This window comes from Chiloscyllium plagiosum, unplaced genomic scaffold (assembly GCF_037043375.1).
Source record: "Chiloscyllium plagiosum isolate Xiang-an unplaced genomic scaffold, Cpla_swu_hap1 HiC_scaffold_46, whole genome shotgun sequence".
Classification (NCBI taxonomy): Eukaryota; Metazoa; Chordata; class Chondrichthyes; order Orectolobiformes; family Hemiscylliidae; genus Chiloscyllium; species Chiloscyllium plagiosum.
This window is the reverse complement of record NW_028270184.1, coordinates 16,858,157-17,002,335: the sequence shown is the minus strand read 5'-3', so window position 1 is coordinate 17,002,335 and position 144,179 is coordinate 16,858,157. Positions and strand designations below refer to the sequence as shown.

At 45.0% G+C, this 144,179-nt stretch overlaps 1 protein-coding gene, 1 long non-coding RNA gene and 1 other non-coding gene across 7 annotated transcripts; 2 read left to right on the top strand and 1 right to left on the bottom strand.

Annotated features, from left to right (window-relative positions):
• Window positions 1-40,712: 40,712 nt before the first annotated feature.
• Window positions 40,713-40,784, bottom strand: trnad-guc (transfer RNA aspartic acid (anticodon GUC)). The gene has a single exon. It is a non-coding gene; the product is annotated as a tRNA-Asp (tRNA).
• Window positions 40,785-65,628: 24,844 nt separating this feature from the next.
• LOC122543963 (uncharacterized) lies at window positions 65,629-109,366 on the top strand. 5 transcript variants are annotated; one of them, XR_015754620.1, is made up of 7 exons: window positions 65,629-65,736; window positions 68,419-68,582; window positions 80,800-80,905; window positions 89,261-89,378; window positions 90,248-90,474; window positions 91,481-91,623; window positions 108,259-109,366. It is a non-coding gene; the product is annotated as an uncharacterized LOC122543963 (long non-coding RNA). The 5 variants fall into 5 exon arrangements; XR_015754619.1 differs by lacking the exon at window positions 89,261-89,378 and having other exon boundaries at window positions 65,633-65,736; XR_015754622.1 differs by lacking the exons at window positions 65,629-65,736; window positions 89,261-89,378 and adding an exon at window positions 65,758-66,201.
• Window positions 109,367-113,237: 3,871 nt separating this feature from the next.
• On the top strand, window positions 113,238-126,821 carry LOC122543959 (uncharacterized). Its single transcript, XM_043682953.2, has 3 exons — window positions 113,238-113,590; window positions 114,614-114,686; window positions 116,942-126,821. Exon 3 carries the CDS (start codon window positions 117,056-117,058, stop codon window positions 117,923-117,925), a length of 870 nt encoding a protein of 289 aa, XP_043538888.1. The 5' UTR covers window positions 113,238-113,590; window positions 114,614-114,686; window positions 116,942-117,055; the 3' UTR covers window positions 117,926-126,821.
• Window positions 126,822-144,179: the final 17,358 nt, after the last annotated feature.

Genomic DNA, 144,179 nt, shown 5'->3' with positions numbered 1-144,179 from the left:
CACACCAATCCTGCGAAGAGCAAACCATCCAGACGCATTCCCCGAGACCAACACTATGGACAATTCAGCAGGGCCATTTCACCTTACCTGCACATCTTTGGACGGTGGGGGGAAACCGGAGCACCCGGAGAAAACCCACGCAAACACGAGGAAATTATGCAAACTCCAGGCGAGAATTGAACCTGGTTCCCTGGCGCTGTGAGGCCGAAGTGCTCACCACAGAGCCACCATGCCATGCCGAACTCAATCATCTCTGGTGAGAGAAATTGACAATGAGCGATTTCATTCCAATTCACCTCAACTGCACTTGACTCTGGGAGTGCATGTCAACTCCATTCAGACGCTGGGTCCCTCTTTTGCCGAGTGGAAATGCTGCCGCCAACGGCGCCACCACAAAAAGTGGCAACCGCTCTGTGGCGGGGGAATTGAACCCCGGTCTCCTGCACAACAGTTGGGAATACAAACCATCACACTACCTAGCCACTTACAGCACAAGCATTGCTATTTGACCTATTGTGTCTGTAAGGGTCAAAAGGCGATTGCATTATTTTGTTATTTATATTTTTAATCATTTGACACATTGACTTGTGGACCTTCGCATCACATCAGAATACTTCTTCACGTTAAGAGGGTTTCTGCCTCTCCCACCCTGACAGACAGTGAGTTCCAGATTCAATCGCCCGCTGGCTGATAAATTTCTTTCTGCACATCCGGACAAGGATTACACAACACCAGATTATACCAATAGGTTTATTTGCAAGCACTAGCTTTCCGAGCGCTGCTCCTTCATCAGCTGGTTGTGGAGCCATGTAAGACACGGAATTTATAGCTAAAGATTACTGTGTCATGAGACTCAGATGATATATTGAACAAAACTGGATTGTTAAGTCTTTCATCTTTTAGAATGGTTTGCAAGCTTCCGTTCACTATACGGACAGTAAATCGAAGAACTTCATTTAGGAAATATAATCCCCTCTGCTCAGCTTCCATATCCAAATCAATGATATTGGTTCTGAATAGTTGGAGTCCACTCACCGATCCTTGCAATACTCCATTGGTCACAATCTACCTACATGAGAATGAGCCATTTACTCCCCTTCAGGTAGCTGTGGACGAGGATCAGAAGACACATAATTTATAGCAAAAGATCTCAGTGTCATGCACCTGAAATGATATATTGAAAAACCCTGTATTGATAAGTCTTTCATCTTTTAGAATGGGTTGCAAGTTTTGGCTCGTTTTATATAAGTCACCTGACCTCCCACCTTCGCCTCCCATGTTGACCACCTCAACCTGTGGACCCCTTCTCACCCACTCTAACCTCTTACCTTCGCAACTGACAGTCCTCCAACCCCTTCACTCCACCCCAACCTCACTATCAAACCAGCGGACCATGCAGTGATAGTTTGGTTCACTGACCTCTACACCGCTGAAGCCAGACGCCAACTCGAAGACACCTCCTCCTTTTGCCCCCTTGAACATTACCTCACCGCCTATCATAAAACCATATTATCCCAGGCCATACACAACCTAAACACTTCAGAGAATCTCCCACCCACATTCTCCAAACTCATAGTTCCAGAAGCACACACCACCCGGTTCAATCTCCTACCCAAAATTCACAAACCCCATTGCCCCAGCCTACACATTGCCTCAGTCTGCTCCAGCCTCACTGAACTCATTTCCACAGACCTTGATACTATCCTACCCACACAATTCAGGAACTCCCCACGTACATTTGGGACACCACATGAGCCCTCCATCTCCTCCAAGACCTTTGTTTCCCCAGCCCCCAATGCCTCATCTTCACCATGGGCATCCAGTTCACATACACCCCTTTCTACCATGACAAAGGCCTCCAAGCCCGCTGTTTCTTCAATCCCGGCATCCCCACCAGTACCCCTCCACTGACACTTTCATTCGCATGGCTGAACTGGTTCTCACCCTCAATACTTTCACCGTTGAATCCTCCCACTTCCTCCAGATGAAAGGGGTAGCCATGGGCATCCGCTTGAGCCTCAGCCATGTCCGTCTCTTTGTTGTTTACGTGGAACACTTACACGGGTAACACTCCCCACCTTTTTCACCATTACATTAATGACTGTATTGGCTCTGTGTCGTGAACACTCAAGGAGGTTGAAAAGTTCATCAACTTCGCCAATACATTCCACCTCAACCTTATGATTGGTTGGAACATCCCACACACTTCCCTCCCCTTCCTGGACCTCTCCATCTCCATCAATAGTGACCAACTCAACATTGACATCTTCCACAAACTCACCTACTCCCACAGCTACCTGGACCATACCTCCCCCTACCATGCCCCTTGTAAAAATGCTGCAACTCCTCTGCCTCTGCTGCATATGCTCCCAGGATGAGAGTTTCACCACAAAACACACCAGATGGCCTCCTTCTTCAAAGATCGCAATTTCCCCACCCAGCATGGTCGACAATGTCCTCCAGTGTGCCTCATCCACTTCCCATCCCTCCACCCCCGAACCCCACCCGCCTAAATGTAGCAAGGACAGAACCCTTTGGTCTTGACCATCCATACCCCAATCAACCTCCATATACATCATTTCAACCTCTGATATCTGTGTCACAGACAAATGAACCCCATCACCAGGGATATGTTCCACGACCTACCCATATCCACTTTCCCTGAAGACCATTCCCTCCGCGAATCCCTTGTCAGGTCCAAACCACCACCACCCTCCTCCCCCCCCCCCCCCCCCCCCCCCCTCACACACACACTTCACTCCTGGCATCGTCTCCTTCCACGACAGGAATTGCAAAACCTGCGCCTACACCTCTCCCCCTCACCTCTGCACAAACCACTAAAGGAGCCTTCGACATCCAAAGGAATTTTACTTGCACTTGCGCACATGTAATTTATTGTATCCGTTGTTGCTTTTGCAGTGTCCTCTTCATTGGGACGACAGGATGCCTACTTGCAGAACACTTCGGAAAACAACTCCAGGACACCCACACCAACCAACCCCACCACCTTGTGACCAAGCACTTGAACTCCCCCTCCCACTCCATCAAGGACATGCAGGTCCTGGGCCTCCTCCATTGCCACACCCTAACCATCCAACACCAGGAATAAGAAAGCCTCATCTTCCAATTTGGGAAGCTCCAACTACGTGGCATCGATATGGATTTTACTAGTTTTCTAATTTACTCTCCTCCCTAGATCCCAGATCCAACCTTCGGAAGTGGCACGGCCCTCTTGGACCTGTCCTACCTGTCCGTCTTCCTTCCCATCTATCCACTCCACCCTCCTCTCTGCCCTATCATCACTACCCCCACCACCATCTACCTATCGCACTCTCTGCTACCTTCCCCACAGTGCCATTCCCCACCCCCTTGGCTCACAAGCCTCATTCCCGATGAAGAGCCCTTGCCCAAAATGTCGTTTCTCCTGCTCCTCCGATGCTGCCTGACCTCCTGTGCTTTTCCAACACCACACTCTCGACTCTCACCTTTAATGCATTGTCTTAGCTGAGATGTCACCTTTTGTTATAAAATCTTAAATTATCTGGAGAAGGTGACATAAAAGAGGTTCTGGGATTTGCACATTAATGAACCAAAATTTGCCACCCATTCTAAAAGATGAAATATTTAATAGCTATCCAGATTTGTTCAATATATCATTTCAGCCTCGTGAATCTGTAATCTTCTGAAATAAATTCTGTGTCTTACGGTCTTAGACTCCACAATCACGTGTTGCAGGAGCAGCGCTCCAAAGGTGGTGCTTCCAAGTAAACCTACTGGACTATAAGCTGATGTTGTGTGATTTTTAATCTGTCCACCCCAGTCCGGCATCGGCTCCTCCACATCATATTAAATGCATGTTTGCCCCTGTGTCTTTTCAAGCAGGATTCTTCTTTCATATAGAACATACAACATAGAATATAGAACAATACAGCACAGAACAGGCCCTTTGACCCACGATGTTGTGCCGAACACTTGTCCTAGCTTAAGCACCTATACATGTACCTATTCAATTGCTGCTTAAAGGTCACCAATGATTCTGACTCTGCCACTCCCAAGGCAGAGCATTCCATGCCCCCACCACTCTCTGGGTAAAGAGCCTACCCCTGACATCCCGCCTATACCTCCCACCCTTCACCTTAAATTTATGTCCCATTGTAACACTCTGTTGTACCCGGGGAAAAAGTCTCTGACTGTCTACTCTATCTATTCCCCTGATCATCTTATAACCCTCTATCAAGTCACCCCTCATCCTTCGCTGTTCTAATGAGAATAGGCCTAGCACTCTCAACCTATCCTCGTACGACCTATTCTCCATTCCAGGCAACATCCTGGTAAATCTCTTCTGCACCCTCTCCAAAACTTCCACATCTTTTCTAAAGTGAGGCGACAAGAACTGCACACAGCACTCCAAATGTGGCCTTACCAAGGTCATGTACAGCTGCAACATCACCTCACGACTCTTGAATTCAATCCCTCTGCTAATGAACGCTAAAATCCATAACCTTTCATTAGAACTGGGTGACGTTTGTGTTTTTGAAGCCATTGAGGGAGGAAGTAAAAAAAAAATTCAAACGTTTTGGTGTGTGGAAGGCAGTAGGGCAAGGAAAGACTGGTTAAGAGAGAGCTACGACTGACAGCATTCAGACATGGGCGGCACGGTGGCACAGTGGTTAGCACTGCTGCCTCACAGCGCCTGAGACCCGGGTTCAATTCCCGCCTCAGGCGACTGACTGTGTGGAGTTTGCATGTTCTCCCCGTGTCTGCGTGGGTTTCCTCCGGGTGCTCCGGTTTCCTCCCACAGTCCAAAAAGGATGTGCAGGGTCAGGTGAATTGGCCATGCTAAATTGCCCGTAGTGTTAGGTAAGGGGTAAATGTAGGGGTATGGGTGGGTTTCGCTTCGGCGGGTCGGTGTGGACTTGTTGGGCCGAAGGGCCTGTTTCCACACTGTAATGTAATCTAATCTAAAAAAAAATCTAATCAGACGAATTTGAATGTCATTTCACACGATTCACGAAATGTTGCCATCCAGACAAACGACCTTGAAGGAGGTAGTGAGAACAGAAATTGTTGGAGAACTCTGCGGAGAAAGGAACTGAGTTAATGTTTCAGGACACTTCATCACAGCTGTTAAGAATGAGGAATGTAAATTATGGATCAGCTTTTAGTAAAACTTGAGGCAAATAATGAATCTGTCCATGGGAGCTGCAGATAAAGGGGTTGGTGGGAGCAGGGTGATGAAGTGGGGTTAGGTAAAGACAGGCAGAGGGTACGGCCCGGCTGGTCAACCGGAGGAATGAGTCTGATTGGTGACTGGGAGGAGGGCCCTTTCTTTATCTGGGATTGTGTGTCTTGCTGGTGCATTGCCGGTCGTCGGTGTGTGTGTGTGTGTGTGTCATATCCTGTGTCATGTAACACACTGGAATTGTGTAGCGTTTCAACATCAGTGTTTGCTCCCAGGAAACACTTCAATCTGGGAGAAGCCATATTTATTCCGAGATGGGCACCCGCGGTAGTCTTTCGTCTGTTCAGAGTATGCATTTGCAGGACTGTAATTACAGATACCTTCCATTTTCGTTAAGTGGCACACAATTTGAAGGCAGTCAATACTTGTAATATTTTATAAATTCCTACTTTGGAAATAGAAGACTCAAGATTGGGATACAGACAGACTCTCACCATGCACCTTGACTTCACTGAGCTGAGATGTCGCCTTTTTTCATAAAATCTTAAGTTATCTCGAGAATGTGACTTGACAGAAGTTTCTGGAATTTACACATAAATGAACCGAAACCTGCAACCCATTCTAAAAGATGCAAGACTTAACAGCAAGCGAGGATTATTCAATAGATTGTATCAGAGGCATGCATGACACTGTGATCTTTGCTACAAATTCTATGTCTCATGATCCTGGTCCAATAGTTACCAAATGAAGGAGAAACGCTGGAAAGTTAGTACCTCCAAATTAACCTGGTGGACTACAACCTGGCATTGTGTGATTTTTAACTTTGTTCAGGGTATGGAAAGTGATTCACTCTGCTATTACCCCATTGAGTTAACACCGAGACGCTCACTGCAAAAGGATTTCTATGTTCATCCAAACCTCTTGTAACCCAGATAGTGCACACTGTAGCGAGAATATTCACCTGACCCGAGTGTGGGAAGGGATTCACTCAGTCCGGCACCTGCATTTCCATGAACTCTCTCACACTGGTGACAAGCCGTTCCCCTGCTCTGTGTGTAAGAATGGATACATTCGGTCATCCACATGCAGCGAGTTTATAAATTAATGCAGGATTTCTATTCTGCTGTTACTGCTGCTGTGAATCACACCCAGGATTGAGAGGCTGACAATGTGCAGTGTGGTTTGTTAACATCTCCTCTAACTGGCTTGCGATTACCGGAACTCGATTACACCACTGTTCGGAACTTTGGCTTCAGTCGATTTTTGGTGCAAAATCTGCAGTTCAATATCTGACGTGGTCCACGCATTGCCAATGGGAAAGTGCTGATTAATCTTTGTTGACGAATCTTATTGACGTGCACAGTGACCCTTTCATTATGGACTGAAATTGTAAAGGGAAATGAAGCAGAATAGTGAAAGATTTTCCAGGCACATCAATCAATGCTGCAGCAATTCACATTGATCTTGATAAAGTTTGGAAGTTGCTGGGTTCAATAATTTCTGAGACATTTATCAAGGTGGAATTCACAATAAAGAAGAGTTTCAAGCCTGCTCAGCAGAGGTGGCATTTGTCATTGAAGCAAAAACTGAAGGCCCCTGACGTACAACACAAACCCAACAGCTGGAACACAGTTTCACTTAGAAGAACCAAGACAGTCATGTATACTGCAGGCAGATACCGAGCAAATAAGTACTGTGTCAATCTGAGCAAAGAAATCCAAACTGCTGTCCCTAATTGAAATCTACATACTGTGTGCCATGCCATTGAGATATAACGTGGTAGAACCATCACCAACATTATCCCCGCCCAAAACCGGCAGATGGTAAACTACGCAGGCAGAGAAATGAATAGGTTGAACTGGGTTGAACGTTACCCCGAGACTTACACTGGGGGGAGAACTGCCCCAGTGTCAATTTTATGCTGTCCTGCATTTTTCTGACATTGTTGTGTTGGAAATGGTACCCTCCTGACCTGCCCTGGAAATGACCACTGAATGTGGAATAAGCAGAAAGGTTCCTGGCAAGTTTGGAAACACAACTGAACTGCTCACCGACAGAAATGCCATCAGAAATGTCGCGCCTTCATGTCCACAGTAGGAAGTAAAAGGGCAAATGTGAGGGCTGTGCAAAAGGAATCAGCTTCCCATCCCATCCCATCTCATCGGCACAGTCACACTGGAGAGAGGCTGTTCACGTTCTCTGTGTGCGCGGGAAGGGATTCACTGAATTCGCTTCCAGAAACACCAGCCCATTCACGAAGAGGAAAATCTGTGTGAGAATAGATTTGCTCAATCATCGAATCTCCAAACACAGTCTGTAAGAATTCTGCTCATTCTTTGCCTTTGATTTGGTGAAAGAAGGGAATTCCCAAAGAGAAGCTGCATTCTCTTTCTGTGTTAAATTCTGCTCTTTACAAAAGCTCATGATCACTTATCAATGACAAAGGCCTGCCCACAACTATGTTACAGGCTCCTGGGTAGCTGAACATCTTGGGATGTTCATGTTTTGAAAGAAAATACTGGATCTCTGGAGAATGAGTGCTTTTGCTCAGCAAGAAGAAATACAGCTTGAAGAGAGTCGTTTATTTCCCACTTCCAGTTGCTGTCGGCTATGCCTTTTAATGTAATAAGCCAAAGAACGTTCTAAGTGTTAACCAGTCACTCTGTGCCTCCTGTGAATAAGTAACAGAGGAAGGTAGATCGAGAAGCTGTATTCTGATCTGCAAAAGAATCACCTCAGCCAACTCTGTGAACAGGGACTATTGGACTACCTTCCTAGTTTCTCGCCCAACACATGATTTTGTTTTTGTATTGGTGCATAGATGGGGAACTTATATTGGAGGTTTAAGTTTCAATGAGTAGTTATATCCTCATGTTTCATAATTATTTATCTGGAATTAAAGTCTATTAATTTCTACTAAATAGACATTCTTGTTAAGTACAGAAATTTGCTCCATGATTTCTGTTAGTCTGAATGTAAAATAGAAAAGAATTGGAAAACTTTGCATATTTCTCAAAATCTTTGACATTTATGGTGACTCTGGAACAGTTGGGCTCATTTTGTAGTCAAGTCCCAAATGAGGAGTAACCCAATGCTGTGGAAGAAGACTTCATGAATGTGTTTGAGATAGTTTTCTGAAGACAAATGTTGAAGAGTCACCTCAGGTACTGGCTACTTTAGATCTGCGAGAATACAATGAGAAATGAATAAACTTGCTGTGAAAGAACCTTTAGGAAATCGTGAACAATGAGAGAGCTCAAAGGGTTCACCCACTGCTCCTGAAACAGACATTCTGGTAACACTACAGCAACACTTGTCTGGAAGAGAAACAATACAGAACAAATCTGTCTTAAAGGCATAGGAACTTCACAAAAGGAGGACAACAAAATGGATGATTTGAGAAAATAATGTGAGGGTTAAACAAACCTAAGCTTGTAAAAACTTAGGTAAGTACACAAAAATGAAGAGAATTTATAATCAGGAATACAGAAATGGTAAAGTATCCAAGCAATCTTGACTCTCTTCACTAGTTCTCTAACTGATTTGGAGGAGCAGGTGTTCGACTGGGGTGGACAGTTAAAAATCACACAACACCAGGTTAGAGTACAACAGGTTTATATGAAATTACAGGCTTTCCCTTTCAAGTAAAGTGGCTGGACTGTAAGCTGGTGTTGTGTGGTTTTTAACACTGTACTTGATGGCCCTTTTAAGGTTGCATTGCAGTGTTGCGCCATGATGATACAGTGGTTGGTTTGCTGTGTGGTGCCCTCAGCAGAATCCAATCCATCACTCCATCAAGGATTCTTTAAACCCTTCGATCTATTTAGATCCCACGGTTGTGAGATCAAACCTCATGTCGCAGCTTTTACTGGCATGTACCAGAGATTATTGGACAATCAGGACACAGGACAATATTGAGCAAAAGAGATTTTATTTGAAAAGACCAGTTTCTGTAGCTTTCTGCGTCATTTGTTTCACTTGTTTATTCGGCTCTATTTAGATTATTGTGTGCAGTTCTGCAATTCACTTTATAGCGGGGATGTGTTAGCACTGGGAGCGGTGCAGAATAGATTTACCAGGATATTGTCTGGACTGAAGAGGTTCAGTTATGAAGAGTTTAGACAGACTGGGGTTGTTTTTCTTAGAGCAGAGGTGATTGAGAGAAGACATTATTGAGAGAAGACATGATTGAAATAATGAGAGATATGGATAGGGTAGACTGAAAGAAACGTTACCCCTTGATCGAGGGACCAACCTGGGGCGGGGGTGGGATAGGAATAGATTTATGGTAAGAGGCAGAACGTATTGAGTAGATATGCCAAAAAACGTTTTCAGCTAGCGGATGGTTGGAATTTTGTCCACCCCTGTCGAACACTCACTCCTCCACGTCATGGCTTCAATTGTGCAGACATTGGTGGAGCGTTTGTGTGCAGTCCTGGTAAGATGTATTTGCAGTGCAGTGAAGCTTCATCAGACTGATTCCTTGTTTGGTGGGACTGTCATATTATTGGCATTGGGTCTTTAATCTTTAGAGTTTAAAAAAAGTAAGGTGATCTCATAGGAATTTGCATATTACTGGAAGAGTCAAGTGGGTATAGATACAGAAAGGATGTTCCCTGACCGTGGAGTCCACAAGCAGGGACAGAGTCTCCGAATAGAAGTCAAGCCATTTCGGATTGGGTTGGGGCGGGCACTCAGAGAATAATGAACGTTTGAAATTCTCTTCCCCAGAGGCCTGTGGAAGCTCAGTCATTCAATAAGTCCAAAAGAGAGATTGTTAGATTTCCAGTTACTAATGACTTCAAGGTACATCAAGGAATGTGGTACTGAGAGAGATGAACAACCATGAACTAGAATAGAAGGGCAGGTTTGAGGGGCTGAGTGGCCTCCTGCTACTGGATTTTGGATTAGAGTGGTGCTGGAAAAGCACACCAGTTCAGGCAATATCCGAGGACCAGGAAAATCAACGTTTCGGGCAAAAGCCCTTCATCAGGACTACAGGCAGAGTGCCTGAAGAGTGAAGAGATAAATGAGAGGAGGGTGGGGGTCAGGAGAAAGTAGCATAGAGTACAATATGTGAGTGGGGGTGGGGATGAAGGTGATAGGTCAGGGAAGAGGAGGGAGGAAGGTAGCAAAGAGTACAATGGGTGAATGGGGTGGAATTAAGGTGATAGGTCAGAGAGGAGGATGGAGTGGATAGGTGGAAAGAAAGATAGGCAGGTAGGACAAGTCATGGCGACAGTGCTGAGCTGGAAGTTTGGAACTGGGGTGAGGTGAGGGAAGGGGAAATGAGGAAACTGGTGAAGTCCACATTTTGTATGGAGTCCCCCAACGCCTCATCTTCATCATCGATATCCAATCCCTCTACACCTCCATCCGCCATGATCAGGGCCTCCAAGCCCTCCATTTTTTCCTCTCCTAATTGAAAATGTGAGTGCCTCCACGAGTAGGTGGAGAAAGAAATAGGAACAAGTTAAAGAGCTGGAGGACAGAATACAATAGATAGAGCAGGAAACAATGTACAATACTGCAGCCATTGCAAGATAATAGGACACATAGTAGCAGTATGTAGGGAATGCATGGGGCACCCCCAAACATTACCTATTGCATTGTGGAATTGCGGATAACCCAAAGTCAGCAGAGCTGACAACCAGCTGCTCCCATTCATGATGGTAAGGGAGAGGGGAGAATTTACGTGCTGGCAATAACAGGATGCAGGAAATGTGTAATGCTAATAGACACAGGAGCAGCTGTTTCCAACACAAACTTACCCTTACTGCACACAAATAAAATTATTCACTTAACTGTGGTATGGAGGGGATAAAACACCAGCTTACCTAAGCGAAACTACCCTCATAGAAATAAACAATATATATATCCCCATGAAATTCTATGTATGCCTAAATAATGAGGGCATCATAATGGGCAATGATCTCATGAGAGAATATCATGTTCTAATTTATTGTGCAGAAGGGAAATTGATTTGGCCTAGACAGAACGGTTGTAAGACAGGGATTGGGAAACTTACAAGACATCTACAAACTATTAAAATGGCTCCCGTCACCAATAGGGACTGGAACCTCGACTGGAAGAGCACAGCAGTTCAGGCACCATCCTGAAAGATCTTGGAAACAACTTCAGATAGATTTTAAAGGGCCATTACCTTCCTCCAGTGGGAAAACGTACTATCTGGTCACCATACAGCAATTTACCTGGTGGATCAAAGCATCCCCGCCCAAAAGCTGCACCACGAAAACTTTAGGTAGAATATTGGTGAAGGTGGTAATCCCTAGGTGGGGTACCCTTCCAGATCGCCTCTGACTAAGGGTCACATTTTACTACTGAAATTAAGAGCAACCACGAATCAGGCAACCGAGCTGACACCAGATGCATTAATGACCAGGCGAGCAATGCAATTGCGACAGACAGTAATCACAGGGACAACCGATATGGGACCACTGAAAGACAAAATTCGGGAATACGTGATAGAATTAACTGCCCAATTGAAACGGATGTGGAAATCTGTAATTGACAAACATTACAGTTTATTATCCTCCACAGCCCAGTATAAAACAACGAGCATTGTTCTGGGAGAAAGTGAGGACTGCAGATGCTGGAGTTCAGAGTTGAAAGTGTTGCACTGGAAAAGGACAGCAGATCAGGCAGCATCCAAGGAACAGGAGAATCAACGTATCAGGCATAAACCCTTCATCAGGAGTTCCTGCTAAGGTGAGGATGAGGCAACCATGGCTAACAGAGGAAGTCAGGAACAGCATAAAAGTGAAAGAAAAAGTATGCAATGTGGTGAGGTTTAGTGAGAAGCCAGAAGATTGAGAGGCTCTATAAAAACCAACAGATTAGATTAGATTAGATTACTTACTTACAGTGTGGAAACAGGCCCTTCGGCCCAACAAGTCCACACCGACCCGCCGAAGCGCAACCCACCCATACCCCTACATTTACTCCTTTAACCTAACACTATGGGCAATTTAGCATGGCCAATTCACCTGACCCGCACATCTTTTGGACTGTGGGAGGAAACCGGAGCACCCGGAGGAAACCCACGCAGACACGGGGAGAGTGTGCAAACTCCACACAGTCACTCGCCTGAGTCGGGAATTGAACCCGGGTCTCTGGCGCTGTGAGGCAGCAGTGCTAACCACTGTGCCACCGTGCCGCCCAAAACAGAAATGACTAAAAAATCAGTAAGAGGTAGGGAGGAGAAGATGAGATATGAGAGTCAGCTAGCTGTAAGTATGACTATGTTTGGTTATTGTCTGACCTATAAGTTAGCTCTCCCAATATTGACACTGGTCCGCAGGTGTTACTATCCTGCTGAGGCAGCAAGAAATTTACATGTGACTGTCCGAGTCAGATTCACCTATTAACCACATCTGGGATGAAAACATTTTGATCATTCAGGTTTTCTTTATTGGTAATAGAACAAAGAGAACAGGAACACAGGAATAGGCCCCAACACCAGAATTCCCTGGAATTCCTGATGAAGGTCTTTTGCCTGAAGCGTCAATTCTCCTGCTCCGAGGATTCTGCCCTTTTCCAGCACCACAATCTCGACAATAAACTTTGTTCCCCAGAGTCCAATATAAGCAGTGATCATTTTTACATTATTCTCCAGTCACAAATATAAAACATTGAATATCATTTTCCAGATTCGCGTTTAAAACAATTTATCTATCTAGGTTTGTTCAATTCATTTGCATAAGTTGTATGTCTCTTTGATGTATTACTTACAAATTCTGTGTCCGACGTACTCTCTCTCACCTGAGGCAGGAGCGGGGCTCCGAATGCTTGCACTTTCAAATAAACCTGTTGGACTACAACCCAGTGTGTGATTTTTGACTTTGTCCACTCCAGTCCAACGTTGGCACCACCATTGCTGGATGTCAGTGGGAACTGGGAAAAGATTGAAATATGTCTTTTTAGTGAAAAGGCCCTTCAGACTGAAATTTGCGTTTTTCATCACCTTAACCCATTTTATTCTGTGTTGGTTGTTGACGTGTTATTTTCCTGCCTTCATTGATTATTTTCTTTCATTTGTATTGAGAAAATTGCTCTTCTGCTATTCGCTCCGCCTCCGCTGTTCTTGAGGAGCAAGGGAATCAAAGGTTAGGCGGAGAAAGCGGGAAAATGGGATTGGAAAACCTATCAGCCGTATTGACGGAGCAGAATCGATGGGCTGAGTGGTCTAATTTCTCCACCTTTCCTCAGAACTGGTTTGATTTCTGATTTTATTCCAGGATACAAAATCGATTTGAAGGGAAAATTATAAAGTTGAGAAATGATGTGAACTTTACATTTCAAAGCTTTTGATTTTTTTCAAACTGTGCTGTAAGTAGTTTAATTTGTTCCCAAAACACATGGAGGAACTGAAAGACAGAAAAATTATATAAAAGTACCGCACAATGTCAACAGGTGAGCTGGGACACTGCCCTCTTCAAAGCAGCAGAAAGGTAACGCTTTCTGCTGACAGCTCTGGTCTTGGCTGAAAAATGTGTTGCTGGAAAAGCGCAGCAGGTCAGGCAGCATCCAAGGAGCAGAAGAATCGACGTTTCGGGCATAAGCCCTTCTTCAGGTTTTCAGTTCTGATCTCCAGCATCTGCAGTCCTCACTTTGTCCTAACTCTGGTCTTGGTTCATTATAGAGTTATACAGCACGGCCCTTCGGCCCAACCAGTCAACGCCGACCATGTTCCCAAACTGAACGAGTCCCACTTAGCTATAACCCGTTCCTCTTCATGAATTGATCAAAATGTCTTTTGCACATTGTAACTGTATCTGCATTCACCGCTTCCTTTGGCAGCTCATACCACACATGAACCACTCTCTGTATTTACAAATGAGAGGGACCGTATTGTTGAAGAGGAGAGTATGAAACGGACTGGTAAGCTAGAGGAGATACTTGTTAGGAAGGAAGACGTGTTGGGCATTTTGAAAAACTTGAGGATAGACAAGTCCCCCGGGCCTGACGGGATATATCCTAGGATTATGTGGGAAGCAAGAGAGGAAATTGCAGAGCCGTTGGCAATGATCTTTTCGTCTTCACTGTCAACGGGGGTGGTACCAGGGGACTGGAGAGTGGCGAATGTTGTGCCCCTGTTCAAAAAGGGTATAAGGATAACCCCGGGAATTACAGGCCAGTTAGTCTTACTTCGGTGGTAGGCAAAGTAATGGAAAGGGTACTGAGGGATAGGATTTATGAGTATCTGGAAAGACACTGCTTGATTAGGGACAGCCAGCACGGAATTGTGAGAGGTAGGTCTTGCCTTACAAGTCTTATTGAATTCTTTGAGGAGGTGACCAAGCATGTGGATGAGGGTAGATCAGTGGATGTAGTGTACATGGATTTTAGTAAGGCATTTGATTAGGTTCCCCATGGTAGACTTATGCGGAAAGTTAGGAGGCATGGGATAGTGGGAAATTTGGCCAATTGGATAGAGAACTGGCTAACCGGTCGAAGTCAAAGAGTGGTGGTAGATGGTAAATATTAAGCTTGGAGCCCAGTTACAAGTGGAGTTCCGCAGGGATCAGTTCTGGATCCTCTGCTGTTTGTAATTTTTATTAATGACTTGGAAGAGGGAGTCGAAGGGTGGGTCAGTACATTTGCAGACGATACGAAGATTGGTGGAGTTGTGGATAGTGAGGAGGGCTGTTGTCGGCTGCAAAGGGACTTAGATATGATGCAAAGCTGGGCTGAGGAGTGGCAGATGGAGTTCAACCCTGTCAAGTGTGAGGTTGTCCATTTTCGAAGGACAAATAAGAATGCGGAATACAGGGTTAACGGTAGGGTTCTTAGTAAGGTGGAGGAGCAGAGGGATCTTGGGGTCTATGTTCATCGTTCTTTGAAAGTTGCCACTCAGGTGGATAGAGCTTGTAAGAAGGCCTATGGTGTATTAGCGCTCATTAGCAGAGGGATTGAATTCAAGAGTCGTGAGGTGATGTTGCAGCTGTACAGGACCTTGGTAAGGCCACATTTGGAGTACTGTGTGCAGTTCTGGTGGCCTCACTTTAGGAAAGATGTGGAAGCTTTGGAGAGGATGCAGAGGAGATTTACCAGGATGTTGCCTTGAATGGAGAATAGGTCATACGAGGATAGGTTGAGAGTGATAGGCTTTTTCTCATTGGAACGGCGAAGGATGAGGGGTGACTTGATAGAGGTTTATAAGATGATCAGGGGAATAGATAGAGTAGACAGTCAGAGACTTTTTCCCCGGGTACAACAGAGTGTTACAAGGGGACATAAATTTAAGGTGAAGGGTGGAAGGTATAGGGGGGATGTCAGGGTAGGTTCTTTACCCAGAGAGTGGTGGGGGCATGGAATGCGCTGCCTGTGGGAGTGGCAGAGTCAGAATCATTGGTGACATTTAAGCTGCAATTGGATAGGTACATGGATAGGTGCTTAAGCTCGGACAAATGTTCAGCACAACATTGTGGGCCGAAGGGCCTGTTCTGTGCTGTATTGTTCTCTCTGTGTTAAAACATTGCCCTTCCTGTCCTTTTCAAATCTTTCCCCTCTTACCTTAAAAGTATGCATCTTGCGTTGAAATCTCCCACCATTGCGAAAATAATCTTCTCATTCACACAATCGATGCCTCTCACGATTTTATAAACCTCAATGAGGTCACCCCCTAAACTTCATGACACTGTTTTGAAAAAGTCACTGACTTCCCAGCCTATTTTTATATCACAAACCCTCCTGGCAATATCCTTTCTGAACCCTTTCCGGTTTAATAATTTCCTTCCCATAACAGCGGTCCAGAACTGCACATTGTATTGGAGAGGAGGCCTCATCAACATCCTGCACATTCTCCACATGACATCCTTGCGCCTATGGTAATCCAAGCAAGTGTGCCAAACGCGTTCGTAATCACCCTCTCTACCAGTAAAGCAAATTTCAAATAATTACCTTCCTGAACCTCTGGGTCTCTCAGTACCCTACCATTAATTGTACACATCCTGTCCTTATTTGTATTAGGAAAATGTAATACCTCACAGTTATCCAAATTAAACTTCATCTGCCACTCGTCAGTCCATTGACGTGACTGATCACGATTTCTTTGCAATTTTAGATAACCTTCTTCATTGTCCACCAAATCACCAATTTTTGTGCCATCCATAAACATTCTAACTGTGCCTCGCATACTCTCACCTAAATCATTTACATAAATGAGAAACAAAAGTAGACCCTGTACTGATTCATGTGGAACACTGCTGTACACAGGCCTCCAGTCTGAAAACAATCTTCAATCACCACCCTCTGTCTCCTGTGATAAAGCCAATTTTGTATCCAATTGGCAAGCTTGCCCCGAATCTCATGGAGTCTAACATTACTCACTACTCTTCCATGTGGAACTCTGCTGATGTACATTCCACATTGAACAAAGAACTATACAGCACAGGAACAGGCCCTTTGGCCCTCACAGCCTGCGTCGACATATTTTGCCCTTACAATGTCGTCACTTACAGGATCCATAACCCACTATTTCCTTCCTATTCATATATTCAGCCTGATGTTTTTTGAATGCTGCTCTTGTGCCTGCTTCCACCACTTCCTCTCAGTATGTTCCAGGCATTCACCACTCTGTCTGAAAACTTGCCTCGCACATCTCTTTTAAACATTCACCGCTATCCCTGCACCTTGAACCTGTGTCCCCTAGTAGTTGATCCCTGTACCCTGGGAAAAAAGGCTCACATTTTTCAATATATCCATGCCGTTCACAAACTTATAAATTTCTATCAGGTCGACCCTCAATCTCTTGCATGCCAGTGAGAACTAACCCAGTCTATCCAAAATTCCTTCAAAGCTAAAATCCCCCTAATCAGGCAATATCCTGGTAAACCTTCCTGTACCCTCTCCACAGTAAGCACAAACTTCAGGTACTGTGGTGACCGGAACTGTATGCATTGCTCCAGGAATTCCATGCAGCAGGGCATTTCAAGAACGTCTTCTTCTCATTCTTTCTCCCCGATCCAGGGACGGTACTGTTTGTCCCTTCCCTGGGTTCGGCCTCTTTCCATTGGCACATTATTCAGCCATTTTCTTCCACTTGATACACAAAGAGTATTGAAAGATCACAAAGCTGAATACTGGGCTTCCATGTTTCTACCACCAACTGACTTATTTTTTCTCAATCCCCCATTTCATCATGACCTAGAAGGAGGGAGTTTAGTTTTGTGGCGAGATTCCAGAGACTAGGACTTTTCTATTTGGAACAAAGACGATGAAATGGAGATTTCATGGCACTAGTGTTTGGGTGGAGCAAATAGTGAGAAACTGTTTCCACAGACCAGGATCAGTAAGCAGGGGACTGGGATTTGAGAACATTTTAAAAAGACAGAGTTGCATTTATGTAACGCCTTTCACCACTAGTGATGAAGCATGATGAGTACAGGCAGAGGTTCTTTAACACTTCTTTCATTCTTCTCCGTGTGTGATATATTCACTGCAAAGATCATGAGGGATCCCAGTGTGACCTTGGTATCATTGAAATCGCACTTACTCCACCCAGTCCCGAACCATACTCCAAAACCAAAGCAGCATGGAATCCATTCACCCTTCTTCAGAACTGAGATCTCTCTACAGATGCTGGCAGACCTGCCGAGTTCCTCCAACACTTTCTGTTCTATAGTCATAGAGATGTACAGATGGAAACAGACTCTTCAGTACAATTCATCCATGCTGACTAGATATCTTAACCTAACCTAGTCCCATTGCCAACACTCTGCCCATATCCCGCTAAACCCTTCCTATTAATACACCCATCCAGATGCCTTTTTAAATCTGTAATTGTAGCAACCTCCACCACTTCCTCTGGCAGCTCATTCCATACACGCACCAGACTCTGTGCTTCCTTTTAAACTTTCCCCTCACTCCCTGAGCTTATGCCGTCTTGTTCTGGACTTAACCAACCCAGGGGAAAGACCTTGTCTATTTACACTATCCATGCCCTTTATGATTTTACAAACCTCTATAAAGTCACTCCTCAGCTTCTGATCTTCCAGGGAAAACAGCCCCAATCTATTCAGCCTCTCCTGAGAGCTCAAACATTTCAAGCCTGGCAACATCCTCGTAAATCTTTTCTGAACCCTTTCAAGTTTCACACCATCCTTCCTATGGGAGGGAGACCAGAATTGCACACAATATTCCAAAACCAATGTCCTGGACAGCTGCAACATGACCTCCCAACTCCCATACTCAGTGCTCTGACCTAAAAAGGAAAGCATGCCAAACACTTTCTTCACTACTCTTTCTACCTGCGACTCCACTTTCAAGGAACTATGAACCTGCACTCCAAGGTTCTTTTCGTTCAGCAGCACTCCCCAGACCCTTACCATTAAGTGTATAAGTCCTGCTAAGATTTGCATTTCCAAAATACAGCACATCACATTTACCTAAATTAAACTCCATCCACCACTCCTCAGCCCATTGACCCATTTGATCAAGATCCCGTTGTAACCTTCTTTGTTGTCCATTACACCTCCAATTTTATTGTCATCTGCAAACTTACTAACTTGTAATGTTCACATCTGTAAAGGAAAATTATCCATTTACTGTGAAATTAATTGTCCATTTACTGTGAAATTTAAAGAGAATGGTTTTCTTAAAGGCAATGCTGTACTGAACTTTGTAAACGATGCTTTGATGAAAGTTTGCAGTTAGCTTATCTATTTGAATTCTGAAAACATTCAACTCGACCTTGTGATAGTCGAACTCAGCGAAAACTGAAGAACTCTTTTGTCTCGGACCAGGGGATGAGAGGATAACAACTTGAGTTTCCCCAGTCTTTGCACTTGAGAGTGTAATAAGGAACGCTGTAAGGCAGGCATCTGTACAATGTTTCAGTACTCTTTGCATTGAGGCATCTGGTTGAGTGTAATGAGTCAATCTTGCAGGATTTAAAAATAAAGATCCTTTCTTTGCTCTTGCTAATAATTGAGTCAAGTCGTTTTAATTTCCACGACAATGTCCAAATCATTTGAGTAAATGACGAAAAGTAGTAGTACCTATACTTGAGGTGCACCACTGGTCACAGGCGTCCTGTCTGAAAAGCAATCCTCCACCACCACCTTCTGTCTTCTACCTTTGAGCCAGTTCTGTATTCAAATGGCTAGTTCTCCCTGTATTCCATACATCTTACCTAGATGGGCTGAATTACCTGTTTCGATGCATATTCATAAAGAGTGAAGATGGGAGTGGAAATAAAGTTCCTTTTATTTTCGCACTTCCATTTAAATGTCAATGCAGCATTGGCGACAGGTTCTAATTCTTGATATTGAGCAGTGTCCAGTATTCAAGAACGTCTGGTGAGACAAATTGACGAGAAATATATTTCATCTCCAAGCCACCTAATCTACACATTCATGGTCTCTGGAAGGGCATGTGAACTCCACGAAGAACCTGGGTCCCTGTCGCTGAGAGAAAATGCTACCACTTACTGCGCCACCACAAAGTTGAGTTGATATCCTCGGCGGGGAATTGAACCCCGGTCTCCCGCGTAACAGGCAGCAACACTAACCACTATACTACCAACAAGTTGGTAAGAGTGCTGCTATTCAGCCTATTGTGACTGGACTGGACGGAAAATAGACTTGTGCGTATTCGCATCACAAATTCACATCGGAATGCTTCTTCACATTAAAAGGGTTTCTGCTTCTCCGACCCGTACAGACAGTGACTTCCAGATTCAACCACCCGCTGGCTGATAAAGTTTCTTTCCGCACATCCTTTACAAAGATAAAAACCACACAACGCCAGATTATAGTCCAATGGGTTTATTTGCAAGCACTGCTCCTTCATCAACTGGTTGTGGAGCCATGTAAGACACGGAATTTATAGCTAAAGGTTACAGTGTCATGAGACTGAGATGATATATCGAACAAACCTGAATTGTTAAGTCTTTCATCTTTTAGAATGGGTTGCAAGTTTTGGTTCGTTATATGAACTTCATTTGAGTCATCTGACCTCCCACCTTCGCCTCCCATGTTGACCATCTCAACCTGTCGACCACTCCTCACCCACTCCAACCTCTTACCTTCGCAACTCGTTGCCCTCCACTCCCTTCACTCCACTCCAACCTCACCATCAAACCAGCGGACCATGCAGTGATAGTTTGGCTCACTGACCTCTACACCGCTGAAGCCAGACGCCAACTCGAAGACACCTCCTCCTTTTGCCCTCTTGACCGTGACTTCACCGCCCATTACGAAACCATCATCTCCCAGGCCATACACAACTTCATTCACTTCAGGGAATCTCCCACCCACAGCCTCCAAACTCATAGTTCAGGAAGCACACACCACCCGGTTCAATCTCCTCTCCAAAATCTGCAAAACCTCATTGCTCCAGCCAACTCATTATCACAGTCTGCTCCAGCCTCACTGAACTTATCTCCATATACCTTAACACTGTCCTATCCCCACTGTTCAGGAACTCCCCACATATATTTGGGACACCACATACGCCCTCCATCTCCTCCAAGTCTTTTGTTTCCCCAGCCCCCAATGTCTTATCTTCACCTTGGACATCCAGTTCACATACACCTCTATCTTCCTTGACAAAGGCCTCCAAGCCCTCTGTTTCTTCTCTTCTGGCATCCCCACCAGTACCCCTCCATTAACACTTTCATTCGTTTGGCTGAACTGGTCTTCATCCTCAATAATTTCACCTTTGAGTCCTCCCACTCCCTCCAGATGACCGACTCAACATGGACATCTTCCACAAACTCACCGACTCTCACAGCTAACTGGACTACAAATCTTCCCACCCTGCCCCTTGTAAAACTGCTGTCCCTTATTCCCAATTCCTACTGCATCTGCTCCCAGGATGAGAGTTTCACCACAGAACACACCAGATGGCCTCCTTCTTCAAAGAACACAAATTCCCCACCCAGCATGGTCGACAATGTCCTCCAGTATGCCTCATCCACTTCCCACACCCTCACCCACACCCTCAAACGCCACCCGCCTAACTGCAGCAAGCACAGAACCCTTCGCTCTTTACCTTCCATTCCCCACCAACCTCCATATACATTGTATCAACCTCTTATATCTCTGTCACCGACAAACGGACCCATCACCAGTGATATATTTCCCTCCCTACTCATATTCATTTGCCATAAATACCCTTCCCTCTGCGACTCCCTTGTCAGGTCCACCACACTGCCCCCCCCACCCCCCCCCCCCCCGCCCTCCCCAGCAACAGACCCTCCTCTACAGACGTCTTTTCCTGACACCACAGGTATTGCAAAACCTGCGCCCACACCACTCCCCCTCACCTCTGTCCAAACCACCAAAGGAGCTTTCGACATCCAAAGGAATTTTACCTGCACTTCCACACATGTCATTTATTACCATTGTGGTGTCCTCTTCACTTGGGAGACAGGATGCCTAATTGCAGATCACTTCAGAGAACAACTCCAGGACACCCACACCAACCAACCCCACCACCTTGTGGCTAAACACTTGAACTCCCCCTCCAACTCCACCAAGGACATGCAGGTCCTGGGCCTCCTCCATTGCCACACCCTAACCCTCCAACACCAGAAGGAAGAACGCCTAATTTTCCACTTTGAGACGTTCCAACCACGTGACATCATTGTGGATTTTACTCCTTTCCTCATTTACACGCCTCCCCAGATCCCAGATCCAACTTTCGAAAGTGGCACGGCCCTGTTGACTTGTCCTACCCGTCCATCTTCCTTCCCATCTATTCATCCACCTTCCTCTCCGACCTATCGTCATTATCCCTAACACAATCTACCTATCGCACTCTCAGCTACCTTCCCCCCAGCGCCATTCCCCACCCCTTGGCTCACAAGACTCATTCCTGATGAAGGGCCCTTGCTCAAAATGTCGTTTCTCCTTCTCCTCCGATCCTGCCTGACCTGCTGTGCTTTTCCAACACCACACTCTCAACGCCAACCTTTAATGCATTGTCTGAGCTGAGATGTCACTTTTTGTTATAAAACATTGAAGTATCTGGAGAAGTTCTGGGATTTGCATATTAATGAACCGAAATTTGCCACCCATTTTGAAAGATGAAATATTTAATAACAATCCAGGTGTGTTCAATATATCATTTCAGCCCCGTGGTACTGTAATCTTTTGATATAAGTTCTGTGTCTTATGGTCTTAGATTCCACAACCACCTGTTGAAGGAGCAGCGTTCCGAAAGCTGGTGCATCCACGTTCCTCCAAACCTCTTGCACCCGAGTAAATCCAATTGAATATTCACCTGACCCGAGTGTGGGAAGGGATTCACACAGTCTGGTAGCCTGCATTTCCATGAAATCTCTCACACTGCCACAGATGATCAGGCCTTCAGGCCAACTTGGGAGGAGTGAGCAAAGTACTTCTGGGAAGGGTAAGTAGAACAGTTTATATTTGCGTGATTGCGTTACCCGAGACACTACTTGGGTAGTGTCTCCCACCCATCCTCCTCCTCAAACCTAAAAAAAAGTTGTGCGAGCCAGATTGACAAGGTAAGGTAACTAGTTTATTTCCTAATCTTTTTTTAAGTAGTCACTTCGGGAGTTAGAATAGTGGGAATGGAGTTTAGGGCAATGGAATGTTCCTCCTGCAGAATGTGGGAAGTAAGAGTCACCACTAGTGTCCTGCTGACTACATCTGTGGGAAGTGCACCCAACACCAGCTCCTCAAAAACCGCGTTAGGGCACTGGAGATGGAGTTGGATGAACTTTGGATCATTCGGCAGGCAGCGGGGGTTATTGATAGGACTTACAGAGAGGTAGTCACTCCCCAGATGAAAGAAAAAGACAGATGGGTGACAGTTAGGGGACAGAAAGGGAACCGGCAGGCAGTGCAGGGATCCCCTGTGGCCATTACCCTCAACAATAAGTATACCGTTTTGGATACGGTTGGTGGGGATGACTTACCAGGGGAAAGCAGTGGGGCACCTGCTGCTCAGAAGGGAAGGGGGAAGAGGAGCAGAGCAGTAGTCTTTGGAGACTGGATAGTTAGGGGGACAGATAGGAGGTTCTGTGGGGACGAGAGAGACTCACGGTTGGTGTATTGCCTCCTGGGTGCCAGGGTCCGTGATGTCTCTGATCGTGTTTTTGCGATCCTTCGGGGGGAGGGAGAGCAGCCCCAAGTCGATGTCCACATTGGGACCAACGACATAGGTCGGAAGAGAGATGGGGACTTGAGGCAGAAATTCAGGGAGCTAGGATGGAAGCTGAGAGCTAGGACAAACAGAGTTGTTTTCTCTGGTTTGCTGCCCGTGCCACGTGCTAGTGAGGTGAGGAATAGAGAGAGAAAGGAGTTGAATGCGTGGCTACAGGGATGGTGCAGGAGGGAGGGTTTCGGGTTTTTGGATAATTGGAGCTCTTTCTGGGGTAGATGGGAACTCTACAAGCAGCATGGTCTTCATCTAAACCAGAGGGGTAACAATATCCTAGGTGGGAAATTCGCTAAAGCTATTAAGGTGGATTTAAACTAATACAGCAGGGGATGGGAACCAAATTTGTAGGACAGGTACAGAAGAGGATGAGAGTAGGGAGTTCCAAAGTCAGGTATCTGACACTGGCAAGCGAGAACCTGGTTTGAAGTGTGTGTACTTCAACGCAAGGAGCATCCAAAATAAAGTGGGTGAACTGGCAGCGTGGGTTGGTACCTGGGACTTCGATGTTGTGGCCATTACGGAGACATGGATAGAGCAGGGACAGGAATGGCTGTTGCACGTTCCGGGATTCAGATGTTTCAGTAAGAACAGAGAAGATGGTAAAAGAGGGGGAGATGTGGCATGGTTGATCAGGGCCAATATTATAGTTGTAGAAAGGATGTTTGGGGACTCGTTAACTGATGTAGTATGAACTGAGGTTAGAAACAGGAAAGGAGAAGTCACCATGCTTAGAGTTTTCTATAGGCCTCCGAATAGTCCCAGAGATGTAGAGGAAAGGATAGCAAAGATGATTCTCGATAGGAGTGAGAGAGGCAGGGTAGTTGTCATGGGGGACTTCAACTATCCAAATATTGACTGGGATCACTACAGTACGAGTACTATAGATGGGTCAGTTTTTGTCCAGTGTGTGCAGGAGGGCTTCCTGACACAGTATGTAGACAGGCCTACAAGGGGCGAAGCCACTTCAGATTTAGCACTGGGTAACGAGCCTGGAAAGGTATTAGATTTGGAAGTAGGTGAGCACTTTGGAGACAGTGATCACAATTCTGTCAGGTTTACTTTAGTAATGGAAAGGGATAGGTGTACTCCACCGCACAAGAGTTACAGCTGGGGGAAGGGAAATTATGATGCAATTAGGAAAGATTTAGGAAGCGTAGAATGGGGAAGGAAACTGCAGGGGATGAGCACATTAAAAATGTGGAGCTTCTCCAAGGAAAGGCTCCTGTGTGTCCTAGATAAGTATGTACCTGTCGGGCAGGGGGAATGATATAGAACGTGTGAGCCGTGATTTACTAAGGAAGTGGAATCCCTGGTCAAGAAGAAGAAGAAGGCTTATGTGAGGACAAAATGTGAAAACTCAGTTAGGGCGCTTGAGGGTTACAAGGAAGTCAGGAAAGACCTAGAAAGAGAGCTCAGAAGAGCCAGGAGGAGACATGAGAAGTTGTTGGCGGATAGCATCAGGGTTAACCCTAAGGGATGTCAGGAATAAAAGAATAACGGGAGTTAAATTAGGGCCAATCAAGGATAATAGTGGGAAGTTGTGTGTGGAGTCAGAGGAGATAGGGGAAGCACTAAATAAATATTTTTCGACCGTGTTCACTATAGAAAAGGAAAATGTTGGCGAGGAAGATACAGAGATACTTGCATCTAGACTAGAAGAGATTGAGGTTCAGAAGCAAGAAGTATTAGAAATACTGCAGAGTGTGAAAATAGACAGGTGCCCTGGGCCGGATGGGATCTATCCTAGGATCCTCTGGGAAGCAAGGGAAGATTGCCGAGCCTTTGGCATTGATTTTCAAATCATCATTGTCTATAGGAATAGTGCCTGAGGACTGGAGGAAAGCAAATGTGGTTCCCTTGTTCAAAAACGGTAGTAGAGACAACACTGGTAATTACAAACCACTTCAATTGTTGGTAAAGTGTTAGAAAAGTTCATGTCCCCCTTTTGCCCTCCTGATTTCCCTCTTAAGTATACTCCTACTTCCTTTATACTCTTCTAAGGATTCACTCGATCTCTCCTGTCTATACCTGACATATGCTTCCTTCTTTTTCTTAACCAAACCCTCAGTTCTTTAGTCATCCAGCATTCCCTATACCTACCAGCCTTCCCTTTCACCCTGACAGGAATATACTTTCTCTGGATTCTTGTTATCTCATTTCTGAATGCTTCCAGTTTTCCAGCCGTCCCTTTACCTGCGAAAATCTGCCTCCAATCAGCTTTCAAAAGTTCTTGCCTAATACCGTCAAAATTGGCCTTTCTCCAATTTAGAACTTCAGCTTTTAGATCTGGTCTATCCTTTTCCATCACTATTTTAAAACGAGTAGAATTATGGTCGCTGGCCCCAAAGTGCTCCCCCACTGACACCTCAGTCACCTGCCCTGCCTTATTTCCCAAGAGTAGGTCAAGTTTTGCACCTTCTCTAGTCGGTACACCCACATACTGAATCAGAAAATTTTCTTGTACGCACTTAAGACATTCCTCTCCATCTTAAACTTTTAACACTCTGGCAGTCCCAGGAGATAGAACATTGAACATAGAAGAGTACAGCACAGACCAGGCCCTCCAGGCCACGATGTTGTGCTGACCACTGATCCTCATGTATGCACCCTTAAATTTCTGTGACCATATGAATGTCCAGGAGTCTCTTAAATGTCCCCAATGACCCTGCCTCCACAACTGCTGCTGGGAACGCATTCCATGCTCTCACAACTCTCTGTGTGAAGAACCCGACTCTGACATCCCCTCTATACTTTCCTCCAACCAGCTTAAAACTATGACCCCTCGTGTTAGTCATTTCTGCCCTGGGAAATAGTCTCTGGCTATCGACTCTATCTATGCCTCTCATTATCTTGTATACCTCAATTAGGTCCACTCTTCTCCTCCTTTTCTCCAATGAACAAAGTCCGAGCTCAGTCAACCTCTCCTCATAAGATAAGCCCTCCAGTCCAGGCAGCATCCTGGTAAACCTCCTCTGAACCTTCTCCAAAGCATCCACATCTTTCTTATAATAGGGCGACCAGATCTGGACACAGTATTCCAAGTGCGGTCTAACCAAAGTTTTATAGAGCTGCAACAAGATCTCATGACTCTTAAACTCAATACCCCTGTTAATGAAAGCCAAAACACCATATGCTTTCTTAACAACCCTGTCAACTTGGGTGGCCATTTTAAGGGATCTATGTACCTGCACCCCAAGATCCCTCTGTTCCTTCACACTACCAAGAATCGTATCCTTAATCCTGTATTCAGCTTTCAAATTCAACCTTCCAAAATGCATCACCTCGCATTTATCCAGGTTGATCTCCATCTGCCACCTCTCAGCCCATCTCTGCATCCTGTAAAAGTCCCACTGCAGCCTACAACAGCCCTCTATACTGTCAATGACACCTCCAACCTTTGTGTCATCTGCAAACTTGCTGACCCATCCTTCAATCCCCTCATTCAAGTCATTAATAAAAATTACAAACAATAGAGGCCCAAGGACAGAGCTCTGTGGAACACCACTCACCACAGACTTCCAGGCAGAATATTTTCCTTCTACTACCACTCGCTGTCTTCTGTTGGCCAGCCAATTCTGTATCCAGACAGCGATGTTCCCCTGAATCCCATTCCTCCTGACCTTCTGAATGAGCCTACCATGGGCAACCTTATCAAATGCCTTGCTAAAGTCCATATACACCACATCCACAGCTCGACCTCATCAACTTTTCTAGTCACATCCTCAATGAACTCGATAAGGTTTGTGAGGTATGACCTGCCCCTCACAAAGCCGTGTTGACTGCTCTTCCAGATGGTCATAAATCCTATTCCTCAGAATCCTTTCTAACACCTTGCAGACGACAGACGTGAGACTTACTGGTCTGTAATTGCCGGGGATTTCCCTATTTCCTTTCTTGAAGAGAGGAATTACATTTGCCTCTCTCCAGTCCTCAGGTATGACTCCAGTGGAGAGCGAGGATGAAAAGATCTTCGCAGTGGCAAAGCAATTACCTTTCTCGTTTCCCAAAGCAGCCGAGGACAAATCTGGTCCGGGCCTGGCGACTTGTCAATCTTAATGTTTGACAAAATTTTCAGCACATCAGCTTCCTCTATCTCTATCCATTTCAGCATGCACACCTGCTCTTCAAAGCTTTCATTCACTACAAAGTTCGTTTCTTTCGTAAAGACAGAAGCAAAAAAACTCATTTAGGGCTTTCCCTATTCTCAGACTCCACACACAAATTCCCTATGCTATCCCTGATCGGCCCTACTCTTTCTTTGACCATTCTCTTATTCCTCACATAAGTGTAAAATGCCTTTGTGTTCTCCCTAATCCGTTCTACCAAGCCTTTCCCATGCCCCCTCCTAGCTCTCCTCAGACCATTTTTAAGCTCCTTCCTCGCCTGCCTGTAATCCTGTAGAGCTGAGCTTGACCCTAGCTTCCTCCACCTTATGTAAGCTACCTTTTTCCTTTTGACAAGAAGCTCCACTGCTCTCGTCATCCAAGGTTCCTTTATCTTACCACTTCTTGCCTGTCTCAGAGGGACATATTTATTCATCACTTGCAACAACTGTTCCTTAAACAGTCTCCACATGTTTATAGTGCCTTTACCGTGGAACAATTGCTCCCAATCCATGCTTCCTAACTCATGTCTAATCACATCATAGTTTCCTCTTCCCCAATTAAATACCCTCCCATTTTGCCTAATCCTCTTCTTCTCCATAGCTATGTCGAATGTGAGGCAGTTGTGGTCACTATCACCAAAATGCTCTCCCACCACAAGATCTGATACCTGCTGGAAAGTTTGGAAAGTTAAAATCCCCTCTGATAACCAGCCTATTATTCTTACAGATAGCTGAGATCTCCTTACAAGTTTGTTTCTCAATTTCCCTCTGACTATTAGGAGGTCTTTAATATAATCCCAATAAGGTGATCATCCCTTTCTTATTTCTCACTTCCACCCAAATAACTTCCCTGGATGTATGTCCGGGAATATCCTCCCTTAGCACAGCTGTAATGCTATCCCTTATCAAAAATGCCACTCCCCCTCCTCTCTTGCCTCTCCTTCTATCCTTCCTATAGCATTTGTATCCTGGAACATTAAGCTGCCAGTCCTGCCCATCCCTGAGCCATGTTTCTGTATTGCTATGATATCCCTGTCCCATGTTCCTAACTATGCCCTGAGTTCATCTGCCTTCCCTGTTAGGCCCCTTGCATTGAAATGAATGCAGTTTAATTTATTAGTCCTACCTTGTTCTTGCCTAACCTGACTGTTTGATTCACTTCTGTTCTCAACTGTACCAGTCTCAGATCGATCTCTTTCCTCACTATCTCCCTGGGTCCCACCCCACCTACCTTACTAGTTTAAATCCTCCCAAGAAGTTCTAGCAGATATCCCTGCCAGTATATTAGTCCCCTTCCAATTTAGGTGCAATCCGTCCTTCTTGTACAGGTCACTTCTACCCCAAAAGGGATTCCAATGATCCAAAAATGTGAATCCTTCTCCCATACACCAACTCCTCAGGCATGCATTCATCTGTTCTATCCTCTTATTCCTACCCTCTTATTCCTACCCTCAATAGCTCGTAGCACTGGGAGTAATCCAGATATTACTACCCTTGAGGAACTCCTTTTTAAATTTCTGCCTAACTCTCTGTAATCTCCCTTCAGAATCTCAACCTTTTCCCTTCCGTTGGTTCCGATGTGGACAATGAACTCTTGCTGGCCCCTCTCCCCCATGACAACATTTTGCACCCTCTCTGAGACATCCTTGATCCTGGCATCAGGGAATCAACATACCATTCTGCTTTTTCTCTGCTGGCCACACCATGATGTTTCATTGTCAGGGGAGTCAGAAAGATCTTGGGACTATATTCAACGACCGTTGGAGCTTTTCCCTCCATTTGGCAAAATTGGCTGAACTGATTCATACTAAATTCACTTGAGTAGAGATGCGAAACACAAGGAAACCGTGGGCCGTCTCCAATATGGGAAGAGCAATGTGGGAGGCAGTTCTTTTACTCCCACGTCAGTCCGTGTAATAGTTAGGGATACAGGAGAAAACCCAACTGAGGGAATTCTACACACAGGGGAACTGCACAACTGTGGGGATATAGATGGCGATGAAAATGTGGGAAAGTAAAGGTTACCGCCCGAGACACAGCCGAGGAGTCCCACTTTGTGGACCGTCACGAACATGTGCAGACTACAAAGTGGAATGGGAGTGATGAGGATAGAAGAGAGTTCGTCACCGGAGGGGGAACCTTTATCAGACACCAATTAAGAATTCAGGCATGATTGCGTGCCAGTGAACAGCCAAAAGATGCTGCAGTAATAATAATAAAAAACGCCCATCAAAAGGAGCCAGCAAAAGAGATTCCAAGTTTGCTAAAATTCGAAGGAAACCAGACAGCAGACCGAGCAGCTGAGAAAGCGATAGAAAAAAGTAGCTATTGTTGAGGCTGCAATAGCCACTATTGAATTAGCACAAACTATGCATCTTTTTTTTAGAACATTACAGTGCAGTACAGGCCCTTTTGGGCCGTCGATGTTGCGCTGCCCTGTCATACTAATTTGAAGCCCATTCCACCTACACTATTCCATGTACGTCCATATGCCAGTCCAATGACGACTTAAATGCACTTAAACTTGGCAAATCTACTACCGTTACAGGCAAAGCATTCCATATCCTTACTACTCTCTGAGTGAAGAAACTACCTCTGGCATCTGTCTTATACCTATCTTCCCTCACTTTAAAGTGGTGTCCCCTCGTGTTTGCCGTTCCCATACTTGGAAAAAGGCTCGCCCTGTCCACCCTATCTAACCCTCTGATTATCTTGTATGTCTCTATTAAGTCACCTCTCAACCTTCTTCTCTCTAACGAGAACGGCCTCAAGGCCCTCAGCCTTTCCTCGTAAGACATTCCTTCCATACCAGGCAACATCCTAGTAAATCTTCTCTGCACCCTTTCCAAAGCTTCCACATCCTTCTTATAGTGCGGTGACCAGAACTGTACACAATACTCCAAGTGCGGCCGTACCAGAGCTTTGTACAGCTGCAGCATAATCTCCTGGTTCCGCAACTCAATCCCTCTATTAATAAAGGCCAGAACACCGTATGCCTTCTTAACAACCCTGTAAATCTGGGTGGCAACTTTCAGGGATCTGTGTACATGGACACCGAGATCTCTCTGCTCATCTGCACTCCCAAGAATCTTATCATTAGCCCAGTACTTTGCATTCCAATTACTCCGTCCAAAGTGTATCACCTCACTCTTGTCCACATTAAACTCCATTTGCCACCTCTCAGCCCAGCTCTGCATCCTATCTATGTCTCTCTGCAACCTACTATATCCTTTGTCACTATCCACAACTCCACCGACCTTAGTATCATCCGCAAATTTACTAACCCACCCTTCTAAGCCCTCATCCAGGTCATTTATAAAAATGACGAACAGCAGTGGATCCAACACCGACCCTTGTGGTACGCCGCTAGTAACTGGATACCAAGATGAACATGTTCCAACAACTACAACCCTCTGTTTTCTTTCAGCAAGCCAATTACTGATCCAAACTGCTATGTATCCCACAATCCCATTCCTCCACATTTTGTATAATAGCCTACTGTGGGGAACCTTATCGAATGCCTTGCTGAAATCCATATACACCACATCAACCAGTTTACTCTCATCTACCTGGTCACTTTGTCAAAAAGTCAATAAGATTTGTTAGGCACGATCTACCCTTCACAAAACTCTGCTGACTGTCCCTGATCAGATTATTCTTTTCGAGATGGTTATAAATTCTATCTCTTATGAACTTAGAAGGCCCAGCACCAATCCTTGTGGCACTCCACTGGTCACAGGCCACCATTGTGAAAAACAACCTTCCACCACCACCCTCTGTCTTCTACCTTTGAGCAAGTTCTGTATCCAAATGGCTAGTCCTCCCTTTATTCCATGAGATCTAACCTTGCTAATCAGTCTCCCATGGGGAACCTTGTCGAACGCCTTACTGAGGTGCATATAGATCACATCTACTGTTCTGTCCTCATCAATATTCTTTGTTATTTCTTCAAAAAACTCAACCAAATAGAATTAAGGAGAATCCAAAGGGATTTTACAAATATGTTAAGGACAAAAGGGTAACTAGGGAGAGAATATGGCCCCTCAAAGATCAACAAGGCTGTCTTTGTGTGGAGCCACAGAAAATGGGGGAGATACCAAATGAATATTTTGCATCAGTATTTAATGTGGAAAAGGATATGGAAGATATAGACTGTAGGGAAATAGATGGTGACATCTTGCAAAATGTCCAGATTACAGAGGAGGAAGTGCTGGATGTGTTGTAACGGTTAAAGGTTAAAGAAATGACAGCCAGACTACTAAGACCCCACGGAATCCTAGGAGGACACAAACCCACCAACACTCTCAAACAAAAACTAACAAACTTAAAAGATCCAGTACATCCCATAGACAAAACCAACGTCACCTACAAAATTACATGCAAGGACTGCCACAAACACTACATAGGACAAACAGGAAGAAAGTTAGCCACCAGGATACACGAACACCAGCTAGCCACAAAAAGGCATGAACCTCTCTCCCTTGTAGCCCTATACACGGATGAAAAAAGCCATCATTTCGACTGGGACAACACATCTATCCTGGGACAGGCTAAGCAAAGGGATGTCAGAGAATTCCTAGAGGCGTGGCACTCCAACCACAGCGCCATAAACAAACACATACATCTAAATGCCATCTATCAACCCCTCAGAAAATGAACAGGAAATGACATCACCATGAACGCCAGGAACCCCATCCAGGAGAAAGATATAAATAGAAAGCAGGAGACAACAGCTTCGCTTCACTTGGAGGCTGCCACTGACGATGTTAACTAGCCAGGTAATGAAACGTCTGGCTATCAAACCTACAGCTCAGCGAGCAAACCTACACCTTAAACGGTTAAAGGTGGATAAATCCCCAAGACCTGATCAGGTGTACCCGATAACTCTGTGGGAAGCTAGAGAAATGATTGCTGGGCCTCTTGCTGAGATATTTGTATCATCGATACTCACAGGTGATGTGCCGGAAGACTGGATGTTGGCCAACGTGGTGCCACTGTTTAAGAAGGGCGGTAAAGACAAGCCAGGGAACTATAGACCGGTGAGCCAGACCTCGGTGGTGGGCAAGTTGTTGGAGGGAATCCTGAGGGACCGGATGTACATGTATTTGGAAAGGCAAGGACTGATTCTGGATAGTCAACATGGCTTTGTGCATGGGAAATCATGTCTCACAAACTTGACTGAGTTTTTTGAAGAAGTAACAAATGGGAGAAGTAACAATTCCTCATGGGAGACTGATTAGCAAGGTTAGATCTCATGGAATACAGGGAGAACCATCCATTTGGATACAGAACTGGCTCAAAGGTAGAAGACAGAGGGTGGTAGTGGAGGTTGTTTTTCAGACTGGAGGCCTGTGACCAGTGGAGTGCCAGAAGGATCGGTGCTGGGCCCTCTACGTTTTGTCATGTACATAAATGATTTCGATGCGAGCATAAGAGGTACAGTTAGTAAGTTTGCAGATGACACCAAAATTGGAGATGTAGTGGACAGCGAAGAGAGTTACCTCAGATTACAACAGGATCTGGACCAGATGGGCCAATGTGCTGAGAAGTGGCAGATGGAGTTTAATACAGATAAATGCAAAGTGCTGCATTTTGGGCAAGCAAATTTTAGCAGGACTTATGAACTTAATGGTAAGGTCCTAGGGAGTGTTGCTGAACAAAGAGACCTTGGAGTGCAGGTTCAGAGCTCCTTGAAAGTGGAATCGCAGGTAGATAGGATAGTGAAGAAGGCGTTTGGTATGCTTTCCTTTATTGGTCAGAGTATTGAGTACAGGAGTTGGGAGGTCATTATTGCAGCTGTACAGGACATTGGTTAGGCCACTGTTGGAATAATGCATGCAATTCTGGTCTCCTTCCTATTGGAAAGATGTTGTGAAACATGAAAGGGTTCAGGAAAGATTTACAAGGATGTTGCCAGGGTTGGAGGATCTGAGCTACAGGGAGTGGCTGAACAGGCTGGGGCTGTTTTCCCTTGAGCGTCGGAGGTTGAGGGGTGACCTTATAGAGGTTTACAAAATTATGAGGAACATGGATAGGATAAATAGACAAAGTCGTTTCCTTAGGATCAGGGAGTCCAGAACTAGAGGGCATAGGTTTAGGGTGAGAGGGGAAAGATATAAAAGAGACCTAAGGGGCAACTTTTTCATGCAGAGGATGGTACGTGTATGGAATAAGCTGCCAGAGGAAGTGTTGGAGCATATCAAGATACCACTCTGCCTCTCAAACCTGCTCTTCCAATCTAATTCATGGATGATTATCTCTCTTAGTACCACATTCCATGCTGTCGTCATGTCCACATCTCCACGTCTCATATATCAGGATTCAAACCCACCCATTCTCGGAGATTTTTCTCCCTCCCACAATCACTAACCCTCCTTTACGTCCCTCCTCCCACTTCCCAGAGGCACTGCACAATCTAACACTCACTTTCACATTGACACTGTTCAGAGTCTGTGCTGCTGCAGTCACTGCTGCTGGGTGATGTGCCACAATCCCGCCCTCGAGACGTTCAAACCCTTCGATCTGTTTAGATCCCGCGGTTGTGAGACTAATCCTCATATAGCAGCTTTTACTGGCATGAACCAGAGATTATTGGAGCTTCAGGACACAAGGCAATATTAAGCAAAAGAGATTTTATTGGAAAAGACCAGTTTCTGTAGCTTTCTGCGTCATTTGCTTCACTTGGGCATTCGGCTCTATTTAGTGTATTGTGTGTAGTTCTGCAATTCACTTTATAGCGGGGATGTGATAGCACTGGCAGCGGTGCAGAATAGATTTACCAGAATATTTTCTGGACTGAAGAGGTTCAGTTATGAAGAGAGATTAGACAGGCTGGGGTTGTTCTTCTTAGAGCAGAGGAGATTGAAAGAGGTCATGACTGAGTTGTACAAAATAATGAGAGATATGGAAAGGGCAGACTGAAATAAACGTTTCCCCTTAATTGAGGGATCAACCTGGGGCGGGGGTGGGATAGGAATAGATTTATGGTAAGAGGCAGTAAAGTTTGAGTAGATGTGCTGAAAAACTTTTTCAGCAAGCCGGTTTTTGAAATTTGGTCCACCCCAGTCCAACACTTGCTCCTCCACGTCATGGCTTCAATTGTGCAGACGTTGGTGGAGGGTTGTGTACAGTCCTGGTCCCCTGATCTTGGGAAAGATGTATTTGCAGTGCAGTGAAGCTTCATCAGACCGATTCCTGTTTTGGTGGGATTATCTCATAAAATGGGATTGGGTCTTTAATCTCTGGAGTTTTAAAAAAATGTAAGGTGATCTCATAGAAATTTACATATTTCTGAAAGAGACAAGTAGGAATAGATATCGGAAAGCTGTTTCCTGAACGTGGAGTCCACAACCAGGGACAAAGTCTCCGAATAGAAGTCAAGCCATTTAGGAGTAAGATGGGGCAGACACTCAGAGGGTGATGAACAGTCATTCAGTAAGTCCAAAAGAGTGATTGCTAGATTTCCAGTTACTAATGACAACAAGATACATGACGACAGCATGGAATGTGGTACTAAGAGAGATGATCATCCATGAATTAGATTGGAAGAGCAGGTTTGAGAGGCAGAGTGGTATCTTGATATGCTCCAACACAGTCATAGTTGACTGAGACCTCACCTAAACCTGAGCCTGCATAAAATGTAACTCAGACAGACACAGCTTGTGTCATAATTCTGTGAAAGCTGATCACTCCCTGAGTGAGTCATTTCAATGTAACTTAGACAATGTTTCCTTAGGCCCTGCGCCATCTGAGACAATATCCAGGCCTAGATGTGATGAGCAGCAAAATCCAATCATTATGTTTATTGGTGAACTCACTGGTGTGTGGGCAGGTTACACAAAAGGACGAATTTCTGCCCTCACATGGTGCATATTAATGGCTTTGCCCCAGTGTGAGCATGGTGGTGCATCAAAAGATGGGATGACAGAGTAAATCCCTTCTCCCACTTTGGGCAGGTGAATCGTCTCTCTCACCAGGATGCACTCACTGGGTGTTTGAGCAGGGTAGATGACTATGTGAGCCCCTTCCCCAACTCACACCAGGTGAATGGTCTCTCCCCAGTGTGCAATCATTGGGTGTTTGAGGAGGGTGGATGACTGAGTCAGTCCCTTCCCCGATGAGAGGCAGGTAAATGGTCTCTCACCAGTGTTCAGTCAGTGGGTGTTTGAGGAGGGTGGATGACTGAGTGAACTCCTTCCCTCACTCCGGCAGAAGAATGGTCTCTCACCAGTGTTACTGTGTCAATGACTTTAAAGGGCAGGTGGGTAATGGACTCCATTCCCACAATATTCGCATTTCCATGCTTTCTCCCTACTCTGATTGCATTTGTGTCCTCACAGGGCAGATGAGCAACTGAAGCCTCATCCACACAAAAGAATACATAACATCAAGTCTTTGTCTCACATAATTGTACTCTGGATGTACGTTTGCTCGCTGAGCTGGAAGATTCATTATCAGACATTTCAACACCATACTAGATAACATCACAAATGAGCCTCCAAATGAAGCACTGGTGGCATGGCCTGCTTTCGATTTATGTGTTTAGGTTTCCTTGGTTTGGTGACCTCATTTCCTGTGGTGACATTATTTTCTATTCTTTTTAGCAGAGGGTGGCAAATGCGATCCAAGTCAATGTGTTGGTTAATAGAGTCCCACTCGGAATGCCATGCTTCTAGGAATTCTCGTGTGCATCTCTGTTGGCTTTTCCTTGGATGGATGTGTTGCCCCATTCGAAGTGGTGTCCTCCCTCATCTATATGTAAGGATACTAGTGAGGGAGGGTCATGTCTTTTTGTGGCTAATTGGTGTTCATGTATCCTGGTGACTAGTTTTCTGCCTGTTTGTCCAATGTAGTGTTTGTTACAGTTCTTGCAAGGACTTTTGGAAATTACATTAGTTTTTCTTGTTGTCTATGTATGGTATTTCAAGTTCATTAGCTGCTATTTTAGTGTGTTGGGGCGTTCATGGGCTACCAAAAACAACAGCGCTTTTCCAGCAACACATTTTCAGCTCTGATCTCCAGCATCTGCAGTCCTCACTTTCTCCTCTCCATCTAAATCCTTATTACTATGGCAGTCCCAGTCTATGTTTGGAAAGTTAAAGTCCCCTCTGATAATCAGCCTATTATTCTTACAGATCGCTGAGATCTCCTTACAAGTTTGTTTCTCAATTTCCCTCTGACTATTAGGGGGTCTATAATACAATCCCAATAAGGTTATCATCCCTTTCTTATTTCTCACTTCCACCCAAATAACTTCCCTGAATGTAGATTGGGAATATCCTCCATCAGCACAGCTGTAATGCTATCCCTTATCAAAAATGCCACTCCCCCTCCTCTCTTGCCTCCCTTTCTATCCTTCATGTAGCATTTGTATCCTGCAACATTAACCTGCCAGTCCTGCGCATCCTTGAGCCACGTTCCTGTAATTGCTATGATCTGTAATTGATAAACATCGCAATTTATTATCCTTTACAGCCCAATATAAAACAATGAGCATTGTTCTGGGAGAAAGTGAGGACTACAGATGCTGCAGATCAGAGTTGGAAGTGGAAAAGGACAGCAGATCAGGCAGCATCCAAGGAGCAGGAGAATCAACGTATCAGGCATAAGCCCTTCATCAGGAATTCCTGCTAAGGGGAGGAAGAGGCAACCATGGCTGACAGAGGAAGTCAGGAACAGCATAAAAGCGAAAGAAAAAACATGCAATGTGGTGAGGTTGAGTGGGAAGCCAGAGGATTGAGAGGCTCTATAGAAACCAGCAAAGATGTCTAAAAAAGCAATAAGAGGAAGGGGGGAGAAGATAATATATGAGAGTCAGCCAGCTGTAAGTATGACTATGTTTGGTTATTGTTTGCCTAGCCTATAAGTTAGCTCTCCTAATGTTGACACTACCCCCAGATGTTACTATCCTGCTGAGGCAGCAAGCAATTTACAAGTGACTGTCAGAGTCAGATTCACCTATTAACCACATCGAGGATGAAATCACTGTGAACATCCAGGTTTATTTTGTTGGTAATAGAACAAAGAGAACAGAGAACAGTACAACATAGGTACTGGACCCACCACAGGAATTCCCTGTAATTCCTGATGAAGGACTTTTGCCCGAAATGTTGATTCTCTTGCTCCTTGGATGCTGTCCTTTTCCAGCACCATACTCTCGACAATGAGCTTGTTCCCCAGAGTCCAATATAAAACAGTGATCATTATTACATTAGTCTCCAGACCCCAAGGATAAAATATTGAATATCATTTCCCAGAACCGACTTTAAAACAATTTAGCTATCTAGGTTTGTTCAATACATTCGCATAAGGTGTATGACTCTTTGATCTTTTACTTATAAATTCTATGTCCGATGTACTCTCTCTCACTAGCTGCCTGAGGAAGGAACGGGGTTCCGAACGTTTGCATTTTCAAATAAACTTGTTGGACTAAAACCGAGTGTCGTGTGATTTTTGACTTTGTCCATTCCAGTCGAACCTCGGCGCTCTCCACCATGGCTTGATGTCGGTGGGAACTGGAAAAGGGTCACCTCGGCAATGCTGTGGTTTTGATGATTAATTGAGTGGCAACAGTGAATCGACAACATGAGTATTCAGCAAGAGAATCCGTTTCACTACTTGACCTCGTTCACTTTGAAAGCTGATGAATTGCACTCGAAAACGAAGAGCACACCTCACATTCAGATCACGTCTTCGCTAAATCAAACCTCTGGGTTACAAAAAAAGCCATGAACTGCCGATGCTGGAAATCAGAAACAAAGTCAGAAATTGCTGGGCAATCGGTCTGGCAGCACTTGTTCTACAGAACTGAGTGCTCTCTACAGATATTGCCAGACATGCCAAGTTTCTTGAATGCTGCCATTGTGCCTGCTTCCACCACTTCCTCTCTCAGTATGTTCCAGGCAGTCACCACCCTTCGTGTGCAAACTTGTCTCGCACGTCTCTTTTAAACATTCCCTCCTACTCCTGCACCTTGAATCTGTGTCCCCTAGTAAGTGACCCCTCCACCCTGGGAAAAAGACTCACTTTTTACTCTATCCATGCCATTCACAAACTTATAAATTTCTATCAGGTCAACCTTCAACCTGTTGCATGCCAGTGAAAACAAACCCAGTCCTTCCTTCATAGCTAAAATCCCCCATACCAGGCAGTATTCTGGTAAACCTTTCTGAACCCTCTCCATTGCATGCACAACCTTCTGGTAGTATGGTGACCAGAACTGTATGCGTTGCTCCAGGAATTCCAAGCAGCAAGGAATTTCAAGAACGTCTTCTTCGCATTCTTTCTCCCTGATCCAGGGACGGTACTGTTTGTCCCTTCCCCTGCGATTGGGCTCTCTTCATGGGCACAGTATTCAACCATTTTCTTCCACTTGTTACACAAAGAGTATTGAAAGATCTCAAAGCTGAAGACTGGGCTTCCATGTTTTCGCTTATCAACTGACTTTTGTTTTCCTAAAACCTTGTCTCAATCCCCCAGTTACATCATGCCCAGGAAAGAGGGAGTTTAGTTTGGCAGAGAGATTCCAGAGGCTAGGATAGTTCTCTTTAGAACAAAGAAGATGAAATGGAGATTTCATGGCGCTAATGTTTGGGTGGAGCAGACAGTGAGAAACTGTTTCCACAGACCAGGATCAGTAATTAGGGGACTGGGATTTTAGAACATTGAAGAAAGGCAGAGTTGCATTTATATAACACTTTTCACCATCGATGATGAAGCTTGATGAGTCCAACCCATCCATGCTGACCAGATATCCGAGCCTAATCTAGTCTCACTTGCTAGCATTACGCCCATTTCCTCTAAACCCTTCCTATTCATACACCCATCCAGATGCCTTTTAAACGCTGTAATTGTAGCAGCCTCCGCACTTGCTCTCGCAGCTTAATCTATGCACTTCACCCTCTGTGTGAAAAAGTTGTTCATTAGGTTCCTTTTAAATTTTCCCCTCATACCCTAAGCTTATGCCCTTTCATTCTGGACTTCCCCAACCCAGGGGAAAGAACTTGTATATTTACCCGATCCATGCCTCTCATGATTTTATAAACCTGTATAAGGTCACCCCTCAGCGTTCGATAGTCCAGCGAAAACAGCCCCAGCTAATTCAGCCTCTCCTGAGAGCTCAAACGTTTCAAACCTGGCAACATCCTTGTAAATCTTTTTTTGAACCACTTCAAGTTTCATAACATCCTTCCTATAAGTGGGCGACCAGAATTGCACACAATATTCCAAAACCAATGTCCTGTACAGCTGCAACATGACGTCCTAACTCCTATACTCAATGCTTTGACCAAAAAAGGAAAGCATACCAAACCTTCTTCACTATTCTATCTACTTGTGACTCCACTTACAAGGGACTATGAACCTGCACTCCAAGGTCTTTTTGTTCAGCAACACTCCCCAGACCCTTACCATTAAGTGTATAAGTCCTGCTAAGATTTGCTTTTCCAAAGTGCAACACATCACATTTACCGAAATTAAACTCCATCCACCACTCCTCAGCCCATTGATTCGTTTGATCAACATCCCGTAGTAATGTGAGGTAACCTTCTTTGCTGTGCACTACACTTCCAATTTTGGGATCATCTTTGAAACAGCAAATAGTACTCTGCATACCACAGATCTCCTTTTTAATGGAAATGTGCACTTGCTGTGAATATTCAAGACAAGTGGTGAACCTTAGGCGATTGATGAAACAGTGCTCATGCAGGGTAATGGATTATGGTATGATTCTCACAGAACAGAAGAGGATGTGACACAATGAAAGGTCCCTTTGTTCTGTTGGAGAAACGCTCTGCTGCTCCCGTTGTCATTGACTCCTCAACATTTTAATATTGATCAGAATCTTGTGTCGAGTGTGAGTTTAAGATACCCATCAACAATCCCACGGGATATACCTGCGCTTCTGATAGATCTTTATTTGATTTTTGCTTTTGTTTTGTATTCGATGCAAATTCATAAAGAGTGAAGGTGGGAGCGATGAAGGGAGTGGAAATGGTGTTCCTTTAATTTTCCCACTTCCGTTGAAATGTCAATAAAACATTGGCGACGGGTTCTAATTCTTGATTTAGAATTGACGGCAGTGTCCATTATTCAAGAATGTCCGGTGAGATAAATTGACAAGAAAAGATTTCAACTCCAATACACTAAATGTGCACATTTATAGACTCCGGGAGGGCATGAAAACTGCACATAGACTCTCATCGAACCTGGGTCCCTATTGGTGAGGAAAAAATGCTGTCAACCACTACACTGACACAAAGCACAGCTACTCTCCCCGGCGGGGAATTGAACCCCGGTCTCCCGCGTGACAGGCGGGGATACTAACCACTATACTACCGAGGATCTTGCTGTGGGTCGTCTTTTTAAATCATGTTTTTATTATTTGGCCAATAGCCTTGTGTCTCGTCGTATCACAAATTAATATCGGAATGCTTCTTCACGTTGACGGTTTCTGCCTCTCCGGCTCTTACAGACAGTGAATTCCAGATTCAACCACCGACTGGCTGATCACGTTTTTTTCCTTACATTTACTCATATCTTTCTGCCTCGTACCTTCTGCAAACCCACGCGCCCCCATGGCGATCCGCCCCCCCCCATCAAGCGGAAACGTTTCTTTCAGTCCATCCTATCCATATCCCTCATTATTTGGTACATCGCAATCATGTCTCCTCTCAATCTCCTCTGCTCTAAGCAAAACAACCCTAGACTGTACATTCTCTCCTCATAACTGAAACTTTTCAGCCCAGACAATATTCTGGGAAATCACTTCTGCGCTGTTTGTATAGCGATCGCACCCCCTGCTGCAATGTGAAGTGCAGAAGTGCACACAATACTCAAGCAAGAGCCCACTGAACAAATGAAAGAAATGACGCTGAATACCACAGAAACTGATCTTTTCCAATAGTTTTTTTTCCCGTCAATACTGCTGTGTCCTTTTCCAAAGCCGAACGCTCCAATAACGCCTGGTTCATCTCAGTAAAAGCTGCTACGTGCGGATTGATTTCACAGCCACGGTATCCAAATGGATCAAGTGGTTTGACGGTCCGGTTGGTGAGATTGGAGCACGTTCACCCCGCAGCACAGAATGAACGGTGTTAATACAAAAGTGAGTGTTAGATTGATGCGGAGGAGCCGGTGTTGGACTGCGGGCGGACAAACTTAAAAACCACACAACACCAGGTTACAGTCCAATACTGTAGGTTTATTTGGAAGCACTCGCTTTCGGAGTGCTGCTCCTTCATCAGGTGGTTGTGGAGTATAAGACACGGAATTTATAGCTAAAGATTACAGTGTCATGAGACTGAGATCATATAGTGAACAAATCTAGATCGTTAAGTCTTTCATCTTTTTGAGTGAGTTTTGGTTCATTATATGTAAATCCCAGAACTTCATTTAAGTCATCTGACCTCCCACCTTAACCTGTCGACCCCTCCTCACCCACTCCAACCTCTCACCCTCTCACCAACCAATCCAACCACCTTGTGGCCAAACACTTCAACTCCCCCACCCACTCCACAAAGAGCATGCAGGTCCTCCATTGCCACACCCTAACCATCAAATGCCAGGGGGAAGCACACCTCATCTTCTGCCTTGGGACCCACCAACCATGTGGCATCCATGTGGACTTTACTATTTTCCTCATTTACCCTCCCCCCCCCAGATCCTACCTTCAAAAGTGGCACAGCCCTCTTGACCTGTCCTACCTGTCCATCTTCCTTCGCATCGATCCACTCCACCCTCCTTTCCAACCTATCGTCATTACCCCCACCACCTATCGCACTCTCAGCTGCCTTCCCCCCAGCGCCATTCCCACCCTGTTGGTTCACAAGCCTCATTCCTGATGAAGGGCCCTTGTCCAAAATGTCGTTTCTCCTGTGTGGTGAAAGGGTTAAAATTGTGTCCCAATACATGTGTGAATCTAACCGGAATGGAGGTGTTGCTTAGTCCCGTGTGAATCTTATTACACACCTCCCCGTGTGAATCTTCTTATCTGTATGTAACCAGAATGGAATGTGTTTTTTAGCCTTGCTCTGCTGTTCACATGAATGTTTATATCTGGAAAAGAGTATATCAGCTGGAAAAGTCTCCAGTTCGGTGAGTCTGCTCCGGGGTTACGTTTAACCGCCGAGCGTGGGTTGTTGGCAACCGCTCTACGAGAACTGACGGCTCCCAGTTCCGGTAACATGTAGAGTGAGTATAAGCCAGACCCGGGAGTCTGCTCCGGGGTTACGTTTAACCGCCGAGCGTGGGTTGTTGGCAACCGCTCTACGAGAACTGACGGCTCCCAGTTCCGGTAACATGTAGAGTGAGTATAAGCCAGACCCGTTGTAAGTATGAGACCTGGTTGTGGCGACGCTGCGGGGAATAAAATGCTCATATTCTAGCAGACTCGCCTCTTGGTCGTTTGTTCTGTGTCAGACTACTCTCCTATGAACCTGACCTTGAGAATTTTTAAAAACATTTTGGTGCTGCGAGCAGGGTCAATCGCAATTGAGGAGAGATTTTGATACAGAACAATGTTTTGGAAAAAGACTAAGAAACCAGAAGAACAAACTGTGGAGGTCCCGACCGTCCCGGGATGGCATGGATGTGGGCATGTACGTGGCAGTTTGTTTGAGAAATGGTGGGGGGCGACCGGAGGAACCCCAGGGTCGCTGCTGTCCACCCTTGAGAGGATCCCAGTCCTGCCGAAGAACCCCTTGCCTGGGGTACAGCGGAGGATGTGGGCATGTCCAAAAAGCTGAAGCGGAGTTAACAGAATTGAATGGGATTGAACTGAACTGAACTGAGTGGAACTGAAGTGAATCAAATTGAACGGAACAAAATGGAACTGAGCTAAATTGAATTGAAATGGACGGAACTGAATTGAACACAATTGAATTGAACTGAACAGACCTGAACTGAGCTGAATTGAACTGCACTGAATTGACTGAACTGAAATTAACTGAAACGAATTGAACTGAATTAAGCATAATGTAACACATGTATTGGGCCAAGCAGTGGAATGTGGTGTAAAATTATGTCCCAATACATGTGTGAATCATAATGTAACACATGTATTGGGCCAAGCAGTGGAATGTGGTGAAAGGGTTAAAATTGTGTCCCAATACATGTGTGAATCTAACCAGAATGGAGGTGTTGCTTAGTCCCGTGTGAATCTTATTACACACCTCCCCGTGTGAATCTTCTTATCTGTATGTAACCAGAATGGAATGTGTTTTTTAGCCTTGCTCTGCTGTTCACATGAATGTTTATATCTGGAAAAGAGTATATCAGCTGGAAAAGTCTCCAGTTCGGTGAGTCTGCTCCGGGGTTACGTTTAACCGCCGAGCGTGGGTTGTTGGCAACCGCTCTACGAGAACTGACGGCTCCCAGTTCCGGTAACATGTAGAGTGAGTATAAGCCAGACCCGGGAGTCTGCTCCGGGGTTACGTTTAACCGCCGAGCGTGGGTTGTTGGCAACCGCTCTACGAGAACTGATGGCTCCCAGTTCCGGTAACATGTAGAGTGAGTATAAGCCAGACCCGTTGTAAGTATGAGACCTGGTTGTGGCGACGCTGCGGGGAATAAAATGCTCATATTCTAGCAGACTCGCCTCTTGGTCGTTTGTTCTGTGTCAGACTACTCTCCTACGAACCTGACCTTGAGAATTTTTTAAAACATCCTGCTCCTCCAATGCTGCCTGACCTGCTGTGCTTTTCCAACACCACATTCTCGACTCCCACCTTTATTGCATTATCTGAGCTGAGATGTCACCTTTTGTTATAAAACCTTAAATTCTCTCCAGAAGGTGACTTAAAACAAGCTCTGGGATTTACATATTAATGAACAGATACTTGCGACTCATTCTGAAAGATGGAATACTTAATAACAATCCAGGTTTGTTCAATATATTATTTCAGCCTCGTGATACTGTAATCTTTTGATATAAATTCTGCGTCTTACGGTCTTGTGATCCACAACCGCGTGTTGAAGGATAGCGCTCCGAAAGCTGGCGCTTCCAAGTAAACCTGCTGAACTATAACCTGGTGTTGTGTGATTTTTAACTGTCTACCCCAGTCCAACATCGGCTCCGCCACATCATATTAAATGCATGTTTGCCCTTGTGTCTTTTAAAACAGGATTCTTCTTTCACGTCCACAACCTTTCATTAGAACTGGGAGAACTTTTGTGTTTTTGAAGCCATTGAGGAAGGAAGTAAAGAAAATTCACAAGTTTTGGTGTGTGGAAGGCAGTAGGGCGAGGACGGGCTGGTAAAGAGAGAGCTGCAACCGATAGCGTTCAGACGAATTTGAATATCACGAAATGTTGCCATCCAAACAAACGACCTTGAGGAAGGTAATGCGAACAGAAATTGCTGGAGAAACTCAATAGGTCTGACATCATCTGTCGAGTAAAAAACAGAGTTAACGTTTTGGGTGCCGTGACCCTTCAACTCTTCAGAATGAGGAATGTAACTGATGGATCAGCCTTTAATAAAACCTGAAGCAAATAATGAATCTGTCCATCTAAGGGAGTCCCTGGTTTACTCGGCCCTTTGTTTGGAGTAAAACAAACTGCAGATACTGGAATCCAAGATGGACAGGCAGGAGTCTAGGAGTACACAGCAAGCCAGATAGCATCGGGAGGTGGAGAAGTTAACATTTTGGGTGTAATCCTTCTTCAGGATTGGTGGTGGGTGTAAGGGGAGCTGCAGATAAACAGATTGGTGGGGGCAGGATGATGAAATGGGAATAGGTGAAGACAGGCAGAACATATGGCCCGGTTGGTCAATCAGAGGAATGAATCGGATTGATGGCTGGGAGGAGAGCCCTTTGTTTATCTGACATTGTGTGTCTTGCTGGAGGGTTGCTGCTCTTGTGTGTGTGTGTCACGTTCTGTGTGATGTGCCACATTGGAATTGTGTAGCGGGAAATCCTCCCAACATGTTCAAAAGCAAAGAGAAAATGAATATTTGTCTTGCTTCCAATATCACTAATAGCATGCAACGATTTCTTGGGCAGGTAGCAGAGTGGCGCAGCGGAACCGTGCTAGGCCCATAACCCCGAGGTCGATGAATAGAAACCATCGTTTGCAATTTGGAGGATGTTAGTTTTGCTTACATCATTTCGACATCAATGTTTGCTCCCAGTAAGCACTTCAATCTGGAAGAAACCCGTATTTATTCCACACGGTGTAGTCTTTCAACTGTTCAGAGTATGCATTTGCAGGACTGTAATTGCAGATACATTCTATTTTGTTCAAAAAGCGCATGATCCGCAGGCAGTCAATCAATGGAATATTTTATAAATTCCTACTTTGGAAATAGAACCAGTCTGACACAAGATTGGGATACAGACAGACTCTAACCTCGCACCTTGACTGCACCGAGCGGAGGTGTCACCTTTTTTCATAAAACCTTACGTTATCTCAAAAATGTGATTTGAAAAAAGTTCTGGGATTTACAGATTAATGAACTGAAACCTGCAACCCATTCTAAAAGATGCAAGACTTAACAGCAAGCGAGGATTATTCAATATATCGTATCAGTTGCATGCATTACAGTGTGATCTTTGCTTCAAATTCTATGTCGCATGATCCTGCCCCATTGGTTACCAGATGAAGGAGAAGTGCTCGAAAGTTAGTACTTCCAAATTAACCTGGTGGACTATAACATGGGGTTGTATGATTTTTAACTTTGTTCAGGGTATGACAAGTGATTCATTCTGCTGTTACACTATTGAGTTCACACCGAGGCACTCACTGTAGGAAGATTTCCATGTTCCTGCAAACCTCTTGTACCCGAGTAAGTCCACACTGCGAAGAGAATATTCACCTGACCCGACTGTGGGAAGGGATTGACTCAGTCTGGCAGCGTGCATTAACAGGAACGCTCTCACACTGGCAAGAAGGTGTTCCCCTGCTCTGTGTGTAGGAAGGGATACACTCGGTCATCCCACCTGCAGCAAGTTTACATGTTAATGCGGGATTTGAATTCTGCTGTTACTGCTGCTGTGAATCACTGCCAGGATTGATAGGCTGACAATGTGTAGTGTGGTTTGCTAACATCTCCTGTAACTGGTTGGAGTTTACTGATCTGGGTGTGTCACTGTTCTTCAGTATTTCAATGTGTGCTATGAAAAACACCAATCTTTCCCCAATTATGGTCATTGCCCTGAACTCGATTACACCACTGTTCTGAACTTTGGCTTCAGTTGATTTTTGGTGCAAAATATACAATTCAATCTCTGACATGGTCCACACATTGCCAATGGGAAAGTGCTTGTTGAGATTTTTTTTTGAGAAATCTTACTGACTTGCACAGTGACCCCTTCATTATGGACTGAAATTGGAAATGAAAATGAAGCAGAATAGTGAAAGACTTTCCAAGCACACCAATAAATGTTTCAGCAATCCACACTGATCTTGATGAAGTTTGGAAGTTGCTGGGTTATAATTTCTGAGACATTTATCAAAACTCGGTAAAGGTCGACCTCACAATAAAGGCGATTTTTAATCATGCTCAGTAGAGGTGGCATCTGTCATTAAAGCACATACTAAAGGCACCTAACGTACAACATAAACTGGAACACTGTTTCACTTAGAAGAACCAAGACAGTCATGTATACTGCAGGGAGATATCGTGCACTGAGTCAATCTGAGCAAAGAAATCCAAACTGCTGTCCCTGGTTGAAATCTGTATACTGTGTGCCATGCCATTGAGAGATAACTTGGTGCAACCATCGCCAACATTACCCCTGCCCAAAATTGGCAGATGCTAGACTACACAGGGAGAGAAATGAATAGATTGAACTGGGTTGAACATTACTCCGTGACTTACACTTGTGTCAATTTCATGTTGTCCTGTATCTTTCTGTCATTGTTGTGTTGGAAATGGTACCCTCCTGACCTGCCCTGGAAATGGCCGTCGAATGTGGAATAAGCAGAAAGGTTCCTGGCAAGTTTGGAAACACAACTGAACTGTTCACCTACAAAAGTGCCATCAACTGCCACGCCTTCATGACCTCCCCCTTCTCTGTTAGGGGGTAGGTTATGTGTGATCAGGAATATAATAACATTGATTCGCTCGGCTAAAAGAGTAGATGTTGTTCTATATATCTTATCTAAGGCATCAAGTAATCATCCAAACTAGATAAATGCAAGGATATCCACGGTAGGAAGAAAAAGGGCAAATGTGAGGGTTGCGCAAAAGGAATTAGTTTCCCATCCCAGCAAGGACCTTCTCAGCGCAGTCACACTGGAAAGAGGTTCTGTGTGTGTGGGAAGGGATTCATTGAACTATTCCGCTTTCAGAAACACCAGCTCATTCACGATGAGGAAAATCTGTGTGAGAATAGAATTGCTCTGTCATCGAATCTCCAGATACAGTCTGTCAAAATGCTGCTCGTTCTTTGCCTGTGCTTTCAGTGTCTGAAGAGAATTCCCAAAGAAAATCTGCATTTTCATTCTGTGTTAAATTCTGCTCCTTACAAAAGCTCATGGCCACTTCTCAATGACAAAGGCTTCTGTTTGCCCACATCTATGTGACTGGCTCCTGGGTAGGTGTACATCTTGGGATGTTAATGTTTTGGAAGAAACCATTGGATCTCTGGAGAAGGAGCTGCTTTTGCTCAGCAAGGAGAAAGAAATACAGCTTGAAGAGAGTAGTTTATTTCCCACTTCCAGGTGCTATCAGCTGTGCCTTTTAATTTAATAAGCCAAAGAAGGTTCTAAGTGTTAACCAGTCACTCTGTGCCTCCTGCGAACAAGTACCAGAGGAAGTACGATCGAGAAGCTGTATTCTGATCAGCAAAAGAATCACCTCAGCCAACCCTGTGAACAGGGACTATTGGACTACCTTCCTAGTTTCTCCCCCCATACATGATTTTGTTTTTGTATTGGTGCATAGATGGGGAACTTGCATTGGGGCTTTAAGTTTCAATGAGTAGTTATATCTTAATGTTTCATAATTATTTATCTGGAACTAAACTGAAAATGTGTTGCTGGAAAAGCGCAACAGGTCAGGCAGCATCCAAGGAACAGGAGAATCGACGTTTCGGGCATAAGCCCTTCCTCAGGAACAGGAGAATCGATGTTTCGGGCATAAGCCCTTCCTCAGGACAATGTTTCCTGAGGAAGGGCTTATGCCTGAAACGTCGATTCTCCTGCTCCTTGGATGCTGCCTGACCTGTTGCGCTTTTCCAGCAGCACATTTTCAGCTCTGATCTCCAGCATCTGCAGCCCTCACTTTATCTGGAATAAAGTCTAGTAATTTTTAATAAATAGCCATTCTTGTTAACTACAGGCATTTGCTCCATGCTTTCTGTTAATCTGAGTGTAAAAGAGAGAAGAATTGGAAAACTTTGCATATTTCTCAAAATCTTTGACATTTATGGTGACTCTGGAACAGTTGGGCTCATTCTTCAGTGCAAGTCCCCAATGAGGGGTAACCCCATGCTGTGGAAGAGGACTTCATGAATGTGAGGAGAAAGTGAAGTCTGCAGATGCTGGAGATCAGAGCTGAAAATGTGTTGCTGGAAAAGCGCAGCAGGTCAGGCAGCAGAAGAAGGGCTTATGCCCGAAATGTCAAGACTTCATAAATGTGTTTGAGATAGTTTTCTGAAGACAGATGTTGAGAAGTCACCTAGGGTACAGGCTACTTTAGATCTGCGAGAATACAATGGGAAATGAATAATCTTGCTGTGAAAGAACCTTTAGGAAATTGTGAACAATCAGAGAGCTCAAAGTGTTCACCCACTGCTCCTGAAGCAGACATTCTGGTACCACTACAGCAACACTTGTCTGGAAGAGAAACAACACAGAACAAATCTGTCTTAAAGGCACAGGACCATCACAAATGGAGGATGAACAAAATTGATAAATTGACAAAATAATGTAAGTGTTAAACAAAACTAAAATTGTAAAAACTCAGGTAATTACACAAAAATGAAAAGTTTAGCAAAGACAGATGTGGGTCCACTCTAGACAAAGGCAAGAGAATTTATAATCAGGGATACAGAAATGGCAAAGAATCCAAGCACTTGTGACTCTCTTCACACATATGGTGGAACCGGTGTTGGACTGGGGTGGACAAAGTTAATAATCACAAAACACCAGTTTATAGTTCAACAGGTTTATTCGGAAGCAGTAGCTTTCAGAGCACTGCTTCTTCATCAGGTCGCAAGGGAGGCACAATCATAAGAGGCAGAATTTATAGCAAAAGATCTCAGTGTCATGCATTTGAAACAATATATTGAACAAACCTAAACTGCTGTAAACCTTTCCTCTTTTAAAAATCTGCAACCCACCTAAAAGATGAAAGACTTAATAACGATCCAGGTTTTTTTCAATATATCACAGTCAATATCAATTATTTCTATATGGAAGCTGAGCAGAGGGGGAGTATGTTTCCAAATTTGAAGAATTCACAAAACTTGGGGAATGTGCACTGTGAGGTATTTTTGAAGACACGTCAAGATGTTTAGAATGGATTAGAAAGTGGGCAAGAGTACAGCTGATGGAATATAATGAGGATGTGAGAGATTATCAGCATTGGTTGGAAAGGTCAAAAGTGCAGAATATTCCTTAAATAGTAAGGGATTAGAAAGTGTAGATATTCAAAAGTGTCCTATGGCAGCAACATATTAGGAAGACAAGCAGTCTGCTACCTGCCCAGGACATCATTGCATGCTATTAGTGAAATTGGAAATAAGCGCTGAAAGTGTGTTGCTGGAAAAGCGCAGCAGGTCAGGCAGCATCCAGGGAACAGGAGAATCGACGTTTCGGGCATAAGCCCATTCCTGAAGAAGGGCTTATGCCCGAAACGTCGATTCTCCTGTTCCCTGGATGCTGCCTGACCTGCTGCGCTTTTCCAGCAACACATTTTCAGCTCTGATCTCCAGCATCTGCAGACCTCACTTTCTCCTCAGAAATTGGAAATAAGACAAACATTCATTTTTCCATTGCTTTTGTGCAGGAGTTGGGGAAGCAGGAGTATATATGTTGGCAGGATTCCTGGCTGCACAATTCCAATGTGGCACATCACAGAATGTGACACACACACACACAGAACAAAGAAAATTTACAGCCTAGGAACAGGCCCTTTGGCCCTCCAAGCCTGAGCCGATCCAAATCCACTGTCTAAACTTGTCGTCCAATTCCTGAGCGTGTGCATACCTCTACTCCCCACCTACTCGTGCATCAGTCCAGACGTATCTTAAATGAATACACACAGAGACACAAGAGCAACAACGCTCCAGCAAGACACACAATGTCAGATAAACAAAGGACACTCCCTCCAGCCACCAATCGGATTCATTCCTCCGATTGACCAACGAGGTCATACCCTCTGCCTGTCTTCGCCTATCCCCACTTCACCACGCTGCCCCCGCCCCCACCCCTCGCCTCCTTTACCTGCAGTTCCCCTTACACCCACCCCTAGTTCTGAAGAAGGATTACACCCACGACGTTAACTTCTTCACCTCCTGGTTTGCTGTGCTCCTGCTTGTCTAGCTTGGATTCCAACATCAGCAGGGTTTTTTTGTTCCAAACAAAGGGCCGAATTGACCAGCAACTCATTCAGATAGACAGGTTCATTATTTACCTGAAGTTTTACTAAAGGTTGATCCATAAGTTTCATTCCTCATTCTGAAGGGCTGTGATGAAGAGTCACGGCGCCCGAAACGTTAACTCTACTTTTTTCTCCACAGATGCTGTCAGACCTGCTGAGTTTCTCCAACAATTTCTGTTCTCATTACCTTCTTCAATGTCGTTTGTCTGTTGATGGTAACATTTCCTGAATCGTATGAAATGACATTCAAATTCGTCTGAAAGTTTTTATTCGCAGCTCTCTCTTTCCAAGGCGAAATCAAACTTTTTCAACATGAAAGCATTTATTCAAACCCCAGCTCTCTCGCAGCTCCGAGTCTCACATATCAGGATTCAAACCCACCCATTCTCGGAGATTTCTCTCCCTCCCACAATCACTAACCCTCCTTTACATCCCTCCTCCCATTTCCCTGAGCTACTGCACAATCTAACACTCACTTTCACATTGACACTGTTCAGTCTGCGCTGCTGCGGTCACTGCTGCTGGGTGAACGTGCCCCAATCCCGCCATCGGGACCTGCAAGCCCTTCGATCTATTTAGTTCCCGCGGTTGTGTGGTAAAACCTCATGTAGCAGCTTTTACTGGCATGAACCAGAGATTATTGGAGCATCAGGACACAGGGTAATATTGAGCAAGAGATACTTTATTGGAAAAGACAGTTTCTGTAGCTTTCTGCGTCATTTGTTTCACTTGTTCAGTAGGCTCTATTTAGATTATTGTGTGCAGTTCTGCAATTCACATTATAGCGGGGATGTGGTAGCACTGGGAGCGGTGCAGAATAGTTTTACCAGGGTATTGTCTGGACTGAAAAGGTTCAATTATGAAGAGATTAGACAGACTGAGGTTTTTCTTAGAGCAGAGGAAATTGAGAGAAGACATGATTGAGATGTACAAAACAATACGTGTATGGTAGACTGAAAGAAACGTTTCCCCTTGACGGAGGGACAGATCACATGATGGGGAGGTGGTTGGCAAAGGGTTTTTAGCTTAGATTATATCACCTACAGTGTAGAAACAGGCCCTTCGGCCCAACCAGTCCACACCGACCCTCCGAAGAGTAACCCACCCAGACCCATTTCCCTCTAACTAATGCACCTAACACTATGGGCAATTTAGCAAGGCCAATTCACCTAGCCTGCACATCTTTGGACTGTGGGAGGAAACCCACGCAGACACGGAGAAAATGTGCAAGCTCCACACAGACCACCCGAGGCTGGAATCGAACCTGGGATGATGGTACTCCGAGGCAGCACTGCTAATCACTGTGGTAAGAGGCAGAAAGGTTGGAGTAGATGTGCCAAAAAAAAATTTCAGCCAGCAGGGAATGGAACTTTGTCCACCCCCTGCCCAACACTGGCTCCTCCACAATTGTACAGACATTGGTGAGACCACCTCAGAGGGGTTGTGTGCAATCCTAGCATCCTTATCTTGGGAAGGATGTATTTGCAGTGCAGTGAAGCTTCATCAGACTGATTCCTGGTTTGGTGGGATTATCTCATAAAGTAGGATTGGGTCTTTAATCTCTGGAGTTTAAAAACGTAAGGTGTTCTCATAGAAATTTACATATTTCTGAAAGAGATAAGTGGGAATATATGCAGAAAGGATGTTCCCTGGCTGTGGAATCCACAACCGGGGACAGAGTCTCTGAATAAAAGGCAAGCCATTTAGGATTGGGATGGAGCGGACACTCAGAGGGTGATGAGCTTTTGAAATTCTCTTCCCCAGAGGCCTGTGAAAGCTCAGTCATTCAGTAAGTCGAAGAGAGAGATTGCTAGGTTTCCAGTTAGTAATGACATCAAGGTACATGACGATAGCTTGGGAATGTGGCACTAAGAGAGATGATCAGCCATGAACTAGAATGGAGGAGCAGGCTTGAGGGGCTGAGTGGCCTCATGCTATGCTCAACACATTCATAGTTGAATGAGACCTCACCAATCCCTGAACCTGTATAAAATACAACTCAGACAGACACAGCTTGTGTCATGTTTCTGTCAAAGCTGATCACTCCCTGAGTGAGTCTGTTTCAATGTAACTCACACACAGCTTCCTTTGCAACTCCATCTGAGACAATATCCAGGCCTAGATGTGATGAACAGCAAAATCCAATCATTGTGTTTACTGGTGAACTCAGCAGGTTACACAAATGGACAAATTTCTTCCCACACATGGTGCATATGAACAGCTTTTCCCCAGTGTGAGCATGCTGGTGTATCAACAGATGAGATGACTGAGTTAATCCCTTCTCTCACTTGGGGCAGGTGAATGGTCTCTCCCTGGGGTGCAGCCACTGGGTGTTTGAGCAAGGTGGGTGACTGAGTGAGCCCCTTCCCCCACTTGGGGCAGGTGAATGGTCTCTCCCTGGGGTGCAGCCACTGGGTGTTTGAGCAGGGTGGGTGACTGAGTGAGCCCCTGCCCCCATTTGGGGCAGGTGAATGATCTCTCCCTAGTGAGTAGTCACTGGGTGTTTGAGAAGGGTGGATGACTGAGTGAGCCTCTTCCCAAACTCAGGGCAGGTGAATGGTCTCTCCCCAGTGTGAAGTCACTCAGTGTTTGAGGAGGGTGGATGACTGAGTGAGCCTCTGCCCTCACTCAAGACAGATGAATGGTCTCTGCCCGGTGTGACTGCGCCAATGATTTTCAAGAGCAGGTGGATAATGGAATCCCTTGCCACCATATTCTCATTTCCATGCTTTCTCCCTGCTCTGATTGCATTTGTGTCCTCACAGGGCAGAGGATTAACTGAGGCCTCATCCACATGAAAGAGTACATAATATCAAGTCTTTGTCTTTCATAATTGTATTCTGCATGTAGGTTTGCTTGCTGAGCTGGAATATTCATTTTCAGATGTTTCATCACCATACTAGGTAACATTACCAGTGAGCTTCCAGAGGAAGCACAGGTGGCATGGCACACTTTCTATTTATTTGTTTAGGTTTCCTTGGCTTGGTCACATCATTTCCTGCTCTTTTTCTCAGAAGGTGGTAAATGGGATCCAAGTCAATGAACTTATTGATAGACTTCAGGTTGGAATGCAATGCTTCTAGGAATTCTCATGCATGTCTCTGTTTGGCTTGTCTTAGGATGGATATGTTGTTCCAGTCGAAGTGCAGTCCTTCCTCATTTGTATGTAAGGATACTAGTGAGAGAGGGTCATGTCTTTTTATGGCTAGTTGATGTTCATGTATCCTGGTGGCTAGTTTTCTGCCTGTTTGTCCAATGTAGTGTTTGTTACAGTTCTTGCAAGGTATTTTGTAAATGACATTCGTTTTGCTTGCTGTCCGTATAGGGTCTTTCAAGTTCATTAGCTGCTGTTTTCATGTGTTGGTGTGCCGTTTTGGTTTGTGGGCTACCAAAAACAGCAGCGAATGAACTTGAAAGATCCTGTACAGACAACAAGCAAAACTAATGTCATTTACAAAATGTGTTGGGAGAATTCAATTGCAGCAGCATATTGGCTGTTGTACATCATTGAGCACTTCAACAATTAAGACAGCTGGGATTTTTACAATCTTACTATGATGGTCAATGACTAGAGCTGAATTTTAAACTGCAATTCTGGGTTGAGGGAGGTGGTTACAGGAAAATTCTACATGATCATCACAAAAGGGAAGTTGTACATAGTGGACACAAGCAACAGGGCTTTGAGTGATTTAGGCAATGTGGAGGATGAGAAGCTGTCCAAGCGGATGATGGAATGAAACCCCGACCCTGTAAACCATCTACTTTAACTCAGAAATAAAACACCAACCAGTTCTTATCTTGCTTTTCACCAAAGATTATAAAGTTGCTTTTCATAGCATGTTAAAGGTGAAGGCTATATTGCAGGAAATTTGTGCATCCCGGTAAATGACAGCAATATCCTAACCAAGCAATTTATCTAACCAGATCTTCAAAAATTCGATTAGTTTTATCGTTGGCACTTGTTTGTTCTCTGCCCCAACACCTGCTGAGCTTCAGTAGCTTTTGGCTGTCTCTTGTTGCTAGTCTTTACAGTAGCAGGCTACTGTTGCAGGCAAACATTACGACAGAACCAAGTTGCAGAACATAAGTGACATTGAATTGGAGCCAGTTAAAGAAAAAAGTTAACAGCACTTGAATAATTAATCAACAACTAATTACTATAGTGTTATGCTTGACAGAAATTTAACATTTTCACATGCTTCCCAAGTATTCCTGTGCTTCAGAATTGTCAGTGGCATTGGTAGTTATTGGCAATGCTGATTATTTTATTCATGAATCTTAATGGATGAACTCCGACTACAAAATGATATTTCTCAATGTTATCAAGTTGCTAGAAGTTTGATTTTACATTTATGAGAGGTTATGTAACACAGTTTTGTTGGACAAAACAAACAGTGGCAGGTAAGAGGGGACCAAAAGAGTCACCCAGGTTGGCAAGAGGTGGCGGTGGTGAGGGATGAAAAAGTTAGTTAGGTTGGCAGGAGGAGGTGTTGGTGGTGATGAAGGATGAAAAGAATTACCCAGGTTGGCAGGAGGAGGAGGTGGTGGTGGTAAGCAATAAAAAGGATTACCCAGGTTGGCAGGAGGAGGTGGTAGGGATGGTGAGGGATGAAAATAATTACCCAGGTTGGCAGGAGAAGGAGGTGGTGGTGAGCGATGAAGAGTTACCCAGGTTGGCAGGAGGAAGTGGTGTTGGTGGTGAGGGATTAACAGAGTTACCCAGGTTGGCAGGAGGAGGAGGTGGTGATGGCAAGCAATAAAAAGGATTACCCAGGTTGGCAGGACGAGATGGTGGTGATGGGAAGGGATGAAAAGTTACCCAGGTTGGCAGGAGGTGGTGGTGGTGATGGTGAGGGATGAAAATAATTATCCAGGTTGACAGGAGGTGGTGGTGATGGCAAGCAATAAAAAGGATTACCCAGGTTGGCAGAACGAGATGGTGGTGATGGCGAGGGATGAAAATAATTACCCAGGTTGGCAGGAGAAGGAGGTGGTGTAGGTGGTGAGGGACTAAAAGAATTACCCAGGTTGGCAGGAGAAGGAGGTGGTGTAGGTTGTGAGAGACTAAAAGAATTACCCAGGTTGGCAGGAGAAGGAGGTGGTGATGGTGAGGGATGAAATGTTACCCAGGTTGGCAGGAGGAGATGGTGTTGGTGGTGAGAGATTAAAAGAATTACCCAGGTTGGCAGGAGAAGGAGGTGGTGTAGGTTGTGAGAGACTAAAAGAATTACCCAGGTTGGCAGGAGAAGGAGGTGGTGATGGTGAGGGATGAAATGTTACCCAGGTTGGCAGGAGGAGATGGTGTTGGTGGTGAGAGATTAAAAGAATTACCCAGGTTGGCAGGAGAAGGAGGTGATGGTGGTGAGTGATGAAAAGGGTTACCCAGGTTGGAAGAATGGTGGTGGTGGTGGTGAGCGATGAAAAGAACCAAATGAGTATGACATGGAAATGATGGGAATTTAAGCAAGTGCTTTTGTAATGACGCTACTAACTTCAGTGCAGATGTTTTACAAGTCCCTGCTAATTTTTTGAACATTGATAAACCAAGTCAATCATTTCCTGGGAAGGTCTCAAATAGGTTCCCCATTGCCCGGATGTTGAATGTGTTAATTTTAGCTACATAAGTAATTACTTCTACTTTTTCCATTTGATTTCTGAAAATCTCCCATTGATAAGCTAACATGTTAACTGAAATGCACTGATAAAAGAGAACATAAAATACAAAAACTACAACAACATTCCCCTTTATTATTCTGTCTCATAAATTTATAGAAATATCTCTATAAACTCTTTTCAAAGCATTCTAAATAATGTGTCCCATTTCCCACCTGTAAAATTTCTAAAATAGAGTCAATGTAGCACTGATATCATTGTTTAGCCTACAGCATGAAATGATTCAAGACATTTTCAAACATCAACAAGCATAGAATGGATGGTGTAGAAATAATCGTGTCTCACTAACTTGATTGAGCTTTTTGAAGAAGAAACAAAGAGGATTTATGAGGGCAGAGCGGTGAAGGTGATCGATATGGACTTCAGCAAGGCGTTCAAGAAGGTTCCCCAAGGGAAACTGGTTAGCAAGGTTAGATCACAGGGAGAATAGCCATTTGGATACAGAACTGGCTCGAAGGTAGAAAACAGAGGATGGTTGCTTTTCGGACTGGAGGCTTGTAATCAGCAGTGTGTCGTAAGGACGGGTGCTGGGTTCACTACTTTTCATCATTTATATAATTAACTTGGATGTGAACACAGGAGGTATAGTTAGTAAGTTTGCAGATGACAAAAAATAGGTGTAGTGGGCAGCAAAGAAGGTTACCTCAGAGTACAACAGGATCTTGATCAGATGGGCCAATAGGCCGAGGAATGGCTGATGGTGTTTAATTTAGATAAATGTGAGGTGCTGCATTGAGGCACATCAGGGTAGGACTTTACACTTAATGGTAAGGTCCTGGAGAATGTTGCTGAACAAAGAGACCTTGGAACGCAGGTTCATGGTTGTTGGAAGTGAAGCCATATGTAGATGGGATAGTGAAGAAGGTGTTTGGTATGTTTTCCTTTATTGGCGACAGCATTGAATATAGGAGTTGGAAGGTCATGTTGCAGCTATAGGAAGGATGTTGTGAAACTTAAAAACATTTTAAAGCATGTTGCCAGGGTTGGAAGGTTTGAACTACAGGGAAAGGCTGAATGGGCTGGGGCTGTTTTCCCTGGAATGTTGGACGCTGAGGGACGATGTTATAGAGGTTTCATGAGGGGCATGGATTGTGTAAATAGACAATGTCTCTTCCAAAGGATGGGGAGAGTCCAAAACTGGATGGCATAGGCTTAAGGTGAGAGAGGAACGATATAAAAGGGACCAAAGTGGCAATACTTCATACAGAGTGTATGGAATGAGCTGTCAGATGAAGTGGCTGGTACAAATACAATATTTTAAAAGTTAAAAGTCACATAACACCAAGTTCAAGTCCAACAGATTTATTTGAAAGTACAAGCTTTCGGAGCGTTACTCCCTCATCAGGTAGCTTGTGGGCAGCGTTATAGGACACAGAATTTATAGTAAAAGGTCAAAGTGTCAAACAATTGAGATGATGTATTGAACAAACCTAGATTGGTCTTAAATCTTTAATCACTTAGAGTGGAGTTGCAGGTTTTGATTGGTTAATATGTAAATCACAATTTCTTTCAAGTCACAGTCCTGAGATAACTTAAGGTTTTATCAGTATTAAAAATAGTGACATCTCAGCTCAGACAATACATTAAAGATGTGAGGTTAGATTTTGTCTGTATCCCAACCTTGAGTCAAACTGGTTCTATTTCCAGTAGGAATTTATCCATTGTCATGTTGAATGACTGCCTACAGATTGTGTGCTTTTTGAACAAAATACAATGTACCTGCAAATATAAATTCACTCCATAGACACGTGTATACGTGTGTGTGAGTGAGAGAGAGAGAGAGAGAGAAAGAGAGTGCGTGGGAGAGAGTATCTCTGTTTATGTATGTAGGAGAGAGGGAGAGTGTGCGAGTGTGCGTGTGCGCTTGATAGAGTGTACGTGCGAGTGTGATGAAATCTCAACCTCTGAAAAGGTATGTGCTTGTGTGTGCATGTGTATATGTGTGAAAGTATATAGTGTGGGCGGATCACCTGTAGTGTGACATGAACCCAAGGATCTGGTTGAGGCCATCCTCAAGGGTACTCATGTACATGGATTGTTTATAACCAAGGTGATGAAAAATATGCACAGACATAGAGTTGAAGGTGAAATCAGATCAGCCACGATCTTATTGAGTACAGAGCAGACTCGAAGGGCCGAGTGGCCTGTTCCTGGTCCTCATTTGTCTGTTTGAAAAATCAGTGAACAAAGAAATTCCAGTCTTGTCTGATTATGGGGGGTGGGGAGGGTGTTTGAGTTCCTGTGGGAAAAGATCTGCCACCCTGCCTACCCACAGCATAGCCACAGAGAACACAGAAAATCAAGCCTGTCCAAACCATACAAGAAACACCCAGAATGCCTCAGCATTGACCAAACAAGCTGACAAGAGAAACCAGACATGACCACAGTCACTCGCAGACCAGGAATACACTTCCCAAGACAAACTAAAAATAAGCTTCCTGGACCTGATCAACACAGCTGTCCCATAGCCTGAGGGCAGTCTCGTAACCCAGTGATATCAAAGCCACACAAAGTTCAGGTCAGACAGAGAGGCACCAGAATATCTCGCTCAGAGGAGAGAAACAATGGAAACATCTTACTGCCAAGGAAAGAGACATTCTCACCAACCCTCGAAGAGAGCTGGAATCTCCTGATCTCATTAAAAACTGTTTGCTGCTGCCAGGATGTTTCATTGGATCCACATTCAGGATATTCTTCTGATAACTGCTTTGTGATTATCACCATTGTAACTGGATTACTTGATTATCAAGACCATTGTATTTTCCTTATTTTCAATTAGCATCATTGTACAATATTCCTATAAAAACTGGCTTGATTCTCTGCTCAGGGAAGAGAACCTTTGATCTACCAGTACAGACTGTCAGTTCTGTGTCAGCCTAGTCAATTTCTCTTCCAGCCAAAGGGCTGATAATAAACAGCTTGTCAATTTCACCCGATCTGGCTTGTGTGATTTCTGCTTTATGGGGCTAATTTCTCTGACAGTTCCCACTACACCCACACAGTGGGAATAGTTCCTCGCTATCGACCTGACCAACTTCAATTATAATCTGGAAACTTTTATTCAAATCATTCATCAATGTTCTAAATTCCAGGGAATACAATATTCCTGAAGAGATTATGCATTTTGGTAGAAGAGGTAGGGAACACTCAAAATAGGAACAGCAGAAGTGCATTCGGTCCCTCGAGTCTTCAGATCAAGGCTTATCTATTCAGGCTTGAATTCCGCATTCACATTTGACCCCAATGATTTTTTTTGAATTCACGTGGGTATTCTTAAGTTGCCATTGAGAAGGGGATGATGAGCTGCCTTCTGGAACCGCTGCAGTGCATGAGCTGCAGGTAGACCGACCACACTGTTCGAGAGGAAATTCAGGGCTTTGTCCCAACAACAGTGAAGGAACTGAAATACATTTCCAAGTCAGGATGGTGAATGGCTTGGAGAAAATTCATGGTCAACAAAAGAAAATCTCAAAAGATCTACAGAAGAGAAAAATGCTTTGCTAATTCTGTCTGATCTTGCCACTATCTTCCAAATCCTCTGTTATTACACCTTTTATAGTAGACTCTAGCATTTTTCCCATGATCTATACTATTTAAATTCCCTGCTTCTTCTCTGCTTCCCTTCTTAAATCCTGGGGTTACATTAGCTACCTTCCAATCCTTCAGAACTCTTCCAGGACTCAGAATTTTGGAAGATAACCACTAATCGATCTGCTATTTCTCGGGTCACTTCCTGATGTACACTGGGGTGAAGATTAAGACCATAAGAAACAGGAGTGGAAGTAAGGCCATTCGGCCCATCATGTCCACTCCACCCTTCAATCACGGCTGATGGGCATTTCAACGCCACTTACCTGCACTCTCCCCGTATCCCTTAATTCCTTGCGAGATTAAAAATTGATCAATCTCTGCCTTGAAGTCATTTAACATCCTGGCCTCCACTGTGCTCCATGGCAATGAATTCCACAGGCCAACCACTCTCTGGCTGAAGAAATGTCTTATTACTTTCATTCTCAATTGACCCTCTCTAATTCTAAGGCTATGCCCATGAGTCCTAGTATCCACATCTCACACAAACAATTTCGCAGCGTCCACCCTTTCTAAGCCATGCATTATCTTGTAAGTTTCTATTAGACCTCCACTCAACCTTCTAAACTGTAATGAATACAATCCCAGGATTCTCAGCCATTCATCGTATGTTCAGCCTACAATTCCAGGGATCTTACATGTGAATCTCCGTGGGACATGCTCCAGTGCCAATATGCCCTTCCTGAGATGTGGCACCCAAAACTGGACACAGTATTCTAAATGGGGCCTAACCAGAGCTTTGTAAAGTCTCAGTACCACATCACCATTTTTACATTCCAACCCTCTTGAGATAAATGACAACATTACATTTGTTTTCTTCACCATGGACTCAAATTGTAAGTCAACCTTTAGAGAATCCTGTGTGAGCACTCCCAGTTCTATTTCTACTTTGGCTTTGTGAATTTTCTCACCATTTATAAAATAGTCCACGTCTGTGTTCTTTTTTCCAAAGTGCAAGAGCTCGTATTTGCTCACATTGAATTTCATCAGCCATTTATAGAACCATTCTCCTTAACTGTCTTAACCTTTCTGTAGTCTCCCCACCTCCTCAGAACTACCTGCTTGTCCACCTAACTTTGCATCATCGGCAAACTTCGCCTTAATGCCCCCAGTTTCCTCATCCAGATCATTTATATATAACGTGAACAGCTGCAGCCCCAACACTGAACCCTGTGGGACACCACTTGTCACCAGCTGCCATTCCAAAAAAGAACCTTTTATCCCAACTCTCTGCCTTCTGTCAGACAGCCAATCCTCAATTCATGCCAATACCTCACTTTGAACACCATGGGTCCTCACCTTACTCAGCAGTCTCCTGTGAGGCACCTTATCAAACGCCTTTTGGAAGTCTATGGTTGATTCTATTATCAATCACAGAATTCCTACAGTGTGGAAACAGGCCGTTCCGCCTAACATGTCCACACTGACCCTCCAAAGAGTAACCCATCCAGACCTATTCCCCACCCTTCTATTCTACGTTTTACCCCTGACTAATACACCAAACCGGCACATCCCTGAACATTGTGGGCAATTTAACATGGCCAATTCATCTAACCTACACATCTTTGGATTGTAGGAGGAAACTGGAGCACCTGGAGGAAACCCACGCAGACATGGGGGAGAACGTGCAAACTCTACACAGACAGTCACTCGAGGCTGGAATCGAACCCGGGTCCCTGGCGCTGTGAGACAGCAGTACTAACCACTAAGACACTGTGCCACCCCAAATATCTGTTAGAAATGCTGTCATTACGATAAATTAGCAGAACGATTTAACTCTCATACTCTGCCCTGGAATGAAACCTGGACTGCAACAGTGAAAGCACTGAATCCCAATCACTAGACCAGCAAGGAATATAAATCTTCCTTCGATAATCTGCTGATTCCACATATCAATCATGTAAACCTCCTCTCAACTACCTTCTATTAATTTACATGAGACCAAATCTGAACATGGCCACCGAGACGTGATCTCAGCAATTGCTGCACAAATGAAACAGAACATCGTTCTGTTTATGCTGAAAATGTGTTGCTGGAAAAGCGCAGCAGGTCAGACAACATCCAAGGAGCAGGAATCGACGTTTCGGGCATGAGCCCTTCTTCTTCCTGAAGAAGGGCTCATGCCCGAAACGTCGATTCTCCTGCTCCTTGGATGCTGCCTGACCTGCTGCGCTTTTCCAGCAACTCATTTTCAGCTCTGATCTCCAGCATCTGCAATCCTCACTTTCTCCATCGTTCTGTTTATGTTCAATTCCTGTTATAAAAAAAGGATACAGCCTCTTAGCTTTCTTAATTACATAACAACTTTGTGACTCCAACGTAATAATCGCTAAATCCCTCTAACTGCAAAATTCTGAGTTGCATTCTCAATTTAACGAATGTTCTGCTCTTATTTATCGTTCCTGCAAAAGTGATGTCACAATTTCGCACATGACATTCCATCTGCAAGATGTTTTGCCCATACACTAATCGTAACTATATCTGCCTGCAACCTCATGTCTTCATCACATGGTTTTCTATCCATCTTTAGCAATATTGCCTTCAATCCCCTCATTCAAGTAATTAATATAAGTTGGAAAAGGCTGGGTAATGAATTAGGCCCAACCATCTTCAAGATCGGCAGAAGATAGAATCCCTCCAGTGCACAAAGAGGCCACTCAGCCCATCAAGTTTTCACCTACCCTCTGTAGAGCATGCCATCCAGACACTCCCCCACCCCACCTCAGCAAACCCACATGGAGTGTTTGCCATGGTTAACCCCACCTAACTTGCACATTATGGGACAATCTACCTAACCTGCACCTGGAGGAAACCCACAAACTCATGGGAAAACATGCAAACCCACAAAGAATTTGCTCAAGGTTGGAATCCTGGGTTCCTGGTGATGTGAGGCAGCAGTGCTAACGGCTGAGCCACCGTGATGCCCATAATATCCTTCCTATAATTGGGCAACCCGAACTGGACACAGTATTCCAGAAGAGGCCTCAACACAACACGTGCAGTCCTGCCTATTCCTGGCCCATATCCGTCCACACCTTTTCTATTCATCTACTTATCCAAATGTCTTTTAAACATTGTAATCCACCACTTCCTGAGTGTGGTGAAACGGTTAAAAATTATGTCCCAATACATGTGTGAATCTAACCGGAATGGAGGTGTTGCTTAGTCCCGTGTGAATCTTATTCTTCTTATCTGTATGTAACCAGAATGGAATGTGTTTTTTAGCCTTGCTCTGCTGTTCACATGAATGTTTATATCTGGAAAAGAGTATATCAGCTGGAAAAGTCTCCAGTTCGGTGAGTCTGCTCCGGGGTTACGTTTAACCGCCGAGCGTGGGTTGTTGGCAACCGCTCTACGAGAACTGACGGCTCCCAGTTCCGGTAACATGTAGAGTGAGTATAAGCCAGACCCCTTGAGATGAGACCTGGTTGTGGCGACGCTGCGGGGAATAAAATGCTCATATTCTAGCAGACTCGCCTCTTGGTCGTTTGTTCTGTGTCAGACTACTCTCCTACGAACCTGACCTTGAGAATTTTTTTAAAACACTGAGGAAGTTTGTTTCACATGCAAACCACCCTATGTAAAAAGTTTAGCCCTTATTTTTTTCAAACCTTTCTCCTCTCACCTTACTCCCCCCATCTTAGGGAAAAGACAATTGCCATTAACTCTATCTATACTCTTCCTTATTTTATAAACTTCTATAAGGTTACCTCTCAACGTCTTACACTCTAGTGAAAATAGACCCAGCCTATTCAGCCTCTCTTTATTAATCATATCCAGCAATACCCTCATAGATCTGGGCTATGGTCGAGCGGTCTAAGCTGCTGGGTTTAGGTTTGTAACCTCCGCAGAGTCGAGGTTCGACTCCCTCCATGACATGTTGTTACTGTACTGTACGTTAGGGTGGCACGGTAGCGCAGTGGTTAGCACTACTGCCTCACAGCACCAGGGACCCAGGTTCAATTCCAGCCTTGGGTGACTGTTTTGTGGAGTTTGCATATCCCCCCGCCCCTCTCTACGTGTGTTTCCTGTAGGTGCTCCGGTTTCCTCCCATAGTCCAAAGATGTGCAGGTTAGGTGAATTGGCAGTGCTATAATTTCCCTTAGTGGGTTACTCTTCGGAGGGTCAGGGTGGACTGGTTGGGCCTGTTTCCACACTGTAGGGAATTAAGCTGGAGAGGACATGAGATTAGATTCCCTACAGTGTGGAAACAGGCCCTTCGGCCCAACCAGTCCACAAACAGTAACCCACCCAGACCCATTTCCCTCTGACTAATGCACCTAACGCTATTAGCGATTTATCTGACTTGCATACTTTAGTGACTGTGGGAGGAAACTGGAGCACCCAGAGAAAACCCACGCAGACATGGGGAGAATACACAGACAGTCGGCAAAGGCTGGAATCGAACCTGGGACCCTGGTGCTGTGAGGCAGCAGTGCTAACCACCGAGCCACCGTGCTGCCTATAATATCCTTCCTATAACTGGGCAACCAGAACTGGACACAGTATTCCAGAAGAGGCCTCAACATGACTTCCCAACTCCTATTCGCAAAGGACTGAAAAATGAAGACAAGTGTGTCAAATGCTTTAACGTGACACAAACGTCTAAGAATTATGTGCCTGCACCCCTGAGTCCCTCTGTTTTACAACACTACCCAAGGCGCGACCATTAACTTCATACGCCCAACTCCATGTTTGTTGGACCAAATTGCAACACCTCACATTTATCCAGATTGAACTTCACCTGCCAATTTTCAGCCCATTGACCCATTTGATCAAGATCCCTTTGTAATCTTACGGTACCTTCTTCATTGTCTATTATACCACCAATCTTGGTGCAGTCTGCAAACTTACCTAAGCGTGCTACCATATTGCCACCCAGATCACATCCCTGAAGGCTGCTTTGCTCACATTTCAAATCACTCAGAGCCTTTCAGTGACACTGATCTTGGAATGTTTTCCAACAGACACAATAGACAAACCTCTACCTTGCACTGTGAAAGGCTGATGACAGTGAGGTGATGGTGATTGCAGTTAGACCTTGCTGTGACATCTGGTTGGCATTGACGATGTGGAAATACTTCCCATTGAACAAGCTATTACAAACAGCAGACAGATAACAGCCCTCCTCCTCAGCTCGAGCTGCAGCTGCCTGCGAAGCATGCTCTCGTCACAGTTCCAGACCCGCCTTCTCTTTCGCTGAATGGCTGACGGGCTAGCCCGCCCCTCTCTGTGACCCGTTGTCAATTGGAGAGCCGGCCCAACCTCCGTTTCTTGATTGGTCCAGCTGCACGCCCAGCCACGCTATCCCTCTGATTGGTTTAACGACGACTACATCGAGCTCCGCCCTTTGCCTGCCCTTGGCCGTGACGTCAACACCGGTTGGGCTGACGCAGGAGCATGCGCACAGTTAATATGGATTGTGAGAATTTGCGCCGGATGTCATAGCTGGAAAGAAATGTTAGTCTCTCCCATTCACAGGCGGTGAGTTAAGATTCAAGGGACACAGTTATATTTTTAGTTAGAAAATTTAGTGATTGATCAGCGTGGGGTTCTAGCCCCCAAAATGGGGTTACCGGAGCCGCGATTTAATGCGCAGAAGGCCTCAGGCGTCTTCCCAGAAACAGGCCCCTGTCAAATGCCGCCATTTTAGTTCAGCGGGAGGAGGGAGTACGCAAGCGCAGTTAGCGCGTTGATGTCACAGTGAGTGGACGGTGCCGTGTACAACCCCAATCTGTGTCAATGCCTCCATCTGGGGATCTGCTGCTTTGTTTGGTTCCTCCCGGAGGGGGGAGGGCTTACTGGAAAAGAGCAATATGAAGGCGAGATGAAGCTCGTCGGGTTAAAAAGTAGAAATTCCACCAGAATCCAATTCATGTAAACCCCTGTAAACCTACAGGGCTCTCAGCAGCTGGATGTCTGACTGAATCCTTCTTGCACATGGAGCAGGTCTGTCCCTCGTGTGACTGCACCATTGGGTAGGCAGCTCAGGTGGGTAACTGTATCCCTGTCATTGTCCTGATATTTCCACAGGATCTCCATGTTGTAGGAATCACTGTCTCTGTTGGCTAGATGGTCAGATAAATTCTAAATCAAAAGGTGTGATGCTGGAAAAGCACAGCAAGGCAGGGAGCATCAGAGGAGTAGGAGAGTCAACGTTTCCAAATAAGCCCTTCATCAGGAATGATTCGGGGGAAAGGGGCTGAGAGATGAATAGAAGGATGGGGGTGGGTTGAAGGTAGCTAGGAAGGCGATTGGTGGATATGGGTGGGGGTTACTTGTGATAGCTCAGTGGGGAGGGTGGAGTGATTAAGTAAGAGAGGTCAAGGGAGTGGTGCCGAATTGGAAGTTTGAATCTGGGATGAGGTGGAAGAGAAAATTTGGAAACTAGTGAAATCAATGAAACGCTCTGTTCAGGCAACACGTCTGGGACACATGAACCAAACAACCCCACTGTTCTGTAGCTGACAACTTCAACTCCCCCTCCCACTCCACCAAGGACATACAAGTCCTGGGCCTCTTTCACCGCCAGATCAAAGTCACCCACCAACAGGAGGAAGAATGCCTCACATACCACATTGGGACCCTTTAACCACACGGCTAAAACATTAACTTCAGTAGTTTCCTGATGAAGGCTTTATGCCTGAAATGTCGATTCTCTTGCTCTTTGATGCTGTCTGACTGGTGCTTTTCCAGTGCCACACTTTTCAATTCTGACTCTCCAGCATCTGCAGTCCTCACATTCTCCCAGATAAATTCTAATCCAATTGACAGAACATCTATGTAGTTTTTTTTCTCAACTCCATGCAGTGTGATTTTATTTCAGTCCATGTTAAAGCTCTTTCCACAGTTGGTAGACTGGAACACTCTCTCAGGTTGTCTAACTGGTTACAGCTATTTCCACAGTCCACTGGAAGACCATATGTATTAGGAGTAGGAGTGGACCATTCAGATCCTTGAGTCTATTACACCATTCAAAAAGATTGGTTGACCTGACATTCCTCATTCTGGATTAGTGGTGCTGGAAGAGCACACAGTTCAGGCAGCATCCGAGGAGCAGTAAAATCGACGTCTCGGGCAAAAGCCTTTCATCAGGAATACAGGCAGAACGCCTGAAGGGTGGAGAGATCACTTTCCAGCATTTTTCCTGTAACCCTTGATCCTCCTCGTGATCAAGAATCTATCTATCTCAGCCTTAGCTATACACAAGGACTCTGCCCCCATAGCTCTCTTTGGCAGGAAATCCCAAGAACTCTCAACCCTCTGAGATGAAAATCCTCCTCTTTTCAGTTTTAAATTGGCTCAGTTTATTCTGAGATTATTCTTTCTCATCCTGATCTTTCCAGTGAGAGGGAACATCATCTCAGCATTTACCCTGTTACACCCCTTCAGGATTGAATTGCTTCAGTGAGATCATCTCTCATTAATCCAGTTGCAATGAGTAGTGTACCACACAATCTGTAACTAAAGGTTCTTGCACTGTGCACTGTGATCTCTGGATTATGAGCAGCAATTTATGTTAAAAGGAATGTTTGTTTGTTTTTGAGACCATACCTGGATGTAAATTGCAGGTTATGCTGCGGATTTCCCAGCTTTATCTTCCAATGGCCAGGAATTGTGTGTCCTGCACTGGAGATCATTTCTGTTTCTGTGCTAATCTTGAAGATCAAATACTTGTTATGACACAAAGATAGCAATCCAAAACATATTAGCCTCACTATGACTGAATTCACAGTGTAATTAAAAGATTGAATGACCCTCAAAATTGCCACAATGTTCCTTACTGGACTTTATGAATAACAGACCTTGGATGGCAAGTTTATGGAAGAAAGAAATAACACTAACTTGAACAAAACTAATGTAGGCAATTAGGCAATCTAATCAATATCTTGATTTAAACACAATCTTCTTCGTTTATAACGTTCAGTCTCACTGATTGACAGAGAGAGATAGGGGATATATTAAACAGAAAAAAAAAGTAAGTTGTCAGTTCAATTGAATAGTTTCCAACTATGGGTGCCAAGTCTTGTGCAATCCTTGGATAATGTGTTGTTTACAGGCACGTAAAACTTTATCTAATTTCTAAGTCAGCAGTGAATGTTAACAGTTTCAGCAAACTTACTTAAATATTTTCTTATTTCCTACGTACTCTGATGTCTTTCCCAGAGCATTGAACAATTTGAGAGCTGGATAGAAAACAAGAGACAGAGGAGCCAGTCCAAAAGCTTCTAAACTCATTCTGTCCGTCCTTGATCTCCTTGAACTGCTGCAGTTCGTGTGGTGAAGCTGTCTGAAAAGGGGTAAAAGAATTTTCATCCAGTGGTGATAAGGTAGTGCTGATATCTGTGTCAGTTACCATTGCTTTGCTTTTGTATCCCACCTTTAACTGAATAGACACATAAAAAGGAGTATGTTGTGGTGTTTGATCCTGCTCCACTATTCAGTATGATCTTGGCTGACTATCCTCCTCAATACCATGTTCCCACTTTTGACTTCTATTCTGTGATCCCTTTAGCTATCAGAACTACGTCTATCTTCCTCAAAACGTTCAGTGTTTTGGCCGAAACCGCTTTGTGTGGCATTGAATTCTGCAGATCACCAGTTCCACCCAAATAACTTACCTCGATGTATTCGCAGGAACATCTTCCCTAAGTACAGCAGTAATGCGATCCCTTATCAAAAAGGCCACACCCTCTCCTCTCCATCCTTGCTATAGCATCTATAATCTGGAACATTAAGCTGCCAATCCTATCCATCCTGAGCCACATCTCTGTAATTGCTGTGATATCCAAATCCCATGTTCCCAACCATGCCCTGAGTTCATCTGCCTTCCCTGTTAACCCTCTTGCATTGAAGTAAATGCAGTTTAATTTATCAGTCATAGATATGCACAGCATGGAAACAGACCCTTCGGTCCAACCCGTCAATGCTGACCAGATATCCCAACCCAATCTAGTCCCACCTGCCAGCACACGGCCTATATCCCTCCAAACCCTTCCTATTCATACACCCATCCAAATGCCACTTCAATGTTGCAATTGTACCAGCCTCCACCACTTCCTCTGGCAACTCATTCCATACACGTACCACCCTCTGCGTGAAAGAGTTGCCCCTTAGGTCTCTTTTATATCTTTCCCCTCTCACCCTAAACCTATGCCCTCTAGTTCTGGACTCACTGACCCCATGGAAAAGACTTTGTCTATATATCCTATCCAGGCCCCTCATAATTTTGTAAACCTCTGTAAGATCACTCCTCAGCCTCCGACGCTCCAGGGAAAACAGCCCCAGCCTGTTCAGCCTCTCCCTGTAGCTCAGATCCTCCAACCCTGGCAACATCCTTGTAAATCTTTTCTGAACCCTTTCAAGTTTCACAACACCTTTCCTATAGGAAGGAGACCAGAATTGCACACAATATTTCAACAGTAGCCTAACCAATGTCCTGTACAGCTGCAACATGACCTCCCAACTCCTGTACACAATACTCTGACCAATAAAGGAAAGCATACCAAACGCCTTCTTCATTATCCTATCTACCTGCGACTCCACTTTCAAGGAGCTATGAACCTGCACTCCAAGGTCTCTTTGTTCAGCAACACTCCCTCGGACCTTACCATTAAGTGTATAAGTCCTGCTAAGATTTGCTTTCCCAAAATGCAGCACCTCACATTTATCTGAATTAAACTCCATCTGCCACTTCTCAGCCCACTGGCCCATCTGGTCCAGATCCTGTTGTAATCTGAGTAATCCTCTTCGCTGTCCACTACACCTCCAATTTTGGTGTCACCTGCAAACTTACTAACTGTACCTCTTATGCTCACATCCAAATCATTTATGTACATGACAAAAAGTAGAGGGCCCAGCACCAATCCTTGTGGCACTCCACTGGTCACAGGCCTCCAGTCTGAAAAACAACCCTCCACCACTACCCTCTTGTCTTCTACCTTTGAGCCAGTTCTGGATCCAAATGGCTAGTTCTCCCTGTACTCCATAAGATCTAACCTTGCTAATCAGTCTCCTATGGGGAACCTTGTCGAACGCCTTACTGAAGTCCATATAGATCACATCTACTGTTCTGCCCTCATCAATCTTCTTTGTTACTTCTTCAATAAACTCAGTCAAGTTTGTGAGACATGATTTCCCACACACAAAGCCATGTTGACTATCCAGAATCAGTCCTTGCCTTTCTAAATACATGTACATCCCATCCCTCAGGATTCCCTCCAAAAACTTGCCCACCACCGAGGTCAGGCTCATCGGTCTGTAGTTCCCTGGCTTGTCTTTACCGCCCTCCTTAAACATGTTTGCCAACCTCCAGTTTTCTGGCACTTCACCTGTGACTATCGATGATATAAATATCTCAGCAAGAGGCCCAGCAATCACTTTTCTAGCTTCCCACAGAGTTCTCGGGTACACCTGATCAGGTCCTGGGGATTTATCCACCTTTAACCATTTCAAGACATTCAGCACTTCCTCCTCTGTAATCTGAACATTTTGCAAGATGTCACCATCTATTTCCCTGCAGTCTATATCTTCCATATCCTTTTCCACAGTAAATACTGATGCAAAATATTCACTTAGTATCTCCCCCATTTTCTGTGGCTCCACACAAAGGCCACCTTGCTGAGGGGCCCTATTCTCAAGGAGAAAGTGAGGACTGCAGATGCTGGAGATCAGAGCTGAAAATGTGTTGCTGGAAAACGCAGCAGGTCAGGCAGCATTGAAGGAGCACGAGAATAGACGTTTCGGGCATGAGCCGAAACGTCAATTCTCCTGCTCCTTGGATGCAGCCTGACCTGCGCTTTTCCAGCAACACATTTTTGGGCCCTGTTCTCTCCCTAGTTACCCTTTTGTCCTTAATATATTTGTAAAGCCCCTTTGGATTCTCTTTAATTCTATTTGCCAAAGCTGTCTCATGTCCCCGTTTTGCCTTCCTGATTTCCCTCTTAAGTATACTCCTACTTTCTTTATACTCTTCGAAGGATTCACTCGATCTATCCTGTCTGTACCTGACATATGCTTCCTTCTTCTTCTTAACCAAATCCTCAATTTCTTTAGTCATCCAGCATTCCCTATACCTACCAGCCTTCCCTTTCACCCTGACAGGAATATACCTTCTCTGGATTCTTGTTATCTCATTTCTGAAGGCTTCCCATTTTCCAGCTGTCCCTTTACCTGCGAACATCTGCCTCCAATCAGCGTTCAAAAGTTCTTGCCTAATACCGTCAAAATTGGCCTTTCTCCAATTCAGAACTTCAACTTTTGACAATAGACAATAGGTGCAGGAGTAGGCCATTCAGCCCTTCGAGCCTGCACCACCATTCAATATGATCATGGCTGATCATTCCTAATCAATATCCTGTTCCTGCCTTATCTCCATAACCCTTGATTCCACTATCTTTGAGAGCTCTATCCAACTCTTTCTTAAATGAATCCAGAGACTGGGCCTCCACTGCCCTTTGGGGCAGAGCATTCCACACAGCCACCACTCTCTGGGTGAAGAAGTTTCTCCTCATCTCTGTCCTAAATGGTCGACCCCGTATTTTTAAGCTGTGTCCTCTGGTTCGGCACTCACCCATCAGCGGAAACATGTTTCCTGCTGCCAGAGTGTCCAATCCTTTCATAATCTTATACGTCTCAATCAGATCCCCTCTCAGTCTTCTAAACTCAAGGGTATACAAGCCCAGTCGCTTCAGTCTTTCAGTGTAAGGTAATCCCGCCATTTCAGGAATTGACCTCATGAACCTACGCTGCACTCCCTCAATAGCCAGAATGTCTTTCCTCAAATTAGGAGACCAGAATTGCAGACAGTACTCCAGGTGTGGTCTCACCAGGGCCCTGTACAGCTGCAGAAGCACCTCTTTGCTTCTATACTCAATTCCTCTTGTTATGAAGGCCAGCATGCTATTAGCCTTCTTCACTACCTGTGTACCTGCATGCTTGCCTTCATTGACTGGTGTACAAGAACACCCAGATCTCTCTGTACTGCCCCTTTACATAAATTGATTCCATAGAGGTAGTAATCTGCCTTCCTGTTCTTGCCACCAAAGTGGATAACCATACATTTATCCACATTAAACTGCATCTGCCATGCATCTGCCCACTCACCTAACTTGTCCAGGTCACCCTGTAATCTCCTAACATCCTCATCACATTTTACCCTGCCATCCAGCTTTGTATCATCAGCAAATTTGCTAATGTTATTGCTGATACCATCTTCTATATCATTCACATATATTGTAAAAAGCTGTGGTCCCAGCACGGATCCCTGCGGTACCCCACTGGTCACTGCCTGCCATTCCGAAATGGAGCCGTTTATCACTACCCTTTGTTTCCTATTAGCCAACCAATTTTCAATCCAATCTAGTACTTTGCCCCCAATACCATGCGCCCTAATTTTACTCACTAACCTCCTGTGTGGGACTTTATCAAAAGCTTTCTGAAAGTCCAGGTACACTACATCTACTGGATCTCCCTCGTCCAACTTCAGAGTTACATCCACAAAAAATTCAAGAAGATTAGTCAAGCATGATTTCCCCTTCATAAATCCATGCTGACTTTGTCCTATCCTGTTACTACTATCCAGATGTGCCGTAATTTCATCCTTTATAATAGACTCCAGCATCTTTCCCACCACTGAGGTCAGACTAACTGGTCTATAATTTCCTGCTTTCTCTCTCCCACCTTTCTTAAAAAGTGGTATAACATTAGCCACCCTCCAATCCTCAGGAACCGACCCGAATCTATCGAACTCTGGAAAATAATCACCAACGCATCCACGATTTCCTGAGCCACCTCCTTCAGTACCCTGGGATGTAGACCATCAGGCCCAGGAGACTTATCAACCTTCAGACCTAACAGTCTCTCCAACACCAAATTCCTGGCAAATATAAATTCCCTTAAGTTCAGGTCCTTCAGCCACTGTTACCTCAGGGAGATTGCTTGTGTTTTCCCCAGTGAACACAGATTTGAAGTACCCATTTAATTCTTCTGCCATTTCTTTGTTCCCAGTAATATATTCCCCTGTTTCTGTCTTCAAGGGCCCAATTTTTGTCCTAACCATTTTTTTGCCTTGCACATACCTAAAAAAGCTTTTACTATCCTCCTTTATATTCTTGGCCAGTTTACCTTCGTACCTCATTTTTCGTCTGCGTATTTCCTTCTTAGTAATCCTCTGTTGCTCTTTAAAAGCTTCCCAGTCCTCAGTTTTCCCACTTATCTTAGCTATGTTATACTTTTTCTCTTTTAACTTTATATGTTTCTTTACTTCCCTCGTCAGCCACGGCCGCCCATGCCTCCTCCTGGGATCTTTCTTCCTTTTAGGAATGAACTGACCCTGCAACTTCTGCATTATACACAGAAATATCCGCCATTGTTCCTCCACGGTCATCCCTGCTAAGGTATTGCACCATTGAACTTTGGCCAGCTCCTCCCTCATAGCTCCATAGTTCCCTTTATTCAACAGAAGTACTGTCACTTCCGACTGTACCCTCTCCCTCTCAAATTGCAGATTGAAGCTTAATGTATTATGGTCACTACTTCCCAATGGCTCCTTCACTTCGAGGTCTCTGACCAATTCTGGTTTGTTACACAATACCAGATCCAGAATTGCCTTCTCCCTGGTCGGCTCCAGCACCAGCTGCTCTAGGAATCCATCTCTGAGGCACTCCACAAAGTCTCTTTCTTGAGGCCCAATACCATCCTGATTCTCCCAGTCTACCCGCATGTTAAAATCCCCCATAACAACTGTAGTAACATCTTTGCGACAGGCCAATTTCAGCTCCTGATTCAACTTACATCCGACATCCAGACTACTGTTTGGGGGCCTGTCGATGACTCCCAAGAGGGTCTTTTTACCCTTAGTATTTCGCAGCTCTATCCACACTGACTCTACATCCCCTGACTCTAGGTCCCCCTGTGCAAGGGACTGAATATCCTCCCTTACCAACAAGACACCCCACCCCCTCTGCCCGTCAGTCTGTCCTTACGATAGCACGTGTAGCCTTGAATATTCATTTCCCAGGCCCTGTCCACTTGAAGCCACGTCTCAGTTATCCCCACAATATCGTATCTGCCAATTTCCAAAAGAGCCTCAAGCTCATCCATCTTATGTCTAATGCTTCGTGCATTCATGTATAGTATTTTTAATTTGTTACTGCTCTCACCCTTCCCATCAACCCCTATTTCACTCAAACTTACAGCATGATCCTTTTCTGAGTTTTCTGTCTCATTGATACAGTTGTCTTTCTTGACTTCTCTTGTTCTAACTTTCCCTTCAGTTTCCTTTTTAAACATCCAGTTTGTCCCCTCCCCCCCGCTACTTAGTTTAAATGTAGCGGTGTTGCAGTAGAAAACCTGCCTGCCAGAATGCTGGTCCCTAACCTATTAAGGTGCAAACCGTCTGTCTTGTAGAATTAATGCTTACCACAAAATATACCCCAGTGATCCAAGAATTTAAAACCTTGCTTCCTGCACCAGTTCCCCAACCACATGTTCAAGTCCATTATCTCCCTGTTTCTGGCCACACTAGCCCGAGGAACTGGAAGCAAACCGGAGATAACCACCTTGGACGTCCTGCTTTTCAGCCTTCTTCCTAGTTCTCCGAAGTCCCGCTGTAGTATGTTCCTCCTCTTCTTCCTGACATCATTTGTGCCGACATGTACCACCACCTCTGGCTCTTCACCCTCATCCTTGAGGATTTCCTGCACTCTGTCCGCGATGTCTTTCACCCTGGCACCAGGAAGGCAACACACCATCCTTAAATCCCGTCTGCTGCCACAAAAACCCCTGTCAGTTCCTCTCACGATGGAGTCCCCTATTACCACGGCTCTGTGCGATGTCTGACTCTTCCGCTCTGCCTCTGCGCCAACTTTTGATTGACAGACTTGGCCGCCTTGCGAACTGGCAGTGTCATCAGTCTCTACTGTTTCCAAAAGCTTCAACTTGTTCCTGACAGGTACTTCTCCCGGGGTCTCTTGCACCTGTCTCCTCTCTGCCTTCCTCATCGTCTGCTCTCTTCTGCTCTCTTCTGGCATGATTGGTGTAATAACCTCGCTGAAGGTCTTGTCCAGAAAGATCTCATTCTCTCGGATGAGCCTAAGGTCTTTGAGTTCTGTCGTCAGCGCTGCAATATGCTCGGTCAATTGCTGAATGTGCACACACTTTCCACACATATACGAGCCAGACACACCAGAGTCATTGACCTCTCACATCAAGCACGTAGCGCACTGAACCAGCTGGGCAGTCATGTCTTCACCCTCTTCAACTGTGGCGTAATCACTTCACTCAACCTCCTTGTCAAAGATTCCTGAGCTGAAGCCTCACTCTTCGATCTAAACTTCCTTAGACCCTCTTTTTGTGGCAAGTCTGTGGCCTATTAATTAAGGTTAGAGGAGGAGGGAGGGAGGGAGACCCTACTTTGTAGGACCTGGGGTTTAGAACACACCCACTCTAATAGCAATCACTTACCTTCCCGACCGGCTTTGCGCTCCGTCTGAACTTCTGCCCAGCTCCTGTCGCTCTCTGCTGCGAAAAGATCTGGTCTATCCTTTTCCATCACTATTTTAAAAAGAATAGAATTATGGTCACTGGCCCCAAAGTGCTTCCCCACTGACACCTCAGTCACCTGCCCTGCCTTATTTCCAAAGAGTAGGTCAAGTTTTGCACCTTCTCTAGTAGGTCCTACCTTGTTCTCTGCTATGTTCCTTCCTGCCCTGACTGTTTGACTCACTCCCTTACCCATATGTACATGTGTCAGATTGATTTTTTTTCTCAGTATTTCTCAGCCTTCGACGCTCCAGGAAAAACAGCCCCAGCCTATTCAGCTTCCCAGGTCATTACCATTAAGTGTATATGTCCTGACCTGATTTCAAATTAAATTAAATTCCATCTGTTCCTATCTGATCAAGGTCCCTGAAATAAACCTTTTCGCTGCCCACCTTTTCGCAAATTTCAACAGGCCCTTCGGCCCAACCAGTCTACACCGACCCTCCAAAGAGTAACCCACCCAGACCCATTCCCCTGTGATTAATGCACCTAACACTATGGGCAATTTAACATGGCCAACTCACCTGACCTGCACATCTTTGGACTGTAGGAGAAACCGGAGCACCCAGAGGAAACCCACGCAGACACAGGGAGAATGTGCACACAGGGAGAAACTCCACACAGACAGTTGCCCGAGGCTGGACTCGAATCTGGTACCCTGGTGCAGTGAGGCAGCAGTGCTAACCACTGAGTCACCGAAATCATTTATATAAGTGATGAAAAACTGTGGACCCAGCACACCACTGGTCTTCATTCTGAGAAGCAACCATCCTCCACCACCTGCTGTCTCCTACTTTCTAACCAGTTATATATCCAAATGGATTCTTCTCTCTTTATTCCATGTGATCCAACCCCTTGCTAATCAGTCTGCCATTGTGTACTGAAGTCCATATAGGCCCAATCCTCTTTGTCACATGTCATCTACATGCTTGGAGATATGACATTTGAGTTTTCTCATCTAAATCATTAATAGATGCTGTGAATAACTGGAGTCCAAACACTGATCCTTGTGGTACCACACTAGCTACTGGGTGCCACTCAAAAAAAAATGACTTGTTTACTCTGACACTTTGTTCCTATCTGCTGTCCAGTTCTGTATCCATGTCAATACACTACCCTTAATCCCATGTGCTTTAATTTTACATGGTAATCTCTTCCGAGGAACTTTCTAAATGCCTTCTCGGAGCTCAGGTAAACCACATCCACTGCCTTGTTATCAACTCTAAACGCTGTGTTCTTGAAACATTCCAGCAGGTTTGTGCAGGATGATTTCCCTTTTGTGAATCGTTGCTGACTGACTCTGTCCAATCCTGTCTCTGTTTACCAGTGTAAGGCTAACCTGTCTAATGTGTGTCATTCCATGGTTTAAATAGTGGAATTACATTAGCTATCCTGCAATCCATAGAAATTGTTCCAGAGTCTATAGAGTCTTAAAAGATGACCATCAGTTTTCTTTATTTAAATTCAAACCCATTCCACATTATAACTTGCCCTGTTTCTGATTGCAAGAGATTTGATTTCATTAATCTTGTTTCCTCCTCATATCCCTTGAGAAGCTTTTACAATTAGTTTGTATGTTCTCTGCAAGCCTAGATTTATACTTTACCTTTCCCCTCTTTAATCAATCCCTTCATCTTCTTTCGCTGAAACTGCTCTGAGCCTGCCATTGTCCCAGAGGATCCTAGGACTGCTGACTCATTAAAGAGAGAGATGAGTAAAGGTGCTTTACCATGAGGGTAACCATGGTGAAGAACGTAGGACTTTCATGGTGACCTCAACCAGTCCATGAATTGAGCATGTGCTATTGGCGTCACTCAGTATCACATACACACACTCCAGGAATGTCTCCTCAATGAAATTGTTACTGGTTTGATTTTCTCAGTCTATGTGCAAATTGAAGTCACCCATAATAACCATAAGACCACTAGATATAGCAGCAGAATTAGGCCATTTGCCCATCAGCTCTGCTCTGCCATTTGATTGTGGCTGATATGTTTCTCAATCCCATTCTCCTGCCATTTCCCATAAACATTTCCCTTACAAATCAAGAACCTATCTATCTTTGTCTTAAATATGTTTAATGATTTGGCCTCCACGGCACTGAAGTACACTACCTTTGGCTGAAGATACTCCTCCTGATCTCCGTTCTAAAAGGTTGATCTCCATTTGAGGTGTGTCCTTGAGCCCTAGTCTCCTCCACACCCATTCTATCCAGGCCTATCAGTATTCTGTAAGTTTCATTCATGTCCTCCTCACACTCCTAAGCTCTAGTACAGACCCAGAGTCCTCAACTGCTGCTTATATGACAAATCCTTAATCCCTGGCATCATTCTTGTCAACCACCTCTGGAGCCCCACTAATGCCAGCACTACATCCTTAGACATGGGGCCCAAAACTGCTCACCTTATTCCAAATGTTGTCTGACGAGAGCTGATAGAGCCTCAGCAGTACATCTCTGCTTTTGTATTCTAGGCTCCTTTGAAATAAATGTTAAAATAGCATTTGTCTTCCTTACTGCTAACTGAACTTCCATGTTAACCTTCCATGCATAACCTCACACTTTCCCACATAGCACTCCATTTGTCACTTGATCGCCTAACATATACAAGTCCTTCTGCAGCCTCCCTGCTTTCTCAACACTAACTGTCCCTCCACCTATCTTTATGTCAACTGCAAGCTGTGCAACAATGCCTCTATCCAGATTGTTAATGTATAACATGAATAGTTGCAGTCCCAACACTAAGCCCTACAGAACTCCATGAGTACCGGTTACCATCCTGAAAAAGACCTCTTTATTCCCTACTCTCTGCCTTCTGCCAGTCAGCCAATCCTCCATCCATGCCAATATCTTGTCACTAACACTATGGGATCTTATATAGCAGCCTCCTGTATGGCACCTTGTCAAATGCATTCTGAAAATCCAAATAGATCACATTCAGTGGCTCTACTTTGTCTGACTTGCTCGTTACCTCATCAAAGAATTCTAATAGATTTGTCAGGCATGGCTTCCTCTTGACAAAGCCATGCTGATGCTGCCCTGTTTTACCATGCACCTCAAAGTACTGTGCATCAAGCTGTGAGTAGGCTGTCATTATGCAAAACCCAAGTTTGGGTCAGTATTTACCAATGTTCCACCTGTCTCCTGTCTGGCCTCATCACCATGGCATGCTCCAAGTAGTTGGGCTCTCCTTGATCACTTTTACGTTGTGTAGAAATTTGTAAAAAAAAAACGCCTTTGACCACAAGTCCATCAGAGAATGGTCAGCACATAGCATCCTCAATCGCCTGCGGGAAAAGCAGAGAGTTGATTTTGTTGGGTGGTTCCCTGAGCAAACTGTCAAAGATGTCATAAAGATGTGCAGCATGGAAGCAGACCCCTCAGTCCAATTAGTCCATGCTGACCATATATCCTAAATAATTCTGGTCCCATTTGCCAGCACTTGGCCCATATCTTTCCTATTCATATGCCATCCAGATGCCTTTTAAATGCTGTAATTTAGATAAGATTCCCTACAGTGTGGAAACAGGCCCTTCAGCCCAACAAGTCCACACTGACCCTCCAAAGAGTAACCCACCCAGACCCATTTCCCTCTGACTAAATCACCTAGCACTATGGGCAATTTAGAATGGCCAGTTCACCTACCCTGCACATCTTTGGACTGTGGGAGGAAACCGGAGCACCCGGAGGAAACCCACGCAGACACTGAGAGAATGTGCAACTCCACCTCAACTCCTGCCCTCTCGATGGCAGCGTGCAGTTGTTCAGAGGGTCTGTCCAAGCATGAAGGATCACCACCAACCAAGTGACTTTTGGAATCTGCATTCAATTCTGATCTCCCTGCTATAGGAAAGATGCTGTGAAATTTGAAAGGGTTCAGAAAAGATTTACAAGGATGTTGCCAGGATTGGAGGGTTTGAGCTGTAGAGGGAGGCTGAATAGGCTGGGGCTGTTTTCCCTGGAGCAGTGGAGGCTGAGGGATGATCTTATAGAGATTTATAAAATCATGAGGGACATGGATAGGGTAAATAGACAACGTTGTTTCCCTGGGGTGGGGCAGTCCAGAATTAGAAGGAATAAGTTTAGGGTGAGAGGGGAAGATATAAAAGTGGCAACATTTTCATGCAGGGAGTGGTGCGTGTATAGAATGAGCTTCCAGAGAAAGCTTTCTGCCTCTGTGGATTTCAAGTCTGGGACCGATGTGTGAGAGGTGAGCTGTTGGGAGAGGGGAGAGGCAGACGGAATCAGTGAGGGGTCTCTCTCAGCCCCCCTCCCCCACCTCTCCAGTGTGTGAGAGGTGACGTTTTGGGAGAGGGTAGAGGCAGACAGAGGCAGTATGGGCTCTCTCTTGACTCCCCCACCCTCAGATGGTTACAAGTGAGACCTCCATAAAAACAGCCATTCTTTTATCACTTGATCCTCCCCGAAAACACAAACTGTTCTCCGTACCCCAATCACAAACTCTAGGCCACAGTCTATCTGTGACATATGCTTAAACCAGATTTGCAAGTTTCCCTTTTGCATTAGCATTTGCAGTTTAACCATTGTTATGCTGTATCTCAATCACACAATTTTCAATATACTCCACACTGGGTGAGATGTGCTGTAGGTAGAGAGAGCTGGGAGCTCACTGTTTGCATTGGGATTTGGGTGGAGAGCAGCCTTTGAGTGCAAGTATTTAAAATAGATCCTGGCAGCCATACAGGACAGGAGATGTGTATGAGGGTATCTGTCTGCCCGGAGAAAGTGAGGACTGCAGATGCTGGAGATCAGAGGTGAAAAATGTGTTGCTGGAAAAGCGCAGCAGGTCAGGCAGCATCCAAGGAGCAGGAGAATTGACGTATGTCGATTCTCCTGCTCCTTGGTTGCTGCCTGACCTGCTGCGCTTTTCCAGCAACATATTTTTCAGCTCAGTATCTGTCTGCCCATGTGTTTGAGAGAGATTGTGGGTACTATGAATTTCAATGTCAGTTTTGTTGCATAAACACCGCCCTCTCTCCCTCTAGCCTTCCCTGAACCAGTCAGGCTGAAGCAAAATCCTGGAGCAGGGTCTGTTCGTTATGGGAGAGAGGGAGTGTCAGAAACCCAAGACAGTTGGGACCCACTGGAATGGTGAGTATCTGTTGGGTTCCTAAGAAATAAGGAACGCGTCTGCAATCCTTTCAAATATCTAGCTTCATGTCTTCTTGTATATCGATTACCTGTACACAGTTGGAAGTTGAGATTTCTGCAGCAACAGCTCATGCTTTTTATATAGTTTTACTTGATCCTCCAGAGATTGCCAGTAACATTCAGTACATTCTGTTTATCTAGTTCATAATAACCTCCCATGACATACTCGCAAACTGTTCCCCACATCCTAACCACAAGACCTAGGCAACAGTCTGTTCGTCATGTCCTTTTATAACTGCTTCAAACTGACTTCCTTAGTTTCATCCACATCTGCATCTTTTCAATATGCACCACAGTGTCCCCTTCCCAGTCTCCCCTTAAAGCCTGTTCGTCTCTCCCAGACTTTTTGCTCTTCTCTCCCTCTCCAGGTCTCTCTGCCTCTCCCTTTATGGCTGTCCTCTTTTTTCACTCCTGTTTTATTGCCTCTCTCTTACATTGTCTATTTATCTCTCTGTTTCTTTCTTGTTCTTTAGTATTTCTGACTCTTACCTCTTCTTTCTGCCTTTGTCTCTGTTCCATCCCATTCTAGTTTCTTCCCCCTTTTTTTAATTCACTTGTCTTTTATCCCTCCTCCATCTCTGTGCAGACTGATGTCAGGTTTTAATTAGATTACTTACAGTGTGGAAACAGGCCGTTCAGCCCAACAAGTCCACACGACCCTCCGAAGAGCAACCCACCCAGACCCATTCCCCTACATTTACCCCTTCACCTAACACTCCAGGCAATTTAGCCTGGACAATTCACTTAACCTGCACATTTTTGGACTATGGGAGGAAACTAGAGCACCCGGATGAAATCCACGCAGACACGGGGAGAATGTGCAAACTCCACATAGACAGTTGCCTGAGGCGGGGAATGAACCTGGGTCTCTGGCACTGTGACGCAGCAATGCTAACCACTGAGCCACTGTGCAGTCCCCTTTAACATGGCCAATTCACCTGACCTGCGCATTTTTGGACTGTGGGAGGAAATCCACGAAGACACAGGGAGAATGTGCAAACTCCACACAGACAGTCGCCCAAACCTGGGACCCTGGTGCTGTGAGGCAGCAGTGCTAACCACTGAGCCACCGTGCTGCCCCTCCACAAATTATACACTCCCACAATAATGCAGACATCTGCCAAGTTTTTGTAGTCTCCCCAATATTGCTCCCTTTCTCAAATGTGTCTCACACTCCCTGCTGCCCACTGTTTGCATTCCCCCAAAATGGATACACCATTTTGGCCCTCCCCTGAGGTAAAGCACCCCCCACAAAACCTGGAAGTGCACCCAGCACATTTTGCCTCTCCCCAAACATTGTCACCCCTTGGACATGGTGCTCCATTCCCCTTTTTTATGCACCCATTCCCAGTTTTGTGCCCCCAATCTTGTGCCTACCCCTCAGTTTTACATCCCCGATATTGTTCCTTTTTGTAGCCCCCACAATTTTGCCATCCCAAATTATGCACTGCCTCATTTTGCCCCAACACCCACAAGACTAAGCCCATCCAAAGATTTTGCACCCCGCCACATTTTGTACCCCTACCAAATTTTGTGTTCAAAATATTGACCCCCAAAATATTGCACTCCCTGAATTTGCCCTATCCCCATTTATGCAGCCGTCCCTAACTCTGCCCCCTATTTCATGACCCCATATATACCACCCCTAGGTTTTACCAATACTCCACAAAGGATTTCCCACAAATTGTGCACCTTGCCAAATGTTACCTCCACCCCAATTATGCGGCTGTCCCCGTTATGCTCCCCTATAATTAGCAGCCGGCCCCCCAAAGTACTTTGCAATCGTTAAGTTCCCCCTATTATTGTGCCCCCAAATTATGCACCTCCATAAATGTCCTCCCCTCAAGTTTGGCACTCACCACCTCCCTCCAAATTTTTGACCTACCCCCAAATGTTGCCCCTGCCCCATACTTGTGCCCGTTCCCAGTTTACACTCACATCATGTTTGGCACTGCCATTCCCTTCATTACACAGCATCCTGTTTTAGCCCCCTTCCATTCACACCTCCACACCCCCCCCCCCCCCCCCCCCGCCAAAGTTTACACCTCTGAAGTTCACCCCTGATTTTTAAATGACCCAAACCCTTTGATTAAACCAGGCTGAACCCCCTCGATTCAATTCCACATTCTAACTCATTCCTGGGTATCTGTTATTTCATACAAAACCATCTTGAACCCTTGATTAGTTTCCAGCTGGTAACTGACTCTTGTGATTCTGTTATGATGTGTTAACTCCAGGAAGGGTAAGAGAGGTAGGCAGCTAGAGCAGGAGTCTTTTGTGGATATACCCATTGCAAACAGGTATGCTGTTTTGGAAAATATAGGGGGTGATGGATTCTCAGGGGAACGTAGCACAAACAGCCAAGTTTCTGGTATTGAGACTGGCTCTAATGCAACGAGGGTTACGTCGGCTTCCAAGAGATCAATTGTGTTAGGGGATTCTGTAGTCCGAGGTACAGACAGACGTTTCTGTGGCCAGCAGAGAAAAAGCAGAATGGTGTGTTGTTTCCCTGGTGCCAGGATCAAGGATATCTAAGAGAGGGTGCAGAATGTTATCACGGGGGAGAGGGGCCAGCAGGAGGTTATTGTCCACATTGGAACCAACGACATTGGAAGGGAAAAGGTTGAGACTCTGAAGGGAGATTACAGAGAGTTAGGTAGAATTTTAAAAAGGAGGTCCTCAAGAGTAGTAATATCTGGATTACTCCCAGTGCTACGAGCTAGTGAGGACAGGAATAGGAGGATAGAGCAGATGAATGCATGGCTGAGGAGCTAGTGTGTGGGAGAAGGATTCACATTTTTGGATCATTGGAATCTCTTTTGGGGTAGAAGTGACCTGTACAAGAAGGCCGGATTGCACCTAAATTGGAAGGGGACTAACATACTGGCAGGGAAATTTGCTAGAACTGCTTGGGAGGATTTAAACTAGTAAGGTGGGGAGGTGGGACCCAGGGTGATAGTGAGGAAAGAGATCGATCTGAGACGGGTACAGCTGAGAACAGAAGTGAGTCAAACAGTCAGGGCAGGCAGGGACAAGGTAGGACTAATAAATTAAACTGCATTTATTTCAATGCAAGGGGTCTAACAGGGAAGGCAGATGAACTCAGGGCGTGGTTAAGAACATGGGACTGGGATATCACAGCAATTACGGAAACATGGCTCAGGGATGGGCAGGTTTGGCAGCTGAATGTTCCAGGATACAAATGCTACAGGAAGGATAGAAAGGGAGGCAAAAGAGGAGGGGGAGTGGCATTTTTGATAAGGGATAGCATTACAGCTGTGCTAAGGGAGGATATTCCCGGAAATACATCCAGGGAAGTTATTTGAGTGGAACTGAGAAATAAGAAAGGGATGATCACCTTATTGGGATTGTATTATAGAACCCCAATAGTCAGAGGGAAATTGAGAAACAAACTTGCAAGGAGATCTCAGCTATCTATAAGAATAATAGGGTAGTTATGGTAGGGGATTTTAACTTTCCAAACATCGACTGGGACTGCTATAGTTTTAAAGGTTTAGATGGAGAAGAATTTCTTAAGTGTGTACAAAACAATTTTCTGATTCAGTATGTGGATGTACCTACGAGAGAAGGTGCAAAACTTGACCTACTCTTGGGAAACAAGGCAGGGCAGGTGACTGAGGTGTCAGTGGGGGAGCACTTTGGGACAGTGACCATAATTCTATTCGTTTTAAAATAGTGATGGAAAAGGATAGACCAAATCTAAAAGTTGAAAATCTAAATTGGAGAAAGGCCAATTTTGACCGTATTAGGCAAGAACTTTTGAACGCTGATTGGAGGCAGATGTTCACAGGTAAAGGGATGGCTGGAAAATGGGAAGCCTTCAGAAATGAGATAACAAGAATCCAGAGAAAGTATATTCCTGTCAGGGTAATAGGGAAGGCTGTTAGCTATAGGGAATGCTGGATGACTAAAGAAATTGAGGGTATGGTTAAGAAAAAGAAGGAAGCATATGTCAGGTATAGACAGGATAGATCGAGTGAATCCTTAGAAGAGTATAAAGAAAGTAGGAGTATACTTAAGAGGGAAATCAGGAGGGCAAAACGGGGACATGGGATAGCTTTGGTAAATAGAATTAAGGAGAATCCAAAGGGGATTTACAAATATATTAAGGACAAAAGGGTACCTATGGAGAGAATAGATTAGATTACTTTACAGTGTGGAAACAGGCCCTTCGGCCCAACAAGTCCACACCAACCCGCCGAAGCGCAACCCACCCATACCCCTACATTTACCCCTTACCTAACACTACGGACAATTTAACATGGCCAATTCACCTGACCTGCACATCTTTGTGACTGTGGGAGGAAACCGGAGCACCCGGAGGAAACCCACGCAGACACGGGGAGAATGTGCAAACTCCACACAGTCAGTCGCCTGAGGCGGGAATTGAACCCGGGTCTCTGGCGCTGCGAGGCAGCAGTGCTAACCACTGTGCCACCGTGCCGCCCACAATAGGGCCCCTCAAAGATCAGAAAAGCGGCCTTTGTATGGGGGAGATACTAAATGAATATTTTGCATCAGTACTTACTGTGGAAAAGGAAATGGAAGATATAGACTGTAGAGAAATAGATGGTGACATCTTGCAAAATGTCCAGATTACAGGGGAGGAAGTGCTGGATGTCTTGAAACGGTTAAAGGTGGATAAATCCCCAGGACCTGATCAGGTGTACCCGAGAACTCTGTGGGAAGCTAGAGAAGTGATTGCTGGGCATCTTGCTGAGATATTTGTATCATCGATAGTCACAGGTGAGGTGCCGTAAGACTGGAGGTTGGCAAACGTGGTGCCACTGTTTAAGAAGGGTGGTAAGGACAAGCCAGGGAACTATAGACCAGTGAGCCTGATCTCGGTGGTGGGCAAGTTGTTGGAGGGAATCCTGAGGGACAGGATGTACATGCATTTGGAAAGGCAAGGACTGATTCGGGATAGGCAACATGGCTTTGTGCGTGGGAAATCATGTCTCACAAACTTGATTGAGTTTTTTGATGAAGTAACAAAGAAGATTGATGAGGGCAGAGCAGTAGATGTGATCTATATGGACTTCAGTAAGGCGTTCGACAAGGTTCCCCATGGGAGACTGACTAGCAAGGTTAGATCTCATGGAATACAGGGAGAACTAGCCATTTGGATTCATAACTGGCTCAAAGGTAGCAGACAGAGGGTGGTGGTGGAGGGTTGTTTTTCAGACTGGAGGCCTTTGACCAGTGGAGTGCCAGAAGGATCGGCGCTGGGCCCTCTACGTTTTGTCATTTACATAAATGATTTGGATGCGAGCATAAGATGTACAGTTAGTAAGTTTGCAGATGACACCAAAATTGGAGGTGTAGTGGACAGCGAAGAGGGTTACTCAGATTACAACAGGATCTTGATCAGATGGGCCAATGGGCTGAGAAGTGGCAGATGGAGTTTAATTCAGATAAATGTGAGGTGCTACATTTTGGGAAAGCAAATCTTAGCAGGAGTTATACACTTAATTGTAAGATCCTAGGGAGTGTTGCTGAACAAAGAGACCTTGGAGTGCAGGTTCATAGCTCCTTGAAAGTGGAGTCGCAGGTAGATAGGATAGTGAAGAAGTCGTTTGGTATGCTTTCCTTTATTGGTCAGAGTATTGAGTACAGGAGTTGGGAGGTCATGTTGCAGCTGTACAGGACATTGGTTAGGCCACTGTTGGAATATTGCGTGCAATTCTGGTCTCCTTCCTATTGGAAAGATGTTGTGAAACGTGAAAGGGTTCAGAAAAGATTTACAAGGATGTTGCCAGGGTTGGAGGATCTGAGCTACAGGGAGAGGCTGAACAGGCTGGGGCTGTTTTCCCTGGAGTGTCGGAGGCTGAGGGGTGACCTTATAGAGGTTTACAAAATTATGAGGGGCATGGATAGGATGAATAGGCAAAGTCTTTTCCCTGGGGTGGCGGAGTCCAGAACTAGAGGGTTTAGGGTGAGAGGAGAAGATATAAAAGAGACCTAAGGGGCAACCTTTTCACGCAGAGGGTGCTACGTGTATGGAATGAGCTGCCAGAGGATGTGGTGGAGGCTGGTACAATTGCAACATTTAAGAGGCATTTGGATGGGTATATGAATAGGAAGGGTTTGGAGGGATATGGGCCGGGTGCTGGCAGGTGGGACTAGATTGGGTTGGGATACCTGGTCAGCATGGACGGGTTGGACCAAAGGGTCTGTTTCCATGCTGTACATCTCTATGACTCTATTCTTTATGCATAAACCGTTCTGAAGCTCTTGATTGGATTCCAGTCTGTATTTCACTCCTGTGCATCTGGTATTCTGTGTATAAACAACTCCTGATCTCCTTAGATTCTAGTCTCTAACTCACTCCGGGTAATTTATTATAGAACATGGAACAGTACAGCTTCCTCTGAGCCCCTCAATTAGATTCTAATCTAATTCACTCCCAGGTATCTCTTATTCAACATGTAAACCATGCTGAACCCACTTGATTAGATTCCAGTCTGTAACTCACTCCTGTGTATCTGTGACTGAGCCATAAACCACCTCAAAACCCTCAATGAGATTCAATGCTTTCTCATTCTTGAGTATCTGTTCTGAAAAGAAACAATTGCTGGAAATCACACTGCGTCAGGCAGTTTCCATTGAGAGAGAGAGAGAGAGAGAGAGAGAGCAAGCTAACATCTTGAGTCTGGGTGACTCTTCATCTGAGCTGGTGAAGTGTGGTGGAGGTTAGGGTCCTAAGAGAGAAAGGAAAGGGAAAGCAGATTAAGTTATCGGAAACACAAACAGAAATTGCTAGAAAGGATCAGCAGATCTGGAAGCGTCTATGAGGAGAAATCAGAGGTAACGTTGTGGGGCCAGTGACCCTTCCGCAGAGCTGATGGTAGCTGGGAAAATGTCAGTTTATATACAGAAGATAGGGTGGGGGAGGGGTTAAGGAGACAAGGATAGGTGGGGATAAAGCCCAAAGAGAGGGAAGAATGGTTGAATAGACAAAGAAGTGGATAACAATCTGTCTAGCAGGGTGAATAGCTGTTAATGGAGAGTGTTAGTGGCTATCAATAGGTTTTTTGTAATGGCTATGTGATAATAAGGCCTGGTGTGTGGAGGTGGGGGCTAAGACGTGGGTGAGTTCAGGCCCAAAATTATTTACTCTGTATTGAGATCAGAAGGTTGTAGAGTTCCCAAGTGGAAATAAAGGTCTTCCTACTTGTGCTGATCTTCACTGGAGTACTGCAGCAAGCCTGAGACAGATGTTGGCCGGGGAACATGGTGGGGTGTTAAAGTGGCAGAAAGTGAGGACTACAGATGCTGGAGATCAGAGCCAAGATTAGTGTGCTGCTGGAAAAGCACAGCAGGTCAGGCAGCATCCGAAGAGCAGGAAAATCGACGTTGCAGGCAGGAGCCGTTCATCAGGAAACTGTTAAAGTGGCAGGAAGCTCAGGGTTTTTTTTGAGAGCAGAAGATGGATGTCTATGCTTTGTTTCCCCAATGTAGAGGAGATCACATTGTGAGCAGCAAATAAGGTTGGCTAGATTGTGGGAGGTACAGGTAAAGTGCTGCTCCACCTGGAAGATGTGTTTGGGTGCTTGGATATTGGGGAGGGAGGAGATAAATGGCCAGGTGTTATACCTTCGGCCGTTGAAGGGAAAGGGGCTGTGGAAGGAAGGAATGTGAGAAGAGTGGACTAGAGTGCTCCGGAGGGAATGGTCCCTGTGTAAGACGGACAAGGGAAGGGAGGGGGATATGTGTCTGGTGGTGGAAATGATGGTATTCTGCATATGAATGCTGTTGGCAAGTACAAGGGAAACCTATCACTGTTGGGGGATGGAAGAGAGAGGGTGAGGGTGGAAGTGCAGGAGATGGGTCAGACCCAGTTGAGAGCCCTGTTGTCAGAGGTGCTGGGGAATCCTCATTGAGGAAGAAGTTGGACATCTAAGAGGCTCCTTTGTCAAAGTTGGTCTTATCGGAACATATGTGACGGAGACGGGGGAACTGGGAGGATGGAATGAAAGCAGGGTGCGAGGATGTATAGCCCAGGTTGATGTGGGAGGCGGTGGGTTTATAGTGGATATTAGTGGCCAGTCTATCCCAAAAAATGACAACAGATGTCGAGGAAACAATGGGAAGAGTCAGAGATAGACCAGGTGAAAGTAATGTCAAGGTGGAAATTGGAAGAGAAATCAAGAAACTTTTACAATTCCAGACGAGAGAGGGAAGCAGCATATAAACGGGGATTTCCCCACCTCCCATCAGTTTCTGAGGAAGGGTCACCAGACCCGAAATGTTCACTCTTATTTCTCTTCATAGATTCTGCCAGACCCTACTGAGCCTTTCTACCACCTTGTGGTTTTGTTTCTGATTCCCAGCATCTGCAGTTCTTTTGGTTTTTATGAAGTTCTCAGAATGTGAGAATGGCAGAGCAATGGTATGTCTCACTGTCAGACTGGTAAGGACAGAGAGTCCCACTGGGAAGCAGGAAGGGGACAGAGGACACGGTGACGGGGATGGCGAAGGGACAGGGCTACAAGGGGAAGGGGAGGGGACACTGTGATGAGGGGAGGGGTTAGGGTGACGGGAGGAGGGGACATGGGAGAGGGGGAGAGGACAAGGTGGTGGATGAGGGGATAGGGTGACGGGGGATCCTGGTGAGGGGGAACATGGTGATGTGGGAAGGGGGAGGGAACACAGTCCGGGGGACGGGGGCGGGGTCAGGGTGACGGAGCAGGGGATACGATGATGCTTAGAGGAGGAGGGGTAAGGATTTTGGGAGTGTGGACATGGTGACGGTGAGGGGGGGGAAAGTGATGGGGGGGAGGGAGAGGGGAAATGGTGATGGGGGAAAGGGACAGAGGACAAGTGGCGGCCAGAGGGGTGGAGACATGGTGAAAGGGGAGGGAACACTGATGGAGGGAGGGGACACGGTGACGTGGGGGAGGGGACAGGGTGACAACTGGGGATGGGGAGAGAGGACGCGGTGAGGAGACACTGGGGGAAGGGGACAAGTTCGCTCACTTTCTTGCAGATGTCCTGCTGCCGCACATTCTTATGATGTGGATGAGCTGGTGTTGGACTGGGGTGGACAAAGTTAAAAATCACACAACACTAGGTTATAGTCCAATAGGTTTCTTTGGAAGCACCAGCTTTCGGAGCGCTGCTCCTTTGTCTGCTAGCTGTGGAGTAGGACCATTAGGCACAGAATTTATAGCAAAAGCTTATAGTGTCATGCAACTGAGATGATATATTGAACAAATCGAAATTGCTGTTAAGTCTTTCATCTTTTCGAATTGGTTGCAGGTTTCAGTTCATTAACATATAAATCCCAGAACGACTTTCAAGTCACATTCTCGAGATTGGGGCAGCACGGTGGCTCAGTGGTTAGCACTATTGCCTCACAGCACCAGGGTCCCAGATTCAATTCCAGCCTCGGGTGACTGTCTGTGTGGAGTTTGCACATTCTACCTGTGTCTGCGTGGGTTTCCCCCGGGTGCTCCGGCTTCCTCCCACAATTCAAAGATGTGCAGGTAGGTGAATTGGCCATGTTAAATTGTCCATAGTGTGAGGTGCTTTAGTCAGAGTGAGATGGGTCTGGGTGGGTTACTCTTTGGAGGGTCGGTGTGGACTGGTTGGGCTGTAGGGCCTGTTTCCACACTGTATGTAATCTAATCATATCTCAATGTTTTATACAAAAAAGTGACATCTCAGCTCAGACAATACATTAGAGGTGTGAGGTTAAGGTCTGCCTGTATCCCAAAATTGAGTCAGACTGGTTCTATTCCCAACATAGGAATTTATAAAATATTATATGGATTGACTGGCTGCAAATTGTAGGTAAAAACAAGGACTGCAGATGATGGAAACCAGAGTCTAGATTAAAGTGGTGCTGGAAAAGCACCGCAGGTCAGGCAGCATCCTGCTGCAAATATAAATTCACTCCATAGATTTATATGTATGTGCATGGGAGAGGGGGAGACAGTGTGTGCATGTGAATGTGAGAGTGTGTTTGTGTGCGCGCAAGCTTGGTGAAGTGAGTGTGATGGAGTATAAGCCTGTGAGAGGGCGTATGCATGGGTGTGAGTATGTGGGGGGTGTATTTCTGTGTATGAGAGAGGGTCTGCGTGTGTGAGTGTATAGTGCAGTGGGGTCACCTGTAGTGTGACATGAACCCGAAGTCTCGGTTGAAGCTATCAGCCTCTGCTCAGCCACTCTGCATTGTTGTGTATCCCAAAGTCCACCTTGGAGGATGGTCACCCAAAGATCCGAGGCCAACATTGGCTGAGTCACATGAGTACCTGCTGTGTATGTGGTGGGTACTGTCCCCACTTGTAATGGTGATATCCATGCCTATCCTCTGACACATCTGGCAGTGGTTGCCATGACAGGGTTATATGGTGCTGTCATCGATGTTGTCCTGGGTGGTTTGCTGCGAACAATGGTTTGTTTAAGGTTTGGTGCTTGTTTAATGGAAAGAGGTGGAGGCAGAGGGTAGGTCTTGGCAAGGTACTCATCCTCACTCATCATGTGTTGCAGGCTGAGAAGAACGTAGTGCAGTTTCTCCGTTCCTGGGAAGTACTGGACAATGAAGGGTACCCTATCGGTTGCAGTTCATGTCTGTCTCCTGAGGAAGTCATTACAGTTTCTCACTGTGGCACATCAGAACTGGCGATTGATGAGTTGAGTATCGTACCCTGTCCTTAAGAGGGCATCCTTGAGCACCTTCGGGTGTCCGTCATGTTCCTCCTCATCTGAACAGATCCAGTGTATGTTTAGGGCTTGTCCATAGGGGGTGGCTGTTTTAATATGTTTTGGGTGGAAGCTAGAGAAGTGCAGCATCGTGCGGTTATCCATGGGTTTGCGGCAGAGTGTGGTACTGAGGTGCCTTGATGAAGATGCATGTGTCCAAGAATGAGACAGATACCAAAGAGTAGTCCATGGTAAGTCTGATAGTGGGATGAAATTTGTTGTTATCACTGTGTAGTTGTTTCAGTAACCTCTTGCCATGGGTCCAGAGGAAGAAAATGTCGTCAATATACATGTTGTATGGTGTTGATTGGAGGTCCTGTGCAGCAAGGAAGTCTTGTTCGGACCTGTGCATGAAAATGTTGTGTATTGGGGTGCAAAGTTGGTCCCCATGGCTATTCCATGTGACTGGATGAAGTGCTGGTTGTCAAAGGTGAAAACGTTGTGGTCGAGAATGAAGTGGATGAGTTGTAGGATGGCGCTCGAAGATTGGCAGTTGTTGGTATTGAGTACTGAGGTTATTGCCCTGATGTCGTCATTATGGGGAATACTGGTGTAGAGTGCTGAAACATCCATTGTGATAAGGAATGTTCCTGGTTCGAATGGTCCGTGGGTGCTGTGTTTCTGTAAGAAATCTGTAGTGTCGCAATAGAGGCTGGTGGTCCCTTTGCCTGATATAATGGGACAACCAGGTGTGTTGGCTTTGTGTATCTTTGGAAGGCAGTAGAAATCCCCAACACGAGACATACTTGGGATGAGAGTGCGTAGGGATCCCTGAAGGACTGAATCAAAAGTCTTGATCAATATGTTTAGTTCACAAATGTGTTCTTTGGTCGGATCAGCCAGTAGTTGCATAGGACCTGTGTGAGAACCTCTCGGACGATGTCAAAGGCAACTTGAAACCCACTGTATAGGGGACCACCAGCTTCTGTTGTGACACTGCAGATTTCTCACAGAAACTCAGCACCCACGGGCCAGTCAAACTGGAAACATTCCTCGTCACAATGCACATTTCAGCACTGTACACCAGCATTGGCCACGATGTTAAAAATCACACAACACTAGGTTATAGTCCAACAGGTTTAATTGGAAGGACTAGCTTTCTGAGCGCTGCTCCTTCACCAGAACCACCTGATTAAAGAGCAGTACTCCGAAAGCTAGTCTTTCCAATTAAACCTGTTGGACTATAACCTGGTGTTGTGTGATTTTTAAACTTTGTACGCCCCAGTCCAACACCAGCATCTCCAAATCAATCCCCACGATGACGACATCAGGGCAACAGCCTCCGTACTCAATACCAACAACTGCCAGTCTCCAAGCATCGTTCTACAACTCATCCAATTCATCCTCGACCACCTTTGACAACCAGTTCTTCATCCAAACACACAGAACAGCCATGGGGACCTAATTTGCACCCCAATACGATTAGTGGGTTGGGGGCCCGAGGGAAGAGCGGGAATGGTCAGTGGTCTGGTAGCCCAAAGGGGGAGCGGGAATGGTCAGTGGGCTGTAGACCCGAGAGGGGAGCGGGAATGGTCAGTGTGCTGGAACACGAGAGGGGAGCGGGAATGGTCAGTGGGCTGGAGCCCCAAAAGGGGAGCGGGGATGGTCAATGCGCTGGAGGACTTGGGGGAAGCGGGGACAGTCAGTGGGCTTGGGCACAAGTGGAGCGGGGACAGTCAGTGGGCTGGAAGCCCGAGGGGGGAGAGGGGACGGTCAGTGGGCTGGAGGCCCGAGGGGTTGTGGGACAGTCAGTGGGCTGGAGGCCTGAGGGGAGAGAGGGGACGGTTGGTGGGCTGGGGGCCCTGAGGGGGGAGTGGGTCGATCAGTGGGCTGGGGGCCCTGAGGGGAAGAGGGGACGGTCAGTGGGCTGGAGGCCCAAGGGGAGTGGGACGGTCAGTGGACTGGAGGCCTGAGGGGAGAGAGGGGACAGTCAGTGGGCTGGAGGCCTGAGGGGGAGAGGGGATGATAAATTGGTGGGAGGCTCAAGGGGAGGGGGAACAGTCAATGGGCTGGAGGCTATGAAGGAAAGTCCGGATGGTCAGTGGGCTGGGGACCCCAAGGGGGAGAGGGGATGGTCAGTGGACTGGGGACCCGAGGGTGGATGGTCAATGGGCTGGAGGCCCAAGGCGAGCAGGATGGTCAGTGGGCTGCGGGCCCCGAGGGAAAGAGGGGACATTCAGTCAGCTGGGTGCCCCAAGGGGGGAGAGGGGATGGTCAGTGGGCTGGGGGCCCGAGGGGAAGAGAGGACAGTCAGTGGACTGGGGGTCCGAAGGGAGTGGGACGATCAGTGGGCTGGAGGCCCAGAGTGGGGAGCAGGGACGGTCAGTTGGCTGTGGGCACAGAGGGGGGAAGCGGGTACAGTCAGTGGGCTGGGAACCCGAGGGGGGAGCGGGGATGGTCATTGGGCAGGGGGTCCCCAGGGTGGAGTGGGGACGGCCAGTGTGCTGGGGACCCGAGCGGAGAGAGGGGACGGTCATGGGATGGGGATCCTGAGGGGGGAGAGGAGACGGTCAGTGGGCTAGGGGCCCCTACTGGGGAGAGGGGACGGTCAGTGGGATGGGGCCCAAGGGGGGAGAGGGGACGGTCAGTGGGTTGGGGCATGAGCGGGGAGAGGGGACGGTCAGTGGGCTGGGTGCCCCTAGCGGGGAGAGGGGGCGGTCAGTGGGATGGGGCCCGAAGGAGGAGAGGGGCGGTCAGTGGGCTGGGGGCGCCTAGGGGGTAGAAGGGACGGTCAGTGGGACGGGGATAGAGGGGACAGTCAGTGGGATGGGGGACAGGGGATGGTAGGTGGGCTAGGGCCCGAGGGGGGAGAGGGGATGGTAAGTGGGCTGAGGGTCCCTAGGGAGGTGAGGGGACGGTCAGTGGGCTGGGGGCCCAAACGGGAGAGAGGGGATGGTCAGTGGGCTGTGGGCCCTGAGGGGAGAGAGGGGACGGTCAGTGGGCCAGGGGCCCTGAGGGGTGGGGAGTGGGTCGATCAGTGGGCTGGGAGACTTGAGTGAGAGGGGACGATCACTGGGTTGGAGTCGCTGAGGGGAAGAGGGGACAGTCAGTGGACTGGGGACCCCGAGGGGGAGAAGGGATGGTCAGTGGGCTGGGGAGAGTGGGGACGGTCAGTGGGATGGGGCCCGGAGAGCGGAGAGAGGACGGTCAGTGGCCTGGGGGCCCCTAGGGGTGAGATGGGATGGTCAGTGGGATGGGGCCCGAGGGGGGAAAGGGGACGGTCAGTGGGCTGGGGGCCCCGAGGGGGGAGAGGGGACGGACAGTGGGCTGGGGGCGCCGAGGGGAGAGAGGGACGGTCAGTGGGCTGGGGGCCCTGAGGGGAGAGAGGGGATGGTCAATGGGCTGGGGGCCCCAAGGGAAGAGAGGGAACGGTCATTGGGCTGGGGACCCTGAGGGAAGAGAGGGGACGGTCAGTGAGCTGGGGGCCCTGAGGGGAGAGAGGGGATGGTCAATGGGCTGGGGGCCCCAAGGGAAGAGAGGGAACGGTCATTGGGCTGGGGACCCTGAGGGAAGAGAGGGGACGGTCAGTGAGCTGGGGTCCTTGAGGGGAGAGAGGGGACAGTCAGTGGGCTGGGGGGAGTGGGGACGGTCAGTGGGATGGGGCCCGGAGAGGGGAGAGGGGACGGTCAGTGGCCTGGGGACCCCTAGGGGTGAGAGGGGATGGTCAGTGGGATGGGGCCCGAGGGGGGAAAGGGGACGGTCAGTGGGCTGGGGGCCCCGAGGGGAGAGAGGGGACGGACAGTGGGCTGGGGGCCCCGAGGGTAGAGAGAGGACGGTCAGTTGGCTGGGGGCCGCGAGGGAAGAGAGGGGACGGTCATTGGGCTGGGGGCCCCAAGGGGAGAGAGGGAACGGTCATTGGGCTGGGGACCCTGAGGGAAGAGAGGGGACGGTCAGTGAGCTGGGGTCCTTGAGGGGAGAGAGGGGACGGTCAGTGGGCTGGGTCCCAGAGGGGAGTGGGATGGTCAGTGGGTTGGGGGCCCGGAGGGGTGAGAGGGGACAGTGTGTGTAAGCCCGCTGCACGATCTACTGCATGTCATTTACAGAAAGACCGTAATGTTTATCTTTTTAAATTTAGTTCTTATTTTTCTAACCTATGCAATGAATATCTGAAAGGTAATGTAACTTTTTATCTCTCTACTTTGTGTCGACAATTTGTACCTCAGTTTTGAGAAACACAGGAAATGACATCACTAACCCAAGGAAGCCTAAACACATAAATAAAAAACAGGCCATATAAGCAGTGCTTCACTGGAGATTCACTAATGATGTTACCTAGTATGGTGGCGAAATGTCCAAAACTGAACCTTCCAGCTCAGTGAGCAAACTGACATCCACATCCATGTGGCCAAGATTTGTACCTCGGTACCTTGTATCTAAGATGGCACCATGTAGGGGTGACATTATAAACCTTTCACTGTACTCTGCTAAGTGAGTACATGTGGCAATAAATCTCATTTATTGTGTCTCTTGGCACAGGATTACTGCGCATGCCCCCTGCTGTCCACTGTCCCCTACAATAATGAAGTCTTCCCTAACTGGAAGGGAACATTCCTGCCTGGTGATTGTTGTGCGGTGTCCATTCATCTGTTGATGTAGTGTCTGCATATTCTCACCAGTGTACCATGCCTTGGGGCGACCTTGCCTGCAGTGTATGAGATAGATAATGTTGGCTGAGTCACATGAGTACCTACCACATTCATGGTGCATTATGATAGTAGTAGCCATGTTGATGGTGTGGTACATCTTGCAGAAGTTGCCATAGCAGGGTTATGTGGTGTTGTGGTCCTGAAGGCTGGATAGTTTGCTGCAAATGATGGTCTGTTTAAGTTTTGGTGATTGTTTGAAGGCGAGAAGTGGAAGTATACACAAGATCTTTATCGTCATTGACAATATGTTGAAGGCTGCAAAGAACATGAGTTAATTTCTCCACTCCTGGGGAAGTATTGGGCGATGAAGGGTACTCTATCAATCATGTCTTGTGTCTGTCTTCTGAGGAGGGAATTGCGGTTTTTTGCTGTGGCACATCAGAACTGGCAATCGATGAGTTGAGCGTTGCGTGCTCTCTGCTCTGTGTGACTACTCCATTTACTGTGAATGATGAGCTCATCCCAGGGCAGCGAGTGGAAGGATCCCACCACTAACCTCAATGGGGCCCGCCTGATTGACGGCAGGTCTAGACCAATAGAAGGAGAGTGGGCGGGTCTGGCAGACGTGGGTGCACTGGTCCTTCAACCAATGGGAGTGAATGAGGGGTAGAGCCAACAGAACCCTGCACCATTGCATTGCCGTGACTGGAGCCTGGAATGAATGCGGGAGGGGGAGACAGGATAGGTGGGAGAAACGGTGGAGACTGGAAGTGAAATAGAGTCAGTGTGGACTGGGAGATTTTATGATCACCCGTTGTAGGCCGCTAGACCTGAATTAGAAAATCTTGGTCCCGCGTTTGCAGCAAATGGGAAAATGGCTGCAGGCCTCAGGCGGTGATAGGTCCTGGGTTATCGTCACCATCTTTGTTGAGGGCCAGGGTTAGCGATGCGCATGCTTTTTCCTGGGTGGAGGCAGGACAATTTGACGTGGACCATTTACACAGCAAGCTGAAACCCAGAGAAATGTTGGCCACTGCTGGATTTCTACCCTGAACTGACAGTGATTTTGATTTTGTGAACTCGTTTTACAAGATATTAATTGAGAATGTTTGAAACCAAGTCAGAACTTGTTCTGACAGCCAACAGAGTTATCAGGAGCTGAATATGGATCATTGGCATTTAACTGTGGAAGGAAAAAGGTTTGTCTGTTGTACCTGTGGGAAAATATTTCCAATATCTTTGTAAACCAAAAAGCAGCAAGATGTTCAAATTCGAGGTTAGATTACCCTTGGGGGATGTGCTCAGTTCTGGGCCCACCACCTGAGGAAGGAGGTAGTGGCCTGCGAGGGAGCACGGATTTATCCAAAATATACCTCATCGCTTTGAAGGCACTGTCATATTTCATCCGAATCACCCACTTCCCGATTAAACCGATAAATTCATCATTCTCAATTACCCGCAAATATCATTTTAAGATTCTGTATGGACTCCAATTCCAGCACCCACTGTGGTGGGATATTCCAGATCCTGATAACTCTGTTCATCCAGAAACTGCTGAAGTCCATCTTGAGTCTGGGGTGATAAAGGGCTGAATTGAAAGGTGAGATGCTGTTCCCTGAGCTCTCGTTGAGCTGCATCGGAACAGTACGGGAGGCTGAGGTCAGTGTGGGTGTGAGCAGACAACTAAAATGACAAGGCTGCGCTGTGATTGCTGATTTGGAATTGGGCGAATCGGTTAGTGAGGTGCAACAGCAAGAAGGTAAAGCTGAAAGATTGAGTGTGGTGCTCAGTCTCAGAAAGTCACATAGTTCCAATGGGAACAACAAATTTATAAGTAATACCTGCAGAGAGTTTTCTACAGTTTTGAAAGGAAAATATATCTGATTAAGTAAAGGTAGAGACTTTTTTGATGAGAAATATTTGAAATGAGGGAAGATCATTTCAATTCTCTTAATAAAAGAAAATAGCTGAATCTAGAGAGAAGTCATGACAGGCGATTTCAGACCTTTAGTGCGCTCTTCTTGGGAAATAAGGGACACTTCCAGTGTCCTTGATGGCTATGTGTGCATGAAGTGTGTCCATCTGCAGCTACTGGGTAACTGCTTTTCATAGCTGGAGCTGAGGGTGGACTCACGGTGGAGCATCTGCGAGACTGAGAGTGTTGTGGACAGCACATTTAGCGAGTTGGTCACACCAGGTGAGGATTACACAAGCAGAAAGGATGACTATCAGGTAAATTAAAAGGGTAAGGAAGGAATCCCTGATGGTCATCCCCTTCTAGAACAGATTCGGTTCTCAGACTTTGGATTCTGTTGGGGATGCAGGTGGAATGGCCTCTCAGGGGAAATCAGAACAGCCAAGTTCATGGTACCACCGATAGGAAGAAAAAGAGTGGCAGGGCATTAATGACGGGGTAATCAATAGCGGGGTACACATAGGCACTTCTGTGGCCGCAGACATGAATCCGGGATGATATGTTACCTTCCTGGTGCTAGCATCAGCAATATCATGGAGCAGCTGCAGGACATTCTGGAACTGGAGGGTAAACATCCAGTGATTGTGGAATACGTGGGTACCAAAAACATCATTAAACAAAGGGATGAGGGCCTGAAAGCTGAATAGAGGAATATAGGCGATATATTAAAACGTAGCTCCTCAAATGTAATAATGTCATACTTGCAAGTGACAGCGGGAATAAGGGAATAGATCAGCTGAATGTGTGGCTGGAGAAATGGTGTACGAGAGAAGGGTTTAGATATTTCAGGCATTGGGACCTGGGTTAGATGGGACCTGTATAAGCCCCTGAGCAAAACTGGGAGAAATCTCCCCATGGGGATTTTGCCAGTTCCGTTGGTGAGGTTTTAAACTAGTCTGGCAGGGGGATGAGAACCAAAGTGTAGGCTTAGATGGGTCAGATTCAGATTAGGGACTGGGAGGTAGGATATTAGTTAGTGATGCAGTCAGTGGCTCAGAAGAACAAAAGAAAGGAGCATTAAACAAGAATTGGGTCTGTCTTAATACGTCAGTCCTGACTTCCCAGGCAACAGTTTGGTGATCCTTCTTTACTCTCTCTCAATAGGCAAGGAAGGGAGAACAAACGTACACACAGTTCTCCAGGTGTGGTCTCACCAAAGCCCTACCAGAAAGATATTCCTGCTCCTGTACTCAAATCCTGTAACAATGAAGGCCAACATATTCTTTGCATTCTTCAATGCTTACCACTGCTGCCTGCTTCCTAAAAGAGAGAGTCACAGAGAAGCATTGAGCAAAATGTGGTCAGTCTGATATAAAATTGTATGCATGTTGGTCATTAAGCACCTACTTACTCTGTCCCATTTCCCAGCACTCAGCGTGTAACCTATATTGTGCGTTGGATGATTGTCTAAACATTTCTTCAAGGTTGCAATGTTCCTGCATTTCTCATCGTTTCAGATCCTGCTGAGTATCTCTAGCACGCTTCGTTCTTATTTCAGACTTCCATTTTGCTTAAGCACTTTCAGTCATAGAGATGTACAGTACAGAATCGGACCCTTCAGTCCAACTCATCCATCCCGGCCAGCTCATTCAATGTGTCCACCACCCTCTGCATTAAAAAAAAGTTGCTCCTTAGCCCCCTGTTCAGTCTTTCCCCTCTTACCTTAAACCTATGCCCTCTAGTTTTGTACTCCCATGCAAAAAAGATCTTGACTATTTACCCCATCCTCATGCTCCTCATGATTTTATAAACCTGTCTAAGGTCACCCCTCAACCTCCGATGCTCCAGGGAAAATAGCCCCAGCCTTCAGCGTCAACTTATAGTTCAAAACCTCCAACCCTGTCAACATTGTGTAAATCTTTTTTGAACCTTTCCAAGTTTTACTACAACTTTTCTAAAGCAGGGAGACCAGAACAGAGTGCAGTATTCCAAAAGTGACCAAACCAATGTCCTATACAATCACAACATGACCTCCCAACATCTATACTCAATGCACTAACCAGGAACAACTAGTGCCTTCTTCACTATTCTGTCTACCTGCGACTCCACTTTCAAGGAACTATGAACCTGCACTTCAAGGTCTCTTTGTTCAGCAACACTCCCCAGGATCTTACCATTAAGTGTATAAGTCCTACTCTGATAACATCTTTCTGAAATCAGGGAGACTGGAATTGAATACAGTATTCTAAAATTGGCCTCACCAATGTCCTCTACAGCCACATTGTGATCTCCCAACGTATCATTTGCATTCTTCACTGCTTACCACTGTTGCCTGCTTCCTACAAGAGAGAGTTACAGTGAAACATTGAGCAAAATGTGGTCAGTCTGATATAAAATTGTATGCATATTGGTCATTAAGCACCTACTTACTCTGTCCCATTTCCCAGAACTCAGCGTGTAACCTATGTTGTGCCTTGGATGATCATCTAAACATTTCTTCAAGGTTGCAATGGTTGCATTTCTCATCGTTTCAGACCCTGCTGAGTATCTCTAGCACTCTTCGTTTTTATTTCAGACTTCCACCATTTTGCTTAAGCACTTTCAGTCATAGCGATATACATTACAGAATCCCCAATCATAGAGTCCCGACAGTGTGGAAGCAGGCCATTCGACCCACAGGTCCACACCAACCATCCGAAGAGCATCCCACCCTATCCCTGTAACCCTGCATTTCCAGTGGCTAATCCACCTAACCGACATGTCTTTGGACTATGGGAGGAAATCTGAGCACTTGGAGAAAACCCACACAGACTCTGGGAGAATGTGCAAACTCCAAACAGAATTGACCCTGTGTCCCTTTATTGATCAAAGCATTGACCAATTTAGTAAACATGCCAAATAGTTTCTTCAGTACCTGATCTACATAAAGCTCCACTTTCCAGGAACTCTGCACTTGTTATTAGCCTTCAGAGGGATTGATGGGTATGGGGAGAAAACATGAACAGGATTGTGTTGTGGATCGAAAAAATTCCTTTCCTTCATATCTGTCTCTCCCACCTCTTTCTCTGTAGTTTTGTGCAAACACTGATTGGTTCCATTCCCTGAAGGACATTTATGAACCAGTTCAGTTTTATAGACAATAGGTGCAGGAGTAGGCCATTCTGCCCTTCGAGCCAGCACTACCATTCATTATGATCATGGCTGATCATCCTCAATCAGTATCCTGTTCCTGCCTTATCCCCATAACCCTTGATTCCACTATCCTTAAGAGCTCTATCCAACTCTTTCTTGAAAGTATCCAGAGACTCGGCCTCCACAGCCTTCTGGGGCAGAGCATTCCACACACCCACCACTCTCTGGGTGAAGAAGTTTCTCCTCAACTCTATTCTAAATGGCCTACCCCTTATTTTTAAACTGTGTCCTCTGGTTCGGGACTCACCCATCAGTGGAAACATGCTTCCTGCCTCCAGAGTGTCCAATCCTTTAATAATCTTGTACGTCTCAATCAGGTCCCCTCTCAGCCTTCTAAACTCACGTGTATACAAGCCCAGTCGCTCCAAACTTTCAACATAAAATAGTCCTGCCACTCTGGGAATTGACCTCGTGAACCTACGCTGCACTCCCTCAATAGCCAGAATGTCTTTCCTCAAATTTGGAGACCAAAACTGCACACAATATTCCAGGTGCGGTCTCACCAGGGCACTGTACAGCTGCAGAAGAACCTCTTTGCTTCTATACTCAATTCCTCTTGTTATGAAGGCCAACATGCTATTAGCTTTCTTCACTGCCTGCTGTACCTGCATGCTTGCTTTCATTGACTGGTGTACAAGGACACCTAGATCTCGTTGTACTGCCCCTTTACTTAACTTGACTCCATTTAGGTAGTAATCTGTCTTCCTGTTCTTGCCACCAAAGTGGATAACCACATATTTATCCACATGAAACTGCATCTGCTATGCATCTGTCCACTCACCTAGCCTGTCCAGGTCACCCTGTAATCACATTTCACCCTGCATCTGTCCACTCACCTATCCTGTCCAGGTCACCCTGTAATCACATTTCACCCTGCCATCCAGCTTTGTATCATCAGCAAATTTGCTAATATTACTTTTAATACCATCATCTATATCATTAATGTATATTGTAAAAAGCTGCGGTCCCAGCACTGATCCCTGCGGTACCCCACTGGTCACCACCTGCCATTCCGAAAGGAAGCCGTTTATCACTACTCTTTGTTTCCTGTCAGCCAACAAATTTTCAATCCAAGTCAGTATTTTGCCCCCAATACCATCCGCCCTAATTTTGCTCACTAACCTCTTATGTGGGACTTTATCAAAGGCTTTCTGAAAGTCAAAGTACACTACATCCACTGGATCTCCCTTGTCCATCTTCAGAGTTACATCCTCAAAAAATTCCAGAAGATTAGTCAAGCATGATTTCCCCTTCATAAATCCATGCTGACTCTGACCTATCCTGTTACTGCTATCCAGATGTGTCGTAATTTTATCCTTTATAATTGACTCCAGCATCTTTCCCACCACTGAGGTTAGACTAACTGGTCTATAATTCCCTGCTTTCTCTCTCCCTCCTTTCTTAAAAAGTGGGACAACATTAGCCACCCTCCAGTCCGCAGGAACTGATCCTGAATCTATAGAACATTGGAAAATGATCACCAATGCATCCACGATTTCTAGAGCCACCTCCTTCAGTACCCTGGGATGTAGACCATCAAGTCCCAGGGACTTATCAGCCTTCAGGCCTAACAGTCTCTCCAACACCATTTCCTGGCAAATATAAATTCCCTTCAGTTCAGGTCCTTCAGCCATTCTTACTTCTGGGAGATTGCTTGTGTCTTCCCGAGTGAACACAGATCTGAAGTACCAATTCAACTCTTCTGCCATTTCTTTGTTCCCCGTTTCTTTCTTCAAAGGCCCAATTTTAGTCTTAACCATTTTATTTCCTTTCACATACCTAAAAAAGCTTTTACTATCCTCCTTTATATTTTTGGCCAGTTTACCTTCATACCTCATTTTTTTCTCTGCGTATTTCCTTCTTAGTTATCCTCTGTTGTTCTTTAAAAGCTTCCCAGTCCTCCGTTTTCCCACTCATCTTTGCTAAGTTATACTTTTTCTCTTTTAACTTTGTGTTTCTTAACTTCCCTTGTCAGCCACGGCCACCCCTGCCTCCTCTTAGGATCTTTCTTCCTTTTTGAAATGAACTGATCCTTCATCTTCTGCATTATACCCAGAAAAACCTGTCATTGTTGCTCCACTGCCATCCCTGCTAGGGTATTGCACCAATTAACTTTGGCCAGCACCTCCCTCACAGCTCCATAGTTCCCTTTATTCAACTGAAATATTGTCACTTCCGATTGTACCCTCTCCCTTTCAAATTAGTTTCAGATTAAAGCTTATTATTTTAATGTTATGAAAGAACATAGTTCCTTGTTAAGAAAGCATATGGTGTTTTGGCTTTCATTTTGAATTCATGTATCGCTGGACATCGGAGTGTGTCTGGGAAAATTAACAAACAGTGAATTTCACAACTAATCTTGGAGGAACCTGTTTGGGCGAAGTTCACAATACAGAATCAGATAAGTTAATTGTTGTTTTAAGTCTGTCCAATAGAAAGGCTGCAGTAGTGAGTACAGTGGGTTCTCTCTTGATTATATGTTTTTGGAGATAAGTCTCTTGACTAAACTTAAAATATAAGCCATAACTATTAATTTAACCTGGTGCAGTGTTTTGTAGAGGAATAAGATGGTGTTATTTTCTGGGTCTGTAGATTGTGAAGGAACAAAAATGGCCTTTGCAGTGATATGTACTTCTTGTCAGATGTGGGAGTTTAAAGAGAGTTTAAGGGTTATTGTGGATTATATCTGCCGTAAATGCTGTTGGATGCGAATCTTATCAGATCGATTGGATCGGTTGGAGAGACAGATAGAAGTGATGAGGAATTTGCAACTGCAACAGTATGTGATGGATGGCAGTTATAGGAAGGGGGGAAAGTCTCAGATACAGTCACGGAGATGGGTTAACTCCAGGAAGGGTATGAGAGGTAGACACCTAGGGCAGGAGTCTTTTGTGGATATACCCATTTCAAACAGGTATGCTGTTTTGGAAAATGTAGGGGGTGATGGATTCTCAGGGGAATGTAGCACAAACAGCCAAGTTTCTGGTATTGAGACTGGCTCTAATGCAACAAGGAGTACGTCGGCTTCCAAGAGATCAATTCTGTTAGGGTATTTTGTAGACCGAGGTACAGACAGACATTTCTGTGGCCAGCAGAGAAAAAGCAGAATGGTGTGTTGTTTCCCTGGTGCCAGGATCAAGGATGTCTCAGAGAGGTTGCAGAATGTTCTCATGGGGGAGAGGGGCCAGCAAGAGGTCATTGTCCACATTGGTACCACGATATAGGAAGGGAAAAGGTTGAGATTCTGAAGGGAGATTATAGAGATGTAGGCAGAAATTTAAAAAGGAGGTCCACAAGGAGAGTAACATCTGGATTACTCCCAGTGCTACGAGGTAGTGAGGGCAGGAAAAGGAGGATAGAGCAGATGAATGCATGGCTGAGCAGCTGGTGCATGGGAGAAGAATTCACATTTTTGGATCATTGGAATCCCTTTTGGGGTAGAAGTGATCTGTACAAGAAGGACGATTGCACCTAAATTGGAAGGGGACTAATATACTGGCAGGGAAGTTTGCTAGTGCTGCTTGGGAGAATTTAAACTAGTAAGGTGCGGAGGGGGGAGGACCTAGGGAGATAGTGAGGAAAAAGATCAATCAATCTGAGACTGGTACAGTTGAGAACAGAAGTGAGTCAAACAGTCAGGACAGGCAGGGACAAGATAGGATTAATAAATTAAACTGCATTTATTTCAATGCAAGAGGCCTCACAGTGCATGATTAGGAACATGGGACTGAGATATCATAGCAATTACAGGAACATGGCTCTGGAATGGGCAGGACTGGCAGCTTAATGTTCCAGGATACAAATGCTACAGGAAGGATAGAAAGGGAGGGAAGAGAGGAGGGGGAGTGGCGTTTTTGATAAGGGATAGCATTACAGCTGTGCTGACAGAGGAAAATCCCGGAAATACATCCAGGGAAGTTATTTGGGTGGAACTGAGAAATAAGAAAGGGATGATCACCTTATTGGGATTGTATTATAGACCCCCCCCCCTAATAGTCAGAGGGAAATTGAGAAACAAACTTGTAAGGAGATCTCAGCTATCTGTAAGAATAATAGGGTTGTAATGGTAGGGGATTTTAACTTCCCAAACATCGACTGGGAAGGTTAAAGGTTTAGATGGAGAGGAATTTCTTAAGTGCGTACAAGACAATTTTCTGATTCAGTATGTGGATGTATCTACTTTAGAAGGTGCAAAACTTGACCTACTTTTGGGAAATAAGGCAGGGCAAGTGACTGAGGTGTCAGTGGGGGAGCACTTTGGGGCCAGTGACCATAATTCTGTTCATTTTAAAATAGTGATGGAAAAGGGTAGACCAGAATTAAGGAGAATCCAAAGGGTTTTTATGAATATATTAAGGACAAAAGGGAGAGAATAGGACCCCTCAAAAATCAGCAAGGCGCCCTTTGTGTGGAGCCGCAGAAAATGGGGGAGATATTAAATGAATATTTTGCATCAGTATTTACTGTGGAAAAGGGTATGGAAGATATAGACTGCAGGGAAATAGATGGTGACATCTTGAAAAATGTCCATATTACAGAGGAGGAAATGCTGGATGTCTTGAAACGGGTAAAGGTGGATAAATTCCCAGGATCTGAACAGGTGTACCCGAGAACTCTGTGGGAAGCGAAAGAAGTAATTGCTGGGCCTCTTGCTGAGATATTTGTATCATCGATACTCACAGGAGAAGTGTCAGAAGACTGGAGGTTGGCAAACGTGGTGCCACTGTTTAAGAAGGGTGGTAAGGACAAGCCAGGGAATTATAGACCAGTGAGCCTGACCTCGGTGGTGGGCAGGTTGTTGGAGGGAATCCTGAGGGACAGGATGTACATATATTTGGAAAGGCAAGGATTGATTAGGGATAGTCAACATGGTTTTGTGCGTGGGAAATCATGTTTCACAAACTTGATTGGGTTTTTTGAAGAAGTAACAAAGAGGATTGATGAGGGCAGAGCAGTAGATGTGAACTATTTGGACTTCAGTAAGGCATTCGACAAGATTCCAATGGGAGACTGATTAGCAAGGTTAGATCTCACAGAATGCAGGGAGAACTAGCCATTTGGATACAGAACTGACTCAAAGGTAGAAGACAAGAGGGTGGGAGTGGAGGGTTGTTTTTCAGACTGGAGGCCTGTGACCAGTGGAGTGCCACAAGGATCGGTGCTGGATCCTCTACTTTTTGTCATTTACATAAATGATTTGGATGCGAGCATAAGAGGTACAGTTAGTAAGTTTGCAGATAACACCAAAATTGGAGGTGTAGTGGACAACAAAGAGGGTTATCTCAGATTACAACAGGACCTGGACCAGGTGGGCCAATGGGCTGAGAAGTGGAGTTTAATTCAGATAAATGTGTGGTGCTGCATTTTGGGATAAGTCCTGCATCTTAGCAGGACTTATACACTTATAATGGTAAGGTCCTAGGGAGTGTTGCTGAACAAAGAGACCTTGGAGTGCAGGTTCATAGCTTCTTGAAAGTGGAGTCGCAGGTAGATAGGATAGTGAAGAAGTCGTTTGGTATGCTTTCCTTTATTGGTCAGAGTATTGAGTACAGGGGTTGTGAGGTCATGTTGCGGCTGTACCGGACATTGGTTAGGCTACCATTGGAATATTGTGTGCAATTCTGCTCTCCTTCCTATTGGAAAGATGTTGTGAAACTTGAAAGGGTTCAGGAAAGATTTACAAGGATGTTGCCAGGGTTGGAGGATTTGAACTATGGGGAGAGGCTGAACAGACTGGGGCTGTTTTCCCTGGAGCGTCGGAGACTGAGGGGTGACCTTATATAGGTTTACAAAATTATGAGAGGCATGGATAGGGTAAATAGACAAAGTCTTTCCCCTGGGGTCAGGGAGTCCAGAACTAGAGGGCATAGGTTTAGGGTGAGAGGGGAAAGATATAAAAGAGACCAAAGGTGCAACTTTTTCATGCAGAGGATGGTACGTGTATGGAATGAGCTGCCAGAGGATGTGGTGGAGGCTGGTACAATTGCAACATTTAAGAGGCATTTGGATGGGTATATGAATAGGAAGGGTTTGGAGGGATATGGGCCGGGTGCTGGCAGGTAGGACTAGATTGGGTTGGGATATCTGGTCGGCATGGACCGGTTGGACAGAAGGGTCTGTTTCCATAGTGTACATCTCTGTGACTCTATGACTCTGTATCAGGGGGATCAAGTTTAAGAGCCACGAGGTTTTGCTGCAGCTCTACAAGTCCCTGGTGAGACCACACTTGGAATATTGTGTCCAGTTCTGGTTGCCTGACCATAGGAAAGATACAGAGGCTTTGGAGTGGGTGCAAAGAAGGTTTATCAGGATGCTGCCTCGACTGGGGGGCTTGCCTTATGAAGAGAGGTTGACTAAGCTCGGACTTTTCTGTCTGGAGAGAAGGAGGAAGAGAGGTGACCTGATCGAGGTATACAAGATAATGAGAGGCATGGATAGAGTCAGTAGTCAGAGACATTTCCCCAGGGCAGGATTGACTGGCACGAGGGGTCATAGTTTTAAGATATTAGGAGAAAGGTATAGAGGGCAACTTTATGCAGAGAGTTGTGAATGCATGGAATGCGTTGTCAGCAGTGGTGGTGGAAGCAGAGTCATTAAGGTCATTTAAGCGACTGCTGGACATGTACATGGATAGCAGAGAGTTGAGGGGTGTGTAGGTTAAGTTATTTTATTTTACATTAGGATTAATCCTCGGCACAACATTGTGGGCCAAAGGGCCTGTTCTGCTGCACTTTTCTATGTCTATGTTCTAATGATAATCTAGCAGTTACCCAAAGAGTCATCTCCACAAGTGACCAGATTAATTTCTGTCAGTTCCACAACCTGCATGTTCTTTTGGTTTCTCCTAATATATTTCTTTTCTGTTTTTAAAGGTGTTTTGCAAATGAACGATTTCAAATTAAACCACATCTGGATCTGACAGTCATTCTGTTTGCAATGATCTCATTATCTCAGGATTTTGAACACTGAAGGAAAAAGCACTGTTCACACCGGGGAGAAACACATACTGTGTGTATGGAAAGGTCTGTGAAGATTCATCTGAAATGCCCAAACTCCAGCGCAGTCACACTGGGGAGAGATGATGGAAATGTAGGGATTGTGAGAAGGGATTTCTTTACCCATCCCAGCTGGAAATGTACCAACCTAGTCACACTGAGGAGAAGCTGTTCATCTAATCTGATTGTGGGATGGGATTGACTCAGTCATCCAACTTGCAGATACACCAGTGCCGTTACACTGTGGAGAAGCCATTCACTTGATCTGTGTGTGGGAAAGATTTCATTCAGTCATCCAACCTACAGATACACCAGAGAGTTCACACTGCAGAGAGACTGTTCAATTGCTGTCAGTGTGGGTTGGAATTCACTCGCCCATCCAGCCTGCAGATACACCAACGCAGTCACTCTGTGGAAAGACCATTCACTTGCTCCGTGTGTGGAAAGGGATCCACTCAGTCAACCAACCTGCTGATTCACCAGTGAATTCTCACTGGAGAGAGACTGTTCACCTGCTCCCAATGTTGGAGAGGGTTTAACCAATCATTCCACCTGCGCAGAAACCAGGGAGTTCACACTGAAAAAAAAAATCCTCTCAGTCAACTCAACTGCTGACAAATCAGTGTCTTCATTCTGGAGAGAGACTGTTCCTTTCCCACTCTACCATCCAAACTGTTAACGCAGCACTGAAATGACACTGGGTGGATCGCGTTCACCTGCTCTGTTTGTGTAAAAGGATTTGTGTTTGCAAACACATCAGGAAATTTACAAAGAACTGCAGGTGAAGGGTTTTGCTTGTACTTACACCAAGCAATGTGCCTTGATCATTGGGCTGTTTGTATTGACATTATTAAACTCTACTCTATTAAAGATACTAATATTGTAGGTAAAATGTTGATACAATGTGTATCTGCTTAATAGGTTTCAAAAATGATCACAACGTTGCTGTGATATATATACACTAGGTGAAGACTGTTCACCTGCATATTGTTTGTGAAGTGATTTTGTGGTTCGTCAGGACTGGTTAGACAGCAATGAGTTCCCTGGTAACTGTCAGCATTGGGTTTTGAAACTGTTGTTTTCAAGGACAAGAATGGGTCTGCAATTAAAGTTCTGAATTTGGTGATTTTAATAAGGCCAGATATGATTTGGCCAGAGTGCACAGGGAGCAGATACTTTCAGGTAAATGTGCAAAAGAGAACTGAACTTTGGAGATAAGGAGAACTATAAGGGGAATGAATTGATGCTGCCAAGTAAAATAAAGAAGAACGCTCAGTTGTTTACAGGTACATTTATGGTTAAATGATTACAGGGGAAAGATAAGGCCCATTAATGACCACAGCAGTAATCTGTGTGTAGAACCAGAGGATACAAGCATGGTTCTAAATTAATACTTTGTGTCAACATTCACTCGTGAGAGAGATGAATCAGGAAGAAGGTCTGTGACGGAATGTAAAGAAATTAGCAAAGAGAGAGAGAGAGGAAGTATTGAGTAGTCTGGCAGGCTTAAATGCAGATCAATATCCCAGGGTCAAGTGAAATAAATCCTACATTGTTGGATCGAAATAGCAGGAGGTCTTGCAAAAATATTCAATTCCCCTCTGATCACAGGAAAGGTGCTTGAGCACTGAAGGACAGTCAAAGTAGAACTTTAATTCGAGAAGGCAGCAAGGGATAAACCAAGGAACTGCAAGTCTGTCAGTCTCACCTCGGTGATGGGGAGACTATTGGAAGTAATTCTGATGGACAGATTTATTTGGAGAGGCAGGGATTAATCAAAAACAATCAGGATGCATTTTGTCAAGGGGAGTTCATGCCTAACCAACTTGGTTCAATGTTTTGATGAGGTGTCCAGTTGGGTCAATGAGTGCAATATTTCTGATGTAGTCTGTTTGGACATCAGCACGGCTTTTGATAAAGAGAGACTGATAGCAAAGTTAAGTGCCCATGGGGTCCACAGAAATTTGGCAAATTGGATCCACAATCAGCTGAATGGCAAGAAAGGTTTTTTTTTCCTGACTGGCTGCCTGTGTCCATTGGGGTCCCACAGTGTTCAGTGTTGCACTCTTGCTGTTTATGGTTTATATAAATGATTTCGACATGAATGAAAGAAGGTTAATCAGTTAGTTTGCAGATGAGATAAAAAAAAACACAGTTGGGAAATAGTGAGCAGGACAGCCTTAGTTTACAGGAGGGTAAAGACAGGCTGGTCAGATGAGCTGATCAATGGTAAATGTAACTCAATCTGTATTAGTGACATATTTGGATGGGACAACTGGTCATTACATTCAGCTGTTATCCAAAATATTAGTCCTACTAAGTCTCCTCTGAACCCTTTCCAAAGCTTCCACATCCTTCCTATAATGTGGTGAGCAGAACTGTATGCAATACTCCAAATGTGGGCACACCAGAGTCTTGTACAGCTGCAGCACGATCTCATGATTCCAAAACCCAATCCCTCTACCAATAACAGCTAACACACCATATGCCTTCCTAATAACCCTATCAATTTGGGTGACAAATTTCAAGGATCTATGTACCTGGACACTGAAATCTCTCTGATCATCTACACGATCAAGATTCTTACCATTAGCCCAGTACTCTGCATTCCTGTTACTCCTTCCAAAGTGAATCACCTCACACTTTTCCACATTAAACTTCATTTGACATCTCTCAGTCCAGCTCTGCAGCTTATCTATGTCCCTCTGTAATCTACAACATTCTTCATCACTATTCATCTCTACTAAACTTAGTATCATCCACAAATTTACTAACCCCTATGCCTTTGTCCAGGTCATTTATATAAATAACAAACAACAGTGGACCCAGAACAGATCCTTACGGTACCTCAATAGTAACTGAACTCCATGATGAATATTTCCCATCAACCCCCATCTTCTGTCTCTTTTCAGCTAGCCAATCTCTGATCCAAACCACTAAATTATTCTCAATCTCATGCCTCCATATTTTGTGGAATAGCCACCATGGGGAACCTTATCTAACGCCTTATTGAAATCTATGCATCCCTGAATTGTCAATAGGGATTTTAGCTGCAAGACAATTTCATCACATGTTGCTCGCTCCACAGTTAGGCTTCACACTGCATATTCTATGACTGTGTATACCCATGACTGCGTCGCCAAATAACAGACTAATGCCATTTACAAGTTCGGTGATACACCACCATAGTCGGTCGAATCTCAGATGGCGACGAAACAGACAACAGACAGGAGGTGGAAGACCTGGAAAAATGGTGCACTGAGAACAACCTAGCTCTCAATGCTGGCAAAACCAAGGAACTCATTATTGACTTTCAGCAGGATGTTACACATTTACAGCACAGAGGTGGAACGAGTGGAGAGTGCCAAGCTCCTGGGAATGGTCATCAACAACAGGTTTTCTTGGACTCTTCATGTGGATGCAGTGATTACAAAGGCCCAGCAATGTCTTCTTCAGGCAGCTGAGAAAATTTCACATGACAGCGAATACCTTTGCCAACTTTTATAGGTGCGCCATTGAGAGCATTCTGTCTGGATGTATCACTACCTGGTATGGCAACAGTATCATTGAAGATTGGAGACAATTACAAAGAGTGGTGAACTTGGCCCGGACAAACACAAAGGCCAACCTCCCAGCTATAGAATCGATCTACCAGGCCTTCTGTCAAGGAAAGGCCGCCAGCATTCTCAAAGATCCATCCCACCCTGGCAATGTTTTTCTACAACCTCTACCATCAGGGAGAAGGTACAGAAGCATGAACACACACACCAGCCAGTTTTGAAACAGTTTCTACCCTACTGTTGTTCAATACTGAATGGACTCACAAACTCTGAGCATTCATCTTTACGTGTTTTTGTTTTTGCTGCTGTTTACCTATTATTTACTTAACTGTGCTATTTAACTGTGATCTGCCTCTATTGCTCACAAAACAAAGCTTTTCACTGTGCCACAGTACATGTGACAATAAATTCAATTCAATTCAACAATAGCTCCTAATGCACAGTGCTGCAAGTTATGAAGAAAGAAAGTGGAATTTTGGATTTAATAGCTAATTAATTTACAGATCCTTAAATCTTGACCATATCTGATAGAAATCCTACAATCGTGAACATGAGGAAAGAGGCCATCTTTTTAGCCAGGCAAATAAATGTGTGAAGTTGAGGGAATAAATAATGACAATAAGATTAGATTACATTACAGTGTGGAAACAGGCCCTTCGGCCCAACAAGTCCACACCGACCCGCCGAAGCGAAACCCACCCATACCCCTACATTTACCCCTTACCTAACACTACGGGCAATTTAGTATGGCCAATTCACCTGGCCCTGCACATCTTTGGACTGTGGGAGGAAACCGGAGCACCCGGAGGAAACCCACGCAGACACAGGGAGAACGTGCAAACACCACACAGTCAGTGACCTGAGGCGGGAATTGAACCCGGGTCTCTGGCGCTGTGAGGCAGCAGTGCTAACCACTGTGCCACCGTGCCGCCCAATAAGTTAAAGAGACATACTTGAACCAACATTCCTAGATTATGCTCCCTTCCTAGATTCACTTCCTTCAGTTGCTGCAAGTTAACACTTTCTCCCCGTCTATCCCTCCCAGAATGAGAAAAGGAATGGAAAGGGGGAGACATTACTTTCCTCCTAGATGTTGCACAGTCTCTCCCTCCCAGGATGAGAAAAGCAGTGGAAAGGGGGAGACATTGCTTGACTCTCGGATGTTCTTCAGAGGACAAAGGCTCACTCTGAAATATGACATCTGCTTTCGTGAGCTCACAATATAGGGTGGGGCTTGCCTGGCGCAGCCAATAAGAATCGCTGAGTTCGGCGGTGACGTCTACGGGCTCCAGAGCGTGAGCACAGCAGTCCCACCCCCGACCATTTACCCCCGATAGTAGCCAAGGTTTCCAGGCAACCGGCTGGGGGCTGGGACAACAGCGAGAAGCTTCAGGGTGCCGCCCTTCGCCCTTCCCCCACTCCCGCTCCCAAAAGAGACAGATTGAGCCCTGCTGCTCGTGGCAGCTGCACTGCGCCTGCTCCGGACGGCGGGGCCCGCGCAGAGCCTGTTGTCTGGGGACGGGAGAACGGTTTTGAAAAACCTCTTCCTTTCGTTTTTCTGCGGGTTATGTAACAGCACAGGGTTGGTAAGTTTTCTCTAGAAAGTCGAACCGGACCAAGTGCTGAAAGAGTGAATTGATGAGTAGAAGGTGAATATGACCAGCGTTTGACTGTTTTGTCTGTTTCAGGTTTGTCTGTTCTGTCTTTGAGGAAAGATATGGAGCATGTGGAAATAGAGAGGGAAGACCATGGAGGAATTTGAAAACAAGGGTGGGAATTTTTAAAATTCAGGTAGGGCTGAACAGGGGGCTTTAGATGGTTTTTATATGTTTGTTGATGGGATGTGCTGCCTGGCTCAACATTTATTGTCCAGCTCAGCTGCTCTGGAGAAAGTGCTGCCATGGACCATGTCTGTAATCTTTGACTGCCCAGTACAGAGGGTAGACAGGCAGGAGGCTGGGACAAACACAAACAAACCAAGCAGAATCAGGAGGTGGAGAAATCAATGTTTCGTGTATAACCCTTCTTCAGGACTGGAGGTGGGTGTAAGGGATGCTGCAGATAAGAGGGCAATGAGGAAGGGTTTTGGGTGGGGAAAAGGGCAGAATAGTGAGGTGGTGATAGGTGAACACAGGTAGAGGGTACAGCCTATTTGGTTGATGGGAGGAATGAACCTGGTTGGGAGCTGGAAGGAAGGGTTGGAGGAATGGAAAGGACTGGGTATGGGCTGGGAAGGGAGTTGGGGAATGGGAAGGGAGGTTATTTGAAATTGGAGAACTCAGTGTTAAGTCCTCCAGGCTGGAGGCTGCCCTGGCAGAAGATGCGGTGTTCCTCCAATTTGCAGTCTGATTCACTGTGGCAGTGGAGGAGGCTGAGGGTGGTCATGTCGGGAAGGGAATGGGAAGGGGAATTAAAATGGTCGGTAACTGGGAGGTCAGGTCGGCCCCTGTGGACCTGGCTAAGATGCTCGGCGAAACGTGCCCTGAGTTTAAGTTTGGTCTCACCAATGTGGAGAAGACCACTTCGGGAGCACTGGATACAGTAAATAGAGTACAGAGGGGACTAGGCAAGTCAGAGGATCATCTTTTGGATCTGCAATCTGTCAGTTTAACATGGGTGAAATTATGTTTGACAAATCATCATGTTTGACAATTTGAAGTTTTTTTTTGAAGGTGTAACTAGTGGAGCCAATGGATGGGGTCGTTCGGATTTTCGGAAAGCTTTTGATAAAGTCTCACTTAAAAGGTTTGTCTGCAAAATGAAAGTATACAGGATTACTGAGAATATACTGGTGTGGATTGAGAATTAGTTAGCAGACAGGAAACAGGAAATAAATTAATCTTTTTTGGAGTATATGGTTTTAACAAGTAGGGCACTCAGTGATCCCGTTGGACCCCAGCTATTCAAAAATACATCAACGGTTTGGATGAGGGAATCCAATGTGATATTTCCAAGTTTTTTGACACAAAACCAGGGGGATTGTGAGTGAAGACAGGGTGATTTAGATAATTTGAATGATTAAGAAATGCATGGCAGATGCAGGATCAATGTGAGTTATTCACTGTGGAAAATTCAGAATGGCAGAGTATAATTTAAATGTTGTAGATGATAGGTTTGGGAATGTTTCTGTAGAAAAGGCCCTGGATATGTCTGTACACTAGCCATTCAAAGCAAGCATGTAGGTGCAGCAAGCAAGGAAGAAAGCAAATGGAACTTTGTCCTTCATTGCAAGAGGGTTTGAGTACAGGGTCAAGGAGGTCTTACCGCAGCTGTGCAGGGTTTGAAAGCCCATATCTGGAGTCTGAGTCCTTCCCGAGAAACATTATTCATGCTGTGGGCAAACAGCAATTTCTTGTATTGATAAATGAGGGACAAAAGTTATCACTGTCCATGAATCAGGAGGGACCTCCAGCCGCTCTGTCCTTGCTTTAAATCACAGTTTGAGATGATGTCACTTGTTGACAACTTCTTAAAGATTTGTCCACAGTAGGAAGTGGGTGATGTTCCCTCATTCCTGCTTCATTCCCCGTTGCAGACATGATGGAATCCTGTGCTTTTGGCATACCCATTGCAGGGTTCACCCACCAAAGAAAGGAATGATGTGGATATAGTAATCTAAGAGTAGTAATGTGAAATATTAGACAAAATAATCATCATGGCAGAGGATATTTCAGCAAAGCTGAAATCATTAAAAGTGGTTAGTCACCAAGGCCAGATGGATAGCTCCCTAGGATGTTGAAGGAGGCCAGGAAGGAAATAGAAGATGCTGTGAGGAATATTTTCCAATCTTCCCTCAACACAAGTGAAGTGCAGGAAGGTTGGTGGGATGCAAATGCAATTTCATTGTGTAAAAAGGAAACAATGAAAATGCTCAACAAGTCGAGGCCACTCAGTCTTATTTTGGTGGTGGATAAATTGTAAGAATCAATCCTGAGAGAGCAGATAAACTGCTGGTTAGAAATGCATGGACCAGTCCAGGATAGTCAGTATTGCTTTATGAAGGGAAGGTCATACTTTAACAAATTTGATTGAATTCTTTGAGGAATGTGGGTAGTGTAGTGGACATTGCCTACTGAGGCATTTGGCAAGGTCCCACATGGCAGACTGGCCCAAAGTAAAAACCCATGGGATACAGGGTAATGTGTCAAATTGGATCCTCTGTTTACAGGGGATCAGACATCTTTCCAGTTGCAAGCTGCAGCAAGAGTCTCTAATATTGAAAGCAGTGAAATTGTTTCAGAGCTGAGCATTTTTGATGACTCAGGTGCAAGTTTGAGCATTTCGTGCTGTGTTCTGTTGTCTGTAAGAAATTGTATGTGACTCCTTTTCTCTGGTTCTGAATCCATGTCCATTATTGCTGTATTTCCTCTCTGCCCTCCCAGATCTGCTCTCTACCATTGTCCAACTGCCTTTGTCTCTAATAGTGGTTGTATTTTCCCTCAGTTTTGTGTTTTACTGTTACACCTACTAATTGTGTATAAATTAGTTTTCCAACGCTGCCTATATTCCCTGTCTGTCAGTCCGTCTGTTGCTGATTTGTCAATATTACCTTCCGAGAGAATCGGTAATAATCAGAAATTGTTTTTACTGTACTACTGTTGACTTCTGCTTTGCAAATTACGAACCTCACCCAGTTCACATTTCATAACATCGCAGAACCAGGGACCCAGGTTCGATTCCGGCTTTGGGCAACTGTCTGTGTGGAGTTTGCACATTTTCCCCGTGTCTGCATGGGTTTCCTCCGGGTGCTCCGGTTTCCTCCCACAGTCCCACAGTCCAAAGATATGCAGGTCAGGTGAATTGGCCATTCTAAATTACCCATAGTGTTAGGTGCATCAGTCAGAGGGAAATGGGTCTGGGTGGGTTACTCTTCGGAGGGTCGGTGTGGACTGGTTGGGCCGAAGGGCCTGTTTCCACACTAGGGAATCTAATCTAATCTAAATCTAATCATAACTTGTGTTTTTGATTTTGTGGTTTCTGTCTCCCTTCCTTTTGTTCAGTCTAAATCAGTTTCACATGGTTGTTAAGAAGAGGAGGCTATGAAGTCAATAAACTGAACACAAACATTACATCAGGATCTGAGAGAGTTGCCAACGTATCACTGAGTTTTGAACATGGAAGAAGAAAGCACTGTTTCCAGCGAGGAGAGGCCGTACACGGATTCTATGTGTGGGCAAGACTCCAACCAATTAGCTGGCCTGACAGAACATAAACATGCTCATACTGATGAGAAACCGTGGAAATGTGGGGACTGTGGGAGAGAATTCTTTCATCCATCCAAACTGAAAATTCACCTGCGTAGCCACACCGGGGAGAGGCCATTCACCTGTTCCGAGTGTGGGGAGGGATTCACTCAATCATCCACTCTACTGATTCACCAGCGAGTTCACACTGGAGAGAAACCATTCATCTGCCCTGAATGTGGCAAAGGATTTACTCAATCATCCACCTTGCTGAGACACCAGAGAGTTCACACTGGCAAGAGGCCATTCACCTGCACAGAGTGTGGGAAGAGATTTATCAATTCATCAAACCTGGTGACACACCAGCGAGTTCACACTGATGAGAGACCATTTAAATGCCCAATCTGCGGCAAGTGCTATAAAAGTTCTGGGGAGCTGATGCTCCATCAACGTGTTCATACGGACGAGAGACCTTTCAGGTGCTCTGACTGTGGGGCCGCGTTTAGCCGATCATCTTACTTGACTGTACACCATCGAGTTCACACTAGGGAGAAGCCATTCACCTGCACTGACTGTGGGAAGGGGTTCTCTCAGTCATCCCACCTGTTGGTACACCAGCGTGTTCACACTGGGGAGAAACCCTTTACCTGCTCTGCCTGTGGGAAAGGTTTCAGTCAGTCATCCCACCTGCTGAGGCACCAGCACATTCACACTGGGGAGAAGCCATTCACCTGCTCCAGCTGTGGGAAGGGATTCACACAGGTACCACACCTGCTGAGTCACCAGAGAGTTCACAACTAACTTCAGTGATTGGATTTTACTATTAACCACATCCAGGAGAGAGCCATGTTCACTGTGGTCTGTTTCTGATGTTAGTTTTACTCAGTTATAGAGTTAATGTTGACAAACATCATATAAACCAGCTTTGTGTAAAACACAGTACCTGCCACCTCCTTACTGTCTTTAACACAGATGTCTCTGTTTTGAATTACTCTCTCTCCCCTTCATCCTTACCTTGAGCAAGAAGTGCAAGGAGCTTTGTTGTTGCTGAGATGGAGACAATCTGTGCAGCTGCCTCTGCCCAGACTGAGAAAAGTGCTATGGAAATCTGAGTGATCTGATTTCCCACCAATGTATTTACACTCACACAGCAAAGACCATGCAGGTGCTTTCACTGCAGGGCTGGCTTCAGACAATCACGACCTCACTGTTAGCCAGTCATTTCACACTGTGGGGAGGCTGATCACTTGCTGTGAGAGTGGGAAGACTTACTCAGATACCCCACCTTCTGAGACACCAGTGAGTTCACTAGTAACTGCAGCAATTGGATTTGCTGTTATTCAAATGCTGGGACCATCCATTTCTCATTCCATCTATTTCTACTGATATTAATAAATTCTAGAACAGTTTTGTATGTGAACATTCAGAATAAAGTTCACATGAATTAGCTTTACGTTACACCCAGTGTCTTGAGCCTGTTTAGTGTCACCAACACAAGTCAGTGCCTTTTGAAGGGACTCTCCCCTCTTTCCTCTAATGAAAAGTGTGAGGGGTTCAAGAAGCTTAGACCCCACCAAGATTGAGACAATCTGATCAGCTGCCTCTGCTGCTTCCCTCCCTTCCACTAGCTGACTGGGTCAAACTGTCTGTCAGGTTTTGCCTTCCTGACCCCTGACTCCAAAGCTGTTTCCAGTTTCTCTCCTATCAGAGCTTCTCTTGGCCATGAGACCCACCTTTGTTCCAATGGCCTATTCTCACTAAGGATGTTCACTAATATTGTTAACAGTTCACTCCCTTAAACCTTCCTATTCACCAGTCCTTTTAAAAAAGCTTTGATTGCACGGTGCTTGCAAAGACTTGAGTGATCCTTGCTCCCTCCTACTTCTCATCTACACACTGCCACTGGTCAACATTATCCAGAAGCAGTGTGTTAGTTTTCATGTGGTCTTGGACAACCACAGCTCTACCTCCCCACCAGCCCTGTTCATTCCTCCACTGTTATTGCATTATCCCACACCATGTATTGGATGAGCAGAAGTCTCCTCCAAGTAAATGTTTGGAAGACCAATCCATTGTCTTCAGTTACCATTACATATTCCTTTCTCAAACTCCTGAATTTATCCCTCTTCCCTGACACTGAGGCTGAACCACACTGTTCATCACCTCAGTCACAGATTTAACCCCAAGGTGAATTTCCAAAGACAAAATTACACTGTCACTCATACCAGATACTTAAATCTCCATAACATAGCCTTCTCTACCCCAGCCCAGCTCATTTGCTACTGAAACCCATCTCTGTGCCTGTGTTATCTTCAGACTTGATGATTCCAATGCATTCCTGACCAGTTTCCCACATTTGCCACATCCCAGTTTGGAAATCGGAGATCTCCCAAAACTCTGTTTTGCAACTCCTGTTCCACGTTCCCTGTAATCTGTGTGTGTGTGTGTAGTCACTCCAAGTTTAGCTACTGTGACTGAGGTATTAACTTCCAGTTTCAGAAGTCATGACTGTGCAACGTCCCTGGCTGCCTGCACAGCCATTTGGAGGGAATGCCCGTCCCATTCACCCAATACCCTCCTTGATAGTGTTGCTGCTCATTTCGTTTTCTACACTGACCTCCGATCTGTACGCAGCAGCAATGCTTGATCCCGGGACTGTGGAGTTTCAATGGATCATTTTATCTGTCCTTGCAGTGAATCTTGATCTGACACATTCTAGCTCCTCCTTCGGCTGAAATCAAAATGTTAAAAAATTTGTACAATTTCATTGCTCCACTCCCAGTCTCTTCCTCCCCCCCGCCCCCATCTTAACTAGTTTCAACTCTTCATAGCTTGTGTGCAGAAAAAGACTGAAATCAGTGAGATAATAGTTTTGTTTCGTAGTCATGGGAGCTTTGAAAAATGTAGAAGAATAAGTGAGTTATCACTCATTTTCAAATAATTTAAAATAACCTTTCTCCAGTTTGAATATGCCGATTGTGGAAGAAATCCTTTGCAGTTTCAAAGTTTGCGCATTTGAAGGTAGGAAAATTGAGTAAATCCTTTTGTGTTCTCAATGTCAGAACTGTCTGTTTCCGAATTTATTTGTCTGTGCTGCTCTGTCAGTAAATGAGATGACCAAATGAATTATTTTCCATAATTAACTGATCAATATCCTCTCCCTGGTTCCACCCATAAAAAATAATAAGAACATAAGTAGATGCAAGATTTGAGATATTACATTTTACAAAAAGATTACTAAGCAAAGTGATTTTAAAAACTAATAAATCAAGATGGTTGGGAAGATGATGTGTTGAGACTTGGGATTTATGACTATTTGGAAAAGCATAGTGTGATTAAAGGCAGTCAGCATGGCTTTGTGAGGGGCAGGTCATGCCTCACAAATCATATTGAGTTCTTTGAGGAGGTGATGAGACAGGTCAACAATGGTCGAGCTGTGGATGTGGTGCATATGGACTTCAGCAAGGCATTTGATAAGGTTCCCCATGTTAGGTTCATTCATAAAGTCAGGAGGTATGGGATACAGGGAGATTTGGCTATCTGGATTCAGAATTTGTTGGCTGACGGAAAGCAGAGTGTGTTTGTAGATGAAAAGTATTCTGCCTGGAGGTGAGTGGTGTCCCACAGGCTCTGTTCTTGGACCTCTGCTCTATGTAGTTTTTTATAAATGACTTGGTTGAGGGGTGGGTTAGTAAATTAGCAAAGGTTGGAGATGCCATTGACAGTATCAAGGGGTATTGCAGGCTGCAGCGCAACATAGACAGAATGCAGAACTGGTCTGAGAAATGGCAGACGGAGTTCAACTTGGATAAATGCGAGGTGATGGATTTTGGAAGATCAAACTTGAATGCTGAATATAGGGTTAAAGCCAGGATTCTTGGTAGTGTGGAGGAACCGAGGGATCTTGGTGTTCAAGTGCATAGATCCCTCAAAGTTGCCACCCAAGTGGATCGCGTTATTAAGAAAACATATGGATTTTGGCTTTCATTAACAGGGGGATTGAATTGAAGAGCCACGAGATTTGCTGCAGCTCTACAAGACTCTGGTAAGATCACACTTGGAATATTGTGTCCAGCTCTGGTCGCCCAATTAGGAAAGATACAGAGGCTTTGGAGAGGGTGAAAAGAAGGTTTACCAGGATGGTGCCTAGACTGGAGGGCTTGTCTTACACACAGAAGTTGACTAAGCTCAGACTTTTTTCGCTGAAGAGAAGGAGGAAGAGAGGTGACCTGATTGAGGTATACAAGGTAATGAGAGGCATGGATAGAGTCAATAGCCAGAGACTTTTCCCCAAGGCAGGATTGACTTGGGGGCATAGTTTTTAAGATGTTAGGAGGAAGGTATAGAGGAGAAATCAGAGGACGGTTCTTTACGCAGAGAGTTGTGAATTCATGGAATGCGTTGCCAGTGATGGTGGTGGAAGCAGACTCATTCCGGACATTTAAGCGATTGCTGGACATGCACATGGACAGCAGTGATTTGCGGGGTACGTAGGTTAGGTTACTTTATTTTAGATTAGGAATAATCCACAGCACAACATCGTGGGCTGAAGGGCCTGTTCTGTGCCAAACCTTTCTATGTTCCACATCAGGGAGAAAATTACATGGACAGTTTGTTCCAAGTGACAGTCACAGCTCCTCGGGTATGCTATTCTTATTTGGTCCACAGTCAACGATATAAGTGTGTGACTGTACATGAGGCAGGTTTGGGGATTTTTTAATGTTTACAAGTATAGCATTTTAATCTAAATTCAAGTATGATTGTATAAAGGCAAAACCTGATAAAGCAAATTGAAAAATTGTGTTGATTGATTGCAGAGGTATAGTAGTGTCATTGGCCGAGGGGTGACCTTATAGAGGTTTATAAAATCATGAAGGGCATGGATAGGGTAAATAGATGGGATGGGAGAGTCCAGAACTAGAGAACATAGTGTTAAGGTGAGAGGGGAAAGGTACAAAAGGGACCTAAGGGGCAACTTTTTCATGCAGATGGTGGTGCGTATATGGAATGAGCTGTCAGAGGAAGTAGTGGGGTCCGGTACAATTACAACATTTAAAAGGCATCTGGATGGGTATATGAATACGAAAGGTTTAGAGGGATATGAGCCAAGTCCTGTCAAATGGGACTAGATTAGGTTAGGATATCTGGTTGGCATGGACAGGTTGGACAAAAGGACTGGTGTTATGAAGATGTAAGAGCTGCTGTACCTTGAGTTGAGAAGCTAGCAAGGACTTAGAGAAGCACACAGAGTATTGGAAAATATAAAATGTAACATTTGGTCGAACAGCCAGCGTTATCTATGTTGCTATAAGATAAAAACCAATCAGTTTAAATTATGCCCCAAGGTACCAAACTCCAATCAAGTTTGAACTTAGTATTATGACAATATTAAAACCAATGAAGCGCTCTGATGTTTTGAGTTTTAAACCAGAAAAAAATTGAACAGTTGAAAGAGAACTGCCAAAAGATCAACCGATATAGGCTGTTTGTATGAGCTCTGATCTAATCAGAGCACACAAAATCCCTGATTTCACTGTCTGTTGAATCAGGTTAACAGAAAATTCAGCCAAGTTCTGTACTAAACAAGCACTTTGTATATTACCATTAAGAGACTCCAGTATAGTTCTCATGTAAGTTTTCTCATTATCCCCAGGCAGAGATGATGTTTGAATCCCTGGTGTGCAGGAATGAGAATCCTTTCAATATCTCAGATTAGTGAATGTCACCGAGAACATCAGAGACAATGTTCCAAGGGAAAGGTGAAGTCGTCCTACAAGCTGCTCATGTGCAGCTTTCAGTTTCCAAAACCCAAGTTCTGTTTCAGGACTCTGTTCTCTGTGAGAATTACTGCTTTAAAAAAAAGCTGTGAATGGCCCTCGAGCCATCATCTGAAGCTGCACATTTCAGATGCGTAGTCTGTTACTTATTACACTGCAGACTCTTCCCATAGCCAACATCTACATGTTGTGGTGTTAACGGACATCACTGCTTTACTTCAATGGTCCTCACTTTGAGAAGTGATGAATTTCATCGGTAGACAAGACATATTTGTCCTCAGGAAACTGCTTCAGTATCAACTCTACCTCTGCTGGAATGTTCCATTATTTTATTTAGTCACTCTGTTATTTTATGACCCTCTCCAGTGAAATATACTTTCAAGCTTTGAGTCATGGTCTCTTCAATTCGATTCTTGGGGATCTAATAATTCCCAACTCCACTCTCCTGCCTTTTCCCATAACCCTTGAATTCCTTACTGATCAAAAATATGTCTGTCGTATCCTTTTATATACTTAACGTGCCAGTCTCAACAGTTCTCTGCTGTGAAGAATTCCACAGATTCACAAACCTCAGAAAGAGGAAGTTCCTCATCTCTGTTTTTATGTGGGATCCTTGTTCTGAGATTCTCCCCTCTGGTCTAAGACTGTCCCAGAAACAAGGAGAAAGTGAGGACTGCAGATGCTGGACAGCAGAGCTGAAAATGTGTTGCTGGAAAAGCGCAACAGGTCAGGCAACATCCAAGGAACAGGAGAATCCTGAGGAAGGGCTTATGCCCAAAACGTCGATTCTCCTGTTCCTTGGATGCTGCCTGACCTGCTGCGCTGTCCCAGAAACAACCTTTGCACCTCCAGGCTGTCACGCTCCGTAAGAATCTTGTGTGTTTCAATAAAAAGCAGGGTTTATGTCATCCTGCAGCCAGTATTTTGGAGCAGCTAAATACTCGGGAGCAGATGAACATTTGATTTGTTCCTGGCCCAGCATGATGCTTTCATCTCTGATGTAAAACCCACAATGATTCAGGCAGAGCTGTTCTATTTTTCCTGTTGTTACTGTGAAAAAAGTCCTAGTCAGTTAACAGTTCTACAAGAACAACAAATTCCCCTTCTCTATGCCAGAGTCAAGCTCAGGTCATCACAGTGAGAGCTCCAAAGCCTAACCACTGGACCAGCAGAGAACATAACATTAATTAGCCCTTCAAAGCCATGGGAAATGAAGTTAAATGAGTTATAGAGATGTACAGCACTGAAACAGATCCTTTGGTCCAACTCATCCATGCTGACCAGAGTTGGGACTGGAAAAGAAATGAAGAAATGAAAGATGTGTCTGGAGCAGGTGCACAGCTGACAAAAGAAACAAATTGAAACAAGAAAAGGTATGAAAACAAAGTAGGATGGTGAGTTCACAGTCTGTATGTGTTGGTCTCAATAGCAAATCCAGAAAGCTGTATTCTTGAAGCTTATGTTTAGCATCACTGGAAGAGTGTAATGAGCTAAGGACAGAAATGGCAGCATCAGAGCGAGATGGAGAATTAGAAAAGTGGAACCTACTGCCCCAACAGATCAGGGATACTGAAAACCAATTAAACATTTTAAAACTGCAATGTTAGATTTTTGTTAAGAGTTTCAAGGGATCTGGAAAAAGTGTTAGTTCTGATGGAATTGAATGGTTGAGGGGGTTTAATGGCCCCCTGTTACTGATGGACATTCCAATGAAAGGAAACTAAGTAAGACTGATACAGGTATCCCCTGCTTTTCGAAAGTTCACTTTACACCACTTCGCTTTTATGAAGGACCAACATTAGTATCTGTTTTTACTAACTGGAAGAAATCTGAAGAGGATTTTCCCTTGTACAAAAATAATATTTCTGATATAAATTAATGCTTTACACCATTTCGGCTTATGAAAGATTTCATTGGAATGCTCTACTTTCAAGTAGCAGGGGAAGCCTGTAACGGGAAACATCTAATGGAAATGTTTGTATCCTTGTCTATGAAATTTTAAATACAACTGTATTTGATAGCCTCGCCATTGCCTGAGCTAGTGGGACCCTGCAGGGGAGAAAATAAAATATCATCAAACACCACTAAGTTGGCCGAGATAATGAATTTCAGTAGAACTTGACCATCCTCTGACTAGTTACATTTTATTTTGACTGAAGTAAGCTAATAAGGTGAATTTTGAGCCTAACATTTAGTTAAAGAAGACACCCTGAAAATAATTAAATGTGTTAATTAGTCTCCAATCAGACACAGATCATTAAAGAGTGAGCCCTGCAAATTTGGCCCATGACAGTGAAGGAACAACAATGCATTTCTAAGTCTGAATTGTGTGGCTTGGAGGGGAAATTTTGGACACTGGGATTCCCAAACATCTGGTGTGCTTGTCTTTCTAGGTGATCGAGTCATGGTTTTGGAATGTGTGTTTAAGGAGCCCTGGTCAGTTGCTGTGCTGTATCTGGTTTACTGCTGCTACTGGAAAGCAGGAGGCAAGTTACACACTGCTGATCTGCAAACCCACAAATTAGGACAAGTAGGCCATTCAGCCTCTTGAGCCTGTACTGATATTCAATGAGAATGTGGCTGTTCCAATATACTCCCAATAACCTTTGGTTCCATTAGCTCACAGAAATCTCTAATCTCTGCAGCTGACAATTTTAAGGTGACCTGAGATTACTTCTGCTTCACAGAGATGACTGATTAACATGGAACGATCAATGACATGGTTAAGATTGTACGTGGCCAGGATTTGAATCACACTGGGTTTCACATGCAGAAACCTGTGATTACAGATATCTTTAACTTGCTCTCTAAGTGCAATTTGACCCTAGAATGGTCTCGCATTGCTCACCGATGAAACTTGTGTCCTCGGACAGGAAAACCCACTTACCCTGCGCACTCAAGGTGTGATAGGAGCTGTTTCTCAGTTGTAGTTTGAGTCACAGTTCAACCCTTTAATCTCAGTGATCCCCCAAACCTTCATTTATTTTTTTTGCTTGCAAACTCTGTCCAGCCTATCGGTTCTGAGCTTCCACATATTCCCACTAAGCTGTTTTGATCTGCTCCAAAGTGAAGTGGTGAACTGTACTCTAAGTGAATCAGGGATGTGCCATGAGGTGATGGGAGGCTGGTGCATTTCCAATGTCGACCTCCTAGGATGAAAGATGCAGGAATTCACTGCCCATGGAGAATGTCCTGAAATGTTGGGGAATGCTGCTGAGATGGAGACCTGGAAGATCAAGCGAGGATGACTGAGTACCTGCTCAGACTTGTATGTTGGAAATTGTCAGCGCTACATTTCTCTCTGCTACATGGAAGAATATCAAACTACAAATAAATCAACGGAGAATAGATAATAATGAGATGTAATTGCATGCAAATAAGACTTACTACTTACCATCAAGATTCTTGTCTCTCTGTTAAAACCATGGTTAGAAAATTTGACTTTTCATTCCTTGACTTGAGAACCTCATTTTTGTAATCTCACCATATTTTCCAAAATAACCCATTATTGCCTACACTGTGCAGGGGCTGGGAAGATTCTACTCCATGTGTTAACACAAAACTGGTTTATTTGATGTCTGCTAAGGGACACACGTAATGTCTGATCACTAAAAGTGTCAGAAAGGTTGGGTTTGGTTTTTAGTGATTCCCAGGAGCATTACCAAAACGTTTGCTGGATAACAAGATTAAGAGATACGTTGTGGAAGGTATGGGAATTGGGACTTGTCCATAGGAGTAACTGAAGTATGAAGACATTACACGATGACTCCGGATTTTTTTTTCATTGTATCCTGGAGAAATCAAGGACCTGACACATTGTTTCAAATTACATTGTATATTTTGATCTGGTGGAGTAATTAAATTCCAGTCCAGTTATGGTTTTAACAATAGCAACATAAATAAACCTAGAACTGTCAGAATGAACTCAGTTGTAATTAAAAGCAACAACAACACAATCCACAACACAATCTCCTAGTGAACTCACTGGTGTGACTGTAAGTGGTATGACTGAATGAGTTTCTTCCTATTCTTGAAGCAAATGAACATCCTTTCCCAAGTGTGACTTTGCTGGTGTTTCAGCAGACTGCTTGTCCTTTTAAAGGTCTTCTACATTCAGAATATTTGCAAGGTCTGTTATCCACGTTGTTATGGACCACGCCAGACCCCCATAAAATATTTCAAGAAGGTAACCGAGACCCTAACTTTTTCATCTTTTAAAGGCAGGTGTGAAGTGAGTCTTTCAGGTCTGATGCAGCTCGTCTAACCATTCGGCTTTTAAGCAAAACAAAATTTATCTAAACACCGTAGTTAAAACACAAACAAAAGAAAGTGGATTTTCGAATAACTTAACTATTGGAAAACTTAACCAATACTTGACACAATAACTTTATGGATTAACTGTCTCAGCACAGTAACATCCCATAAACACACCCCTTGGGGGAAAAGGTGGATTCAAACACAGATTCTTACAGGCAGGTGGGGAAAAAAACCCAAAGAGAGATTTCAGAGAAAGTCGGTCAAGAATCATTTACTGAAGCTTGCAACCTTTCTGGACTCAAACATTTTGTGACTGCTACAGCTAAAAACATAGCCTGAACTGCCAGAACTGGCCACTCCCATTCCATTGTACGACTTCCTTTTTAAAATAAAAAACCAAAAAGCCTCCCCTAATTGTTGACTTCGGTAGTTTCTCATAGCCATTTCAACATCTCTACTTTCACAACCTCTCTTCAAAAAAACCCAGAACAAAATAATCTTTTGAAACTGGCAGCATTGTCACACTACACCACCTCCCCCCCCCCCCCTTAAAAAATATCAATATACAAAAACGGTTTCATTTAAAACCCCTTAGTCTTACTGTATTAGTACACGACAACACACACGCATCTCCAAATGTCTTCATCTGGGTCATGACAACACATTGGCAATTTTATTTTCTTTTCCTGCCACATGTACAATTTTCAAATTGAATGGCCGTAATAAGCTCCATCTAAACAGTCTGGAATTATTGTCATTAAATTTCTCCCAAAACTTTAATGGGTTACGATCAGTATATACGATTGTCTCGACGCTTCACTGGCAATATAGATATTGAAATGTTGTAACGCCAACACCAATCTCAAGGTTACTTTCTCAATTCTCAAATATTTCTGTTGATGAATATTCAATTTTCTGGAGAATTACCCTGTACGTCTTTCTATCTTCTCATCTTCTTGTAAGAGCACAGCACCAATACCCACATCACTTGCATGAATAGCCACCTTGAATAACTTTGCGTAATTAGGTGTGGCTAATACTGGGGCAGTGGTTAACATAGATTTTAGACTACTGAATACCTTCTGACGTTCCTCTGTCCACTGAAATTTTCTGCTCTTCTTCAATAAGTCAGTGAGTGGAGTAGCCACACTGCCAAAATTCGGTATGAACTTCCAGTAAAACCCATTCAATTCCAGGAATCATAGTACTGCTCTCTTCATTGATGGTATGGGACACACCCCAATAACCTTTATTTTTACATTCTGTCTGATACCATAGCCCAGGAACATGACTTGGGCTTTAGCAAATTCACTCTTAGCCAGGCTGATCACCAAGCCTGCCTCCCAAGGTCTATCAAATAATTCCAATAAATGCTGCAAATGTTCTTTCCATGTATGACTAAAAAATCATGAGGTCATCAATGTGTACCACACAACTGGATAATCTAGAAATGATTCTATTGGTTAGTCTTTGAAATGTGATTGGCGCATTTTTCATACCAGATAGCATGATTTTAAATTGGTACAGTCCAATTTGTGTTATGAAGGCCAAAATTGTCTTTGCTCGTTTAGATAAAGGTATCTGCCAGTATTCTCTGAGCAAATCCAACTTAGATATATATGTTGTTTGTCCCAACTTCTCAATACAGTCTTCCAAACATGGAATTGCATATGAATCAGGCCTTCTAACTGCATTGTCTTTGTGATAGTGCCTGATCTCCATAAAGAATTCGCCTCTGTGGGTAAAATTCACTGAGAAAGAATGGGGAGAAGGACAAGAAGTTATAATTTTGAGAGATGCTAAGAGATGAATAATTTTGCACTCTTTCTGACCTATTATCTGAGAGAGTGGTAATTTGTGGAATGGATGGACAGAAATTTAGCGATCCCCTATGTAAGATCAGAATGGAGTGTCACATCAGGACTCAGGAAGTAACAGTGGGAGTATTGACAGAGTGTCAGTTCCAGGAAACCAGTTTGTTCTTGGGAACAATTTAGCAGGGTGGGAGTGACACCCCTTGTTGCGGAGAAGCTGAAGGAAGACCAGGGACCCAAGGAGTTGAAAGGAAATTATCCAGGCATTTTCTCAGACTGTGTAGTTACAAGAGCCCATGATCATAAGTCACAGCACAAAGCAAAAACTAAAGAGAAAAATTATGGAGTTGAGGTTCTGTTAGCAGACACCCTGTTTGACGTAATGGTACAGGTAAACCCTGAACAGGCAGAGGGTCAGGCAGAAGTGTTTAGTCCTGAAAGGCTAATGGTCTTGCAACAGAAAGATGAGGCAATAAAAGATATATATGTTGATGTGTACTCCGAAAAGGAGGCAGAGAATATTCATGAGTATTATTATCTGAAAGATAGAATCATAAAACAGAAATGGAGACCATGGCAGGTTAGTGCAGAGGAGAAATGGGCTAAAGTCCACCAGACTGTGATGCCGGTCACATACAGACAGGAGGTGTTACAGGTAGCACATGAACTACCTGTAGGAGTTCACTTTGGGGTATGAAAGCTTCAGACTAACGTACAAAAACATTTCTATTGGCCTGGAATGCACAACAATGTGGTTAACCTTTGCCAGAAGTGTCATACATTCCAAATGTAGCCACAGACAGTAATAAAACTGTTGCCAATTGTTGCCAATTCCTGCATTTGAAGAACCTTTCATGCAGGTTATAATTGGTTGTGTAAGTCCCCTCCTGAGAACTAAAAGTGGGAATTAGTATTTGATAACCATAACGGATGTATCTACCAGATTTCCAGAGACAATTTCATTCTAGATTATCAAGGCCAAAAGGGTGGTAGAGGAGTTAGCAACTTTCTTCATATGGTACGGGCTGCCAGAGAGATTCAGTCAGACCAAGTGTCTAATTTTACAGTTAGGCTTTTTATGGAAATCATGGATAGCTTAGGTATACAGCACTTTAAATAAACTGTGTGTCATCCTGAATCCCAGGGAACTATAGAAAGGTGACATCAGACTCTGAAAACCATGTTGACAGCGAACGATTTGGATAAAGGTAGCTCATTTGTATTGTTTGCCATTAGAGATGCCTTAAAAAATCTACTCAGTTTACTCCCTTTGAGTTAATATTCAGGCATGAAGTGAGAGGCCCTTTGAAATTAATGAAAGAAAAATGGTTAGGACCAAAGTCACAGATCTTACACTTAGATTATGTATCAGAGGTGAGGGAGAGATTAAATTGGGTAGGTGAGTAAGGTAAACAGCACCTAAAGAGGGCACAACCTAGAATGAAGCAGGTGGCAGATAAAAAAAAACTTTGAGATTCAGACATTTTCCCATGGAAATGATGTATTAGTATTGTTATCCATGATAGGAGATATCTTCAAAGCCAGGTTTAGTGGTCCCTATCAAATTGAGAAAAGGTTGAGACATGTGAACTGTCTAGTAAAGATGCCAGATAGAAAAGAAAATCTGTATCAGATATGTCATGTGAATATGTTGAAACCTTATTATAATAGAGAGAAGGAACTGGAAAAACAGATGTTAGTTATCAGTCAGCAGAGTGAGGAATCAAATCCAGATGTTGTGGAATTTGTTGTGCCTCAAAGTATGTTAAATAATGAGGAGTGGGAAAGGTTAGTAAACTAACTGTCTCAGGAGCAAAGAGCATTGAAAGGTTTGTTGCATCAGTATGAGGACATGTGCAGGAATAAGATGGGGAGGATTAACACTATTGTGCATGAGGTAGGCATAGGGAATGCTGTTCTGATAAAACAACACCACTGTTGGCTTAATCCTTTCAAAGTCAGACAGGTCCAGAGGAATTGGAGGTGATGCTCAATGAAGCTATCAAACTGAGTCAGAGTAAGTGGAGTCCGCCAATCGTCTTAGTTCCCAAAACTGACGGTACTCAATGATTTTGTATAAACTGTCGAAAGGTCAATGCCGTAACAAAATTGGACTCGTATCCAATTCCATGATTGGAGGACTGCATCGAGAACATTGGATAAGTCAGTTACATAACCTAGTTGAACTTACTGCGTGGTTACTGGCAGGTACCTTTATCAGAAAAAGTGAAAGAAATTTCTGCATTTGTAACCCTAAATGGGCTATATCAATTCAAGGTAATACCCTTTGGAATGAAGAATGCACCTGCCATATTCCAAAAACTCATGAAAAGAGTTGTGGGTTTGAAACTTGATTTTGTTTGGGGTTTTTATTGGATCAGTATAGTGTTGTCGAGTGGGAAGTAGATAAATCGATCAGACAAAGGATGCTTGTAGTGTAGATAGTTGTTCTTCAACATTCTATTGTCATGGAGTTAAAGAATAAATTGTTTTTTTTTAAATTGTGGGATTTGGGTAGTAAATAATACTTTAACAGATTATGAGGTGAGGTCAGTTTTGCTGAGTGTCTGGGGGAATTGTTTTACTAAAAGCACTGATAGTCCTGTTTAGAAAGCCATCAGATTGATAGTGGATGGTTAAAAGCAAAATACCAGAGAATAGTCATAGTGGTAAAGTGTTACTAGACTGTTGAATAATTTAGATAAGGCCTGTAAGATAATTAGATTTTTGGAAATGAACAAAGGGTCTGTTTCAGTAAGGCTCTGGCTGAGAGAGAGAGACATTGATTTATGGCCGAGTTCTTGGCTGTTTGCAGCAAGGCTCTGAATGTGTGTGTGAGAGTGGGAGCAGTTGTAGTTTGCAGAATGTTTCTCTGTGTGTGTGTGTGTGTCTGAGAAAGATTTTATAATTTAATCATTGCGATCTGGTTTGTATGCATAATTGTTTGTTGGTGGTTGAATGTTTGTGTTTTGTTTCCCTGGAGCTCAAGATCTGGGGGTGTTTTGATTTTATTTTGCACTGTAAGAATTTAAGAATTTTTTGAGAGATTGTTTCAAGAAACCGTTAGTAATTAGTGCAATTTGCAGATGCACTCCTAGATTGGTTTAGGCTGAATGAATGAGAATAGGTTGTTTGTATTAACTAGCTGCAATTGAGGATGTTTAGGAACAGATAGATTGATAAGGGACTGCAATTGAGATACTGAGTAAGAAATTTCCAGTAGTAAGACACAGTTTTGTAAAACTTTCTGGAAAATATGAAAGAAGAACTAAGGATTTATTAACTAAATGACCGAAAGAGGATACCTTTGATAGAAATATGTGCACTGAAATGAACGGGTTAATTAAGAATTGCTGACTTAAGGGTAAATCAACAAGACAATATTGAAGAGGGAATAGGAGTTGGAAATTTTACAGCAGTATGGAATTGTAGGGGAGGTTTGGGAGTGTTTTATCAGGCACGAGTTGCGACCGGGGGTGCCGGAGAGCAGGATGAGCAGCTTCTCTGCACAAAGGCTGGGATGAGAACATCTCCATGTGTTTAGTGCAGAATAAAGAGCCTTCCAGTATAGAGGCCCAGCAGAGATCTACATCTGTATTTCCTGGGTTGGACGGCTTGGGGCAACCCTCCCCATTTGGGTGAGGAGAACGTAACACATTGTCTTGTGATAAGGGGACATTAGAGACAATGTGGGAATTAGATTTGGATGCAACTGACCCAGAACAGAATGCGTTTAAAAATGGAAATGAGAGGCAGGAAAGGTAAAGTGCCAGTAACACAGGGGAGAATGGTGAAATACAAGTTAGGTTAGAATTGGAATCCGGTGAGGAATCACAATGTTGCAATTTTAATAAGGGAAAGAAGCTTCGACAGGGGAAGATGCTGCATTTGTCTATAAAAGAGGGGAGACTGTTGTTATTCATTCCTTGGGGAACCCAGGATCTGGAAAGGCTGAGAAATGTGTTGCCCAGTTTACATTATCGAGTAGAAAAGTGGATTAGAGCCTTTGAAGATGAAACCACAGGAAGGTTGTTGGCTGTGGGTGATTTGAAGGCACTGCTAATACAGGTGGTGGGACTCTCAACATTAAGAGTGGTAATGGACCGAGTCTGCCTGAGGAATGTGGTGGATTAGTGGTGCTGGAAGAGCACAGCAGTTCAGGCAGCATCCGAGGAGCAGTAAAATCGACGTTTGGGGCAAAAGCCCTTCAGCACCACTAATCCAGAATCTGGTTTCCAGCATCTGCAGTCATTCTTTTTACCTGAGGAATGTGGTGGACAATCCAATGATTAGTGCTGTGTTTGATCGAATAAAACAAAGGGTATGGCAGGCCCTTAGACTGTTGCCCACCTGAGATTGATCCCGTAGCTTTGAGAGGGCATCCATTGAGAGACACTGAAAACCCAGCAGCCTTTTTGGACAACCAGTTGAAAAGGTGGAGGCTTGAAACAGAACAGGCTGTGAAAGGCAGTCAGCTGCTGACCACGAAGGTTCGGACTGCTATTGCTGAGGCAAAGCCCCCTCAAGTCAAATCTAAGTTAGAGGAGGTAGTGGGTCTGATGTCCATGGCCCCCCAGGAATTCAGAGAACATGTAGTCCATGCGGTTGAAAGATACTGTAAAGACATAAAGGAGTTGGCTGACCAGTAAGAGGAGGTGCAATGAAAGTTGACATTGCTGCAGCTCAGGAACTTAAAAAGAAACAATGAGAGAAAAGCAAGATAATATTGCCAGTGACAACTGGGTTGATCAGCGCTACTGTGATGAATAATATGTCGGTCCAGGGAACACCCTCTAACGCCACCTTACAAGGGCCTGAAAACCCCATGCCAGTTTTTGGAGGGGCTTTTCCACAAGTACCATACCAAGGGCAAAACAAACTTAATCAACTGCCGAGATGGAACTGGGGTCTCCAAGGACAGGGACGAGGAGATGGTGGGGCCAAGGGGTATAGAGAGAAATCAGATTCAGAGAGGATCAGGAATAGTGTGTGGGGAGTGTTATTTACCAAGCCATTTTAGAAGAAATTGCCCATATTGGACCTGGCCCTCCCGGCCCCAGGGTGGACCTTTGAGTGAGGGATGTCTGACTATCCTGCCACAAAATCCCCGTACAGGTCCAATGGGCCTGTTAATCTGTATAGGGTGTGCTAGGGATGCCCAGGGAACCCGAGTGGGAAGGGGCTGTACCCTGTGATAATATACGGGAGGCTGAACAGGAACCTATTTTACAGGTTAGGTGGCAACTGTCCTTTTACACTGTGATGATAGATACTGGAGTTATGTACGCTAGCATCCAACCGCAGTATGCCTCCCTCCTTCCTATGCCGGGTAAATGTATTAGGACTGTAGGGTTCTTGGGTAGACCGCAGTTGACTAGGTTTATAGTTTCAGTAAGTTTACAAGTAAGTAGTTAACTGGTCGTTTTGCATTTATTAGTCTCTAGGGGGGCACCACTTAATTTGTTAGGTAGGGATGCTTTATTGCAGTTAGAATTAAAATTAGGATGTACACATGAGGGGTTTAATGTGGATAGAGCGACTTCTCAGTTGGTGTTGCAGGAAGCCAGGTAGGCCAATGTGTATTGGATAGGTGACATAGATGGTTATATTTGGGAAACTTGGGGAAAATGGAGGACAGATGCTTAAGCGCTACTGCCTTTGTCTGAGCCACCCTAGTCTGAACTGCATTTGTACAGTGATTTTTTGATGAGATTCGGAGTAAAGTCTTAGGGGAGTGGCACTGTGAGATTGTTACCCCGCAGCATTTACAGAGTGAAGCTATAGTGATAAGGAAGCAAAGGGGCTTCCGGAGGAGCAATGAGGATCCCATACAACATTGTCAGCAGCTTAAGTCAAGTTGACAACTGCATTGAAGCATTGTTGATGATACAGTGTCGGGCACACGAGAAATGTGATGATTTGGTGGTTAAGGGTAATCAGGCTGCAGATGAAGCAGCTAGACTGGCACTTTGGCTGTCATTACGCCCCAGGTATGTTTAGATCTGGAGCCAACCATAGCCAACACCATTACAATACAAGGTAAAGTGACCTTTAAAGGCAAGCTTCGTGATCTGTGGATGACAGGAAAAATCGTACAACTAGCCAAGAGGAAAAGAGAAGCGTACATAAGGTCCAGGCAGTTAAGAACAGAATAGGCTTTGGAAGAATATTAGAAGAGTAGGACCAATCTTAAACGAGGAATCAAGTATCAAAACGAGGAATCAAATATCTTTGTAGCAACCTTAATCACAGATGAGGTGCCAGAGGACTGGAGGGTTACTCCTGTTGTCCCTCTGTACAAGAAGGGTAGTAAGGATATTCCGGGTAACTACAGACCAGTGAGCTTGATGTCAGTGGTGGGAAAATTGTTGGAGAAGGTACTGAGGGATAGGATTTATTTGTATTTGGAAAAGAGTGGGCTTATCAGTGACCGCCAGCATGGTTTTGTGCGAGGGAGATTGTGCATTACCAACTTAATAGAGCTCTTTAAGGAAGTACCAAGTTGATAGATGAAGATGTCATATACATGGACTTTAGTAAGCCATTTGATAAGGTTCCCCATGGTAAACTAATAGACAAAGTGAAGTCATATGATGTGTAAGGTGTTCTAGTTAGGTGGATAAAGAACTGGTTGAGCAACAGGAGACAGTAGTAGTTGAAGGGAGTTAATCGAAATGGAGAAAGGTGACCAATGGTGTTCCACAGGGATCAGTTCTGGGGTCACTGTTGTTTGTGATATACATGAATGAAGAGGGCACTGTTGGTCTGATCAACAAGTTTGCAGATGACGTGAAGCAGTAGAAAGCATCGAGGACTATCAAAGAATACAGGAGAATATAGTCAGACTGGAGAGTTGGGTGGAGATGTGGCAGATGGAGTTCAATCCAGGAAAATGTGGGGTGATGCATTTTGGGAAGTCCAATTCTAGAGTGAACTATACTGTAAGAGGAAGAGCCTTGGGAAATGTTAATGAGCAGAGAGATCTGGGAGTTCAGGTCAATTGTACCCTGAAGGTTGCTGCACAGGTGCATGGAGTGTTCAAGAAGGCATTTGGTACGCTTGCCTTCATCGGACAGGGTTTTGGTAGGCCAAGTTAAATTGCACAAGACATTGGTTCGGCTGAATTTAGAATACTATGTACAGTTCTGGTCGCCACATTACCAAAAGGATGCGGACGCTTTGGAGAGGGTGCAGAGAAGATTTACGAGGATGTTGCCTAGTATGGCAGGTGCTGGCTATGAAGAGAAGTTGAGTAGGTTAGGATTGTTTTCTTAAGGAAAAGGAGATTGAGGGGGGACCTAATTGAGGTCTACAAAAGCATGAAGGGTGGATTTGGATTGGCTCAGGCTTGGAGGGTCCAAGGGCCTGTTCCTGTGCAGTACATTTTCTTTGTTTTTGGTTCTTCCTTTGACCTTAGCTGAGCAGTTGTTGCAGGGACAAAGGGGAGAGGGGCAGGCATAACCAGGAAGGCCTGTGGTGCACAGAAGATGTTTTGTGGATGGCACCTACCCCTTTGTTGACCATTCTCACCTCGGTGGCACATGGGTTGGATCACTGTGCTAGAGGGCAAGTGCTGAGGTAAATAGATTGATAGCTTTTGGTCACCTTACTTGCAGGGTTCAGTGGGTTATATATTATTGCAATGTGATGTCTGTTCTCAAAGTAATGTCGGGATAACGGCCCCAAAGGACATATCTTCGAGGAGAAAGTGAGGACTGCAGATGCTGGAGATCAGAGCTGAAAATGTCTTGCTGGAAAAGCGCAGCAGGTCAGGCAGCATCCAAGGAACAGGAGAATCGACGTTTCGGGCATAAGCCCTTCTTCAGGAATGAGGAAAGTGTGTCCAGCAGGCTAAAATAAAAGGTAGTGAGGAGGGACTTGGGGGAGGGGCGTTAGAATTGCGATAGGTGGAGGGAGGTCAAGGTGAGGGTGATAGGCCGGAGTGGGGTGGGGGCGGAGAGGTCAGGAAGAAGATTGCAGGTTAGGAAGGCGGTGCTGAGTTCGAGGGATTTGACTGAGACAAGGTGGGGGGAGGGGAAATGAGGAAACTGGAGAAATCTGAGTTCATCCCTTGTGGTTGGAGGGTTCCCAGGCCGAAGATGAGGCGCTATTCCTCCAACAGTCGTGTTGCCATGGTCTGGCGATGGAGGAGTCCAAGGACCTGCATGTCCTTGGTGGAGTGGGAGGGGGAGTTAAAGTGTTGGGCTACGGGGTGGTTGGGTTAGTTGGTCCGGCTGTCCCAGAGGTGTTCTCTGAAACGTTCCGCAAGTAGGCGGCCTGTCTCCCTAATATAGAGGAGGCCACATCGGGTGCAGTGGATGCAATAGATGATGTGTGTGGAGGTGCAGGTGAATTTGTGGCGGATATGGAAGTGTCCCTTGGGGCCTTGGAGGGAAGTAAGGGGGGAGGTGTGGGCGCAAGTTTTGCATTTCTTGCGGTTGCAGGGGAAGGTGCCGGGAGTGGAGGTTGGGTTGGTGGGGTGTGTGGACCTGACGAGGGAGTCACGGAGGGAGTGGTCTTTTCTGAACACTGATAGGGAAGGGGAGGGAAATATATCCCTGGTGGTAGGGTCCATTTGGAGGTGGCAGAAATGGCGGCGGATGATCCATTGTACATGGAGGTTGGTGGGGTGGTAGGTAAGGACCAGTGGGGTTCTGTCCTGGTGGCGGTTGGAGGGGCGGGACTCAAGGGCGGAGGAGCAGGAAGTGGAAGAGATGCAGTGGACGGCATTGTTGACTACGTCTGGCGGGAAATTGTAGTCCTTGAAGAAGGAGGCCATCTGGGTTGTACGGTTTTGGAACTTCCGTACTTCCCTCCAAGTCCCCAAGGGACACTTCTATATCCGCCACAAATTCACCTGCACCTCCACACACATCATCTATTGCATCCGCTGCACCCGATGTGGCCTCCTCTATATTGGGGAGACAGGCTGCCTACTTGCAGAACGTTTTCGAGAACACCTCTGGGACACCCGGACCAACTAACCCAACCACCCCGTAGCCCAACACTTTAACTCCCCCTCCCACTCCACCAAGGACATGCAGGTCCTTGGACTCCTCCATCGCCAGACCATGGCAACACGACTGTTGGAGGAAGAGCGCCTCATCTTCTGCCTGGGAACCCTCCAAACACAAGGGATGAACTCAGATTTCTCCAGTTTCCTCATTTCCCCTCCCCCCACCTTGTCTCAGTCAAATCCCTCGAACTCAGCACCACCTTCCTAACCTGCAATCTTCTTCCTGACCTCTCCGCCCCCACCCCACTCCGGCCTATCATCTTCACCTTGACCTCCCTCCACCTATCGCAATTCCAACGCCCCTCCCCCAAGTCCCTCCTCCCTACCTTTTATCTTAGCCTGCTGGACACACTTTCCTCATTCCTGAAGAAGGGCTTATGCCCGAAACGTCGATTCTCCTGTTCCTTGGATGCTGCCTGACCTGCTGCGCTTTTCCAGCAACACATTTTCACCCCTATAGGACATGTGCCTGTAGCTGATGGGCCATTTAAGCATTTGGTGATCAACTGTGTAGGCATGATAAGGACAGTGAGTAAAAAGTGGTCATTGACAGGTTTAGTAGATGGGTAGAAGTGACCCCGTTGAAAGATTCAGGGGCAGGCACAGTGATAACGCTTTTAATGACTGAAGTTATTCCATGATTTGGCCTACCATCGGAGATCAGTTTGGGTATTGGGTCTGTCCAGATGGTTGTTTAATTGGCACTGCAGACTTGGCAGATTAAGCAAAGTTTTGGCTGTGTGTATCATCCCCAGTCGCAGGTTATAGTGGAATGGATTAATGGTACTTTGAAAGCTAAGCTGAGTAAGATTTGTGCGAGCTCCAATCTTAAATGGGTTGATGTGCTGCCACTGGCACTAATGAGCTACCGTATGCAAACTAACCACATGACTAACTTGGTGCTGCATGAAATGCTTACCAGTAGATCCTTGCCAGTGCCCAAATGGAGGGGTCCATATGATAGGCCTGGAACAACTGGAACTTGAACTTAAGTAATACATGCAACAGCTAACTAAGATACATGAGTCTATCCACACACAGGAAATACTGAGGGAGCCAGTGTCTGGTAACAGGAAGGGTCCTATTAGCGCACCTGGTAGATCTCACTTGGTAGAGCCACTGCCCTATCATAGCCGACTGCACCGCCCTAAATAGGAGTATGTCCCTGAGCCAGTAATACACGTTCTTGGTATTGGTTAGCCAAGGGGTGCCCCGAAATGTTTTGAGCCAGGAGTGAGATTGCCACAGGCTGGAGTCACTTATCCCTGCCATTGGGATTTGCATGAATGTTGGGTGGATTAATTATATCTGTTGAAATTTATTGATTAATCTGCTGATGCCCTCTCTGCATTGGGTGAGCAATTGGATGTGACTGGTTGGGTGGCGTGGTGGACTCAGTAGGCCTTGGGCTGGTTGGATGGTGTTTTGTGTAGATCGGGGGCATGGTTCGCTACATTTGGGATTGTTGCAGGTTTTGTGTTGCTCGTTGTTGCCTTTGTCTTTTGCTGTGCTCTTCCTCTTGTTAAGTCTTCTTTTAGGGTGTCTTGCTGCGCAACAGATCCCTGTTGTTCCAGTGGACTCTGGCCCAGCCCCCTCTTCTGCTGCAGGTTCGTTGCTCTGCTTCAATGATCTGAAGTCTGCTCTGGTGCTGAAGCCTTGTTCCGATGGACATGTCTGACTTGCATGTGTTGCGTGCGTGTTTAGGTTGTGCAGGGTCTTTGGGTCTTTTTTCCTATTATTGTGGGACAGGTTTTGGCCTGTGACTCCAGATGTGGAGGGAGAATCCTATGAGGTCTGGATGCAGTAAATTGTTATTGCCTGCTTTTGGGGCTCTGTCAATCGATTTGGCCTTTGGGTGTTCAGCCGCCTTGTATTCTTTTTCTGTGTGAGACCTGTTAGTCTCAAAGAGGGGAATAAATGGAAGTTATTCTGGCAGTTATGTGGTTAACCTAGTGTTGCAATACATGCCCAGGATCATGTTACAGGGGTCCAGTAACAGATAACGGTAGTGCACTGTGATAGGTTAGTTAAATCACTGGGAAATGAGATGATGGTGTTGTAATTTTTTTTAGATTACATTACAGTGTAGAAACAGGCCCTTTGGCCCAACAAGTCCACACCGCCCCGCCGAAGCGCAACCCACCCATACCCCTCCATTTACCCCTATACCTAACACTACAGGCAATTTAGCATGGCCAATTCATCTAACCTGCACATCTTTGGACTGTGGGAGGAAACTGGAGCACCCGGAGAAAACCCACGCAGACACAGGGAGAACATGCAAACTCCACACAGTCAGTCGCCTGAGGCGGGAATTGAATCCGGGTCTCTGGCGCTGTGAGGCAGCAGTGCTAACCACTGTGCCACCGTGGATGGAGGAAACTAGTGTGGCAGACGATGATTGGGTAATGCCATCAGATAAGTGCGTTAAGAATAACAGTATAAATTGCAGGAGAACAAAGATTGTGGGGAATTATGAAGATATTTTTCTGGCTCCCACAGCTTTGATTTTGCAAGATTAAAGTTTACATGAAGGATATTCTGCGTCTCCTGGTAATTTTTTTTTAATAGAGCATTGAGTGATTCTTCCACAACATGAGCTGGCAAATTGGATACAAAATTGGCTTGATGGCAGGAAGCAGAGAGTAATAGTGGAAGGATGCTTGTCAGACTGGAAGCCTATGACTAGTGAAGTGCCTCAGGGGTTGGTGCTGGGCCCATTGCTGTTTGTTATCTAAATCAGTGATTTAGATGAGAATGTACAAGGCATGCTTAGTAAATTTGCTGATCTTACTAAAATAGGTAGTATCATGGACAGTGAGGAAGGTTATCAAAAATTGCAGCAGGACCTTGATCAGCTGGGGAAGTGGGCCGGGAAATGGCAAATGGAGTCTTGCATTTTGGAAAGTCAGATCATGGCAGGGGTTTCATGGTGAATGGTAGGGCTTTAAGGAGTGTAGTGGAACAGAGGGATCTTGGAGTTCAGGTTGACAGTTATCTCAAAGTTGAATCACAGGTAGACATGGTAGTGAAGAAGGCTTTTGGTATACTGGCCTTCATCAGTCAGGGCACTGACTATACAAGTTAGGTAATTACGTTGCATATATACAGGACGTTGGTGAGTATTGTGTTCAGTTTTGGTCACCTTTATTACAGGAAGGATGTTATTAAACTGGAAAGAGTGCAGAAGAAATTTAGAAGGATGTTGCCTGGACTCAATGGTCTGAATTCTAGGGAGGGATTGGACAAGCTATCTTTATCCTAATGAAGGGCTCTGGCTCCTCAGATGCTGCCTGACCTGCTGTGCTTTTCCAGCAACACATTCTCGGCACGTCTATTGCCCACGTGACTAGGAGGAACAATGATTGACAGATTGATGTGATTGTAAGTCTGCAGACAGGAGCTGGAGAACTGGAGACAGGCAGAGGGAGGGTAGGAGAGAAAAAACTGGGAATGGGAGAGGAAAGAAATGGGGAGATGGGTTTCGGATTCAGTCTTTGAGATGAGAAAGTCAGGAACATCGGAACAGAGTAGGCCATTCAGTCCATCAAGGCTGGTCTGCCTTTCAAATAGATTATGGCTAGTCTCTGGCTGAAATCCATACTCTGACCTTTGGCCCAGGTTACTTAATACTTTTACAGAAAGAAAAAACTCAGATTTAAAATCAACAATTGATCTAGCATCGACTATTGTTTGTGGTAGAGAGTGCCAAACATCCACCACACTAACGTGTAGAAATTCTTCACAACATCTCTCCTGAATGGTCTGAGGCCATTTCTCAGACTCTGCTATCTAGGTCCAGAATATCCAACCAGTGGAAATATTTTTTCCTTATCTCCCAGTCTTTTCTTGTTAATATCTTGAAAACTACAATCGAAGCTAGTCTTGACCTTCTAAATTTGAAGAAAATTGGTCTACTTTGTAATCTCATTTCATAACATAACTCCTGTAGTCCATGTATTATTCTTGTAAACCTATGTTGTGCTCCCTCCAAGGCCAGTACATCCTTCCCAGGCTCTGGTGCCCAGACCTGCTCAAAGTACTCCAAGGGATCTAAGATTTTGTACAACTGCAGCATAAGTTCTGAATCCTTATACTCCAGTGTTCTAGATTTCAGGACAGCGTTCTATTCGCCTTCTTGATCATCTTCTCCACACTCGCTTGTGGCATCTTAAAAGATCTATGCACCTGAAACCTCAAATCTCTTTGGACATCCGCTGTATTTAACTTCACACCATTAAGGGTATGCTGTTTCTGTGTAACATGCATAATGTCACGCTTGGTTACTATGCAATCCATCTGCCATAGTTCTACTAATAACCTAGTCAATCAATGTGCATTTGTAATCTTATACATTGCATATATGATTTTCTATGCATTTTCCAAGTCATTATAAATGATGTGAATAATAACACAGATCCTGGCAGGGCACGATGGGTCACATCCTGTTGCATTTGTTTAGAACTTTGGAGAACAAAAAGTCAAAGCAATAGCACTTTTAAAAGAGAGAGGAACAGACAAAGACTGCACATGATGAGGTCATTGCAGGAGAAAGAGAGAGAGAGAGAAAAAAAACCCCACACTGCTAACTGACACAGCAGTGAACCTGCTGTTTGAATTCATGAATCACTGGACATCAGAGTGCGTCTTGGAACATTAACAAACAGTGAAATTCACAACTAACCTTGGAGGAACCTGTTTGGGAAAGGTCATGGCGTGTAAACAGATAAGTGAATATTTTTAAGTGTGGCTTGACAGTAAGTCTGCAGTAGTGAGTAGAGTGGGTTCTTTCTTGATTATATGTTTTATTGACATATGTCTCTTGATTAAATTTAAAAATATAAGCCATAAGTATTAAATTAGTCTAGAGTAGTGTTTTGTAGAGGAATAAGCGTGTTATTTTCTGGGTCTGTAGGTTGGAAGAAGCAAAAATGGCCTTTAGTAGAGTGATATGCTCTTCTTGTTGGATGTGGGAATTTAGGGAGAGTTTATGTGTTACTGAGGTTGGAGAGACAGTTAGAGGCAATGAGGAATTTACAAGAGCAATGAATGTGATGGATGGCAATTACAGGAAGGGAAACAAGTTACAGATAGAAAAAGTTACATAGATGGGTTAACTCTAGGAAAGGTAAGAGAGATAGAAGGTAATGCAGGCGTCTTCTGTGGCTATCCCCATTTCAAACAAGTATGCTGTTTTGGAAAATGTAGAGGGTGATGGATTTTCAGGGGAATGCATCAAGAACAGCCAAGTTTCTGGTATCAAGACTGGCTCTAATGAAATGAGGGGTACATCAGGTTCCAAGAGATCAATTGTGTTCAGGGATTCTCTAGTCTGAGGCACAGCCAGCAGCAAAATATCAGAATGGTGTGTTGCCTCCCTAGTGCCAGGATCAAGGATGTCTCAGAGGTTACAGCATATTATCAGGGGGAAGAAGGAAGAGCAGGAGGTCATGGTACACATTGGAACCAATGAGATAGGAAGGGAAAAGGTTAAGATTCTGAAGGGAGAATATAGAAAATTAGGCAGGAATTTAAAAAGGAGGTCCTCGAGGGTAGTAATATCTGGATTACTCCCAGTGCTGTGAGCTAGTGAGAGTAGGAATAGGACGATAGAGCAGATGAATGCATGGCTGAGGAGCTAGTGTACTGGAGAAGGATTCACATTTTTGGATCATTGGAATCTCTTTTGGGGTAGGATGGATTGCACCTGAATTGGAAGGGGACTAATATGCTGGCAGGAAGATTTTGCTAGAGCTGCTCAGGAGGATTTAAACCATTAATGTGGGGGTGGAGGTGGGACCCAGGGAGATAGTGAGGAAAGAGATCAATCTGAGACTGGTACAGTTGAGAAAAGGAGCGAGTCAAACAGTTAGGGCAGGCAGGGACAAAGCAGAGCACAAGGTCAGACTGACAAATTAAATTGCATTTATCTCAATGCAAGAGACCCTAACAGGGAAGGCAGATAAACTCAGGGCATGGTTAGGAACATGGGTCTGGGATATCATAGCAATTACAGAAACATGTCTCAGGGATGGACAGGACTGGCAGCTTAATGTTTCAGGATATAAATGCTACAGGAAGGACAGAAAGGAAAGCAAGAGAGGAAGCGGGAGTGGCATTTTTGTTAAGGGATAGCATTACAGCTGTACTGAGGGAGGAAACTCCCAGAAATACATCCAGGGAAGTTATTT

Excerpts from the sequence above, each read along its gene's own strand:
- LOC122543959 (XM_043682953.2), top strand. The coding sequence starts at position 117,056 with ATGGAAGAAGAAAGCACTGTTTCCAGCGAGGAGAGGCCGTACACGGAT.